This window comes from Octopus sinensis, linkage group LG29, assembly GCF_006345805.1.
Source record: "Octopus sinensis linkage group LG29, ASM634580v1, whole genome shotgun sequence".
Lineage (NCBI taxonomy): Eukaryota > Metazoa > Mollusca > Cephalopoda > Octopoda > Octopodidae > Octopus > Octopus sinensis.
The window spans coordinates 3,988,348-4,132,526 of NC_043025.1; the positions used below are offsets into that span (position 1 = coordinate 3,988,348).

General features: G+C 38.3%; 1 protein-coding gene and 1 long non-coding RNA gene across 7 annotated transcripts in view; both read right to left on the reverse strand.

Annotated features, from left to right (window-relative positions):
- Positions 1-1,337, reverse strand: part of LOC118768448 — a 13,514-nt gene extending 12,177 nt beyond the window's left edge. The window contains exon 1 of the long non-coding RNA XR_005004293.1: positions 1,064-1,337. This is a non-coding gene — a long non-coding RNA (uncharacterized LOC118768448). The remainder of the gene's footprint in view (positions 1-1,063) is intronic.
- Positions 1,338-42,616: 41,279 nt separating this feature from the next.
- LOC115226150 (neurofibromin) lies at positions 42,617-118,244 on the reverse strand. Of its 6 annotated transcripts, XR_003883005.2 has the most exons (12): positions 118,061-118,244; positions 114,609-114,696; positions 114,101-114,144; positions 106,915-107,213; positions 97,772-97,840; positions 87,223-87,459; positions 85,237-85,337; positions 82,359-82,498; positions 76,866-76,912; positions 60,760-60,808; positions 58,547-58,581; positions 43,041-43,176 (listed from the first exon to the last, which is right to left on the reverse strand). XR_003883005.2 is itself a non-coding variant. In XM_029797149.2 (11 exons), the coding sequence occupies exons 1-10, from the start codon at positions 118,239-118,241 to the stop codon at positions 60,797-60,799; spliced, it is 1,218 nt and encodes a 405-aa protein (XP_029653009.2). In that variant the 5' UTR covers positions 118,242-118,244; the 3' UTR covers positions 43,040-43,176; positions 60,760-60,796. The 6 variants fall into 6 exon arrangements, 5 of the variants coding, with proteins under 5 accessions (XP_029653005.2, XP_029653006.2, XP_029653007.2 ...); XM_029797149.2 differs by lacking the exon at positions 58,547-58,581 and having other exon boundaries at positions 43,040-43,176; XM_029797145.2 differs by lacking the exons at positions 58,547-58,581; positions 60,760-60,808 and having other exon boundaries at positions 42,617-43,176.
- Between the last annotated feature and the right edge of the window lie 25,935 nt (positions 118,245-144,179).

A 144,179-nucleotide genomic window follows, 5' to 3' on the forward strand; every position in this document is an offset into this window, starting at 1 on the left:
ACCCCAGAGAGAGAGAAAGAGAGAGGAAACCTTTGAAAAAAAGACACACGAGGCGAGAAAGGATAGATAAGAGAGAGAGAAAAGGTAAAGAGAGTTAGAGAGAGAGAGAGAGAGAGAGATAGAGTGAAAGACAAGAGAATCAAGAGAGAGAGAGAGAGAGAGAAATGGAAAAAGGGGGGGAGCAAATATAAACGAAAAACTCGCTGGATTTTTATAAGAGTAGAAAATGTTTTGATACCAAAAGCTTAGGTTAGACACAAATTGCAACGGAATACACACACACACATATATATATATATATTCGTGTTTTATATATATATATATATATAATATATATATATGTGTGTGTGTGTATGTATATATATATATGTCTATATATATACACATGTATATATAGATATTTATATTATACATATGTATATATATATATATAGTTGTGTTATATATATGTGTGTGTGTATATATATATATACCTCTATATATACACATGTATATATAGATATTATATTATACATATGTATATATATATATGTACATATATATATATATTTGTGTTATATATATATGTGTGTGTGTGTGTATATTTATATATATGTCTATATATACACATGTATATATAGATATTACTATTATACATATGTATATATATGTACATCTAATATATATATGTACATATATATATTATTTATATTATGTGCTTATATATATATATAATTTATATATATATATATATATATATACCTATAATTTATATATACACACATATATATATGTATAAGTAAAGGGAATCTCAGCATAGATATATAAGCATACATACATGCAGTAATATATATAGATATACATTTATATACAAAAAAAATATGTGTATACAGGTATGTGTGTGTATATATATCTATGCATGTATACATACGTATATATATATCTATGTATGTATGTATACACGCCGCCTGTTCCCAGCTCTAAGCAGGAATGTATATTATTTGTAGAAATGGTAAAAGGTAAAGAAATATTTGAGTGCGAGGAACGAGATGGGCAGAAGAAAAATAGAGAAGAGACGACTCACCATTGTATATGTTGTGTATATAATGTGTGTGTGTGTGTGAGTGTGTGGAGAGGGTGAGCGTATGTGTGTGTGTGAGAGTGTGTGTGTGTGTGTATCTATGAGTGTGTGTGATGTAGTGGCGGCGACCCGGTGTTGTCTCCCCTTGTTTCTTTATCTTCTTTCGTCATTGGAGGCGAGAACGAGGCCGGACGGAAGAAGAAATATCGAAGGAGAGAGAGAGAGTGGGTGGGGGTGAAGAGGGAAGAGGGCGAGAGGGAAAGTGGGAGAAAGAGAGCGAGAGGAAAAATAAGAGAAATAATGAGAGGCAGAAAGAAAGAGAGGGAAAATAAGAAATAGAGAGAGGGAGAGAAAGAAAAAGAGGAAAGGGGCGAGTAAGAAAGAGAGCGAGAGGGAAGGTGTGAGAAACAGAAAAAGAGAGAGAAAACGAAAGAGAGGGAAAATGAGAAATAGAGAGAGAGAGAAAGAAAGAGAAGAAAGAAGGAGCGAGAGGGAAAGTGTGAGAAACAGAAACAGGAAGAGAGAGAGAGAGAGAGAAAGAAAGAGAGGAAAGGGGCGAGTAAGAAAGAGCGAAAGAGAAAATGGGAGAAACAGAAAGAGAAATATAAAGAGAGGCAGAAAGAAAGAGAGGGAAAGATAAGAAATAGAGAGAGAGAAAGAAAGAGAGGAAAGGGGCGAGTAAGAAGGAGAGTGAGAGGGAAAGTGTAAGAAACAGGAAGAGAGAGAGAGAGACAGAAAGAAAGAGATGGAAAAATGAGAAATAGAGAGAGAAAGAAAGACACAAATAGAGGACAGAGAAAGACGGAGGGAGAGAATATGTACATAGGAGGAAAAATTATGGACGGAAGAGGAAGGGGGAGAAAGAGAGGGAAGAGCGTCAAGTAGAGAAGTAAGAGAGGGAGAGAGAGGAAAATAAAGAATATGAGAGAGTGAAAGATGAATGTATGAGAGTGAGAGGGAGGGAAAGAGAAAAACGATTAATGAGACGCTAAAACCCGACCAACTTACGGATCACCGTAAGTGATATAAAACTGTATGGGTTTTTTTTGTGCTTAAAGATTATTTTTTTTGTCCCAGGTGGAGCATGAAATACGAGTTTAACACAGCACAAGGCCACAAGTTGGAGGTTAAGGCCAAGCTGTTTACGGAGGACCGAAAGCGAAGTACAAAAAAATGTACGGATTTATTTATTTAAAAAAAAATTCTTGCTGGAGGATTGGGGCCTTAGTTTAGCCATTACGGATGTCTGTAGGGGAAATAAAAATTTGTAACACAGGAGTGGCGAAAAGTGTAAGCAGAAAGACCGATCTTAGGTCAACCATCGATAGTAGCTCACTTGATCTTTGCTTTAACTATATTTACCGACCCGGAAAACCCAAGAAAGTAATATCGACTCTGACGAGATTCGAACGCAGAATGCGACGGAACGTAAATAAAAATTTCAACTCGTTTTATCCGACGCGCTGTCGCTTTCACCATCGCTGCTCTGACGTAACGTTGGACCAAACCTACACAAGTGTGCCCCGTCGAATTTGTTTCCTCATAACTTTCAGAATAATTCTTTTATTCTTTTTTTTTTTATTTGTTTCAGTCATTTGACTGCGGCCATGCTGGAGCACCACCTTCAGTTGAACAAACCGTCTTCAGGACTTATTCTTTGTAAGCCTAGTACTTATTTTATCGGTCTCTTTGCCGATCTACTAAGTTACGGGGACGTAAACACACCAACATCGGTTGTCAAGCGATGGCGGAGGACAAACAGATACACACACACACACATATTATATACATACACACACACACACACATATATATATATGTATATATATATATATATATATATCATCATCATCGTATATATATATATACATATATATATATATGTATATATATATATATATATATATATATATATATATATATATATATATATATATATATATATATATATATATATATATATATATATTATATATATATATATATGGTGCTTTTACATGGCACGTAAAAGCACCAGCCGTTTGTGTTCGTTGCCAGCCTGGCCTGGCCCCCGTGCCGGTGACACGTAAAAGCACCATCCGTTTGTGGCTGTTTGCCAGCTCTGTCTGGCCCCCGTGCCGGTGACACGTAAAAGCACCATCCGTTCGTGGCCGTTTGCCAGCCCTGTCTGGCCCCCGTGCCGGTGACACGTAAAAGCACCATCCGTTCGTGGCTGTTTGCCAGCCCTGTCTGGCCCCCATGTCAGTGACATGTAAAAGCACCATCCGTTCGTGTCCGTTGCCAGCCTCGCCTGGCCCCCGTGCCGGTGACACGTAAAAGCACCATCCGTTCGTGGCCGTTTGCCAGCCCTGTCTGGACCCCGTGTCGGGTGGCATGTAAAAGCACATCCGTTCGTGTCCGTTGCCAGCCTCGCCTGGCCCCCGTGCCGGTGACACGTAAAAGCACCATCCGTTCGTGGCCGTTTGCCAGCTCTGTCTGGCCCCCGTGTTGGTGGCACGTAAAAGCACCATCCGTTGTGTCCGTTGCCAGCCTTGCCTGGCCCCGTGCCGGTGACACGTAAAAGCACCATCCGTTCGTGGCCGTTTGCCAGCTCTGTCTGGCACCTGTGCGGGTGGCACGTAAAAAGCACCCACTACACTCACGGAGTGGTTGGCGTTAGGAAGGGCATCCAGCCGTAGAAACACTGCCAGATCTGACTGGGCCTGATGAAGCCTTCCTGCATCACAGACCCCAGTTGAACCGTCCAACCCATGCTAGCATGGAGAACGGACGCTAAATGATGATGATGATGATGATGATATATGTATATATATATATATTCGATGGGCTTCTTTCAGTTTCCGTCTACCAAATCCATTCACAAGGCTTTGATCGGCCCGAAGCTGTAGTAGAAGACACTTGCCCAAGGTGTCACGCAGTGGGATTGAACCCAGAACCATGTGGTTGGTTAGCAAGCTACTTTCCACACAGCCACTCCTGCACCTATGAATTTTTTTTTTTCGTGGAATTTTCTACAAACACCTTTCAGACGAAGATAATCATTTATCTTTTACTTGTTTCCGTCAATGGACTGCGACCATGCTGGAGCACCGCCTTGAAATGTTGAGTGGAACAAATCAACCCCAGGACTTATTTTTGTTTCCTAAGTTTGGTACTTATTCTATCAGAGTCTTTTGCCGAACCGCTACGTTATGTCAATGTAAACAAACCAACACCGGTTGCCAAGTGGTGGTGGTGGACAAATATAAGCGCAAAGACAAACACGAGGTGTTTCTTTCAGGTTCTGTTTATCAAATCCACTCACAAGGCTTTGGTCCTTCCGAGGCTATAGTAGACGAAACTTACCCAAGGTGCCACACTGTGGGACTGAACCCGGAACCATGTGGTTGGGCAGTGAACTTCTTTTGGCTGGTGTGTGCATATACATACTGACACACTTCGTGTGCAAAGCTATGAAACTTTTCATTCTGTTAATATGTTTGTACGACCACCATTTTTTTTTCTAGGCATTGGTGTGATGAGAATCTTGCTTCTCAACAATGTCATCTTGGGTTCCGTCCTACTCCATGGCATCTTGGCCAAGTTTCTTCTTTTATAGCCTCAGGCCAATGAAAGCATTGTCAGTGGATTTATATATATATATATATATATATATATATATATATATATATATGAATAAATAAATGGAGTTTAACGCAGGTGTAAATCAAATATTTTAATGATTTACACCTGCATTAAACTCCATTTATTTATTCATATATTATTCAAAATATTCCACGTAAACACGAAGTTTCTACCTTTATAAACTAGGAGTTACAACATCTTTACTTGTGAGAGTTTTGCTACCCTCGTAACTATTTATTTATATTTTTCCATGTTAATTGTTAACAAGGTAAAAATACACTCATCTATTTATATATATATATCATCATCATCGTTTAGCGTCCGTGATGATATATATATATGGTGGCACGTAAAAAGCACCATCCAAACATGGTTGATGCCAGTGGCATATAAAGAGCACCTGCTACATTCTCAGAGTGGTTGGCGTTAGGAAGGGCATCCAGGCGTAGAAACCATGCCAAAGCAGACTGGAAGCTGGTGCAGCTCTCCAGCCTTGCCAGCTCTGGTCAAACTGTCCAACCCATGCCAGCATGGACACCGGACATTAAACGATGATGATAACGATATCACCAACATCATCTAATGTCCGTTATCCATGCTGGCATGGGTTGGACAGTTTGACCAGAGCTGGAAGACTGCACCAGTCTGTTTTGGCATGGTTTCTATGGCTGGTTGCCCTTCCTAACACCAACCACTCCAAGAGTGTAATGGGTGCTTTGACATGCCACCCACATGGGTGCCATTTGTATGACCCCGTTCTCTGCCCTGACTGTGATTTTGCTTGGCTTCAGTTTGTCGGAAATGAAGGACAGAACAGAGCAAAATAGGTTTGTGTTATGCGTCTCCATGATCAAATGAATAGTGAAGTTGCAGGTAAGGTTAATTAGCAGTTTCAAATAAGAATGTTTGATGATAATTCATGGCAGTGAATGGTGGAAGATGCCAGTTTTGTCTTTTAATAAAGAGTGAATCATCATCATCATCGTTTAACGTCCGTTTTCCATGCTGGCATGGGTTGGACGGTTCGACCGGGGTCTGGGAAGCCAGGAGGCTGCACCATGCTCCAGTCTTGATCTGGCAGTGTTTCTACAGCTGGATGCCCTTCCTAACGCCAACCACTCCGAGAGTGTAGTGGGTGCATTTTACGTGCCACCCGCACAGGCGCCAGGGGAGTCTGGCAACAGCCACGATCGTTGGTGCTTTTAACGTGCCACTGGCACGGAAGCCAGTCAAGGCGGAGCTGGCATCGGCCACGTTCGGATGGTGCATTTTACATGCCACCGGCACAGGTATCTCAACTACTATTTCCATTTGATATTTATTTCGATGTTCATGTACTTGACTCAATAGGTCTCCTCAAGCACAGCGGGTTGTTCTGAAATCCAAGGTACTTTGAATGGGCTGGGGCTATGCGGAATTGGTGCTGGAAGCAGCCCAGGTCTTTGCAGTCACAGCATATCTCCAGAGATCTCGGAATCTAATAGAATATAATAGAAATATTATGCTACAGGGCAGAGGGAAGACAGAAGATACCCTAATCTGTAGAGTGGGGCTATACTTGTTGAAAGAGGTGAGGAGGGTCCCTATACATAGATAGATAAAGGGATGAGGTATAGCAGATGTCCCATACGTTCATCCTGCAGCTGATCACCTGTGCTAAATACCAATCAAATTGCCAATTTCCCTGAGGTAACTTTCGATTTACTGTAAACTATTCGTGTTATTCCCCAAACCATAAACTTTCCATGCATCCCCAAAGTCCATTCCCTCCTCACCATGGTGGGGACACTGGCAACGGGTAGTGTCAGAGCTATGCCATCAGGAACTTCGATTCCTAGTAGGGCCACCCAAGGCAGATTGGTCTGACACCGAGTGGTATTAGGGCCACAGCCTGGCAGACGGGGCTCTGGTGAAAATCCTCAGAGTGTCTGTTTCGGCAACCGGTGGCTCCTCAGCCGTTCTGTCCCTGCGTCTGCGGACAATCTGCGGCAAACAAGATGTCTCCACATGCGGGATTGTTGGGGACCGCTTGTGAAATCCACATATTCCCATGAAACTTCTTTGAGATGCCTCGAGAGTGCTAGAAGAAGCCGACTCAACCCGCCCAGGGTGAATGTCGCCACAAGTACAAGTACAAGTAAGTGCCATAAACTTAATGAATATCTAAAATCTATCCACGTCTATTCCAATCACCATAGATGTGTTTTTAATTGCACATTTAACCCTTGCAATACCATATTTCTGTTGAGATGCTCCGTGTTTCTTTCAATTAATTTTAAATATAACAAAGAATTTAGTAAAATAGTTTAGTTATCATTAAGCTAGTTTTAGGAGCATAAATTGAGACTAAGGTTTGGAGGAAGATTTTAATTAAGAATTTTTGAAAAGAAGACATTTGGACTACAGAGCCAGAGACAGTTTCAGCCAGGTTGGTATCAAAAGGGTTTTGTTTATCATCATCATCATCATCATCATCATCATTTAGCATCCACTTTCCATGCTAGCATGGGTTGGATGGTTCAACTGGGGTCTGGGAAGCCAGAAGGCTGCACCAGGCTCCAGTCTGATCTGGCAGAGTTTCTACGGCTGGATGCCCTTCCTAACGCCAACCACTCAGTGAGTGTAGTGGGTGCTTTTTACATGCCACCGGCACAGGTGCTAGACGGGGCTGGCAAACGGCCACAGTCGGATGGTGCTTTTTATGTGCCACCGGCACGGGGGCCAGGCAAGGCTGGAAACGGCCACGATCAGATGGTGCTTTTTACGTGCCACCGGCACAGAGGCCAGTTGGGGCAGCACTGGCAACAGCCATGATCGGATGGTTCGCTTACGTGCCACCGGCACTGGTATCACAGCTGCAATTTCCATTGATGTTGATCGACTTCGATTTTGGTTCTGATTCTCATTTGCCTCAACAGGTCTTCACAAGTGGAGTTTTGTGTCCCAAGAAGGAAAGGTATGTTATCTCTATTAGAATTTCTGGTTTGTCTGTAACAGAGGAGATATTCCATAACCACACCACCTTTTGTAATCAAGCTCTTGCTGCAAGTAGTCTCGAGCAAAAATTATAATTCTTCTCTAATACTAAGTTTAAGAACCACCCTGCTCAATGAAATCCTAATTCTATGCACCCCAAAACCATGAATATGACATTCCGCAGAGTAGATAGGAACACTCCACTTATTACCTTGAACCTTAAAAAGCAGCAAATCTAACTCCCTCTCACACATCCCAAAATACTCATACAAAATGTAATCCTCAAGATAGAATCGCATCCCAAATACCAACAAGGAAACTAAACTTTACACCTCCCCCAATTACCTAATAACAGCAGCAGGGGGCACCTCACTCTAGTATACCCCTCTTCTCCTTAAATGTTAAGGGCCTACCTAAGCAATTTTTTGTCAATATAAAATCCAATTTGTGTCTGGCTTTTGTGAACATGGAGAAGGCTTTTGACAGAGTCCCCTTCCTTATCTGGGAGGCAATGTGGAAGCTGAGAATAGATAGGGGTTTGGTGGTGCTATCAGAAAGGTGAAAGTGGCCAATGAGTATAGCAAGGAATTTAGTGTTCGAGTAGGAGTCCACCAGGGACCAGTTCAGAGCCCCCTCTTGTTTATCATAGTCCTTGAGCTATAAATGAGGAATTTAAGACAAGCTGCCCCTAGGAGCTCCTCTGTTGCCGATGACCTTGTTCTTATTGTTGGGTCACTACCAGAACTAAAGGAGAATTTTCAGGAATGGAAGCATGGACTGGAATCAAAAGAGTCTTAGAGTTAATTCAGCAAATACCAAAATCCTAATAAGTAGGAAAGTAGACAAATCACAGATCCCTTAAGGGAGATTGTCCTACTCAATATGTAGAAAAGACGTTGGGAGAAATTCCATAAAGTGTACCCAGTGCAGCCTATGTACACATAAGAGGCGCAGAGGTGCAGCAGTATCACTGGCAGATTAACAGAGAAAGTAGTCTTTACATGACACAGATGTGCAGGTACATTAAACACCAGGAATCATCATCATCATCATCGTTTAACGTCCATTTTCCGTGCTAGCATGGGTTGGACGGTTCGACCGTGGATCTGGGAAGCCAGGAGGCTGCACCAGTCTCCAGTCTGATCTGGCAATGTTTCTATGGCTGGATGCCCTTCCTAACGCCAACCACTCCAAGAGTGTAGTGGGTGCTTTTTATGTGCCACCGGCACAGGTGTCAGGACAGGCTGGCAGCCACCACGATTGGTTGGTGCTTTTAACGTGCCACCAGCACGGAATGTACCAAAAAATAGACTTCCTCAAATATCAGAGGAGATCCTTAGAAGTAGGGGACAGTTTCTGCTATTTCAGTGACCAAGTTAGTTGTGAGGGTGGTTATTCTGAAAGCATGGCTGCTAGAATAAGAATAAGAAGGTTCAGCAAGCTACTCCCTCTGTTAGTAATGATGGGCCTCTCTTTCAGAGTGAAAGGCAGGTTGTATGATGATTGTGTGCAAACAGCTATGCTACATGGGCTGTGACTGCTGAGGCTATGTGAAGGCTTGAAAAACATGAAGCCAGCTTTGCTTCACTGGATGGATAATGTCAGTGTGCACAGAGTGTAAATGATTTGAGAGAAAAACTGGGTGTTCGAGGCATCAGGTGTAGTGTGCAAGAGAAGGGACTACCTTGGTATAGCCATATGATGTGTATGAATGAAGACAGTTGCATCTCTAGCTGTGGAGGAAACATGTGGAAGAGGTAGACCCAGGAAGATGTGGGATGAATTGGTAAGAAGGGATCTGCAGACATTGGGCCTCACAGAAGGGACGACAGAGAGCTGAGGCTCCTAGCGGTTTGCTGTGCTTGAAAAGACACATCAGGCTTAGTGTAGTGGATGTGTGTGTATGTAAACAAAGACATAAACCGTTTCATGATTAAAAGGAATTTATTTACAGGGTTATAGGTACATTACATACAAATGTAAGCAAATGCTACGAATTGTTTGTATAGAGCACATATTAGCAATGAATATGTTTGTGTGTGTGCGTGTTTCATTCGAAACAGTAGTCGATAGACACTCGAGCATTTCTCTCTGTCTGTCGTCTGCCATAAACTTGGGGCGTAGATAGATCTATCTCATCTGTCTGCTGCCGTCTCCGCTGCGATTGTTTGCTTCTCTGTTTTTCCCTTGTATTTATAATATTTGTGACAGCTAGAATGACAGTCATATCGCAACAGAGACAGTGCTTATTTAGGTCAGCACTTGTCCAGTTGAACTTAGCCTGACATGGCTGAGGTCGCAGGTCAAAGGGAGATGATCAATCACTTTTTGACAGAACAAAGGGGTTCTTGCTTTCGCGCCTTTAATTGCATTGGTTTGGACGACCAAGGATTCTTGGATTCGATTTCGAATCTACGCTTAGAGAAGGAAGTGCTAATTCTTACATTAGTAAAAGCATGGTTGTCTCCTGCATACAGGTTCAATCCCTGCATCCCTCTCCAGCTGAGCCTTCCCAATCTTGTGGGCTTGTAGGTGCTGGGGCCACATGAACACACTAATGCCAGTGATGCTAGAAGCACCCAGTCTATGCTCTGTACAGGGGTTGGCATTAGGAAGGGCATCCGGCCAAAGAAACCATGCCAAAACGGACAGGGAGCCTGGGCAGTTCTTCAGCTGACCAGCTCTAGTCAAACCATTCAAGTCAAACCATTCAAACCAGCATGGAAAATGGACGTTAAATGATGATGATGATGATCATGATGATGATGTGTGTGTGTGTGGTCTCTCCTACTCTTTTACTCTTTTACTTGTTTCAGTCATTTGACTGCGGCCATGCTGGAGCACCACCTTTAGTCGATCAAATCGACCCCGGGACTTATTCTTTGTAAGCCCAGTACTTATTCTGTCGGTCTCTTTTGCCGAACCGCTAAGTGACGGGGACGTAAACACACCAGCATCGGTTGTCAAGCAATGCTGGGGGGACAAACATAGACACACAAACACACACACACACACATATATATATATATATACATATATACGACAGGCTTCTTTCAGTTTCCGTCTACCAAATCCACTCACAAGGCATTGGTCGGCCCGGGGCTATAGCAGAAGACAGTTGCCCAAGATGCCATGCAGTGGGACTGAACCCACAACCATGTGGTTGGTTAGCAAGCTACTTACCACACAGCCATTCCTGCACCTATATCAAATGTCTGTATATCAAATGTTATAATCCGCACAATAAATAACAATAATTTTTTTTTTGTATGTGGCAGATGCTCAGGAACAATAAACACTGAAAATGCTCTGAGACCAACTTCCGTCACTTTCCAGGGAGAAAAACTAGAAATAGTTGATAGTTTCCGTTACCTAGGCGACCAAGTCAGCAGCGGGGGTGGGTGTGCTGAAAGTGTAACTGCTAGAATAAGAATAGCTTGGGCAAAGTTCAGAGAGCTCTTACCTCTGCTGGTGACAAAAGGCCTCTCGCACAGAGTAAAAGGCAGACTGTATGATGCGTGTGTACGAACAGCCATGCTACATGGCAGTGAAACATGGGCTGTGACTGCTGAGGATATGCGTAAGCTCGCAAGAAATGAAGCCAGTATGCTCCAATGGATGTATAATGTCAGTACTCATACTCGGCAGAGTGTAAGTACCTTGAGAGAAAAGCTGGACCTAAGAAGCATCAGTTGTGGTGTGCAAGAGAGACGTTTGCGCTGGTATGGTCATGTGGCGAGAATGGATGAAGATAGTTGTGTGAAAAAGTGCCACACCCTAGCGGTTGAGGGAACCTGCGGAAGAGGCAGACCCAGGAAAACCTGGGACGAGGTGGTGAAGCACGACCTTCGAACTTTAGGTCTCACTGAGGAAATGACTAGAGACCGAGACCTCTGGAAGTGTGCTGTGCGCGAGAAGACTCGGCAGGACAAGTGAGTCCATAACCCGTGGCCTTCTACATGGGATGTAGCCAGCCTACATATGCATACCTTCCCTTCTTCGGACACAAAACTCTACTTGTGAAGACCTGTTGAGGCAAATGAGGATCAGAATCGAAATCGATCAATGGAAATTGCAGATGTGTTACCAGTGCCGGTGGCATGTAAGAGAACCATCCATTTGCGACCGTTGCCAGCGCCGCCCCGACTGGCCTTGTGCCGGTGGCACGTAAAAAGCACCATCCATTCGTGTCCGCTGCCAGCCTCGCCTGGCCCCCGTGCCGGTGGCACATAAAAAGCACCATCCATTCGTGGCCGTTTGCCAGCTCTGTCTGGCACCTGTGCTGGTGGCACGTAAAAAGCACCCACTACACTCACGGAGTGGTTGGCGTTAGGAAGGGCATCCAGCCGTAGAAACACTGCCAGATCTGACTGGGCCTGATGAAGCCTTCTGGCTTCACAGGCCCCAGTTGAACCGTCCAACCCATGCTAGCATGGAAAACGGACGCTAAACGATGATGATGATGATGATGATGATGAATTCTTTATTGAGTAAAACGAAGTCAAATCAATGTTACGTACGTTTCAATAGTCAAACGTCATTTATTTCTCATTACATACAAAGTTGTGCATTTTTATGTTATAAATTTAAAGTTCAATCACTTCTTCAGACATAGTAGTTTGTAAAGGACAGGCTTATATATATACATACATACATATATATATATATATGTAAATATATAGTGAGGAGGTTGAAAATAAATAATTGTATGTTCACATCCTTATGTGTGTATGTATATGCATGTGTGTGTGTGTATATATGTATATATATAAAAATAAATGAATGTGTGCAGGTATATGTTGTGTGTGAGTGTATGTACATATATATATATTGTTATATTTCGGAATGGTCATTTTGCCAGTTTAGCCAATAAAAACACACGCACTATATATTTGGTGTTATTTTGCTTCAGTGTTATTTATTTTTTACACTAATCTTCATCTTATTTCGGCCAGAGTTCTTTCGTCACACTCCTGTGGCCTCATCAGTGGTCCTTTGTTGGCTAAACTGGCAAAATGACCATTCCGAAATATAACAATATCTGTTTCACACACGACTTCACATAGAAAATCTTGCACAACAAACATATAAACGTATATACATATATATATATATATATATATATATATATATATAATATATATATATATATATATAATATGTTTGTGTGTGTGTGTGTGTGTGTGTGTGTGTATATATATATATATATAGCGAGAGAGAGAGAGAGATGGAGAGAGGGAGGAAAGGGGTAAATAAATAAATAAATAAATGTGTGTTTGTGTGTGTTGAAATAAATAAATAGATAATACATGCATCTTGAGGAAGTATGTACGTCTGTGTGTGTGCACATATATTTATATTGTATGTATGTATGTATTTGTATATGTATATGGGGTATAGAATAAATTAAAAACTCTGCATTTCTGTGTAAAAATAAATAAATATATATACATGCTTGAGTGGTTTTATAGATGTATGTGTGTGTGTGTATGGTGTTGTGTGTGTAAATGAAAGATATAAATAATGGAATTAATGAGCTGTGTACTAAATAATGTATGCAATAAATATTTAATTAAAATCGTCATTCTTAGCTGAGAGAAAGCAAACAAACACCTAGTGACAACTGTTTAGCGATTCTAGAATAAATCTTTCCAAGTTATTTGAAGTCTTTATAGGGGTTCGTTAGAAATGTTCTTTTTCTTTTTGTAAATATATATCATTTGAAAATAGTAATTAATAAATTAATTGATAAATATGTCATTATTATTGTGTTGAAATAGTAATTAATAAATTAATCGATAAATACTTCTTATTGTGGATTGCATTCTTGGAAGAGAAGCATGTCTTCTGTCTTGGGTAGAACTACCATAAATGGAAATAACAACATTGGCAGTGGATGACCATGACCTCTGGTGGAAACTTCCTTAGTTAATTACAACTACATGCCGCATGGCACATACAAACGCTATGGGGATGTCTTCGGTGCATGTCATGCATCTGCTGTCTGAGCATCGTACAGTGACATTGACTGTTTCTGTAACAGCCGTGCATTGTCGTTCCATGTTGTTGCAGTATGTGGACGTTTGCAATTTAGCATAGATCAAACTGGCTGGCATTCTATGTCGATCAAAATCCATTTCCATCTTCCAGGGGCACAATGACAGCTGATCTAGAACATTCTTGACGATGGGGAGATCATTGGAAACAGAGTTCTCTTTGTTGGCAGATTGGTCCACTGTGGAAGGACACGTGCATGTTCTTTTCCAACCAGCAGCAAAAGAAAAGAGGCTGATTATCAGCAGTACTGCAGTTACACTTTTTGGTGCCATCTGAAAATATATAAAAGAACATGTTGGTCAGTAAAAACTTTGAAACAAATGTGGCTACACTGGATACATCTCCATCTCTTACACTCATACAAAATCAAATATAAAACAGTAAAATATATGTATGTATATATACAAAACATTCACATACACATGCATGTGTGTATGTAGATATGTATATACATGCCAATACAACTTACACACATGTACATATAATTTATGTGTGTGCAGCGTGTGTGTGTGTGTATGTGAGTGTGTGAAAGGCAGATCAGGAGACTCTGTAGAGCAGAGGGGCAGATATGTGATGTGTGTGTGTGTTGTATATATATATATATATATATATAACAAGATATATACACACACAGATATATGTATGTGTGTGTGTGTGTATACTTCACTGTGCTTCACTGCAGGCATGGGTGAGTAGTTAGAAGTTTGCTTCCCAACCACATGGACCTGGGTTCAATCCCACTGCATGGCATCTTGGGCAGGTGACTTCTACTATGGCCTCTGGCCAATCAAAGCCGGAAACCAAAAGAAGCCTGTTGTGTGTATGTGTGTGTGTGTATATAAATATACACACACACACATATATACATGTGTGTGTGTATGTTTATATGCATATAAATATATGTACAAATATGTGTATGTCTCTGTGTCTAACCCCACTACTGCTTGACGACCAGTGTTGGTGTGTTTACATCCCCAGACTTAAAAAGAACAAAGAAAGGGAAGCACTAATGTTGATTCATTCGACTAAAAGTTCCTGAAAGTGGTGCCCCAGCATGGGCACAGTCTAATGATTGAAACAAGGAAAAAGTAAAAATTAAAAGTAATATATTAAAAGTAATAGGCGTAGGAGTGGCTGTGTGGTAAGTAGCTTGCTAACCAACCACATGGTTCCGGGTTCAGTCCCACTGCGTGGCATCTTGGGCAAGTGTCTTCTGCTATAACCCCGGGCCGACCAATGCCTTGTGAGTGGATTTGGTAGACGGAAACTGAAAGAAGCCTGTCGTATTATGTATATATATATATATATATATATATATATATATATATGTGCATGTGTGTGTGTTTGTGTGTGTGTGTTTGTCCCCCTAGCATTGCTTGACAACCGATGCTGGTGTGTTTATGTCCCCGTTACTTAGCGGTTTGGCAAAAAAGAGACCGACAGAATAAGTACTGGGCTTACAAAGAATAAGTCCTGGGGTCGAGTTGCTCGACTAAAGGTGGTGCTCCAGCATGGCCGCAGCCAAATGACTGAAACAAGTAAAAGAGTAAAGAGTAATATATTGAAATATATCTTACCGTTTTTCTCTGTTTAATTGAAGTCTATTTCACTCTTGTTTCAATTTGTGATCTTTGAGATTCGTCTCTGCTTGACGTATAGAAGGGTTTATATGTACACAAGCCTATGTATATATATATATAAAATAGTGTGTATATAAATATATATTACAATTTGAGTTTCTTCACTTTGTATTAGAGATTTGTCTCTGCTTGATGTATAGAAGGGTTTATATGTTTCTTCACTTTGTATCTGTGTCTAAAACTTCAAAGATTTGATGGTATTTGTTATTCCTTTCTCTGAGATTCTCTTCACTGAAATGCTTGCTAAACAACTCTGGGCCTCTCTATATATACACACTGATTTATATGCACAAACATCCCGGTGGCTTCGAGCGAGGCAGGGTTTTCCTCTATCGCCCAACCCTCCTTCATATCTTTCACATCACGCAACAGGATTTCTTGTGAATTATTGATGCCAATTAATTTTTCATTCACCGTTTTGTGTTTTTTCTGTTCATTTATTTTTAACCCCAGGTCTTTCTGGGATGTCATTTTTAGACTTATCAGAAATCCAAATCCCTCCATGACCCACCCATCTACCATCCTCAAGACGACAGGATGAGACTCTGGGGTGTCTTGAAGTTCTCTGCCAACCTGTTTCCGACATACACTGCACCACTATCACCACCGCTACAGCCACCACCATGCTGTTACCACCTTTCATTATCAGAACCCCCCACTGTCACCATAATCACCTCTAATGTCCCCTGCCCCACCACCATCATCAGCATTATCATCAACACCACCACCACCACCACTACTACCACCACCACCACCACCACTACCACCACCACTGCAACCACCACCACCACCACCACCACCACTACCACCACCACTGCAACCACCACCACCACCACCACCACCACTACCACCACCACTACCACCGCCACCGCCACCACCACCGCCGCCGCCACCGCTCACCACCACCTCCGCCGCCACCGCCACCACCACCACCACCACCACTGCCACCTATGTTTAATGATCTTGTCATTGGAATATTCTTATTTTCCTTTATCTAATTTCTAAAAGCTTGAGAAGTGTTTAGGAATTTTCTTTTGCGTTGGGGGTGGGGTGGGGGGCAGAAAACAAAACCCACATCCGTGCTGCGACTTCCGGACGAAGATTCTTTCGGGGGCTTTTCACAGATTTGCCAGATCCTCTTTGCAGTCCACAAAACAACAGAGAAGCAAAGATTTGCGATAAAAATAGAATTACTGACTAAATTGTTTGTCGTTAAACTCACATCGTTATCACTGCGGGTTATCTACAAATTAACATCATCATTCATCATCGTCATCGTTATCATCACCGTCGTTGTTGGGTTTGCCTTCGTTACAAAGACTTTAACGGATATGGGAGCAAATGAGTAAGAATTAATATAAATAGATGCATTTCTCTCTCTCTCTCTCTATTATATATTTCTCTCTCTCTTTCTCTCCCACTTTCTCTCTCTATTATATATATATCTCTCTTTTTCTCCCTTTCTCTTTCTCTATTATATATATATATATATATATATTATATTATACATATACATATCTCTCTCTCCGTCTCTCTATCATATATATCTTTCTCATTCTCTCTCTATATATATATATGTATATGTATATATATATATATATATATATATATATATATATATATACACATATATATATATACATATATATACATATATATATATATATATACACACATATATACATACATATATATATATACACACACATATATATATATACATATATACACACAAATATATATATACATATATATATACACACACATATATATATACATATATATATATACACACACACATATATATCATACATATATATATATATATATATATATATTATATATAATATATAACATATATATATATACATATATATATATATACACACACATATATATATTCCTACATATATATATATATATATACACACACATATATACACAGACATGAAAGAAGTAAATAGACACCCGTTATAATCATTAAAATTTATTTAAATCTGAGATTAAGCATTCAAATTATTTTATTAATTGTTATAATGTGAACCTTTAACATTTAGTAGACATGCTCTTTGCCCTTTTCAATGCAAGGACCCTCCCTATTAGGCATGTTACTGGTCAGATGGTGAATATTCTCTTGCGGAATTTCTTGCTCAGTTTCATGCCATAATATCAAAAGATCTGGCTTTGAAGATGCTTTCTTGTTCTGTTTATGAAATGTCCTGTCCATTATGCCCCAGAGGTGTTCTATAGGGTTCATATCTGGTGACTGGCTTAGCTATGGAAGCTTTCTAAATAATACCATTCTTTTCCAACAAATCCTGGGTCATTTTAACCGTGTGACAAGGAATCCCATCTTCCATAAATAGAGAGCCTTCTTTAATCATTTCACCACTGGAGAAGTTTGGAAGGAGTCTTTTCTGCAATATGAACACATATTTATTTGAGTTTATCTTTCCCTCACACTCCACCAGCTCTGATCAACCATTGCTCCAAATTGTTCCCCTGACAATCACAAAATAGCTGCCGTGTGTCATTGTTGGCTGCAATCTTTTCACGCCAAATTCCTGATTACAGGGTCTCCAGACACACACTTGACCAGTGTCAAGAAATACAGCAAATCATGGACTCATCAGAGAACATGACAGTGTCCCAAAATGCTAATGGCCTCTCCACCATCTCACTGGCCCAATCTTTTCTCTGTTTCATATTGGCTGGTCAAAGATGTGGTTTCCTTCTTGCTGCTCTGCCATAGTAACCAAGTTTGTGAAGATACCTGACAGCTGTTCTGAGACTGACATCAACTTGCTCTGCTATGTCAGAGGTCTTGCAACGAGGATTATCCTCCACACTTCTCTTAACAAAGAGAAGGGTCTTGTCAGAGGGCTGTGGTTGATCTGGACAAGGTGATGTGGACTCCTTCCCCTCTCAGGTGAATTTCACAATCACTCTATTAACTGTAGAAAGTGGGATCCCAAGGTTTCCTGCGATTTTACACTGACTATATCCACATTCAGATTGAACCACAATACGGCCTCTTTGAAATTCAGACGGTTCCAAGGCTTCTTTTGGGCATGGCATGATTAAGCAGTCACATATAGAACCTGAAACATAAAAATGTCAATTAATAAACCTTTACAAGATAGAATAAACATAAAACGATGTTTTATGGGGTGTCTATTTACTTCTAACATGTATATGTGTATATATATATGTATATAAAATAAAATACAAAATGGGACAAGAACGCAAAACATCCGGACTGCTAGGTTCTGTACCAACTTGGATTATGAAGTAAAGTTCGTCTACACTTACAATTGTTTCCGTTCCTCATACTTCTTCATCTTATATATATACTAGCTTAAGGTGACCTGCTCTACCTGCGGGTAAGAGTGTGGTATATATATAAATGTATGCAAATTATATATATATATATATATAAATACAGATATATACACTTTGTATATATACATTATATATACATATTTATATATAGAACACACACACATATATAAATTAACCCAATAAATATCTGATTCATAATATTTGTTCTCATGATTGTGTGGTGGTGGTGGTGATGATAATTCTCTCTATGAATGCAAACAGATGTAGAGAGAGAGAGTGTGAAAGCGCTGTCGAAGGCGGTGGGGGATAGGACGCTGTGAAACGACGTTATAGAGAGAAAGTGAAGGTAAGGGAGGTAGACGCTGTGAAACGACGTCATAGATAGAATGTGAAAGGAAGGGAGGAAAGAGAGTGAGTGATGGAGGAAGACAGATACATAAAAGAATGAGAGTAGACTTGTCAAAGTGCGTTTTTGACCCTAGCAACGACACCTTTTAAGATGGGGATTTCTAACCTAGCCCACTCGCATCCTCACCTCATTTTACATGTGCCTGTAAATTTTGGAGTCAATCCGACAGGATCTAGTGGCCTTTAACCCATTATCAATGCCAAAACCAGACAAACAAACAAACAAACAAACAAACTTTTCGCATTTCAGAATTATGATATATATATATATACTCTTTGCTCTTTTACTTGTTTCAGTCATTTGACTATGGCCATGCTGGAGCACCGCCTTTTAGTTGAACAAATCGACCCTAGGACATGTTCTTTGTAAACCCAGTACTTATTTTATCGATCTCTTTTGCCAAACTGCTGAATTACAGGTATGTAAACACATCAGCATCAGTTGTCAAGCGATGGTGGGGGGGGGACAAACACAGACACACAAACATGCACACACACACATACTTGCACACTTATATATATGTATGTATGTATATATACAATGGGCTTCTTTCAGTTTCTGTCTAATAAATCCTCTCACAAGGCTTTAGTTAGCCTGAGGCTATTGTAGAAGACACTTGCCTAGAGTGCCACACAGTGGGACTGAACCCGGAACCATGTGGTTGGTAAGCAAGTTACTTACTACAAGCCACTCCTGCATCTACCAATATATATATATGTACATGTATATCAATGTATGTGTATATATATAGGTATATATATATTTATATGTGTGTGTGTGTGTTTGTGTGTGTATGTGTACATATATTGATATATGTATATAAGCGTAGGAGTGGCTGTGTGGTAAGTAGCCTGCTTACCAACCACATGGTTTTAGGTTCAGTCCCACTGCATGGCACCTTGGGCAAATGTCTTCTACTATAGCCTCGGGTCGACCAAAGTCTTGTGAGTGGATTTGGTAGACGGGAACTGAAAGAAGCCTGTCGCTTATATGCGTGTGTATATATATATATATGTATGTATGTATGTGTGCGTATATGGTTGTGTGTCTGTATTTGTCCCCCAATATCGATTGACAACCGATGCTGGTATGTTTATGCCCCATAACTTAGCGGTTCGGCAAAAGAGACCGAAAAACGAAAAACTCTTCATGAAATAAAAATTATATATTTTTTTTTTACTTGTTTCAGTCATTTGACTGCGGCCATGCTGGAGCACTGCTGTTAATCGAGCAACTCGACCCGGGACTTATTCTTTGTAAGCCCAGTACTTATTCTATCGGTCTCTTTTTGCCGAACCGCTAGGTAACGCGGACATAAACACACCAGCATCGGTTGTCAAGCAATGCTAGGGGGACAAACACAGACACACAAACACACACACATACACACACACGCATATATATATATATACATATATACGACGGGCTTCTTTCAGTTTCCGTCTACCAAATCCACTCACAAGGCTTTGGTTGGCCCGAGGCTATAGTAGAAGACACTTGCCCAAGGTGCCACGCAGTGGGACTGAACCTGGAACCATGTGGTTGGTAAACAAGCTACTTACCACACAGCCACTCCTGCGCCAACAACAATATACATATGACCAAAATATATATATGACCAACAAAAATATACAAAGACCTTTCGTAGCCCAGATGGGAGCAAATAAATGAAAGATAAGAAGAACGTCAGATATTCTGAACCAAATGAGAAAAAACATGAAGATTAGTTGGAAAACGAACAGGGTATATTGGGATGATGCTCAGGGAAATTGGAAGAAGTCTTTGACATATGCATATACACACATATATACATACATGTGTGTCAATATATATGTGTGTAAACATATATACACACACACACATATACACATATATACATACATACATACATACATATATATATATATATATATATATATATATATATATATATATATATTACTCTTTACTCTTTTACTTGTTTCAGTCATTTGACTGTGGCCATGCTGGAGCACCGCCTTTTAGTCGAGCAAATCGACCCCGGGACTTATTCTTTTTGTAAGCCCAGTACTTATTCTATCAGTATCTTTTGCCGAACCGCTAAGTCACGGGGACGTAAACACACCAGCATTGGTTGTCAAGCAATGCTAGGGGGACAACACAGATGCACGAACACAAACATACACATATATATATATATATATATATATACACATATATACAACAGGTTTCCTTCAGTTTCCATCTACCAAATCCACTCACAAGGCATTGGTCGACCCGGGGCTATATATATATATATATATTTCTAAATTGAATTTTTCCCTGTAAGTTTGGAATAATATTCCCCCATATTATATATATATATATATATATATATATATATAGTAGTTAGTTAATCCAAACATGAAAGCACAAAAAAACACAACAACGTGAGGACGTGGAACAAAAATAGTATTATTGGATGCTCAGGAAAGAAGGAAAGACGTTTAACGTTTCGAGTGGAGCTCTTTGTTGGAAACATAGGAGAAGGAAAGATCCAGAGAAGGGAAGACAGAGGGGAAAAAAAATCGCCAACAGTACACACGCAGTCACATTTTGAATGTGTACATATATATGTATATATACATATATAAATTACGTTACGTAACGTAATGTTTTAAATATACCGTAAATGGTCTTTTTACATACTGAACACTACTTGGTAAAATTAATTAATAATTAATTAATTTTACCCTTTTATTATTGATTATATATATATATACATATATATGTACACACACACACACACACAAACCTAGGTGTACATACACACACACACACATATATACAATAATATAAATATATCCACACGTAAACCCTAATCCTGGAGATTTCCATATTACAGCCAGAAATTTATTTTGCAGAAGTTTTAATTGCTCTGCCATATCGATGTTATCTCTAACATGAAGTTGTGTGGTTTTTGGGCTTCAGTGTTTTGTGTATGGATCCATATATACAAAATAGACATTCTTCTCTATGTATTTGTACATGTGTGCAAGTGTATGTGTGTATATACATACATACACACATACATACATACATGCATACACACACACATACATACACACACATACACACATACACACACACATACGTATATATGCTATATTAAAGATTCAAAGGAAACGGGTACTTGAAGGATAGGCTCCAGGATGAGTTGAAATGACTCATGAACACTACCTTTAGTCTTTAGTCAAACAAGTACCAAGGCTACCGAAGTACATCCAGCGAAATGTTCAGGTTATCTATACAGAGAATTTGAATCTTGTGAGTCTTTTAATAGCCAACAGAGTAATCTAAAAGTGTATTGGTTATATGCTATTTGGTATACTCCAGAATATCTGATGGGTCGGGATTTCAGTGGGGTGTGTCATGAAGAAATAAAATAACAACCAATGGACATACATCACTTCATTTGTTATTAGTGTGTGTGTGTGTGTGTACTGGCATAGATGTGGTAACATTTGAAATTTTGTCTAGGTATATGCAGCTGATGAGGACAAATCAAATCTACATTGTCAAACGTATTTGAAGAGTCTGAAACCGGTCCTGCATTATCTGTTTCTAGGTTTTTCATTTTTCAGATGTTCTTCCTAGAGGTAAGACAAATTTTTTTCACGTTTGTTGCACAGACACGTCTTTGCTAGTATATACACAGTGAAGCTATACAACAGCGTCGTATTTTCCAGTAAATATCGGTACTTCGTTGTACCATTATTTACTTTTATATATATATATATATATATATATATATATATATGAACATTTAAATAATGAGGGAGATAAATTGAATATTAACTTAATTAATATCAATTTAAAACCAGTAGCCTAGCATACAAAAATCTGAAAAATCAGAGAAAATTCTAATACATGTGTATATTTAAAGGGCTAAAAAACCACTATGTGGTCAGCCATATGCTAGAAGTAGATCACCTGCGATCAAACTACAAAGAAAAGAATGTTCTCTAGAGGAAAATTCAGCAGCACCAGAACAATATGCGGGCAAGACAGATGAAAATTATATAAAAAACAAGAATTAATCGCAGGAAACTTTGTAGTTTGATCACAGGTGATCTACTTCTAGCATATGGCTGACCACATAATGGTTTTTTAGCACTTTAACTATATATATATATATTCTAAGGTACATTAGTAGCAACATGGATTTTTTCCTATTTTCTTGCTCTATTAGAGTATTTGAGTAAAATTATATTAATGAGTCCAACTGATTAAAATTCCATCTGAGTCTTTTAATAGCCAACATTAAATTGGAAATGGTCGTACTGCATCACTTCTTGATATCCTGTTGCTCATTTTGATTATATATATATGAGAGTAAGCACATAAATGTGAAGCAAGGTGGTAAAATAGTACTCAAATACCAGAGGTAGAGTAATATGCTTTATTAATAAAGCTGCAAAGACATCACAAAAAAAACTCTTACTCACATTTTCATGTTTCTGTTCATCGGGAAACTCTGAGTAGCAGTTTTTGTGATGTCTATTAATGAAGTGTGTATATACAACATTCCTAAATACAACAACATCTGTTTTAACACATGATTTCACATCAAAAATCTTGCAAAACAAGATGTTGAAACATATATTGTTGTATTTCAGAATGCTCATTTTGCCAATTTAGCCAATAAAAACACACGCACTATATATTTGGTGTTACTTTGCTTCAGTGTTATTTATTTTTTACATTAATCTTAATCTTATTTCAGCCAGAGTTCTTTCGTCACACTCCTGTGGCCTCATCAGTGGTCCTTTACTTTCTTCTTTCTTATTTCTGATGCGGTCACAGGAGTGTGACAAAAGAACTCTGGCCGAAATAAGATTAAGATTAATGTACAAATATGTGTCTAAGTTTTTGTTGTATTTAGGAATGGTCATTTTGCCAATTTAGCCAATAAAAACACACGCACTACATATTTGGTGTTACTTTGCTTCAGTGTTATTTATTTTTTACATTAATCTTAATCTTATTTCGGCCAGAGTTCTTTCGTCACACTCCTGTGACCGCATCAGTGGTCCTTTGCTTCCTTCTTTCTTATTTGTGTGTCTCTCCTTACCATTTTGTATTTTGTATTTCAATTGTATGTGTCTTCATTTGCGCATGCGTATATATATCTATGTGTGTCTATGTTTAGTTAGTGTGGGTGGGGGGAAGTGCCTGTAATATTTGTATCTCCTGTTTATATACATTCGTGTAATTTGTCTTTGTTTTTTATTTTGTTTGTGCTTACACCTAATTATTATTATTATTATGTATGTATGTATAATAATAAATAATAAAAAAAAACAAAAAAAGAAGTCGTCAGAATTTTGGAAAAAAATTGTTTTCTTTTTTCATTATTATTAGTGTTTTCGTTTGTTTCTAGAACTTGTCAAATTGAATTTTCTGAATGTACAAACAACTTGTTCATTTGTATAAAACTGAGGGTATTTAGGGGAAACTTTGAAATTGTGTCTATATATACATCTAAATATTTGTCCTTAAACCAATACAGTGGTAAATGACTAAATAAATAAATGAATGGTGAATAGGGAGGGGGATCCCCTTCTCTCTCTCCCCCTCTCTATCTATCCATCTATCTACCTACCTATATTTCTATCTATCTCCATTGTCATAGAGCCTCGACCAAAAAAAAAACAAAACGATGTTCTCTTCTACCCCCCCCCGGCAAAAAATGTTTTATATACATGAACAATAGGAGTGGCTGTGTGGTAAGTAGCTTGCTTACCAACCACATGGTTCCGGGTTCAGTCCCACTGTGTGGCACCTTGGGCAAGTGTCTTCTGCTATAGCCTCGGGCCGACCAAAGCCTTGTGAGTGGATTTGGTAGACGGAAACTGAAAGAAGCCTGTCATATATATGTATATATATCATCATCATCATCATCATCATCGTTTAACGTCCGTTCTCCATGCTAGCCTGGGTTGGACGGTTCGACCGGGGATCTGGGAAGCCAGAAGGCTGCACCAGACTCCAGTCTTATCTGGCAATGTTTCTACAGCTGGATGCCCTTCCTAACACCAACCACTCTGTGAGTGTAGTGGGTGCTTTTTACGTGCCACCTGCACAGGTGCCAGGCGAGGCTGGCAACGGCCACAGTCGGATTGGTGTATTTTACATACCACCAGACCAGGGGTCCTGGCTGGTTCAATTCGATTTCGATTTCGCTTGCCCCAACATGTCTTCGCAAGCAAAGGGGGTTGGCATGGGTGCCTGTCGTCGGATGAGGTTCTATATCGACTTCGCTTGCCTCAACAGGTATGCATAAGTGGGCTGGGCTCACTTGTTCTGCCTGGTCTTCTCACGTACAGCATATTTCCAAAGGTCTCGGTCGCTGGTCATTTCCTCAGTGAGGCCTAAAGTTCGAAGGTCGTGCTTCACCACCTCATCCCAGGTTTTCCTGGGTCTACTTCTTCCACGGGTTCCCTCAACTGCTAGGGATTGGCACTTTCTCACACACCTATCTTAATCCATTCTTGCCACATGACCATACCAGCGCAATCGTCTCTCTTGCACACCACAACTGATGCTTCTTAGGTACAACATTTCTCTCAAGGTACTAACGTTCTGTCGAGTATGTACACTGACATTACACATCCAACGGAGCATACTGGCTTCATTTCTCACGAGCTTACGCATGTCCTCAGCAGTCACGGCCCATGTTTCACTGCCATGTAGCATGGCTGTTCATACACATGCATCATACAGTCTGCCTTTTACTCTGAGCGAGAGGCCTTTAGTCACCCGCAGAGGTAAGAGCTCCCTAAACTTTGCCCAGGCTATTCTTATTCTAGCAGTTACACTTTCAGCGCACCCACTGACTTGGTCACCTAGATAACAGAAGCTATCAACTACTTCTAGTTTTTTCCCCTGGAAAGTGACGGAAGTTGTTTTCTGCAGATTTTCGGAGGTTAATGCTCCCGAGCATCTGCCACATACAAAAACTATCTTCCCAGCTTACACTGGGTACATCTTATAGAGTTTCTACCTACACCTTTTCTACAGATTGAGCAGGGCCATCTTCCTGAAGACATTTGCGGATTGTCTACCTTCCTACTTATTAGTACTTTGGTTTTAGCTAGGTTGACTCTAAGGCCCCTCGATTCTAAACCCTCCTTCCACACCTGGAACATCTCCTCCAGTTCTGATAGTGACTCAGCAATTAGAGCAAGGTCGTCAGCATAGAGGAGCTTCCAGGGGCAACCTGTCTTGAATTCCTCTGTAATTGCCTGGAGGACTATGATAAATAGGAGGGGGCTGAGTACTGAACCCTGGTGGACCCCAACCTCTACTTTGAATTCTTCTGTGTACATGTTGCCAACCCTAACCTTACTTACGGCATCTCTGTACATGGCTTGCACAGCCCTCACCAGCCATTCATCTATCCCTAGTTTCCTCATTGACCACCAGATAAGGGATCGGGGGACCCTATCAAAGCTTTCTCCATGTCAACGAAAGCCAGGTACAGGGGCTTATCTTTGACTAGGTATTTCTCCTGCAGCTGCCTTACCAGGAATATAGCATCAGTGGTACTTTTCCCTGGCACGAACCCAAACTGCATCTCATCTAAACTAACTCTCTCTCTAATTAGTTGGGCTATGACCCTCGTCCCCCTAGCATTGCTTGACAACCGATGCTGGTGTGTTTACGTCCCCGTCACTTAGCGGTTCAGCAAAAGAGATCGATAGAATAAGTACTGGGCTTACAAAAGAATAAGTCCCGGGGTCAATTTGTTCGACTAAAGGCGGTGCTCCAGCATGGCTGCAGTCAAATGACTGAAACAAGTAAAAGAGTAAAGAGTAAGAGTAATCTGTTTGTACATTCACAAAATTTTATTAAACAAGTTTGTGAAACTAATGAAAGCGCTAGTAATAACGAAGAAATAAAAAGACTTTTTGCCAAAATTCTGACAACCTTTTTTCTCAATATTCAATTTCTGTACACTACAGCTAACATTCTACACACACACACACACAAAGGTTACTATATCCGGCCTTTGATGCTCTAACACCTTGTCTGTCTAGAAGTCAAAGTTTTAGAGGATTTGTTATTATTATTATTATTTTTATTATTATTATTATTTTTATTATTATTATTATTATTATCATCATTATTATTATCATTATCATTATTATTATTATTATTATCAAAGGTCAACTTTCGGGGTCGATATTTTAAGTACCATTCACACGAAATGTCTCATTTTTAATTACTTGTTATTTTAGTCATTTTGGTACACAAAATTCATGCCCGCAGACCTTATGAAAATGATAACAACCAAACTAGTTGAGTGATTTTCTTATATGAGTACAAACTGGGTCAGTCTACCGCAGTCTACCGCAGGAATATCAAGCGGGCCTTTGGTAATGGTTTTGTTGACATCAGAACTGTTCAGAGATAGTTCCAAAGCTCTTGTTCGGGAGATGATAGCCTTGAAAATGAACCAAGGGGTAGGCCAAAATCAGTTATTTGGTATGATGGATTGAATGTTTTGGTGGCGAGCTGGCAGAAACATTAGCATGCTGGGCGAAATGCTTAGCAGTATTTCGTCTGCCGTTATGTTCTGAGTTCAAATTCCGAGGTCAACTTTACCATTCATCCTTTCGGGGTCGATAAATAAAGTACCAGTTACACACTGGAGTCGATATAATCGACTTAATCAGTTTGTCTGTCCTTGTTTGTCTTCTCTGTGTTTAGCCCCTTGTGGGTAGTAAAGAAATAGGATTGAATGCTTTGGTTGAACAAAATCCCAGAACAAAGTTTCGAAAACCTTCATCAGAACTCCAAACATCTCGCACAACTGTTTTTGGACACCTGTAAAAAATTGGAAAAGTCAAGAAAACAGATAGGTTTGTTCCACACGAACTGAATGAAATTAAAAAACAGACGCCTCGTAGTGTGTTCCTTATTGCTTCCTCAACTGGAAAAAGACCATTTCTGCATCAAAAAATTATTACTTGTGATGAGAAATGGATATTCTTTGATGACAGCAGGAGAACAGGACAGTGATTAGAAACAGGAGAGTCACCTAAACACTGCCCCAACCCACCATTGCACCCTAAAAAGTTAGTGGTCACTGTATGGTGGTCTGCAAAGTGAATTATTCATTTTTGCAACAAGAAAAAATGGTAACGGCAACATCATATTGCCAGGAAATTGATTGTATGCAAGAGAATTTGAAAAAGAAGCAGCCCCGACTAATGAATAGAGATGGTCCCATTTTGCTCCACAACAATGCACGTACTCACACTCCTCAAACTATGGTCCAAAAGTTGCAAAGCCTGAATTATGAGATTCTGCAACACCCCCCCCCCCTATTCCCCTGATATCTCTCCTACTGATTATCACTCATATATCATCATCATCGTTTAACAACTGCTTTCCATGCTAGCATGGGTTGGATGGTTTTGACTGAGGGCTGGCAATCAGATGGCTGCACCAGACTCCAGTCTTGATCCGGCAGAGTTTCTACAGCTGGATGCCCTTCCTAATGCCAACCACTCTGAGAGTGTAGTGGATGCTTTTTACGTGCCACCTGCACGGGGGCCAGTCACTATATATATATATATATATATATACACATACATACATACACGCACACAGGGTCCACCCCGCAAAAACTGACATCATTTCAAAGTCAAATGACATAGGCAATTCTTGCTCAAATGATTTAAAATTATAACGAAATGTGTAAAAACCAAGTTTGGATCAGGCATGTCAGTGGTAACGACAATGTACTGTTGAAATGGCCACCACGTTCACCTGACTTGAGACCTTGTGATTTTTTTCTATGGGGCCACGCGAAAGGATCGGTCTATACCTCTGCTCTTCCTGCAAGCCTAGAGGAACTCTAGAATCACTGGAGAATGTTACGCAAAACAGGCTACAGCATGTTAGGCAGGAGCTGGACAACTGACTTGACATGTGTCATGTCACAGGTGGTGCACAAATTGGACACTGAGCATTTGTCTTATGAGGAAAGGCTGAAGACGCTCGACCTTTATTCTCTAGAAAAACGCTGACGTCGTGGTGATCTCATTCTTGCTCACAACATCATAAGCAGAAAGTGTAACCTCTCGAAAGAGCTGTTCTTCACTCCTGCTCCAGAGCGTCGGCTGTGGGGTCACTCCGAAAAGCTATCTGCGACGATTTCATCTCAGTCGAAGGAGAGGGGCTTTCTCCATCCGGGTTGCGGATCTGTGGAATAAGCTGCCGGACGAGATAGTGAAGATGCCGACGACCGCTCGGCTCAAAGTCTCCCTTGACCACAAATGGCCTGAACTCTTTGCATGAACACCACCCTGTACATAACTCCATGTCCCCCTACATGGCCTTGCTTTTTGCTTTTTGAGCCAAAAAATTAACTTAACTAAGCTTTGTGGAATCGGTTACAAAATCTATAAAATCTCTTTGAATCCCTTGTTTGAATTTTAATTAATTTTATCATCCAACATGAAACCTTTTTAATTCTGTTTGCCTTGGACACGTATTTACTCAGATATTCACATTTCAAATGATGTCAATTTTGTTTTTGAGGGGGCGTTACCCTCTATATTATTATTATTATTATTATTATTGAAGACGTTGCACAGTATGCAATATAGTGATGTTGTAGATTGCTGATTTTGTATCGGCTGGAGGCTTGGACTGTTGGTCAAGTCACAAGGTGATAGGCTCAACTAAAACAACACCCTCATGGTTGTGCCCCAGTATGACCACACTTCAATGACCAAAACAGGTAAAAACATAAAAGATACATAAATAAACCAGGCATGATTGTGTGGTAAGAAGTTTGCTTCCAAACTGCAGGGTTCTGGGTTCAATCCCACTCCATGGCACCTTGGGCAAGTGTTTTCCCCTAGAGTCTCGGGCCTTGTCAGTAGATTCAACAGATGGAAACTAAAAGAAGCCCACCACACATACACATATATCTGCATTCCCCACGATTGCTTGATAACTGGTGTTGGTGTGTTTATATTCCCCGTAACTTAGCAGTTTGGTAAAAGAGACTGATATAATAAGTACAAGCCTAAAAAGAAAAGAAAGGAGCAGAGTCAATTTCAATAAAAGCCCTTCAAGACAGCACTCCAGAATGGCCGCAGTCCAATGACCAAAAGATAAAAAAACCATGTGTTTATTTTAAAATTTTATTTATCATTTTTTTCTAACAATTTTTCACTTTTTCAAATTGAATTTCTTTGACCAAATATTTTTTATTAAAATGTCTCGAGTCTTTTAATCTCCTTCTTCTTCTTGTGTATATATATATATGTCATGTATGTATATATTAGTGTTTTGCTTGTGTATATATGTCGATAACATCCATTCAATACCAGAGAAAAATAGAGATATACAATTTTTTTTAATTATCATCATCATCATCATCATCATTATTATCATTATTATTATTATTATTATTATAATTTTAGTTTCTGTAAATTTTTTTTATTTCATGTACATATTTTTTTAAAAATTTTATTTTTTTTTAAAGTATATTTATTTATTTTTTCCCATTTAATATAACTGAAAAATTTATCATCATCATCATCATAATTATTAATTAACATTATCAGAAATCATTATTTATTTATCATCATCATCATCATCACCATTATCATCATCATCATCATCATCATTATTAACATCATTAACATTATCATCAAGACCATCTTGTAACAAACATATATTATCATCGTTAACAATAATCGTTAATCAACATTAATTATTAACGTTAACAACACTGCACTCACACACATACACATTCCACACACGCATATTTTAATATATTTCTAAAATCCAATTATATATACATATATACACACACACACACGTGCATGCATATGTGTGTATGTGTTTGTATGTACAAGTGATGTATGAAACAGCTGAATATATATACATATACACACACACACACATATATATATATACCATACACATATACAGACACACATGTAATTATACACAAATGTACATACGTATAAATATATATGAGTATACATAACATATATGTATGTGTGTGTGTGTATATATATATATATATATATATATATTATATATATATATAGTATACTCTAAATTATTTTGATTTATCAAAATAATTAAGTAATTAGAGGCTACTTCTGTGGAAATCTGACTCACATTTTAAGGAATCAAAATGCGTAATATCAGCCACAAGGAGATCCACAACACACACATACATCCACATGTATGTATGTATATGTGTATATATATATATGTGTGTGTGTGTATGTATATATATATATAAATATTATATGCATGTGTATATGAAAATAGGGCAATAATAATTTGAAAAATAACAATAACAGTAATATCGTCTAACATAGGCCCAAGGCCAGAAATTTGAGGGGAGGGGAAATGTGGAGGAGAGGCAAGATATTCAACCGACCTCTAAGCATTATATACACACACATATATATATATATATACACACACACATATATATATATACATATCATGACCCCTGGATTAAAGAATAGCAAACTTGACCTGATGGGATTTCAACTCTGAACATGAAGTCTTTGGTGCAAGGCATTTCCCCCCACCTCACTACAGACCCTGCCAACCACTGCCCTAATAATATCGTCATTTTGAATAACAACAACAACAACAACGGAACGTAAAGATGAACGAAATTCCGCAAAGCATTTTGCCTGGCATGCTAACGATTCTGCCAGCTCGTCACCTTAATAATAATAATAATAATCCTTTCTACAAAGGCACAAGGCCTAAAATTTGGTGCGGAGGGGACTTGTCGATTACATTGACCCCAGTATGTGACTGGTACTTATTTTATCGACCCTGAAAGGATGAAAGGCAAAGTTGACCTCAGCGGAATTTGAACTCAGAACACAGCGACGGGTGAAATACTTAATAATAATGATCCAAATTTTGGCACAAGGCCAGCAATTTCGGGGCAGGAGCCAGGTTGATTATACTGACCCCAGAGTTAGTCTGGTTCTTAATTTTATCAAGCCCAAAAGGATGAAAGGCAGAGTCAACCTTGGCTTGGATTTGAACTCAGAACATTCGAATGGATGAAATACTACCAGGCATTTCACTCAGCTTGCGGTCATAGGCACAAATCCACACATTTTGAGGGGAGGGGCAGAAAGCGTGAATTCCACCAACTCCCACCCTACATCACCATTTGACTGGCCCCATGGAAGGTTGAAAGATAAATTTAGCTCAAGTGGGATTTGAAACTGTAACAAAAAAAGAAAAAAAAAGAAAACAATAGCCAAAAGATTTTGAGTCTCCCTGTCACACAATTTTTGTCAGCTTTTCCCTGCCCCAATTTCATAGGGGTCCAGGAATACTTTGTTGCTAACTTTATTGAAAGGCTGACACACATTAAGGGGGTGGGTATTTGATGATGGCCCCACAACAGGACCACATCCTTGACACAACTTTTGGGAACCTTAAAATAGCCATTATTTCTGTAATAATAATTTTAAAAATTTCAGCACAAGATGAGCAATTTTAGGGAACACGGGATAAGACAGTTACATCAACCACCCACCCACTACATGCTCAGTTGACATTTTATTTTATCAATCCTGAGAGGACAAGGGGCAAGGTCAACCTTGAGACAATTCCAGCTTGGAACATAAAAGCACAAAGAACGGCAGCCTGGCGTGCTAACGACTCGGCCAACTCGCCACTTTTAGAAGAATAATTCTTCCTACTATGGGCACAAGGCCTGGAAATCGGGGGGGGGGTCAGTCAATAACATCAACCCCAGTACTCATCACATAATTATTTTATCAATCCCAGAGGAATTTGAACTCAGAATGTACAAGAGACGGAGGAAGCACCACTCGCATTTGGCTTGGCGTGTTGACTCTTGCTTGCTCACTCATATTATAAATAATAATAATAATCCTTTCTACTATAAACACAAGACCTGAAATTTGGGGGGAGGGAACTAGTTGATTATGTCAACCCCAAAAGGATGAAGAGCAAAGTCGACCTCAGTAGAATTTGAACTCAGAACGTGAAGATGAATGAAAAATGGCCCTAAATAGTTTGCCCAGCAAGCTAACTGCCTTAACAACAATAATAATAATAATAATCCTCTCTCCTATAGGCAAAAGGCCTGAAATTACATCGACCCCAGCACTTGACTGGCACTTAATTTATCGACCCTGAAGGATGAAAGGCAAAGTCAACCTCGATGGAATTTGAACTCAGAACATAAAGATGGACGAAATGGAGTGAAGCATTTCAACCAGTGTTCTAACGATTTTGCCTGCTTGCCGCCATAATAATAATTCCTTCTACTATAGGCACAAGGCCTGAAATTTGGTGGGGAAGTCCAGTGAGGAGGGAGCTGTTGGTCACATTGACCCCAGTATGTAACTGGTACTTATTTCATTGAATGTGAAAGGATGAAAGGCAAAGTGGGCCTCGGCAGAATTTGAACTCAGAATATAAAGAACCAAGGGAAGTGCTACTAAGCTGACCCCTTTCAAAAAGAATTCCTCTCTATTCCAGGCCCCAGGGCCTGGAGTCTTGGAGGGAGAGGGCAAGAGTTGATTGGGTTGCCTCCAGCGCTCAACTGCTATTTATTTTGGTAATAGTAACAACAACAACAATAATTAATAATAATAATAATAATAATGACAGCCCCCGCCCCCTGGTGAGATAGTTGGGTCATTACCATAAAACTGAGGAATCCGTTTCTATGGCAATTCTAGATCAGCTTGAAACATTTCTGGAAAACTTAGGGGGGAGAAAGACAAAGGAGGGGACAGAACAGATGATAGGGAGGGAGGGAGGGTGGCCCCAGCGGCGGAGAAAGGGATGAAATTGGGCCAGAGGTAGGACGGTAGAGTGTGTGTGTGGGGTGGTGAGGGGTCAAGAGACAGGGGTTGGATAGAGAAGGAGAAGGAGAAAGAAAGAAGACAAACGGTAATGTATGAGGGGGTGAGGGGGGAAGGAAAAGCAACGAAGGGAGGAGGTGTGGGTGAGGGGGGGAGGGTTTCTGAATTTTCGAGGGCGGGGTGGGGTGTCGTGCAGCAGTAGTAGTAGTAGTAAAAAATCATAACAAAAATAGAAACTAATAATAATGACAACAACAATGATAATAATGATAATAAATATCAATAATAGTAGTAGTAGCAATAATAATAATAATAATAATAATGAATAACAATAATAATCAACAGCAGTATTGAGAATCCAAAAGGAACAGCAACAGCAAAATAGGATAACACTATTTGGTGGGTGTGTGTTACCAGGGTGTATAATATGTGTATATATATATATATATATATATATATATCTTTACTACCCACAAGGGGCTAAACATGGAGGGGACAAACAAGGACAGACAAAGGGATTAAGTCGATTACATCGACCCCCCCCCCAGTGTGTAACTGGTACTTTATTTATCGACCACGAAAGGATGAAAGGCAAAGTCGACCTCGGCGGAATTTGAACTCAGAACGTAACGGCAGACGAAATACGGCTACACATTTCGCCCGGTGTGCTAACGTTTCTGCCAGCTCACCGCTATATATAGATATATATACACACACACACACACACATATATATATATAGACACATGTAAAGATGTTGAAATATACAAACAAAAGGAAAAACAACAAAATGGACTGTTCTGTCTGTGGGAAAGGCATCAAGACCACCACTTCTCCTGGCTTCTTGTCAAACGTGGCATATACCTGATGATCAGTGTTTGCGAGTGTGTGTAGCATGTATATATATATATATAAAGACACATACTCTCACACATACGTGTATAGAAACATACATACATACATACAAACATATATGTATACACATAAACTCATATATACAAACACACACATATAAATATATAGTAGGGGCTATTATGATTTTATTTCTTTATTGTCCACAAGGGGCTAAACACAGAGAGGACAAACAAGGACAGACAAAGGGATTAAGTCGATTACATCGACCCCAGTGCATAACTGGTACTTAATTTATCGACCCCGAAAGGATGAAAGGCAAAGTCGACCTCGGCGGAATTTGAACTCACAATGTAACGACAGGGCTATTATTATTAATACTGGTTTCGAATTTTGGCACAAGGCCAGCAATGTCGAGGGAGGGGGTGTAACTCTAGTATTCAACTGGTACTTATTTTGCCGACCCTGAAAATATGAAAAGCCAAGTTGACCAGTGTGGAATTTGAACTCAGAATGTAAAGGTCGGTGAAATACCAGTGAGCACTCTGCATGGTATGCTAATGGTTCTACCATCTTGTCTTACTATAATTATTATTATTATTATCATAATTATTAATATTGTAATATTCATAACATATTTTCTATACTGTAATGAAATGCGTGTCACTAATTTGGAATTGAAAAATTGACCAAATTTCAATCTGTTTTTATATATATATATAGGCGTAGGAGTGGCTGTGTGGTAAGTAGCTTGCTTACCAACCACATGGTACTGGGCTCAGTCCCACTACAGGGCATCTTGGGCAAATGTCTTCTGCTATAGCCTCGGGCCGACCAAAGCCTTGTGAATGGATTTGGTAGACGGAAACTGAAAGAAGCGCGCCGTATATATATATATATATATATATATATATATAATATATAATATATATGTATATATATATATATGCGTGTGTGTGTTTGTCCCCGTTACTTAGCGGTTTGGCAAAAGAGACCGATAGAATAAGTACTGGGCTTACAAAAGAATAAGTCCCAGGGTCGAGTTGCTCAATTAAAGGGGGTGCTCCAGCACGGCCGAAGTCAAATGGCTGAAACAAGTAAAAGAGATTATATATATACACGCATACACATAAAGGTTTACTTCTATACACATAGACACACACACACACACACAGAAATATGCACATATACATACCTGTGGTTACATACACACCCCACTGTCCATAGCTGGCCAGGGTAGCAGGGGAAGCACTGCCAAGACAACACAATGTTGTTGTTGTGTTGTTTGTAACAAGGTTTTTCAGTTGTGTCAGATATATGTATATATTTTATGTTTATATATATATTCCTTTACTACCCACAAGGGGCTACACACAGAGGGGACAAACGGATTAAGTCGATTATATCGACCCAGTGTGTAACTGGTACTTATTTAATCAACCCCGAAAGGATGAAAGGCAAAGTCGACCTCGGTGGAATTTGAACTCAGAACATAACGGCAGACGAAATACCGCTAAGCATTCGCCTGGTGTGCTAACGTTTCCGCCAGCTCGACGCCTTTTTTTACGTTTATATATACACACAATCTCAATGAACAGAGGAAATTGCAACAGAAGCCAGTTTTCACTTTATACATACACACGTGTGTCATCAGGTGCAACACATTAACCAAAATGTCTACGTCCTGTAGACAGTTCCACGTTCCATTTCTACACTCGCCATATTTTGCTGATAACCAACAAATCTCCATAAAAGCTACCGTGTGGAATTACAGCCACATTCTAGTAATGATTAACACTGAAGCCATAACTGGTATTTTACACGTGTTTCAGCAAGTGGTTTGTAAATATTGCGCAATATAGTAAGTTGGCTATATTATGTAACACCACACCTTCTCTATTATCAGCAAAAGCAATACAATATGGAGAAATATGCATGCCACAATAGATCTCAGTATATAAATTATGTGTCACATAGTTGATATCACAGAATCAAGGGTGCCAAAGTATGAGGAAGTAGGATTGTGAGTAATATAGGAATAGCTGAGTGGAGAAAGGAAGGATTTTATAATCACACCTACCTAGCTAATATATTCAGGTAGACCTACACACAGTAAAGATGGAAGGGGCAAATAAATGGGCTGTGAGATGAATTCAGAATCAAATTATGTTGGTGGGTCCCCTTTCTTCTAATTCTTTGGTTCATCGTCAAAATGTATTTGTGTTTTATGTTTTTGCTATAAGTACTTCCATGGTTTTTGTTCTGGAGAACTTTCTGGTCTATTGCCCTCTGTCAACACCTTTAAATATGTCACCCAGGGTTCTCTTCCCAGGTACATCGTTTCCCTGTTGAGCTTCCTGTTAGTCATAAGTCCTTTATTCTAAAAGCTTCTTTCTGTTTTCAAACTCCTGCTTTCTGGAACCTACTACCATTCTTTTGATCATTAATCTAGAATTATGTTGTTAACATGAGGAGTTCCCTTTCGAATAAGTCTTTGGTTCATCTTTGAAATGTGTCTTCATTGTGCCTTTTCTATAATAAGTACTTCAATGAATGCGATAAGTATGGAGGCCAGTTTTACAATATGAATCTGAGAAAGATCCGCAGTTTGCCATCTCCCCTGGAGTGACAGAAAGACAGAGATTTTCTGTGTATGTGCAAAACATCTTGAACTCGTTTCATTTATTAAGTAGTTGGTTATTGTTAATGAAATCTCCATCTCAGTTTGGTACATAACCCTGCAGGGACATCTCCCCGACTCTGCAAGGGCAGAGCATATCGCATTGCGGATAATTTCAAATAACAGTTAAACTAACCATCAACTAAACTATGGACATACTCTGCTAGTCAAGTTGAGAACCTAAGTTTTGGGTTAAAGAAAGAATATCTGTACATAGCAAAGTCCTGTTTTGAGGGGTTTTTGAAGCCCTTTTCTTTTATACATTTCAGCCCTAAGACTATGACATGCTGGAGCACAATGTTTTCTATTGTTTTGTGTTTGCATCACTACATTGGTTTGTAAGCAATATCTGCCTAGGGGTCATTCCACAGGAGTTCTACAGTTACAGATCATGTTTGGTGGTGGGGCATTGTAAGCAATATCTGCCTAGGGGTCATTCCACAGGAGTTCTACAGTTACAGATCATGTTTGGTGGTGGGGCATTGTAAGCAATATCTGCCTAGGGGTCATTCCACAGGAGTTCTACAGTTACAGATCATGTTTGGTGGTGGGGCATTGTAAGCAATATCTGCCTAGGGGTCATTCCACAGTTACAGATCATGTTTGGTGGTGGGGAATTGTAAGCAATATCTGCCTAGGGGTCAGTCCACAGGAGTTCTACAGTTACAGATCATGTTTGGTGGTGGTGTTGGGGCATTTTTCATGCAATAGGTAGCTTAGCTTGATAAGAGACCAACTTACTTGGTCTATCTCCAGTTAAAGGGTCTGGTTCTACACATAGTGGTAATGCTCCTGACAGATACCATCCTGGTGGTTGTTTCCACTTTCTTGGATCTTCTTGGAGTGAGCATCACAGCATATGTAATTGGCGTTTGCTTTTTGACCCAGAAGTCACCCAATCTCATCTCATAAATAATGCTGGCACTATATCTAACAGGAGACACTACAACGCAAGCCTTGTTACGTGTGCTGTTGCAGAAAGACATATTCCAACTGAAAATACAGTTGTGTCTAAGTTGAAGGGTAAAAGCAAAGGCGTATGTAGAAAGTGGAAGGACATCTTGAGGATGTTAGGTTTCACAGTACAAGAGAAGGGTGAACTGTACCTTATTATGTGCCATTGTTTTCACTTCTTCCAACCACTGGGGTGCATATTAATCCTGAAAAGGTTATCAAGCACCTTCTGTTTGGTCTCAGTACTGTCAAGTTTGGGATTTGAGGCCAATCTAGATTTTGTTCCATAACCTCATGTCTCTAGGTGAGCCCCTCTGGAGATGTTATGATGACTTGGGGTAGCCCATCAGACCTAAGTTATTCCTGGAGGGAGGAGGTGCATCAGTGTGTCCCTTTGTTTATACTTCTATCCTAAGATATGGTAATGCCCAAAGAGTTTATGCTACTCTTTATGGCTGCATTCACATTACTACTATATTCCTTGAGGGTACATTTGGCACATAATTTATATACCTGGGTGTATTAGGGCATGTATATTGCTCCACATTGTCTTTTTTGCTGATAACACTGAGGAAGTGAGCGGAGGGTGTTAAGTAATATAGCCAACTGGCCCATGTAATAACAAAAGGCCACTTGGAGAAACATGTATATTATATAGAGCCTAAAATATCAATTACAATTCCTGTGCTGAATATTACAATGTGTGTGTGTGTACATATATAAATACACACATTCATACATACACGACATTTATGCATACGAGCTATAATACTCGGGTGTCAGTGGTAAAGGGGGATAGATGTGATGGAAGGGGTCTTCCAATAAATACACACAGCTTCACTTGTACACGTAAATTTAGATGAGTGCATATATGCAAGTGTGTGTGTATCATCATGCAAACCAATGCTTAGAAATATACAAGCATGTGTGTATATATATATATATATACACATGCAATAGGAGGGTGTATACTTTACCCCTTTGGTTTCTCCCTCTTTTGCAATGAACCCACCCAAGACACCCTCACATTCTTCCTGGTTTTATATTACAAACGTCTTATTTTAAAGTGATCAATAAATTAAATCCTTCCATCAAATTGCATGCTAATTATGTTCTGAACACCAGCTTAATTAATAATGAGTTATTTTACTAAATTCTTTGTTATTTTACAAATAAATTGAAATGAATGCAGTGAACTTCAGCACAAACATCCTGGTCGTCTGATTCAGCTTCCAGACCGTTCCACCAATCTTTGTCTTAAACCTTTTGATTCCAATGCATTTCAGACCCCACACTGCTTCTGGTTCTGTGATATAATCTAAATTGAAACCCTTCATCAAACTTTTGTGTTAATTTACAGTTCAGACACCAGGCTAATTAATCACAAACTTATTTTACTAAATTCTTCCTTATTTTCCCAAATTAACGAAGATAAATTCTTGAAATTATTTCAACAGAAATATCCTTGTCACAAGATTTAGCTTCCAGATCTTTCCATTATGTCTACCTTAACACTTTTGATACCAACTCATTGTAGCCCCTAACCCTGGCTCAACAGTGCAAACGTCCTGCTTCAAAGTGATTCAAATGAAAAACACCGCCATTCCGAGCAAATCTGTTTCCAAAACACCAAATTAAATAATCCTACCAATGTTATTTCATTCAATGTGTTTCAGGAGGAATATTGTAGCATAACAGCTTAATTTGAATTCTTCTGGCAAAAATCTCTGCCCCACCCCCTCCTCTTTCCCTGTTTCGATCACCACCCCCACAACCAAATCCTTAACACACTTTGGTCAAATTTCTAACATGTATTCCTTTTCCATTGACATCACATGACTATATATTCGTTAGAGGGGTAAAGCTAATGAAATTTACATGACATTAAAATACAATACAAAGATGCACACACACACACACACACACACACAAATATATGTAAATACAAAAGCATATACAAGTATAAACATTTCTATGTATGTGGTTACATACATCCATATATATGTTTGCACGCATGCATTTGTGTACATACACACACACACATATACACACAAAGGTATACAGACACACATATGTGCATACAAATGTATATATATATACATACAAATATCTATACATAAACAATTACACACAAATATATATACATGCACACATATACACATAAAAATAAATATACACACATATACATACATATGTATACACACACACACACACATTCCTATCAGTCTTTTGCCACATGCTTCTGCAGGAGTTAAAAGCTTAACAATTGTATAGATAAACAAGAGGTAAAGCAGATCTCACTTAGAAACCCTTAACAACAATCTTTAATGTCGCAGGTGTGTGTTGAGCACTCTATCATGTTTCTACATTTATTTGTGTGTGTTTATATATAATATACACACACACACACATTAATATCGAGTACTCAATGAGAGTACTCAACACCGCATTGGTGGATAAATAGGCAACCAATAGTTTCATGTGCTGAGATCTTCACAATTGTCCAAGCATACCACATGGAAGCCTCCAGGAAACAAATGCCAACACTTCCATGAGGTGTGTTTAGACAATTGTGAAGATCTCTGCACACATGAAACCATCAGTTGCTTTGTTAACCCACAAATAACGCACATATATATATATATATGAATATATATAATAATCTTTATAAACAAAAAAATATTTCATACTACAATAAATTTTTCCTTTTTTCTCTTGACTTCATAATTCTGCGAGAGTTGTGGGGGGAGTAGTGACTGTCCTGGCAGAATGGGGACGGGTGTGAATGTAATGGTAACATAACATCTATAATAATAATAATAATAACCTTAATCTTACTTTAATTTGAAATTTAATTTATATGTTCATTTTCCCTTCATCTCTCTTTTTCTCTCTCTCTCTCTCTTTCTCCCCACCAACCTTTATTTTATAGCATTACACTTTTGTTTTTTTTAACCATCATCATCGTCGTCGTCAGCAATACTGATATCAAGAGATGATAACAATACCAATAAAAACAATAATAATAATAATGATAATAATAATGATAATAACAACAACAACATCAACAACAACGAGGTATAGAGCTTGGGAGGGAAGGTGGCAGAGAGAGAAAATACACTGATGTTTTGCGGAAGAGGGGCGGGGCAGACCAGACCCAACACACTCCGCCACGGGAGTCGCACAGGGGCACGTGTTGAGGCACAACTACATACAATGTGCTGCAAAACAAGAGATTTCTTTCTTTTTTAAAGTGGCCGGCCTGCCCCACAGCTTGTCCAAACCTATTCAACCAAATACCATGACCATCACCACTAACACGATCATCATCATCATCATCATCATCACCATCATCAAAACCATCATTTGCAGTAATAACATTATAAATATTACAAGCATTATCAAGATAATTTTCAGGGTAAACATAATTATTGTCCTTATTTATATATACATTTATATACACACACACATATATATACATATATAAATACACATGTACATATGTAATCTTATGAATATACACACAGACCCATATATATTATAGACGACATATAGACCTAAGTATATACTTGTGTGCAAATATATGTATATATATGTATGTGTGTGTACATATATATGTATATATATAAATGTATACATGTGTAAAAATATTTATATACACAGACACAGGTATACATGCATATATGTATATACACACATTCACAAACACACATACACATGTATATATATCTTTCTATACATGCATATATATATATATATATGCACATATATATATATATGTAAATCCATAGGTATCCACAGACACACATGCCCACACACTCATATTTACACACACATACACACAGAAAGATCTATATACATATATGTGTGTGTGTAAGTATATACAAACATATATATATACATATACACACACGTGTATGTATGCATATGCATATGTATGTATATACATATATACATAGGTTTGCGTTTTTTTCTTTTAAACTCAAAGTCCTTTCCCTTTCATAAATTTGGTATAATTTTTGTTGTTGCTGTTGTTCTCATTTTTATTGTTTATTTTTGTAAAATTAAATTTTTTTTTTGTAATTCTGTTGAAAATATCATTTCATTTTCTTTTTTTTCTATTTCATAGAGTTTTTTTTTACTGTTTTACTTTCAAACTTTTTCTTTTCTTTTTTTCCCCCCAACAGAAAAAAAAAATTTTTTTTTTTTTTCTCATTTCAGTTTTTTTTCCATTTAATCGTGTTGGAACGAAGCGTGCCTCTTCCCAACACTATCCATCCGTTTCAAACTACCCGACCGGGTCACCTTACTGGAGACGTTGTTTGCTGACACATGACGCATACGGCTGCCATTGTTGAGAGAGCACGAACCAGAGAAAACAAAACCGTCAAGCGTTGAGTCCTTCTCCGTCGGTGAGTGTAAACTTCCCACGCTCAGGTTGGACATGGAGCTTGACAAATTCAGGTTGGACACGATGGCAAGGCTGCTGCCGTTGTTGCTGCTGCTGCTGCTGGTGGTGTTGTTGTAGTTGTTGTTGTTGTTAATATTGTTGTTGAGGTTGGTAATGTTGTTGTTGTTGTTGTTGTTGTTGTAGTAGTGGGAGGAGGAGTTGAAGAGGTCAGGTTCGCCGCTGGGGAGACATGTTTCAACCATCAATTTGCAAACCTTGACAAACAGCTCTGCGTTGTCGCTCGGTTGCGTTGTCTGCAACGAGAAGAGGAAAAAATCTGAGAATGAGATGAGAGAGAGAGAGGAGATGGGACGGATGCAAAGGATCGTGTGTGTGACATAAATGGGAATTCCCGACGGGAGGTTGGTCAAGAGTTGAAAGGACAAGTTGTCGCTAGGTTGCACTGTCTCAACAGAGGAAAAACAGAGAATGAGTGAGAGGGAGAGAGAAGCAGAGAGAGAGAGAGAGAGAGAGAAGAGAGAGAGAAAGAGAAAAGCAGAGAGAGAAAGAGAGAAGCAGAGAGAGAGAGAGAGAGAGAGAAAAGCAGAGAGAGAAAGAGAGAAGCAGAGAGAGAGAGAGAGAGAGAGAGAGAGAGAGAGAAACAAAGAATGAGAGAGAGAGAGTATTTCTTTATTCACCATAAGGTTGAGTAAAAGAGGGGACAAGACAAATGTTGGGGTCAGGGTATCGAATGAGACGAAACGTATGAATAAACAAACAATTAAAATATATACAATTAAATGAGAATGAGTGATTAACAAAAAACGAAGCGGAGGACGTGGTCGACCCCACAAACCACAGACTCACACTGAAGACTTTGCTTTCTCCTTTTTTACATTCTCGATTAAACAGGTTCTTTCACTCGCAACATACTTGCAAAAGACTTCCATCTTTTATGAAACACACTTTGCGACAGGCATTTCTTCTCCAGCCTTATTTTCCGTTTCATGTGGAAAACGAAAAAGTTGATTAGCTCGAGACTGGAGATGAACATGCCTGTTGCAATTCCTTTCACTCTCGTCTTCCACACTACTTCTTTCGCCATAGCAACTACTGAGAGAAAACAGGCTCACTCCTCCCTATTCAAGGTTCTACTCTTCTTGAATGCGACAGCAGGTGCTCGACATAAGCCCAGAGTTCAGTCACCTTGGGGTATTGCACAATCGTGTGCAAGACAGTTTCACTGTCCCTCTCACATCTTGCACAAACCGGTGAAGATGCATTCTCATGTCTAAAGAGCTTATCTCGAACCGGTAAAGCTCCTCTGTAACATTGCCAGGCCAGGGACTTTTGGTAATTATCCATAGGCCCCAGACAAAATGTTCTTTGGAGAGAGAGAGAAGCAGAGAATGAGAGAGAGAGAGCAGAGAGAGAGAGAGAGAAGCAGAGAGAGAGAGAGAAGCAGGGAGAGAGAGAGAGAGAGAGAAGCAGAGAGAGAGAGAAGCAGAGAGAGAGAGAAGCAGAGAGAGAGAGAAGCAGAGAGAGAGAGAGAAGCAGAGAGAGAGAGAGAGAGTGTGAAGCAGAGAGAGAGAGAGAGAGAGAGAGAGAGAGAGAGAGAGAAGCATAGAATGAGTGAGAAAGTGGAGTAGAAGACGAATCCATAGACATGTGATCTAAATGTTTTTTTTCTGGTGAACAGTGAAAACTGAAGTGACCAGTTGTTGGTTGGTTGGACTGTCTGTAACAACAAAAGGAGAGAGTAGGTGAGGGTGGTCACAGGATGGATATCTAGGCACGTGATGCAAGTGAGTTTTCCATCAGGGGGATCAAATACAGATTTAAAAGGACAGCAATTTTGGAGGTGGGGGTAAGTCAACTACATCACCCCAGTGCATAACTGGTACTTATTTTATTGAGCCTGAAAGGATGAAAGGCAAGCTCAGCCTCGGCGGAATTTGAACTCTGATCGTAAAGACGGATGAAATGCCGCAAAGCATTTTGCCCGGTGTGCTAATGATTCTGCCAGCCTTGCTGCCTTCAAAAGAGGCTCAAATGTTGAAAGGACAAATCGTTGACTGATTGCATTCTTTTACTCTTTTACTTGTTTCAGTCATTTGACTGCAGCCATGCTGGAGCACCGCCTTCAGTCAAGCAAATCGACCCCGGGACTTATTCTTTGGAAGCCCAGTACTTATTCTATCGGTCTCTTTTGCCGAACCGCTAAGTGACGGGGACGTAAACACACCAGCATCGGTTGTCAAGCAATGCTAGGGGGACAAACACAGACACACAAACACATACATATATATATATATACATATATACGATGGGCTTCTTTCAGTTTCCGTCTACCAAATCCATTCACAAGGCATTGGTCGGCCCAGGGCTATAGCAGAAGACACTTGCCCAAGATGCCACGCAGTGGGACTGAACCTGGAACCATGTAGTTGGTTAGCAAGCTACTTACCACACAGCCAAATGATAACCCCCCCCCCAAAAAAAAAGAGAACGAGAGAGGGTACCAGATGACTATTTGGGCCTGTGACATAAATTCCATCCAATGGTCAAAGGTTGAAACAACCACAACAAATCTGCATCCACATCCATCACCTTTACCATCTTTGTACCACAATCACCCATCCAGAATAGCCCATCACCAATAAATTACATGCCTCTCTATCTATACAGTTCGTATCGTTTTTCTTTCCCTCGCTTCATTCATTAGACTGTGGCCATGCTGGGGCACTGCAGTAATGAATTCTAGTTGAATGAATTGACCCCAGAACATATTTTTTAAAACCCAGTACTTATTCGATTGATCTTCTTTGCCAAACCACTAAGTCTTCTTCCAATTTCTTTTCCACTAAATCCACTCACAAAGCATTATTTGGCCTGAGCCAGCTGCAAAAGACACTTATCCAAGATGACACACAATGGGACTGAATCCAAATCCATGTGGTTGGCAAGCAAACTTCTTACCACACAGCCAAGCCTGTGGTTGCATAGTATTGTATGATGAAATGTATATAAGTATGTATACATATAAATATATAAATTAATCTATCTATCTATAGCAGCAATAAAGGAAATGAAGCATAATCCAGCAGTAGGTCCCGAGAGGTTCCCTGCTTGTGTCTTGAAGATGTGTCAACTGCAGCTTGCACCCCCTCTGACCAATCTGTGGCGGAACTCACTGGATGCTGGATATATACCAGAAAACCTTCTATCCCAGTCTGTTGTCCCAGTTTTCAAAAAAGGAAACAAATCGCTTGCCGTGAATTACCGTCCAATCTCACTCACCTCTCATCTCATTAAGGTATTTGAGAGAGTGCTGAGATTGCGAATGACTCACTTCCTCGAGAGTCATAATATGCTGAACTCCAACCAGCATGGATTCCGTAATGGAAGGGATTGCCTGACGCAGCTACTACATCACTTCAATGACATTTTGAGAGCCTTGGGAGAGGGTTCCAACACTGATGACATCTACCTTGATTTCAGCAAGGCCTTTGACAGGGTTGATCATAAGATCCTTTTGAGAAAGCTGTCCAATATTGGTGTCACTGGAAAGCTGCTGCAGTGGATCAAGGGCTTCCTGTCAAACAGAACCCAACATGTTGTAGTCAAAGGAGTCAAATCCAGCCCAGCCAAAGTCAGTAGTGGTGTCCCACAAGGCACTGTGTTGGGCCCACCTGTACCTATGTCAATACATTTTTTACTGTTAACATTCCAATTAATGAAATCAATCTCTCTCCATCATCATCATCATCATCATCACATTAAAAGTTTGGTTAAGATGGAATTCTTTGGGGAAAGCCAGGGACGTTGTCAGTGCTGGGGAGTCTGGTGGAATCGAGAATAGTTTCGCCCGTTAGCATTTCAACTAGCCACATCCGGCCGAAATATTCACTGTTTTATATTCATACTGACCACATCTGACCTCTCACTCTTACCCTACAATGTCATTCTAATAATTTATGATAACATCATTGAAACCTCCAACCTCCAAGATGTAGCAGGATTAATTCAAAACAATGTGAATAAATGAACAAAGCATTTGACAGAGGAATCTGGACGCTAAGGGGTGAGACAAGGGTCTTGTGTTGCCGGGCAAAGGCCACCAAGTTTGTAGGAGAGACCAATCACCTCTGACCAATGCAAACTAAGGGGTTTTTCTGAACTGCTGCAGCTGCGGAGGGGAGATTGTAATAAGGAGGAGGCATAAAATGATGAGCTTCATCATCATCATGATTGTTTAGCGTCCGCTTTCCATGCTGGCATGGGTTGGATGGTTCAACTGGGGTTTGGGAAACCAGAAGGCTGCACCAAGCCCAGTCTGATCTGGCAATGTTTCTACGGCTGGATGCCCTTCCTAACGCCAACCACTCTGTGAGTGTAGTGGGTACTTTTTATGTGCCAGACGAGGCTGGCAAACGGCCACGATCGGATGGTGCCTTTTACATGCCACCGGGCAGTGAGCTGGCAGAATCGTCTACCACTATGTTCTGAGTTCAAATTCCGCTGAGGTCGACTTTGCCTTTCATCTTTTCAGGATCAATAGATTAAGTACCAGTGAAGACACTAGATTGGGGGGGTGGTGATGTAATCGACTGGTCCCCTCACCCCAGATTTGAGGCCTTGTGCCTTCAGCAGAAAGAATTATGATGGTATGTGAAATGACCCCAGAACATATTTTTTAAAACCCAGTACTTATACGATTGATCTTCTTTGCCAAACCACTAAGTCTTCTTCCAATTTCTTTTCCACTAAATCCACCCACAAAGCATTATTTGGCCTGAGCCAGCTGCAAAAGACACTTATCCAAGATGACACACAATGGGACTGAACCCAAATCCATGTGGTTGGGAAGCAATCTTCTTACCACACAGCCAAGCCTGTGGTTGAATAGTATTGTATGATGAAATGTATATACTCTTACTCTCTCTCTTTACTCTTTTACTTGTTTCAGTCATTTGACTGCGGCCATGCTGGAGCACCGCCTTTAGTCGAGCAACTTGACCCCGGGACTTATTCTTTGTAAGCCCAGTACTTATTCTATCGATCTCTTTTTGCCGAACCGCTAAGTGACAGGGACGTAAACACACCAGCATCGGTTGTCAAGCAATGCTAGGGGGACAAACACAGACACACAAACACACACACACACATATATATATATATACATATATACGACGGGATTCTTTTAGTTTCCGTCTACCAAATCCATTCACAAGGCATTGGTCGGCCCGAGGCTATAGCAGAAGACACTTGCCCAAGGTGCCATGCAGTGGGACTGAACCCGGAACCATGTGGTTGGTAAGCAAGCTACTTACCACACAGCCACTTGAAACCTCCAACCTCCAAGATTTGAGGCCTTGTGCCTTCAGCAGAAAGGATTATGATGGTATGTGACAGTGTGGCTTATTATAAGAAAGAAGACAAATCTAGTCTCTCTTTTTCAGACATCACTATACTGCAAAAACATTGCAGAAAAGTAAAATTTCAAGGAGGTTCACTATAAATTTGAAACAGACTTGTAGTTGAGAAAATAAGTGTAGAATTTCCATGATTGCTATAAATCTCCAACCCCCTCTCTAAATATATATACATATGCACATATAAGTGTGTGTGCTTATTTACACACCCACACACACACACATATATATATATATTTGTTTTGCAAGATTTTTGATGTGAAATCGTGTGTTGAAACAGATATTGTTGTATTTCGGAAAGGTCATTTTGCCAATTTAGCCAATAAAAACACACGCACTATATATTTGGTGTTATTCATTTTTCAGCGTTATTTATTTTTTACATTAATCTTAATCTTATTTCAGCCAGAGTTCTTTCGTCACACTCCTGTGGCCTCATCAGTGGTCCTTTGCTTTCTTCTTTCTTATTTCTGATGCGGTCACAGAAGTGTGACAAAAGAACACTGGCCGAAATAAGATGAAGATTAATGTACAAGTATGTGTCTAAGTTTTTGTTGTATTTAGGAATGGTCATTTTGTCAGTTTAGCCAATAAAAACACACACACTATATATTTGGTGTTACTTTGCTTCAGTGTTATTTATTTTTTACATTAATCTTAATCTTATTTCGGCCAGAGTTCTTTCATCACACTCCTGTGACCTCATCAGTGGTCCTTTGTTTTCTTCTTTCTTATTTGTGTGTCTCTCCTTACTAACTGTCAGCCATTTTGTATTTCTATTGTATGTGTCTTCATTTGCGCATGCTTATATCTCTATGTGCGTCTATGTTTATTTAGTGTGTGAGGGGGGGGATGCCTGTAATATTTGTATCTCCTGTTTATATACGTTCGTGCAATTTGTTTTTGTTTATTTTTATTTTGTTCATGTGTTTACACCTAATTATTATTATTATGCGAACTTTCCTCACCTGTTCTTTAATTAAGGCATCACCCATTGCACACAGCGGACCATCTCTAGCTATGAGAAAGTGACACCAATGCAGCCCTCTGCCCTTTCATAGAAGCGATTGTAGATGCAAGTAAACATAAGAGACACACACACACACAGAGTGGGCTTTTGTCAATTTCCATTAAATCTGCTTCATACTGCTTTGGTAAAAGACACAGGCCCCTACGTACTGCAGGGTGGGACTGAACCCATAACCATGTGATCAAAATGTAAACTTCAACCTCATGCACAAACTAGACTTCTAGTTTTACTCTTTTACTGGTTTCAGTCATATGACTGTGGCCATGCTGGAGCACCAAATATAGTCGAAGAAATCAACCCCAGGACTTATTCTTTACAAGCCTAGTACTTATTCTATCAGTCTCTTTTGCTGAACTGCTAAGTTACAGAGACATAAACACACCAACATTGGTTGTCAAGTAATGTTGTGGGAGACAAACACAGACACAAAGGCACACACACATAAATATATATACACGACGGGCTTCTTTCAGTTTCCGTTTACCAAATCCACTCATAAGGCTTTGGTCGGCCCGAGGCCATAGTAGAAGACACTTGCCCAAGGTGCCACACAGTGGGACTGAACCTGGAAGCACGTGGTTGGGAAGCAAGCTTCTTACCACGCAGCCACTCCTGCTCCTACCAGATTTACTTTTAAGATTCTGGTCAGCCAATGGTTAAAGAAGAGACTTGCTTAAGGACTGAATCCAGAGCAATGTAGTTGACAAGTGAAATTCTTATCCTTTGATATTACATATGTAACGACAGCTGGAAAATTTTACTTCAGTCAATGTCAGTACAGCAAGGGGAGCTAACAGTGAAGTGTTACCTCCCTTTGCCATGTTGTATGGAAGACCAGCAAGTGCCCACTGATACTGTCCAAGAGAAGGACAAGTGGACCAGAGTTACCAACACAAAGTAAAGAACAATGTCGGACTGACCTCACTCTTTAAGCATTTTAACCAAACATAATCCAGGGCAAATATTCTCCTTGTTTTATATTCAGAATGGCCAGATCCTGCTCCTTACACATGCCCTACAATGCCGTTCTAAAAATAACCAATGATGTCATCAAAATTTCAAAGCTGTGAGATGCTGCAGGACTGATTCAAAACAACGTAAATAAGGATTACATTTCACAGGGGAACCTGAATGGGATTTCCACAAAGAATACAGTAAAAAGGCAGACCAAATACCACAAGGTATTTTGTCTGACAGCCTAATGATTCTACAAATGAATACAAAATCTTTATATAAAACTGAAGTTGTGTGTGTGAGAGTCTGTCTCCTCCAATTTAGATTCCTAACTACTCCCACATTTTGCGGTGCAGTTTAACCAAAAGCGGGTATCTTAAAGTTGTGATTCATATCAAGCCCTTCTGGGTATTAGTGCGCGTCTACGATGAGTCTACGATTTAAAAAAATTTACCATCATTGTTTCGCATTTTTTGCTCGGTTTATATAAGGGAAGTAACTCTCTAAAAATGCTTATATAGTTATTTCCCTTACAAACCCGAGCGATACTGCTAGTCATAAATATATATATATATATATATATATATATCCTTTACTTTTATCTTTCACTGTGGCCATGCTGGAGCACCACATTGAACAATTTGTTTTAGTCAAATGAATCGACCCCAGTGTTTAATTTTTTTCTTAAGCCTAGAACTTATTCTGTTGGTCCTTTTTGCCAAACTGCTAAGTTACAAGGACATAAACACACCAACACCAGTTATCAAGCAATGGTGGGGGACAAACACAGATACACACACACGGATATATATATATATACATACACATACATAGTTATATTGTCTGCCAAATCCACTCACATCGCTTTCTTTGGCTCAAGGCTATAGCAGAAGACATTTGCCCAAGGTTCCACATTGGGACTGAACCCGGAACCATATGGTTGGGGAGCAAGCTTCATACCATACACCCATACCTGCACCTATATATATATATACATACATACATACATATATATATGTATATATCATGATGGACCGTTAGCTCCTACACGCAATTTTTTCTCCTTGTTTTTTTTCTCTCTCTTTTACTCTTTTACATGTTTCAGTCATTTGACTGCGGCCATGCTGGAGTACCGCCTTTAGTCGAGCAACTCGACCCCGGGACTTATTCTTTGTAAGCCCAGTACTTATTCTATTGGTCTCTTTTGCCGAACTGCTAAGTGATGGGACATAACACACCAGCATCAGTTGTCAAGTGATGTTGGGGGGACAAACACAGACACACAAATGCACACACACACACACACACATATATATATATATATACACACACACATATATATGAAGGGCTTCTTTCAGTTTCTGTCTACCAAATCCACTCACAAGGCTTTGGTCGGCCTGAGGCTATAGTAAAAGACACTTGCCCAAGGTGCCACGCAGTGGGACTGAACCTGGAACCATGTGGTTGGTAAACAAGCTACTTACCACACAGCCACTCGTGCACCTGTGTATCTTTCTGTCGAAGAGCGTAGGCTTGAAACGTAAAAGACTTGTTTTATTTCTATTCCTGAGCGCCATACTAATACATTGTTTGTTTGTACTCCACCTGCCTTCGTCTTTTGTTTATTTTCGTAAACTTTCCCGTTATATATATATATATATATATATATATACATATATAGATAGATAGATAGATAGACAAACAAATAAACAGATAGATAGGAGGCAGACAGGCAGATAAATGGCCTGATAGATAGATAGATAGATGGATGGATGGATGGATGGATGGATGGACGGACGGACAGATGGATAGATAATGTAGATAGATAACTGGAAAGATAGATAGATAGATAGATAATGGATGGATGGGTGGGTGGGTGGGTAGATAGATAATTGGATGGATGGATGGATAAGGAGACACAATTCAGTTGAACACTGGCATGAATTGCACTGAAGTGAAAAAAGGAGAAAAAAAGGGCATTCAAAAGGGTTAAGTGGGGAGGTTTAAAACTTAGTCCATTGTTGGTTGTTACTCAGAGTATCTTTTCCCTCAGGCAACAGACTCATAATTTTTTTCTTTTAAAACTTCATTGCATGAGATTGATACCATGAAATTCCTTGAATTGAGCTCTATCATTTAAGCTTAATTAAAATATAATTTGTTTTTAAAATAAAAAAAGTTAATTATACTTAAATCCAATTTCTTGCCTTATATTTTTTTTCATATTTTACCTCACAAAATTTTTGATACAAATTTTTGTTGCAGGGAACCAAAACTATTAAATTCTTCAAGCTTTCTTCTATCATTGAAGCTAAAATAAATATATTTTGCTTTTTAGGTAAAAGTTATTTAGATCTTAACATGACTGGTGGTATTACTTACTCTCCTATAATGTTGCTACAAATTTTGATGTAAACTTTTTTTTTCTATTGGATCAAATCTCAAATTTTTTTAATGCCAAAATGTAGCTAGGGACATTAATAACAATTTTCAATATGGTTAAGAACTGAATTAGTAACAAGCTCTGAAAGATGCTGCTTGTGAGTAAATTGCGACCTTAAGAATATCATTCAACTATTACCATAATTGAATGAAATACATACATATATATATATATATATATATATATAGAGAGAGAGAGATAGCTATACTCTCTCTCTCTCTCTCTCTTTTACATGTTTCAGTCATTTGACTGCGACCATGCTGGAGCACCGCTTTTAATCGAGCAAATCGACCCGGGACTTATTCTTTTGTAAGCCCAGTACTTATTCTATCGGTCTCTTTTGTCAAACCGCTAAGTAACGGGGACATAAACACACCAGCATCGGTTGTCAAGCAATGCTAGGGGGACAAACACAGACACACAAACATATACACACATACATATATATACATATATACGACGGGCTTCTTTCAGTTTCCGTCTACCAAATCCACTCACAAGGCTTTGGTCGGCCCGAGGCTATAGTAGAATACACTTGCCCAAGGTGCCACGCAGTGGGACTGAACCCGGAACCATGTGGTTGGTAAGCAAGCTACTTACCACACAGCCACTCCTGCGCCTATATATACACATATACACACACACACACACGAGGGAGTGCTGAAAAGTTCCAGACTTTAATCACACAGCCATGACTGCATCTACGTATCATCATCCTCATCATTTACTGTCCATTTTCCATGCTGGCATGGGTTGGACAGTTCCAGAGGCAGGGGCAAGGCTGGGAGTCATACCAGGCTCCATCGCCTGTTTTGGCATGGCTTCTACAGCTGAATCCCCATCCTAACACCAACCGGGTCACAGATTGGTACTGGTGGGGCTTTTAAGTGACACCGAAAGAGTCACCAAGTACCTTGCAAGACAAAAGCCCTTGATCATGAAAGAGGGGGGGGGGGTGCAATGGTCTGGTGCTAATTGACCTATAGAAGGACAGAGATAGGGGTCTTACTGCCAAGCAGATAAATGGGTACCCCGGCTGGAAAAAAGAAAGGAGAGCAATAGTGAGGGAAATGATGGCCAGATGTGATGGGACAGTGGGTGGGGGTGAAAATAGGTGAGATGATACAGAGGTTTATATATATATATATATATATATATATATATTGGCCTGCTCGCTTAGCCAGAAGGGTGGCGTCATTTGAAGGCTAAAACAATGTGAAGAGCATTGTGACCAGCGATGTGTAGCAACATCTGATAGCCTGGTCGGTCACAGTGATCACGTGATATATATATATATATGACCTCTGACTTCTGCCTGAAATCAGAACGCCATGATAGACTGTTAGCTCCTACACGCATTTTTTTTTGTCTCCTTGTTTCTTTTCTGTGTATCTTTCTGTCAAAGAGCGTAGGCTCGAAACGTAAAAGACTTGTTCTATTTCTATTCCTGAGCGCTATACTAATACATTTGTTTGTTTGTACTCCACCTGCCTTCGTCTTTTGTTTATTTTCGTAAACCTTCCCGTTATATATATATATTATATATCATCATCATCATCATCGTTTTATATATATATATATGTATATGTGTATATATATGTATATGTGTGTGTGTATATATATATATATATATATTATATATCATCATCATCATCATCGTTTTATATATATATGTATATGTGTATATATATATATATATGTGTGTGTGTGTGTATATATATATATATATTATATATCATCATCATCATCATCGTTTTATATATATATATATGTATATGTGTATATATATATATATATGTGTGTGTGTGTATATATATATATATGAAAACACATACACACACATTAGAACACTAGAGACAGGATTTTGCGATACATTTTATCGGCTATTTACAATGTGAGTTCCTAATCCTACCAAATACACTTGACCCCTTCCACTTAGCCACCCTTATCTCCTTAAACCTGTTCACCTCTCATCCTCTTCATCGTATCTAAACCCCCATCAAATTGCTCATTTTCCCACTGCAATGACCAGTCCTTCTTCCCTGCAAACACCGACCCCCTGCAATCCCCTTCCTCCAGATTCACGAATACACATGTAGACATATAGCTGTGTAGTGAACAGCCTTGCCTGGCAGCCATGTAGATTTGGGTTCAGGCCCACAGCACAGCACCTTGGGCCAGGGTCTTCTACTATAGCCCCAAGCTGACCAATGCCTTGTGAGGGAATTTCATAGATGGAAACTGAGAGGAAGCCTGTCACATATATATAAATATATGTCTGTGTATATGGATGTGTGCGCATGTGTGTATACATGTGTGTGTGTGTGTGTGTGCCCTTGTTTAGTGCATGTGATGCTGTCTGAGTGAATTTGGTAGATGGAAACTGTGTGGAAGCCTGGTGTATGGGAATGTGTGTGTGTATCTGCGCATATGTCTGTATGCGTGTGTGTGTTTGTAACTCCCACCACCACCACCACCACCACCTGAACATGACAACCAGTGTTGGTTTGTTTACATTCCTGTAACTCAGGGGTTCGGCAAGGGAGCAACAGAAGAACCAGAATTTGTTAAAAGAAAAGAAAAAGCCAAAACACAAAAAAAAAAACCGTAAGTTCTGGGGTCAGTTTGTTTGACTAAAACAACTGCAAGGCATTGCCCCAGCATGGCCACAGATCAACGACCGAAGCTAGTAAAAGACATAAAGGTTTTTAGTGGATGGATACAGCAATGGGTTGGGGTGGAGCATTTGGTCCTTCCCCAACCCCAGGGAAATTTCTAAATTTTGTGGGAGTTTTACTCTATCTCTAAATCAGTCCTTGATAGCAATCATGACTCTCCACATATGGCCCTCCCTCCTGCTCTCTCATTTTACACACACACACACACACACCAGTAATTCAGATTATTTCAAGTCAGAAATCAAAAGCAGAAAAAAAAACACAAGGAAAACAAGAAAAATAAATCAGTGCAAAAAAATAAATAAAAAATTGAATGTTATTAAAAAATAAAGAAAAAATAGGAAGAAAAAGAAAAAAATGTGCAAAGAAAACATTGGTGCCATGCCTTAATGAAAAAATAGGGGTCAGAACAACAGGAGACAATCTCCTCATACATTAGGCCCTTAATGACAGATAGGGGCCAAGCTGACGGAAAAGGGGACAATCCCCATATATAATAGTTACATATAAACTCTTAATGAAAGATAGGGGCTGGAGTGACAGGAAAAAGGACAACCGCTGCATACATTAGTTATATAAAGGGTCAGGGAGTCAGGAAAGAGGATAATCCCTTATGCATTAGACATTTATAGTCCCTTAATGAAAACAGGGGCCAAGCTGACAGAAAAAGGGACAACATCCCTTCTACATTATCTAATCCTTTTTCAAATATGGGAGGAGGGTGAGGAGGACAAAGACAATAGTCATTTAACCCTAGGTTAGTGCTGATGGAGCAAACACAACCTATGATTGATCAAACAGACTCCAGACATGACCACCCTGCCTTTTGTTGTCTCTTTGACTTTTGTTCTCTACTTGTTTCAGTCATTGAACTGTGGCCATGCTGGGGCAGCCATTTTGGTTGAACAGATAAATCCTAACACTTATTTAGAAGTTTGCTCCTTATTTTTTTGATCTCTCTTGCCTAACTGCTAAGTTACATGGACGTAAATGAACCAACACCAATGGTGAGGGGAAGAAATATAAACACACACACAGATGTATGTGTGTGTGTATTGCCTGTGCTGGATTCTCTTAAGAAAAGCACCCAGGGCACTCTGAGGAGTGGTGGGCATTAAGAAGGGCATCCAGCTATAAGAACCATGCCAACACCAATATTAGAACCTAGGGCAGCCCTCTGGATTGTCTGTTCATGTAAAACCATCCAACCCCCATTGCCAGCATCAATATAAAGCACATTAAATGACACATGTGTGTGTGGAGGTGCATGGTTTAGTGGATAGGGTGTTGGACTCATGATCGTGAGATTGTGGTTTCAATTCCTGCACTGGGCAATGCATTGTGTTCTTGAGCAAAACACTTCATTTCATGTTGCAACAGTCCACTCAGCTGGCAGATGTACATACTGCTGCGATGGACTGGAGCTCATCCCTGGAAGAATATATTTGACAGAGAAACTGGGAAACGAGCCTTAAATTCCTTACAGAGTTATGTGGACTAAACAACCATACACACAGATCAAAGTGTTCAATATTATATATATCCATTACGGCTGATCTTGCCAATCGGTTTCGCACCAGGTTCAACGGAGTGTTAGATAACAATCTGATTATGTAACCTTGCGCTCACCAGAGGTAACTGTTATGGAATGAAATATGGCAATATATATATAACCATCCAACCCATACCAGTATAGGAAATGGACATCAAATAATGATTGGTCAGTTCAAAGCTATAGAAGACACTTGCCTGAGGTGTCACACAATGGGATTGAACCTGGAACCAAGTGGTTGTGAAACAAACCTCTTAACCACACGGCCATGTCTCAGATTGGGGTTGGATTTGAGGAGAGGGAAGGATGGAAAGGAGAAAGTGTATTGCTGCACCCTCCCCTTCCGTGTACTGTGATGGTGTCAGAGATCAACAAGAGAGGTTCTGCAGATTCAGTGGACCTGCTAGAAATAACAGTAAAATTACCCTGAAACCAATCTCTAATGACTTAAATGAACATTATTTACATTTGATGGATATTTGGCCTCTTCTTGTTTGTTGTTAACACAACGTTTCGGCTGATATACCTTCCAGCCTTCATCAGGTGTCTTGGGGAAATTTTGAACCTGGGTTGTTCAAAATTTCTCCAAGACACCTGATGATGGCTGGAGGGTAGGTATATCAGCCGAAACGTTGTGTTAACAACAAACAAGATGAGGACAAATATCCGTCTATTGTAAATAATGTAAATATCGTACATAATTCCTCATCTCTTAAATATAGAACTGTATGACTTAAATGATGTATAAAAGCACAATAGGTGATGGTCACAGCTGGAACATCTTTCATTACAGGGCTGATCAACAATGAAATGGGTGGGGGGGGAGGAAGTGAACACTGACAACAACAAAGTTTATTTTGAGCTGATAACAGAAAGAAGGCCATTGTGAGACTTGTAGAAATAGCAGCCAAATCTCCCTCAAATCACACCCTACAGTCTTATGTATGAGCTAATTAGAGAGAGACCTCTACATGGTAGTCAGACATGGAAGAAATAGCAGCCAAATCTCCCTCAAATCACATCCTGATATCTTAGAACTAAGAACACTTGTTAATATAGTCCTGGATAACCTGCATGTAGGTAAAAGGCTGGATAGTCATGGCTGGAGTGGTTTTGATTATAGGTCAGCTGGATCATGGCTGAATGACAACAACCATCAGTGGCATACCATCATACCCACCACTTCCCTCATCATCATCACCATTACTGTATCCATAGTATATACCCCTTCCCATCACCACTGTCACACACACACACACACAACCAAAGCTATGTGAGTAACCTCTAACTGCTTGTTCAATGTGCTAGAAACATCAGCCAAATCTATTCCAAATCTTAAAAATAAAGGACATGTAAGAAAATGTAGTGCAAGTCATGGTTGGAAAGGCCTTTGATTGCAATGAATCAGTTAAATAAAGACTCCACAATTGTTCCGCTGTCCCCTTAAGTAACCCCTTTATTTAGCTTTGCATGCTGGAGAAGTGCCCCCTGCCAAATGACAGAATCTTTATATGGTTATTTAACATGCTAAAAACAGAAGCCAAATCTCTCCACACAAAAGGAAGGATATACAATAGATTGATTCCACCCACCTTCAGGTAAGTCTGTGTGCTTGATCAGGGCTAGCCTGGAGTTAAACAATGAGGACACATTAAATGATGGAGTCCAAGATACACCATGTCTCAATAAAAAATAGCCCGGTCGTCTTTGATCTGCTGAATATGGACTGCCTGATCAAGAATGACCCTGGGCTAAACAACAACAGCAATGATGCAAGACACATTAGATAATTGTAGTCCTAGATACACTATGCTTGAATTAAAGATAGGATGATCACCACTGGAATATCTTTGATCATAGGTCTACTGGATCAGGACTGACCTAGGGCTAAACAACAAGGACACATTAGATAATTGTAGTCCTAGATACACTATGCCAGAATAAAAGACGGGATGGTCACAGGTGGAACATCTTTGATCTTAGGTCTACTGGATCAGGATTGACCTAGGGCTAAAAAACAAGGACACATTTGATAATGTAGTCCTAAATACACTATGCCAGAATGAAAGGCAGGATGGTCACCACTGGAACATCTTTGATCATAGGTTTGCTGGATCAGGACTGACCTAGGGCTAAACAACAATGACAAAGGACACATTTGATAATGTAGTCCTAGATACACTATGCCAGAATAAAAGACAGGATGGTCACAGCCGGAACATCTTTGATCATAGGTCTACTGGATCAGGACTGACCTGGGGCCAAACAACGACACATTAGATAATTGTAGTCCTAGATACACTATGCCAGAATAAAAATTAGGTTGGTCATCTTTGATCATAGGTCTACTGGATCAGGACTGACCTAGGGCCAAACAATGTCTATTGCGTGCTGTTGTTGTTTAGCCCAAGGCTGATCAAGGCTGATCCAGCAACAACCATCCTGCCACGGGGCATAGCATATTATCCAATACTTTCATTCTTATCCTAAGACAGTAAGGTGTAATTTGAGGGAGGTCTGGCTGCTATTTCTAGCAAGTCAAATACACCGCTAAAGAGGCCCTTATTGCTGTTGCCATTTTCTTCCTGTCATAGTGCATCAAGGACTACGCAATTCAATGCGCCTGCACCACCCCTTTCCTTTTAATATGGCAGAGTGTGATATAAGGGAGATTTGGCTGCTGTTTCTAGCAGACTGAACAACCATCACATTGACTTCCACAACACGAAGACAGGTTGTGAGGGAGGGGGGGGCAGGGATGGAGGCGTAGGAAACAGGGGAGAAAAAGGATAAGAAACAAGTGCAGGGATATGGGTGTACAGGGGTGTGCAACACAGCTTACACATGCACAGACAAACATACAGGCATATATATATATATATATATGCATGTATGCTTGTATGTATGTATATGTACGTTTATGTATGTGTGTGTATATATATATATAAATACATATGACTACCTAAATAGGATTCTGTGTGCATGCATGTACAGGTGTGTGACTACACGTGTGTGTGTGTGTGTGTGTGAATGCATGTAGGCAAGGTACAAATGAATATGACTAGAAGTATTGTATATATTTTTCTCACATACATATATATATATATACATATATACACACATACACATAAACAGACACATATATGTGTGTGTGTGTGTATATATATATATATATATATATATATATATATATATACACACACACACATATGCACACAAACACACACACAAAATATATATGTATATATGTGTATGTATACGTGTGTGTGGGAACACAGATATGTGTCTATGGCTTGAAGCTGCCATAAACTTAGCCATGCACTCCGACACCAACAAAGGGCATTTTAACCCAAAATATCAGGTTTTCAAACGTTATAAGGGATGAGTTTACTCTTTATAGTTATTTAATATTTTCACAACTGAAAAGCTCTGGCTTTCTCAACCATTCTTTGTATATGTGTACGTGTGTGTAAGTATATATGTGTGTGTACATGCAAGTGCATATTTATATATAATATTATTTGAGGATGTGTATAAGTGAACGACAACATGTGTGTGCGTGCATGTGCAAGAGTGAATATATTTATGTGAGTGAGTGCATATATGCGTGTGCACGTGCACACACACAAGTGAATACACACACAAATATATGAGTGGGTGTAGTGTGTGTGTGTAAGTGCACATATACAACTTTATGTGAGGGTGTGTATGAATGTATGACAATATATATATATGTGTGTGTGTGTTTGAGTGCTCAGTTAACCGTGACATATATATATATATATAGAGAGAGAGACTAACTTACTGCTAAACGTCTCCATCTCAGGCTTCTCAATTCACGCTCAAGTTTTCTCCTAAGAAAAAGAAAAACAAACATAAGGCAGCAATATTTTGGCAGTACCCCCATCTCACAGTACCCCCTTCTCACTGAACCCCCACTTCATACCACCATATCTCACAGCATTCCCATCTCTCCATACCCCGTTCTGACAACATCATCATCTCAAATTACCCACCCCCTCTCAGCACCCCCTATTTGAAAATTCAGTATGCTGTGAGCCAATTCTAACACCTGACTCCCCCTTAACCACTAAAATCACCACTGACTTGACTCTTGTGACTCATCAACTCGAGTCTTGACAATATAAGTGTTAGTGAACCATATTGTGACTCACAAAACTACCACCTTCTCCCCTCGACCATGACTCCAGCACACTCATCATGACTCCAACACCTTATTGTGATTCCAACAACCTATTAAGTGACTCTCCAAACAACCACTAAATTCATGACATTCTTGGTTAATTAACAACATTACTAATTAGCAAGTGCCTTATTACTAACTTTAACATGACACACAAGAAGTTGACATGACTCATTAGTGTTAAGAACTAATGAGTCAGTGAAGAAGCCTCTACATGGAAAGTTAATCAGCTAGAAATAGCAGCCAAATCTCCATTAAATAACACCTCATGGTTTAGAAATTGGTTGGATACACTGGGATGTAAGCTTAGATACACCAAGGCAAGATGGTCAATGTTGGTGTGTCTCTGATCACAGTTCTGCTAGAACAGAACTGACCTAGGGCTAAACAACAAGAGGACACATTCAATAATGTAGCCGTAGATACATTATGTCTGAATAAAAGACAGGATGGTCACAACTGGAATGTCTATGACCACAGGTCTCCTGAAGCAAGACTAACCAGTGGTTAAACAAGGAAGCATTATGTAGTCCTTAGATGCATTATGTCTGAATAAAAGACAGGATGGTCACAACTGGAATGTCTATGATCATAGATCTGCTGGAACCCCTTTAAATATAGTCCTGGGAGTCAGGGCTGAACTGGGGCTAAAACAATAACAATAAAGATAACAAAAACAACGCAAGCATCAAAAATCAGTAACTTTTTTTAGCGTGACCACCCACCCTCAATTTGGACGGACTCTTTTTGACAATTGTATATTACATAATATAAGTGTGGCTGTGTGGTAAGAAGCTTGCTTCCCAACCAAATGGTTCTGGGTTCAGTCCCACTGTATGGCACCTTGGGCAAGTTTATTTTTTCTACTAGAGCCTTGGGCCAACCAAAGACTCATGAGTGGATTTCACAGATGGAAACTGAAAGAAGCCCTTCGTGTGTGTGTGTGTGCTTGTCCCCCATCACCGCTTGACAACCAGTGTTGGTGTGTTTATGTCCTTATAACTTAGCATTTTGGTAAAAGGGACAGAATAAGTACCAGGTTTAACAAAAGGAAAAGAACTGGGGTCAATACATTCAACTAAAGATTCTTCAAAGTGGTGCTCCAGCATGGTCACAGTCTAATAAGTGAAACAAGTAAAAAGCTAGGAAAAAAAAAAGAAAAGCGATATATCATAAACAATTAAAAGTCAGGAGGTATGTGAGGTGGATATATTCAATCACTTGTCATCCTTAAGTTTACAGCTGTTTCGCAACCTTCATCATGTAATAATAATTTCAGCATATAATAAATTGTTTACACATCTGCAACACATTAGACAAGATAACTGTGTATTTACAAATTAGTCCTGGCTTTCATTATCTGCACAGATTGTTCAATGTGTAGCATGCATATTAGTGAAAACATCGTTTATTATACACTGAAATATTATTACACGATGAAGGCTGTGAAACAGCTGTAATCCTAACAATGACAAATAATTACATACATATATTCACCTCTCATACTTCTTGACTTTTTTATAGTTCATGTAATTGATCAAATCTTCTGGATGTCAGCTGCATGGAACTCTGCATTATATTTGTTTGTATGGGATTTGTGTTGTCTGATAGCCAGGTTCACAAGAAGAGCTTTCTGTGAAAGCCATGTCATTCTAGGAATCAATATATTGCACTAAAAATATAATATGTAATATATGTTACACACTACTTATTTTCAATCTTTTACTTGTTTTAATCATTTGACTGTGGCCATGCTGGAGCATCTCGAAAGGGAGAGGAATAGATCAATGCCAACACTTATTTTTTTTTAAAGTTTCATTCTTATTCTATTGGTTTCTTGCATGGAACTGCTGCCAAGGTATGGTGGCAGTGATAGGGTGCCAACACAAATACAAAGACATACACACACACATATGTATATATTGGGTTGGCCAAAATGTCTGCTCAGTTTTTAAGAGAAAATAAGACACAAGTTTCAAGGGCAAAGTGATTTATTCGGCCAATGGTATAATTGCCGTGCAGTTCCAGTATCTTCTGCCATCTTCATTATTCCTTGCCCAAAGAATTTTCCTGTCTTTACTGTCGAAAATACTCTTCCAGGTGAATGTTTACATCGTCTTCGGAGTTGAAGGTCAGTCAATGAATTTTGAAGAGAGTGAAACAGGTGGAAACCTGAAGGTGCAAGGTCAGGTGGCTATGGAGGGTAGGGCTGAATTTCGCAGCAAACCCCAGGAATTTCTGCTGCATGTTAATTAGTTAGGCTGAAGATGCTCGACCGTTATTCTCTAGAGAAACGACGACGCCGTGGTGATCTCATTCTTGCTCACAACATCATAAGCGGAAAATGTAACCTCTCGAAAGAGCTGTTCTTCATTCCTGCTCCAGTGCATTGGCTGTGGGGTCACTCTGAAAAGCTCTATCTGCGACGATTTCATCTCAATTGAAGGAAAGGGGCTTTCTCTGTCCGGGTTGCGGATCCGTGGAATAAGCTGCCGGAAGAGATAGTGAAGATGCCGACGACCGCTCGGTTCAAAGTCTCTCTTGACCACAAGTGGCCTGAACTCTTTGCATGAACACCACCCTATACATAACTCCATGTCCCCCTACATGGCCTTGCTCTTTGCTTTCTGAGCCAAAAAATTAACTAACTAACTAACTAAAAGCTTGTAACAGACAACACCCTTCCAACCCCATCAGCTGAAAGCTTAACCTTCTTCAGTGAACTCCTGCTTAAGAGGTTGTTTGTGGTGGTTCTTCACACTTCTTTGATGATAGTTTGCGATTCACATTTTTATAGACAATTTCCATTGTTCATTCCCTGTCACCATTCTCTACGGAAAAAGGATTGTTTCCTTACCATTTTTGCAACAAACTGCAAATGGAAAACCACTGGTTGAGTTTAGCTCCATTCAAATGCTCTGGAACAGAAACATTGCACCTGCTGACATAACCAATTGGAAGACATTGGAGATTTGGAGAATGTCTGCGATTATCCTGGTTGTAGAACACGGATTGGTCTTGACTTGCTCCTTCATTTTGTTGTTGCTAATCTCAGTTGGATTTCAGAGTGAGGTGCATTTTGAACCAGAAACTTACCCAATCAAATTCTTTAAACACCATTTCTGGCACACACATCATCATCATCATCGTTTAGCGTCCGCCTTCCATGCTGGCATGGGTTGGACGGTTCAACTGGGGTCTGGGAAGCCAGAAGGCTGCACCGGGCCCAGTCTGATCTGGCAATGTTTCCATGGCTGGATGCCCTTCCTAACGCCAACCACTCCGTGAGTGTAGTGGGTGCTTTTTACGTGCCAGACGAGGCTGGCAAACGGCCACGATCGGATGGTGCTTTTTACGTGCCACCGGCACACACAGCACAAATCTTCCTGCAGGTTTCTGCTATCTTCTTGCCATTTTTTAAAATAAAAAAAGCATGAGGTATCAATAATATTTGTTTTGGTTCTCCATTTTCAGGCTGACCCCAAGCACACAAAATACCTATCTTGTCGGATGTTCGTGTTGGACTACATTGAAATGTCAAGTAACCAAAGCATGTGGATAGGACAGACAGAAGTTGGCCACTGAGCAGAGCGTTTCAAGTTTAGTATCAACAAAAAATGAACAGACTTTTTAGCCAACCCTACACACACACACATACATGATAGACTTCCATACAGTTTTCGCTCACAACATCATAAGCGGAAAGTGTAACCTCTCGAAAGAGCTGTTCTTCACTCCTGCTCCAGAGCGTTGGGTGCGGGGTCACTCCGAAAAGCTCTATCTGCGACGATTTCATCTCAATCGAAGGAGAGGGGCTTTCTCCGTCCGGGTTGCAGATCCGTGGAATAAGCTGCCGGACAAGATAGTGAAGATGCCGACAACCGCTCGGTTCAAAGTCTCTCTTGACCACAAGTGGCCTGAACTCTTTGCATGAACACCACCCTATACATAACTCCATGTCCCCCTACATGGCCTTGCTCTTTGCTTTCTGAGCCAAAAAATTAACTAACTAACTAACTAAAAGCTTGTAACAGACAACACCCTTCCAACCCCATCAGCTGAAAGCTTAACCTTCTTCAGTGAACTCCTGCTTAAGAGGTTGTTTGTGGTGGTTCTTCACACTTCTTTGATGATAGTTTGCGATTCACATTTTTATAGACAATTTCCATTGTTCATTCCCTGTCACCATTCTCTACGGAAAAAGGATTGTTTCCTTACCATTTTTGCAACAAACTGCAAATGGAAAACCACTGGTTGAGTTTAGCTCCATTCAAATGCTCTGGAACAGAAACATTGCACCTGCTGACATAACCAATTGGAAGACATTGGAGATTTGGAGAATGTCTGCGATTATCCTGGTTGTAGAACACGGATTGGTCTTGACTTGCTCCTTCATTTTGTTGTTGCTAATCTCAGTTGGATTTCAGAGTGAGGTGCATTTTGAACCAGAAACTTACCCAATCAAATTCTTTAAACACCATTTCTGGCACACACATCATCATCATCATCGTTTAGCGTCCGCCTTCCATGCTGGCATGGGTTGGACGGTTCAACTGGGGTCTGGGAAGCCAGAAGGCTGCACCGGGCCCAGTCTGATCTGGCAATGTTTCCATGGCTGGATGCCCTTCCTAACGCCAACCACTCCGTGAGTGTAGTGGGTGCTTTTTACGTGCCACCGGCACAGGTGCCAGGCGAGGCTGGCAAACGGCCACGATCGGATGGTGCTTTTTACGTGCCACCGGCACACACAGCACAAATCTTCCTGCAGGTTTCTGCTATCGTCTTGCCATTTTTTAAAATAAAAAAAGCATGAGGTATCAATAATATTTGTTTTGGTTCTCCATTTTCAGGCTGACCCCAAGCACACAAAATACCTATCTTGTCGGATGTTCGTGTTGGACTACATTGAAATGTCAAGTAACCAAAGCATGTGGATAGGACAGACAGAAGTTGGCCACTGAGCAGAGCGTTTCAAGTTTAGTATCAACAAAAAATGAACAGACTTTTTAGCCAACCCTACACACACACACATACATGATAGACTTCCATACAGTTTTCGCTCACAACATCATAAGCGGAAAGTGTAACCTCTCGAAAGAGCTGTTCTTCACTCCTGCTCCAGAGCGTTGGGTGCGGGGTCACTCCGAAAAGCTCTATCTGCGACGATTTCATCTCAATCGAAGGAGAGGGGCTTTCTCCGTCCGGGTTGCAGATCCGTGGAATAAGCTGCCGGACAAGATAGTGAAGATGCCGACAACCGCTCGGTTCAAAGTCTCTCTTGACCAGAAATGGCCTGAACTCTTTGCATGAACACCCTCCCTGTACATAACTCCCTGTCCCCCTACTTGCTTTTTGCTTTTTGAGCCAAAAAATTAACTTAACTATGTGTCAACCCAGGTCTATAGTAGGAGACATTTACCCAAGGTACTGCAGAGTGGCACTGAATGTGGAACCACATGGTTGTAAAGTGAGATATATTTATGCACTTATGAAAAAAGAACCCCCACATACACAAAAAACAAAACAAATGTCTGAATGCCGATGGAGATGGGACAACGATACGATGGAGGGGAAGAAGTGGAAACAAAGACAGACGGAGGAAAACACGAAGAGAGGTTGCATCCACTGTTGATTGGCTGTCATTGGTTTGTGTTGAGGTGTTGAAGGCATGGAAGACTCACAGGTAATGGATAGGAGGAGGAGGAGGAGGATAACAGAAATACAGAAAGGTAAAAAAGGAAATGGACGAATGCAAGAGAAAAATGTGGTATGCATGTGTGTGTGTATATATATGTGTTATATGTATATGTATATATATATATATATATATATATATATATTTATATATATATATATATATATATATTATATATATATATTTATATATATATATATATATATATATATATATTTATATATATATATATATATATATATATATATATATATATATATATATATTTATATATATATATATATTATATATATATATATATATATATATATATATATATATCACGTGACCGACCAGACCATCAGATGTCACTGGTCACAATGCATTTGCATTGTTTTAGCCTTCGAATGAAGCCACCCCGCTGGCTAAGCGAGCAGGCCAACAGAAGAAAGAGAGAGAGAAAGTTGTGGTGAAAGAGTACAGCAGGGATCACCACCCCCTGCCTGAGCCTCGTGGATCTTAAAGGTGTTTTCGCTCAATAAACACTCACAACGCCCGGTCTGGGAATCGAAACCGCGATTCTACGACTGCAAGTCCGCTGCCCTAGCCACTGGGCCATTGCGCCTCCACACACACACACATATACATATATATATATATATACATACACACACACACACACACACACACAAACAAACACGCATGCAAATATATTTATCTATCTATACACATATACATACACACACACATATATACAGAAACATACATGAACACACACACATAAATATATATATATTACTCCTTCTTTCAGTCATCTGACTACGGCCAAGCTGGAGCACCACATTTAGTTGAAGAAATCGACCCCAGGACTTATTCTTTGTAAGCCTAGTACTTATTCTATCGGTCTCTTTTGCTGAACCGCTAAGTGACGGGGACGTAAACACACCAGTATCAGTTGTCAAGTGATTGCGGTGGGGACAAATGCAGACTCACAAACACACACACATACATATATATATATATAAAAAGCACCATCCGATCGTAGCCTTTGCCAGCCTCGTCTGGCACGTAAAAAGCACCCACTATAATCATGGAGTGGTTGGTGTTAGGAAGGGCATCCAGTTGTAGAAACAGCCAAAGAAAAGTAGCCTAGGAAGTGGGGGAGGGGGCAAAGTCACAATGTAAAAACATGGGAAATGGATATAAAATGATGACTATATAGGCGCAGGAGTGGCTGTGTGGTAAGTAGCTTGCTTACCAACCACATGGTTCCGGGTTCAGTCCCACTGCATGGCACCTTGGGCAAGTGTCTTCTGCTATAGCCCCGGGCCGACCAATGCCTTGTGAGTGGATTTGGTAGACGGAAACTGAAAGAAGCCCGTCGTATATATGTATATATATATATATGTGTGTATTTGTGTGTGTGCATGTTTGTGTGTCTGTTTGTCCCCCTAGCATTGCTTGACAACCGATGCTGGTGTGTTTATGTCCCCGTTACTTAGCGGTTCGGCAAAAAGATACTGATAGAATAAGTACTGGGCTTACAAAAAGAATAAGTCCCGGGGTCGAGTTGCTCGATTAAAGATGGTGCTCCAGCATGGCCGCAGTCAAATGACTGAAACAAGTAAAAGAGTAAAAGAGTAAAGGTAAAGAAGGTGGCTAATTTTTGCCCCTGTGCAGGTTTGTAAAAATCTATGCTATGTCACTGGGGCCCTTCTGTATAATATAAGAAGGATTACCTGTAATCTATGTTAAGGGCTTCAGTGTGAGGACACTGGGATTTCTTATCCAAAGTCTCTCAGTTCTTTCCTATTAAACCCCAATGAGATGCTGAAAATAGTAAGACATTTGTCTTATGAAGAAAGGCTGAAGACGCTCGGCCTTTATTCTCTAGAAAATAATGATGCCGTGGAGATCTCGTTCTTGCTCACAACATCATAAGCGGAAAGTATAACCTCTCGAAAGAGCTGTTCTTCACTCTTGCTCCAGAGTGTCAGCTGCGGGGGTCACTCCGAAAAGCTCTATCTGCGACGATTTCATCTCAGTCGAAGGAGAGGGGCTTTCTCCGTCCGGATTGCGGATCCGTGGAATAAGCTGCCGGACGAGATAGTGAAGATGCCGACGACCGCTCGGTTCAAAGTCTCCCTCGACCACAAGTGGCCTGAACTCTTTACATGAACACCCTAACTGTACATAACTCCATGTCCCCCTACATGGCCTTGCTTTTTGAGCCAAAAAATTAACTTAACTTAACATTACAGGTAACTGAAGGGAGGAGCGTCCTATAAACAAAATGTGGCTGTGTGGTAAACGAGTTGGTGTCCCATCCACATGGTTGTGAGTTCAGTCCCACTGCATGGCATCTTGGATGTGCATCTCCTACAATAGCTCTGGGCCAACCAAAGCCTTGTGAGTGGATTTGATAGATGGAAACTAAAAGAAGCCCACCATAGATGCAGGAGTGGGTGTGTGGTAAGTAGCTTACTAACCAACCACATGGTTCCGGGTTCATTCCCACTGCGTGACACCTTGGGCAAGTGTCTTCTACTATAGCCCCGGGCCGACCAATGCCTTGTGAGTGGATTTGGTAGACGGAAACTGAAAGAAGCCTGTCGTATATATATATATATATATATATGTGTGTGTGTGTGTGTGTGTGTGTGTGTGTGTGTGTGTGTGTGTGTGTGTGTGTGTGGTGAGTGTGTGTGTGAGAGTGTGTGTGTATGTGTTGTCCCCCTAGCATGCTTGACAACCGATGCTGTGTGTTTATGTCCTTGTAACTTAGCGGTTCGGCAAAGAGACCGATAGAATAAGTACTGGGCTTACAAAGAATAAGTCCTGGGTTGATTTGCTCGACTAAAGGCGGGGCTCCAGCATGGCCGCAGTCAAATGACTGAAACAAGTAAAAGAGTAAAGAGTATATCATCCTCATCATTATTTAATGTCCTTCTCTTCCATGCTGGGATGGTTTGACAAGAACAGATGAGCAAGAGTGCTCAACCAGGTTCCATAGTCTGCTTTGGCATGGGTTCTACTGCTAGATGCCCTTCCTAATGCCAACCACTTAAGAAAGTGTACTGGTGCTTTTTATGTGGCACCAGCACTAGTGTCATCACAAAGTACCTGCAAGATGAGACCCCTCAACCTGAGTGGGGTTAAAATGGAGGGATAAGGACGCTATTATAGAGGGAAAGGATCAGGCATGTTGCTGCAGAGATGACATGATTTATCCACCTGTGGAGGGGGTCAGGTACAAGATGAATCTGCGACAGAATAGAAGGATGTTTGTGTGTGTGTGTTTGTCTTCCACCATCACTTGGTAACCAGTGTTGGTTTGCTGACACCCCTATAATTTAGGAGTTTCATAAAAGGACACTGATAACAATGTAGCAGGCTTTCAAAAATAAATGCAGGGGTCAATTTGCTTGACTAAACCCAGTGCTGAAGCATGGCCGCAGTCTAATAAAAGATCAAAAATAAGATATGGTGCCATATATGGGTTTATGAGCAGAGTCAGACTAAATGCATATTAATTAAAATACAGGTCCAGATACTGCAACAGCTTGGGTTTCAGAGGACCACAGCTCTTTAACATCCTCCCTAAATGCCTGAAAGACTTACATGGTGTGGATGTGGGCTTCTTTAAAACTAAGCTGGATCTCTTCTTGTTGGGGGTCCCAGATGAACCTACCTCACGACAGGAGACACAGATGCGGGCAGTGGCATCGAACTCCCTTGTTGATCAAGTGCCACGTATCAGAGGTGGATTCACATATTAGTGTAGCTCATTCAGTGGTGGTGCCCCAGCATGGCCACGGCCTTCGGGCTAAAACATTTTTAAGGATTTTTTTTTTAAGGAATTAAATGTATACACGTGAATTACTTTACAACACTTCCTGCCCCCATGTGGCCTCCCTCCTCCTCATTATAATTATGGTAGTCATTAAGAGAGAGAGAGAGAGAGAGATAGTTTTCATGAGGAAGGGATAAAGATTTGTTTTTGATGCAATATTTACAACATATAATGGTTGATTTATTTTTCAAGACAAGAAGGAAATATTTGAAGGCAAAAACATAAAACACACCAAAGTATTCCTTCTAAAACGCAGCAACCGTATACAAATATATGTATGTATATGTGCATGTATACACATATATGTATATGTGTCTATAGAGATATGTCTATATCTGTACTCTCTCTCTTTTACTCTTTTACTTGTTTCAGTCATTTGACTGCGGCCATGCTGGAGCACCGCCTTTAGTCAAACAAATCGACCACGGGACTTATTCTTTTTTGTAAGCCCAGTACTTATTCTATCGGTCTCTTTTGCCGAACCGTTAAGTGACGGTGATGTAAACACACCAGCATAAGTTGTCAAGCAATGCTAGGGGGACAAACACAGACACAAACACACACACACATATACATATATATATACGACAGGCTTCTTTCAGTTTCCGTCTACCAAATCCACTCACAAGGCTTTGGTCGGCCCGAGGCTATAGCAGAAGACACTTGCCCAAGATGCCACGCAGTGGGACTGAACCCGGAACCATGTGGTTGGTTAGCAAGCTACTTACCACACAGCCACTCCTGTGCCTATGTATGTATATTTCTTTTGTCTGATAAGCTACTTAGCTGTGGGTGCCATGTAAAAAGCACCCGGTGCACCCTGTAGAGAGTTGGTGTCAGGAAGAGCACCCAGCTGTAGAAACTATGCCAGAACAGACATAGAACCTGGTATGGCCCCTGGCTTTGCCAGTTCCTGTCAAACCATCCAACCCATGCCAGCACAGACATTAAATGATTATGAGGATGATGATGCATATAAACATTACACCCAGTCATGTCAATATATTTATGTGTGTGTGTGTGTGTTTGTGTGCATACACACACACACATATAAAGGGAAGATAACTCAGACTATCCCATCTGACTCATAAATTATTACTCTACAGTTGTATATTTTCTTTGAATGATATTTCAAAGGAATACATCATCTTTCCACACACTTTCATTTTACTTCTTCTGCTGTCACACACTCTCTAGTTGCCCCTTCATAATCTCCTACAAAACTTTCACACTTATTCCTCCAACTATTCCCTTAGTGTGACAATGATTGAATACACAAAGAATACAAATATACACATATAATATATATATATATATATATATACATACACACACACACACACACACACACATACTTAGTAGGGTCCCTTGACTTCTTAGAAATCAGTTCCTAAGCTGGTTTAGTCTCTTTCACCTTCCGTTGGTGTGTGTGTATATATATTCTGTTTTTTATATAAATTTTCATCTGTCCTGCCCGCCAAATTTGGTTCTGGTGTTCGCTGAATTCTTTCCTCTAGAGAATTTCCTTGTAGTTTGATTGTTGATGGTCTATTTCTAGCATTCGGCCGATTTCCTAGCAGTAAGCCCTGCCAATATACACATATATTAGAATTTTCTCTGACTTCTCAGATTTTTTGTATGCTGGACTACTGGTTTTAAATTGATATTAAAATTAATATTAATTTATCTCCCTCATTATTTATATATATATATGTATCTTATATTGCCTAGTCATACAAACCAATTTGTAAAAGCTTTTGACAGGTGAATAATTTATTGCTGTAAATGTCTTTTCATAAACTTTTGGCTGGTAAATGTTTTTAACTTTGATATCTATCATTATTATAACCATTTTTGCTGCCATTGCATGTATAGTGATTTGATTGGCTGTAATTCAAACTGTCCCCTTCCCAAAATGAGCAGCTTCAATAAAGCATTATTCCAAAACAACTCATGATTTCAATATATCTACCTGCAAATATATTCCTTCACAGTTTGATGGGGAATATTGCCTGATGAAATGGTGTGGTCATGTAATAATGTAATATCATGTAATATTATGCAGTACTGAATAAATAATCACGCTATGGAAATGTGGGTAGCACAAATTTTTAAGCTGTTTGTTCTTGTTTCTCTAGAACGTGTGTGTGAGTGTAGATAGAGACATACATACATATACAGATTCAGCGATGGATCTGAGTGACTCTTGGTGTTTTATGTTTCCATTCTTTGTTGGGTTCTAATTATTAAGGAGAGAATTACACACAGGTGGAGGAGACTGATACGGTAACACCCATGCACAGAACAACAACAATGGTTTACAATTAAATGACATAAATGTAATAAGGTTCTCTAATACACAGGTGATGGATCGAAGTGTGTAGTCATAAATTTAACGAAACCAACATTCTGGATATTTATGAAGGAAACAAACAGTTTGACAGACAATCAGAAGTCATATGAGGAAGAGTGCACATGCATGTCATTTAATACAAACAGGATTTAAATCCAAGCTGCTGCTAGTTTCATGCTGTGAAAACATGATGGTCTAACAAGCTTGTATAGTGATTGGTGTGTTTCTAAGCCATCTTTCAGAAACAGATATACAACATGGCTGGTCTTTCTTGAAAGAAATGAGGAAGGATACTGGTTTTTGAGGAAACAGAAGAAAGGATAACAGGAAATGAAAAGGCCAGCCATGTTGTATATCTGAATGTGAGAGATTCATCAGAAACACATGCTACACTAAACTACTAACAGTAGCTTCAAATTAAATCCTGTGGAATCTTGAAGCAGATAAGGCTATAGATAACAGTGTATAAGCATAGAGTTAAAAACCCCCTTTGGATAGTAAAAGTCAAAGGCTGCCTGTTGGACTTACAGCGACATCACCAGTCAACATGACAGATGTTCTACCATTGGACCAAATTTATATATTGTCAACAATATATATACATATATGCATGTGTATGTGTGTGTATATATATATATACACACACATATAGTGATACTGATATTTTGAAACCATTTAATACGTACATTTCAGGCCTGCATAGTATATAACAGACACTGCATCCCTTATATGACATGTACCACAGAACATTTTTAACTGAGGAAGATCTTAAGTGATAGATGTATTTCCTATCATATACTATGCTGACCTGAAAGTTGTATGTTGAATGATTTCAAAATATCACTGTTTGGTTGGACTCTATTATTGCAATTTAGATGACTCAATGCCTATACAAGACTCGCTGAGGTGATCTTGACTCCACTTTGCAAATATTCTGACAACAATTTGGTGTAGTTTGTTGTGTTTGGCTGGTAAATGTTTTTAACTTTGATATCTACCATTATTATAATCATTTTTGCTGCCATTGCATGTATAGTGATTTGATTGGCTATAATTCAAACTGTCCCCTTTCCAAAATGAGCAGCTTCAATAAAGTAGTATTCCAAAACAACTCATGATTTCAATATATCTACCTGCAAATATATTCCTTCACAGTTTGATGGTGAATATTGCCTGATGAAATGGTGTGGTCATGTAATAATGTAATATCATGTAATATTATGCAGTACTGAATAAATGATCACGCTATGGAAATGTGGGACTCTGCACTATTTCTTAGCATAACATAAAACATAGATATTGATATACACATATAAATACACATATTTTTATATACAGACATAAAATATATATGTAATAAGTTATATTTATATAAAACACATAGAACAGATATAATACATACACAAGTGTATATCTACCAATCTAGGAAGCTGTGTACACACACACATAAATATACCCGTTTCTTTATTACCCACAAGGGGCTAAACATAGAGGGGACAAACGGATTAAGTCGATTACATCGACCCCAGTGTGTAACTGGTACTTAATTTATCGACCCTGGAAGTATGAAAGGCAAAGTCGACCGTGGCGGAATTTGAACTCAGAACGTAACGCCAGATGAAATACGGCTACGCATTTCGCCCGGCGTGCTAACGTTTCTGCCAGCTCGCCGCCTTAATAAATATAGGTCTGACCTATACATATGTGATATATATATATGTGTGTATGTGTGAGTATACATATATACATATAAATGCCAACGCACAAGGCTCTTGACCTTTGAATTACTGTTGCTTCTAACAAATATTAATAAAAATGTGTGTGTATGTGTGTCACAGACATATTTACATGCATATGGGAGACTTGGGAAGCAACACATTCAGTTTTGAAGAAATATTACTCTACTCTTATTCACTGCACTGAGTACTTCTCCCCACCCCTTGAACTGCCTCCACAATGATGTCATGTTGTTCTTGCCATTGACAACATTACAACAAACAGTTTCACCATTCTCAAATCTTGGGGTGGATCATCAAACCCACTTCTTTATGTTACAGCTGCGATGGTTTAAGTTTGTCACCCAAAATGTTTGTAAACTGAAACTATTTTTCCCATAGAAAATTCAAAAGAAGACACAGTGAATTCAAGCAGGGATGTGCATGGAGTGAGAGCCAGACAGCAACTGATGCTCCTCAACAAATACTTCCAGCTTGTTGCTAACGATTGTTGTTAATTTGCATGTTTATTACACTGTTTGTCACCTGAGGTGTTTCATGTTAAAAAATTGCTTGTAAACCAATTTGTTTGTGAGAAGAGGTGTTCGTAAACAGGTGTTCCCATATATATATATGTGTGTGTATGTGTGCGTGTATAAATAAATATATATATATATATATATATACTGTCTACCAATAGTTCACATCACCTGATGAAATGGCTGGTAAATTAGCATATAAAATATTATGCAATACATCATGTGCAAATAAATTACTAGGCTATTGAAACATATGTAACATGAATTGAGCTAATGAATATCCATCTTTGTTAAACTTGGCTTTGCATACAGAAACACGTGAAAATGGGTGCTGCCCATATTGCCTGCAGTCTTACTGGTGGCCACCACACACAGACAAAATTTCTACTCTTTGAGTACTCACAGCCATGACTGAGTGTGGTTGTAGCCAGAGATATGTCTGAGCAATACTACTGTATATGCAGATAGGCATGTTTGAGTAGTGTTGGGTGCTTAGAGGAATGGGGTTGAGTAAGGCATTGTACTCAAAAAGAACTGAGTGCAACAGGATACTCAGCTGTGAGGCTCAGTTATGTAATTTACTCAAGATTAAAGCAGTGGAGTACCAAGTGGAAGGTCACTCAATAGAAGAGAAAATATAGAGGTGAATGTCAGAGTAATGTGGCACATTGGAAAGGAGCACAGGGGAGTGCTTTTGTGTACTCAGAGAGCCACAGCTGAGCAACAACAATTGTTGAGTGTGATGATAGGCCATTCATCACGACTGTCATCATCTTTTCTCTGCTTCTTAATACACATCACAATAAACACACATATATATGTATACACATACACACACATATATTATGTACATGTATGCGTATATATATATATATATATATATATATATATATATACAAGAAGGCTGCCAGGTCATTAAATGAGTATGACCCTAGCTGACGAAATAGAATGGATCACAGCATCACACATTGTGACAGTGACCATGGCTCTCAAATCCTTCAAGAGACTCATAGAACTCGTTGCAGGATCAACAGCCAAATTCTTTCTAACTTTTTGGTTGTTTTGCATCATTGTGATGATTTTCTTTATACACACACACACATATAGATAGATATATAGACATACATATACATGCATACATACATATATATATACATTGGAAGGTTTGGAGATGATGTACAGGTATTATATATTAGAAGAAATGAGGTACTCAGAAGATCGGATGGTTTTTATATTTAGATATTTATTTGTATATTACATTTATATATATATATATATAAAAATGTAATATACAAAAAATATCTATAAATATAAACCATCCGATCTTCTGAGTACCTCATTTCTTCTAATATATATATACACATATACACACACAGTTAATATAAAACACAATCTATAAATGTTTCTATCGACCATAATTAGTACAACTGATAAAATATATATATATATATATATATATATATATATAGATAGATAGATGACACACACAAAGCAGAGGCTGCCACAACTATCACCACACACACACACACACACACAAACACACCTTATGGTAAGGTAGTCTTTTGGAACTTACCTTGGAAAATACACCAGCAAACCTCCACAGTCCACCAAACCCAATACCTGGGTGTGCAAAAGAAAACAAAGAAGCATTTATTAATTCCTTAGCATATTGACCGTTGTCTTCAATAAATCCATGCATTATTTCATAGCTTTCAGATATCAATGATAATGCTGTTTATTTTAAGAATTAGGCAGGTGTGGAAATAGGAAGACCAGATATCATCATCATCATTTCATATCTGTTGTCCATGCTGGCATAGGTTGGATGGTTTGACCAGGGCGGCGAGCTGGCAGAATCGTTAGCACGTCGGGCGAAATGCGTAGCCGTATTTCGTCTGCCGTTACGTTCTCAGTTCAAATTCCGCCGAGGTCGACTTGGCCTGTCATCCTTCTGGGGTCGATTAAATAAGTACCAGTTGCACACTGGGGTCGATTAAATAAGTACCAGTTGCACACTGGGGTCGATGTAATCGACTTAATCTGTTTGTCCTTGTTTTTTCCCCTCTGCGTTTAGCCCCTTGTGGGTAGTAAAGAATTGACCAGGGCTGGTAAGCTGCACTACACTCCAGTCTGATTTGGTATAGTTTTCTATGGCTGGACGCCCTTCCGAATTCCAACCACTCCAAAAGTGTAACAGGTGCTTTTATGTGCCATTTGCGTGACCCCAGTATCTGCCACGACTGCAATTTTACTTGGCTTGAGGGGTCTTCTTCTCAAGTACAACGGAATGCCAAAGGTCTCGTTTATGTCTCTGTGAGGCCCAACGCTCAAAAGGAACTCAGCCACTTTGCTTCCATGAGGCCCAACACTTGAAAGGAACTTGGCCAGATTCACTGCTAAAATGTTAACCCATTAGCTTTCTGATTTACTGTCAAATATCATCTTTATTTGGCAGGGCAAGTGAGACCATAACCCGTGGCCTCTTCCTGAGATGTAGCCAGCCCACTTATGCATACCTTTCCTTCTTGGGACACAAAACTCTACTTGTGAAGATCTGTTGGGGCAAGTGAAATAGAAATCGAAATCACTCAAAAATCAATGGAAATTGTAGTTGTGATACCAGTGCTGGTGGCACGTAAAAGACCCATCCAAACGTGGCCATTGCCAGCGCCGCCCCGACTGGCTTCCGTGCTGGTGGCACGTAAAAAGCACCAACCGATCGTGGCCGTTGCCAGCCTCGCCTAGCACGTAAAAAGCACCCACTGCACTCACGGAGTGGTTGGCGTTAGGAAGGGCATCCAGCTGTAGAAACACTGCCAGATCAGACTGGAGCCTGGTGCGGCCTCCTGGCTTCCCAGACCCCAGTTGAATCGTCCAACCCATGCTAGCACGGAAAACGGACGTTAAACGATGATGATGATGATGATGATGATTTACACTGTTTTCAATTATTCCTGCATTACCTCATTGCTTTGAGTTTTCAGTTTTAAAATGACATTGTAGAAGAGGTGTGAGAGGTCAGACTAGGCAAGTTTTAACATAAAGCAGGGAGAATACTTGGGCTGAATGTTGGCCCATTTACGTGGTAAAGGGTTAACCCTACGGCATTCAGAGTATTCTGTCAAATATAATCCTTATTTATTCAACTTATCATGCATTTTGTCATAGATTTGAGATTTCAAGGATGCGATTTGTTTATATCTAGAGGGACATTGCCGGGTAGGTGCGAGAGGTTGGATCTGAACAGTTTGAACATAAAACAGGGGGCCAATATTTGGCCTGAATGGTGCCAGTCTACATGACACTTTGTTGGTTTCAAATTTTGGCACAAGGCCTGCAATTTTGGGGGAAGGGATAAGTCGAGGACACCAACCTTGGTGCTTGACTGGTTCTTTATTTTATTGACCCTGAAAGGGACGAAAGACAAAGCCAACCTCAGTGGAATTTGAACTCGGAACATAAAGAGGGATGAAATGCCACTGGTTTCAAGATGGACACAAAACATGAGTTTGATGGTGGGCCACTCTTCTTCTTCTTCACTTTAAAATCAGTCACTGCCCAAGTGATCAATCATTCCAGATCAGGGAATCTTAATGGAGGGCCATATAAGATTTTGTTAACATTTATCTGCAAGAAATTGCTTGCACTTCTACAAGAACACAAAATTGGTTTCACAAATTTAAAAAATTTAATGGCACATAAAAAGCACCATCCGAGCGTGGCTGTTCGCCAGCCTCGTCTGGCACCTGTGTTGGTGGCACGTAAAAGGCACCTACCGATTGTGGTCGTTGGGGCAAGTGTCATCAACTAAATCCCTTGGATGACCAAAGCCTTGTGAATAGATTTGGTTGATGGAAACTAAGAGAAGCCTGTCATATATGTGTACGTGTCTGCATGTATGTGTTTGTGTGTCTCCTTGTCTACACATCGTGTGATGGCTGTAAACGAGTATCACCTTCATATGCAGGATATTCTTTGCTTCTGGTCTTGCATGAAAAACATATCTGGCCATGCGGAAATCTTGGCTTGCTTTCAAAACGGGTGGGGTGTTGCATTTCTTGGTAACAGGAAGGGCATCTGGCTGTAGAGAGTTTGCCTGGACAAAATACTGTCTGACCCATGAAAGCATTGAAATACTCACAAGATTTCCACAAGAAGTGAAGGAAACCCTACATTCCATTTGAGTCCAATGCTTCCTGGGACAAGGTCTGATGGTGAGGGGCCAGTTCACCATCAAAAGTTATCAGGGCATCAGCCACCTCTCAGTCTGCTTCTCAGTGACCCCCCTCACCAGTCTGCTCATACAAGGCCCTTACTCAAGTCTTCTCCACCTGGCGGTCTGATCTGAACCAGAAACCCAAATCTCTTACCCAAATGCTTGTTCTGTTATTACAGAAGCTGTCGTCTCCTTACCTGCACCCGCTTCCTCCAGCACTCAAAAGATTAAAAAAGAAGAAAACTAAAACACAAAAAGCAGCCAGTACACTGTGTGGAGTGGTGGGCATTAGGAAGGGCATCTAGCTGTAGAAACCAAGCCAGAACAGACAATGGAACCTGGTACAGCTCCCAGCCTTGCCAGCTCCTGTCAAACCATCCAACCCATGCTAGCATGGAAAACGGATGTTAAATGATGATGATGATAACTGGATTGTCTATCAGTTTGTAATTCTGGGTAGCTTTCTTGGGGTACGCAGGTGATGTGAGAGTGTTGTACTCATAGGTGTAGACACAGCTTAAAAAGTTTGGCATCTTCATGGTTTTGGGCTCTCCTACTACAGCCCTGGGCCAACCAAAGTCATGGGAGTAAATTTGGTAGACAGAAACAGAAAGAAGCCCACTATATTTCATTTAGGTATAGCAATACTAATAACTTGGTGTTGGAACACAATAAACGAATGCTTCAGAAACAAAAAAAAACAAAAGCATTTGTTGAGTTCAACGGGTAATGGAGAGATTATATCAATGAGAAGGGAACGAGAAATCACGTCATGAAACCTCATTTCTTTACACCTGTTTCGGCTTCAAACTGCAATGCACACATGATCAAGTGCTTGTGTTTCACATTATAGTTTTGTGCAAGCTTTCATAAGAAAGTGAGGTTTATTTGGGAAAGCATGTATGAGCATGCGTATGTGTCATTTATCTTGGGTTATATTTCATCATCATCATCATCATTTAACGTCCGCTTTCCATGCTAGCATGGGTTGGACGGTTCAACTGGGGTCTGGGGAGCCCGAAGGCTGCACCAGGCCAGTCAGATCTGGCAGTGTTTCTACAGCTGGATGCCCTTCCTAAAGCCAACCAATCCGAGAGTGTAGTGGGTGATTTTATGTGCCACCGACACAGGTGCCAGACGAGGCTGGCGAACGGCCACGCTCGGATAGTGTTTTTATGTGCCACCGACACAGGTGCCAGATGAGGCTGGCGAACGGCCACGATCGGATGGTGTTTGTTACGTGCCCACAGCACGGAGGCCAGTCGATGCGGTACTGGCTACGGCCACGTTCGGATGGTTTTCTTGTGTGCCACTGGCACTGGTACCACAAAGATACAAATTCCATTGATGTTCATCTATTTAATATAACACAAATTACCAAGGTCATGTTTTCTATGCTTTTTTTATATAAACCCAAGTCACTTGGCTGCTGGAGATAAGGCCAGATAATTGCTGTGCTGACATGGCCGATGCCAGCTCCGCCATGACAGGCTTCCATGCCGGTGGCACGTTAAAAGTACCAACCGATCGTGGCCGATGCCAGACTCCCCTGGCACCTGTGCCGGTGGCATGTAAAAAGCACCCACTACACTCGCGGAGTGGTTGGTGTTAGGAAGGGCATCCAGCTGTAGAAACACTGCCAGATCAGACTGGAGCCTGGTGCAGCCCCTGGCTTCCCAGACCCCAGTTGAACCGTCCAACCCGTGCTAGCATGGAAAGCGGACGCTAAACGATGATGATGATGATGGCTATCAATCCAGAAACATGTCACAATTATCCTCTTCCTCGCTAGACAGTAAGCCTGTCCTTTTCTTTAAAGGCATGTCAGCTTTGGAGGATTCTTGATTCTAGGGATGATCTCCCCATCTCAAGTGGAGTTGGTCTTAATTACCATTTGCTAATTATGATACGTCCTCTTGAGAGAGGAAGAGATTATTTTAATAAATCAACAATTTATGTTGTATGGTATTTGATATACCTGTGTGTGCTGGCTCCAATACTCATGATTGTAGTTGTTTCTGCCTAGGTGAATCCTCCAAACAATAGGGTTCACCTGGAGCTGGTGCACCTTCAATCACATTTCTGCAGAAACTAAACCTCAAAGGTGTTCCAACCATGATCATCCCCTCTTTTTGTATATCTAACACTACAGTGGCCAAAGTGTTTTCCTTTTAAGACATGGATAGTTTGAAGCAGTCTGACTGCTATTTCTAGCAACTGCTTAGATACACCCAGTAACAGAAGGATGATGATGATGACCGTGGTTATGTTTGTAGATGCTGACAAAAGCTGTGATGACAGTGTTGATGATGAAAGAGATGGTGATGAAGATGGCACTGACGGAGGGGGTGATAACGGTGGTGGTGGTGGTGATGATGATGACTGTCAATGACAGCAGGGACGACAGTGATGGTGGTGGAGATGATGACAATAGTGTCAATGACAGGTGAGATGACGGTGGCAGTGACGGAGGGGGTGATAGCGGTGGTGGTGGTGGTGATGATGATGACTGTCAATGACAGCAGGGACGACAGTTATGGTGGTGGAGATGGTGACAATAGTGTCAATGACAGGTGAGATGACGGTGGCAGTGACGGAGGGGGTGATAGCGGTGGTGGTGGTGGTGATGATGATGACTGTCAATGACAGCGATGGTGGTGGAGATGGTGACAATAGTGTCAATGACAGGTGAGATGACGGTGGCAGTGACGGAGGGGGTGATAGCGGTGGTGGTGGTGGAGATGATGACAATGATGGTGATAGTGGTGCTGATGATGACGATAGTGTCAATGACAGGTGAGACGATGACGGGTGGCAGTGACGATGCAAACAAAGGGGACGTATACATACTCTGGAGAAACGACAGCTGCTGCTGGGATGAGTCCTCGCAGGCAATCATATTTTGGATGATGCTTTGTACGGCGTTGAGGATGGCCTGGTCTTGGCTTAACGATAACACCGAATTGATTTTGGCATCAAGGAGACTATGTCTGCAAGGGAACGAGAAAAGATCAGAGAATTAGCCAAGGGAAACATCAAACAACCCCAATCAGAGGACAGCTAATTGTTTCAACTGAAAACTATAACTTTATGGGATTACCCTGGGTTTCACATCCATAAAGCTCTTAGCTTTACAGCACATCGTCAGATTCCAAACCTGTTGGTTTATGGCTTCTTCAGCAAAAAGTCAATAAAATGTAAGCCTGATGACTTAAACTTTTTCCTTTGCCATTTCCTTTTATTTCCCTTTTTCTCCTATTTATATTCTTCTAAATCATTCTGACGATGGAACAAGATAAATGCAAATTTACTTCGATTTGATAAACAGAAACAGCTGTAAATGGTTCTGAAGTACAATTAAGCTATGACCTTTTAATACCAATGATCAACTTCTCATTGTTTACTATTGCTCCATTTCTTTCCTTTCCTATATATATTAAACCACAGTTTTACCTTTAAATTACCTACTACGGTATACCTTATAGCTAGGACCATACATAGTGAGGTAATACACAAGGAGTGCCTACGGATGCCGATGCAGTTTCCTCCGATGCTTATCAACCATCTAAGGGATAAATGCATCCATTGTGTATTACCTCACTATGTATGGTCCTAGCTATAAGGTATACCGTAGTAGGTAATTTAAAGGTAAAACTGTGGTTTAATATATATAGGAAAGGAAAGAAATGGAGCAATAGTAAACAATGAGAAGTTGATCATTGGTATTAAAAGGTCATAGCTTAATTGTACTTCAGAACCATTTACAGCTGTTTCTGTTTATCAAATCAAAGTAAATTTGCATTTATCTTGTTCCATCGTCAGAATGATTTAGAAGAATATAAATAGGAGAAAAAGGGAAATGAAAGAAAAAGGAAATGGCAAAGGAAAAAGTTTAAGTCATTAGGCTTACATTTTATTGACTTTTTGCTGAAGAAGCCATAAACCAACAGGTTTGGAATCTGACGATGTGCTGTAAAGCTAAGAGCTTTATGGATGTGAAACCCAGGGTAATCCCATAAACCGGCCTTATCTAACTTCATCATGGGGACTAACCTAGCGGTCACTAACAGCGTTATATTTGACAATTACCAACACCGGATATCTCCACCAGGTATAACTCCTTCGGCAAACATTGCCGGTCAACTAGTCATTTTCCCCACTTACTGCTCCATTCATCTAATTGAAGAAACAAACACACATGTGGAACCCAAAAAGTCACTAAAATGTAAGCCGTAACAAACTTTTTCCTTTTCCTTCTGTTTATATTCTTCTAAATCATTCTGATGATGGAATAAGATAAATGCAAAATTTACTTCGATTTGATAAACAGAAACAGCTGTAAATGGTTCTGAAGTACAATTAAACTATGACCTGCTGCTGCTGCTACTACTACAACAACTACTACTACTACTACAACTTCTCATTGCTTATTATTGCTCCCTTTTTCTTTTCTTTTCTCTCTCTCTCTCTCTATATATATATATATCGTAGCTGTGTGGTAAGAAGCTTCCTTGCCAACCACATGGTTCCGGGTCTAGTCACACTGCGTGACACCTTGGGCAAGTGTCTACTACAGTAGCCTCAGGCTGACCAAAGCCTTGTGAGTGGATTTGGTAGATGGAAACTGAAAGAAGCCCATTGTGTATGTATGTGTCTGTGTTTGTCCCCCCTCCCACTGCTTGGCAACTGGTGCTGGTGTGTTTATGTCCCTATAACTTAGCAGTTCGGCAAAAAGAAACCGATAGAATAAGTACAATGCTTATAAAAAAAAAAGTACTGGGGTGGATACATTCAACTAAAAATTCTTCAAAGTGGTGCTCCAGCATGGCCACAGTCTAATGACTGAAACAATAGATATATATATGTACATACATACATATTTACACACACACACATGTATAAATATAGTCTCTATATTGATTGAGCTTAGAGTTGTGTGGGAAGAAGGGTGTGACCAGGCCCCTACAAACAAAAACCCACCAAGTACGAGAAGCTTCTGCTGGATTGCAGGGAGAAGGCAGGGGCAGTCATGGCAGAAGAGGATTCCCAGCCCACTCGGTATGGAGGATGCTTACAACCATTGGACTAAAGAGCAAAGGGTGGCACCGGAGCAGAGGATGAGGGAGGCAGCAGAAAGCGCCTCCATCAGGAATTGGTTGAAGTAAGACTCAAGAGTCTCAATGAGAATTTCTCTTGTCAGGAATTCTCTTTTACTTGTTTCAGTCATTTGACTGCGGCCATGCTGGAGCACCGCCTTTAGTCGAGTAAATCGACCTCGGGACTTATTCTTTGTAAGCCCAGTACTTATTCTATCAGTCTCTTTTGCCGAACCGCTAAGTGACGGGGACATAAACACACCAGCATCAGTTGTCAAGCAATGCTAGGGAGACAAACACAGACACACAAACATATACATACACATACATATATACGACAGGCTTCTTTCAGTTTCCGTTTACCAAATCCACTCACAAGGCTTTGGTCAGCCCGAGGCTATAGTAGAAGACACTTTCCCAAAGTGCTACGCAGTGGGACTGAACCCGGAACCATGTGGTTGGTTAGCAAGCTACTTACCACACAGCCACTCCTGCGCCTGACAATAAATCCACACACGATTTGAATGCCTTCATGACTCTGTCCCCTACAAACACAGAAATGCTGAGTAGCATGGGGTGGGGGTGGGGGTGAAACAGATAGGGGTCGGATAATGAAAGAGGTTTCTACTTACATCACAGGAAAAACACGAGGAAAGACAACTGACGCCTCCGCTAAATATTCGTACAATATTCGAGCTTCATTTTCATCTGTTGTGTTACGGACCAAAGTTGCCTGTTGAAAAAGAGATCAGTATACTTGTGGTTTAATACATGGATTCATAAAATCATGTAGCTATCACAGAAAGCTCCTCCAGCGGATTTGGCTAACAGACCACAAAGTAATCTAATACAGAAGAGTATAATGTAGAGTTCCATGCAGCTAGAATCCAGGAGATCTGATCGATGAGATTATTTCATGAGGAGAATATAAACCATAAAAAGTCAGGAGGTATAGATTTATTTGGTGTAACCAGGATGTTTGGGTGATCTGATTAGCTAGATGTCTGTATCTGCACTGATTTGTAAATATACAATTATATTGTACTAGCAGTATCGCCTGGCGATGCTCGGGTTTGTAAGGGAAATAACTATATAAGCATTTTTAGAGAGTTACTTCCCTTATATAAACCGAGCAAAAATGCATTAAAAAAAACGAAAAAATGATGGTAAATCTTTTTTAAAATCATAGACTCATCGTAGACGCGTGCTAATACCGAGAAGGGCTTGATATGAATCACGACTATAAGATACCCGCTGTTGGTTAAACTGCACCGCAAAATGTGGGAGTAGTTAGGAATCTAAATCGGAGTAGACAGACTCTCACACACACAACTTCAGTTTTATATATAAAGATGATGCGTAGCATGCGGTATTAGCACAAACATGTAAACAATACACTGAAATTATTATTACATGATGAAGGTTGCGAAACAACTGTAACCCTAAGGATGACACATGATTAAATAAATATATTCACCTGTCATATCTGCTGACTTTTTTATGGCTCAGTTACATTTGTGTGTAAGTGTGGTGGTGGTGGAAGACAGACAAACAGCGAATGAGAAAGCAGTGTGAAAATGGACATACATAATTATATATTTGTGTAAAGTCACATTTCATACATGTTTGACTGTAATCAGTAGGACTAAAACAATATATATATATATACACACACATACACGTATAAATATACTCTCTGAATTGATTAAGCTTAGAGTCAGGTGGGAAGAAGGGTGTGATAAGATCTTTCACTGCAAGAAGAGTTCCGGGAGAAAATTCTCCACCAAGACTCATGTAAAAACATGACTTTATACAAATATATTTAATTCAAAGCTGTTTTATGCCAAATTAATTTTTGCACCAGGCCCCATTGACAGTTTCTGGGGCTGGGTGCCCTTCCAAATGCTAGCAGGCAAAGTGAGAAAACAAAATGTGAATAAATAATATCATCATCATCATCATCATCATCATTTAGCATCCGCTTTCCATGCTAGCATGGGTTGGACGGTTCAACTGGGGTCTGGGAAGCCAGAAGGCTACACCAGGCCCAGTCTGATCTGGCAATGTTTCTACAGCTGGATGCCCTTCCTAACGCTAACCACTCCGTGAGCGTAGTCGGTGCTTTTTACGTGCCAGACGGGGCTGGCAAACGGCCACAGATGGATGGTTTGCTTACGTGCCACTGGCACTGGTATCACAGCTGCAATTTCCATTCATGTTGATCGACTTCGATTTTGGCTCTGATTTCTGATTTCCACTTGCCTCAACGGGTCTTCACAAGTGGAGTTTTTTGTCCTAAGAAGGAAAGGTATGCATAAGTCGACTGGCTACATCCCAGGTAGAGGCCACAGGTTATGGTCTCACTAGTCCTGCCGGGTCTTCTTAGGAATTAATCCTGCTTCAACGATGGGACTGCATACTCTTACAATGATAACATCAGATAGGTGCAAGAAGCTAGATCTAACAGAAAATTTGGGGCCAAATATGGCTAGTTTAAATGCTAAAGGGTTAATCAAGGAATGGGCATGAGGGTCCAGCCAAGTAAAATAGGAATCAAAGCAGTCCATAGGTAAAAAAAAAAAAAAAAGAGGTCGAGAACCACTGATGTGAGTACTTACCAAGACAGTGAGTACGAGGACTTGCGTATCGTAACCTGTCAGCACTTCAGGATCTAGCAACACGTTGTTTTCATTCGACACCGATCCACGTCCGCTGCGCGGCAAGTTCAAGCCGGACTTGGAGCTGTCTAACTTCTTTGAGCCTGGGGTTGGCATGGAACTGCTACGAGTCTTAAACAATGGCGGCCGGGTGGAAGAATCTGCATCAAAGCTACGCCAAACTTTGGGACTGTTCACCTGCAGCAAAGAAACACAGGAAGCAAAAGTAGAAAAGGGACTCCATAAAATGTTGGAGATGAAGAGATGTTTGAAGATGGATGAGGCAAGAGGGAAAAATTGTAAATTTATTTGGAAAGACACAACAAATGGAGCTTTTTCAATTTTTCATTACAAACAAAAATGTCAGGTTTAGAATGAAATAATATAAATAAAATAAAAATAGGATAGAAATATGAGTTACCTTAATGGGAAATATCCAAAGCAGAGAGAAATAAAATTTAAAGATGTCGAAAATTACATGAGAATCACATGAGATGGGTTACATCATGGCACATGTGGTACTGATTGAAATCCCCCCACACACAAAACAATACCTTCAAAAACTTTAGACTCTTGCTGCTGTTGCAACTACTACTACTACTAGTGTTGTCTAAGGGTCTTGAATGAAGTTGTAGCGTAGACTCGGTTGAAATTCCTCACTTCCGTTTATTATATATACACGCATTTGAACGTAGCAGGGAACAGCTAGCCTTTGGCCGCTATTTGGATCCTGTTGTGTCCATTACTCTGATTGGTTGATATTGGGGCAATTTGTCTCTTACTCAACTGTGCCAATTGTCACATATAACTAGCCGGAGTCCCTAAATAGGATCACAAGGGGCAACCTGTTTACCACCCTGTTTTAAGTCTACAGCTACTTGTAAAAACTCAGCTATTCCTCCTTCCGAGGTGTTAGGTTCCAGACCTTCTAAGGTCTAGCCACTGACCACAAAGACACAGCCAGTTCCAGTGACAATGCCAGACAACCTCCACCACCACAGCAGCAGCTATGTCCGAATGCACGTATATCGAATATATGGGAGAGAGGAATTTCACCTGCATCTATGCTACAAAGTCATCCTATCTGTTAAGTCCCTTTCAGAGAGAGAGGGGGGAGAGGAGAGACAGAGAGAGAAAATGAAAGAAACATTTGAAGCTTCCGAGGTCAAATAAGTCAGCATGAAAGCAGCAATGCCAATTCGAGTGCAAACAGAATCAAGGGAAACCTCAAAGTCTGTATTCTGGAGAGACAGAAGAATGCAGACAGAATGGGAAAACAGAAACATGTCTAATGCTATGAAGGTCTCTCTCTGCTGGTGCTTTATTGGAGGACGATAAAAGGTGGGTTGTACCATGGCAGGATGGTGACGTCTACCATCAGCCAGTGTTGCCGTTAGCATCAACAACCAAAGTGATAACGTCCAACTTGGGTCAAAATCCAAACAGGACGAGGTGCAGGAGTTGCTGTGTGGTCAAGATACCTACTTTCCAGCCTGGTGGTTCCAGGATCAGTTTCCACCATATATTTATCTATATATATATCTTTTACCTTTTGCTTGCTTCAGGCAGTTGACTGTGGCCATGCTGAAGCACTGTCTAGACTCCACTGCTTTATTTTTTGTGAGCCTGGTACTTATCGCTGAACCACTTCTTATTTCTTTACTCCCCACAAGGGGCTACACACAGAGGGGACAAACAAGGACAGACAAAGGGATTAAGTCGATTATATCGACCCCAGTGCGCAACTGGTACTTATTTAATCGACCCAGAAAGGATGAAAGGCAAAGTCGACCTCGGCGGATTTTGAACTCAGAACATTCAGACAGACGAAATACCGCTACACATCTCGCCCGGCGTGCTAATGTTTCTGCCAGCTCACCGCCTTTTCGCTGAACAACTTCTGTTACAGGAAGGTAAACAAACCAACACTGGTTGTCAAGCAGTGATGGGGGGGGGGCAAACACACATATAATGGGCTTCTTTCAGTTTCTGTTTACCAAATCTACTCACAAGGCTTTGGTTGACCTGAGGCTATAGTAGAAGACACTTGCCCAAGGTACCATGCAGTGGAACTGAACCCGGAACCATTTGATTGGGAAGCAGACTTCTTACCAGACAGCCAATGCTTTGCAATATTGATTCTCACTCTTTGCACACTGAGTTCAAATCCTGCAGAGGACCAACACAGATCAGTATGAAACATGAATGTTAAACAACGATGATGATGATGGTGATACACACAATAGGCTTCACACAGTTTCCATCTGCCAAATCAACTCACAAGGCATAGGTTGGCTTGGGGTTATAGTAAAAGACATGCCTAACATGACATGCACTGAGATCAAACCAGGAGCCACATGGTGGCAAAGTGAGATTCTTCACCTCATGATCACGTCTGCACCAATATTTTTTCAAGAATGTTAAATGTCCACTACATTTACTGTTTGTCTTGTCAACAACATTCACTCTTTATCCCAGCACCATCACCAACAACAACAACATCCAATACAAAGCAATGATTATCTTCAAAAATGTAAAACTGGTTGGATACACAAAAATTTTGCTTTTCATCTGATTTGACTTGTGAGGAACTTCTTGATTTATTCAAAATATATATATACATATAAAGAGAGAAAGAGAGAGGGAGAGAAAGAAAGAGAGATACATATAACATATTGTCTTCTCTGTAAAATGGTTGGCATTAGGAAGGGCATCCAGTCATAGAAACCATGCCAAAGCAGACCTCATTGGTGCTGGTGCCATGAATAACATAGCCAGTCCACTCTGGAAAGTGGCTGGCATTAGGAAGGGTTTCCGGCCATAGAAATCATATGAAAACAAAGGCGCCTGGTGTGGTCTTCTTGCGCTGCCAGCACCGATCAAACTGGCCAACCCATGTCAGCATGGAAAACAACTGTTGAATGATTATAAAATGTATATACACAGACACACAGACAAGACACGAGCTGTCATGTGACGTGCAACATGATGACAAAATGCAGAGTAGCAGTGCAATGAGAAATATATATTCAACAGAAACAAGAAAGGTGCCATAAAAACAATATGAAAAAATGATAAATAAAAATGTCTTGTCATGTGACACCATGACAACAACAAGAAGAACAACAATTAAATAATGTAAAATATGAAATTTCAAATAGACATTTCTGTCCTATTACATCATATATGTATAATAGATGTGTATATACAAATATATATATAGCCATATATGTGAACATCTCCACAGACATCTCAAAAGTAAACAGAGATAACTTATTTATATATGTTTATATATATATATATATTATGGAGATGTACTTGCATAGCAAGTGACTTAATCTGAGATCGTGTGCTGGAACAAAAACAGTTGCAGCATGGAAGGTGTTTGTAAGCCATTTAAGAAACACACAAAAACCGTTAGATTCACTTCAACATTTAAATTTAATTTGTCAAAATATTTTCATCGCTTTGAGACTGCGGCCTGTTCACTGACAAAACTTCGTGCTGCCAAAGGTAATCCCATAATCCGGCCTTCCTCATTTTGTCAGTGAACAGGTCGCGGTCTCAAAGCGATGAAAATATTTTGACAAATTAAACTTAAATGTTGAAGTGAATCGAACGGCTTTTGTGTGTTTCTTAAATGGCTTATAAACACCTTCCATGCTGCAATTGTTTATATATATACACACATACACACATATATACACACACACACATATAGATATTGATACAGTCCTCTGGCTTGCCAGCTTGTATCAAACCATCCAATCCATGCCAGTATAAAAAACATGTTAAATGATGATAATATAATTGTGTATATATGTGTGTATAAATATATATATATGTTATATATATATATATACACACCCATCTACATGAATACAGATATACATGTGTATCTATAAGTATATGCATATGGACATATATACTTTATTTAAAGCAGCAGAAAATTCAACAAAACCTGAGTTTCCCGTTGCCGTTCATCGGCAACGGGAAACTCAGAGTAACAGGTTTTGTTGAATTTTCTGCTGCTTTAAATAAAGCATATTACTCTACCACTGGTATTTGAGTACTCTTTTTTCCACCTTGTTTCACATTTATGTGTTTACTCCGGTATATATATATACACACATGCATACACATATATGTATATGCATGAGTGTGCATAAATTTACGTATATAAAATGTTTGGCACCAATTTCATTTATGCAAGGGCAATGAATGAAGGATACCACATTAGAAGGCCAAAACAGAGCTGAATAGTGATGGGATTTATAAAAGACAAACAGACAGACAAATGCTAAAATAGAAGGGGTAAAAAGGCAAAGGTGATGGGGTAGAAAGAAGTAATTACAGAGACTCTTAAATTGATGGGACCACATCTTGCAAGACGCAGAAACAGTTATGGCACACAGTGCCATAAAGCAATTAGTTGAGATGTAATTAGGGTTTGGACTACGTTAATGAAGCAGAATATTCTGAGACAAAAGCAAAATCCTCTATCAAGCATTTATTGCTCTGGGGAAGGCATCTGACAGGGTACCAAACTTTGTTATGGTATAAGGCATTATGTTGGCACCACCTGTTTGAAATTGCCGATTTCAAGCTTCTTTCAGTTTCCATGTACCAAATCCACTCAAGACTTTGGTCAGCCTGAGGCTATAGTAGAAGACACTTGTCCAAGATGCCATGCAGTGGGACTGAACCTGGAACCACGTGGTTGGGAAGCAAGCTTTTTAATGTGCTCTTCTCTCTCTCACTGAATTTCTCTGTTTACTTCTAGGTTTTTTTTTTTCCTTTTCTGTATGTCTGTGTAATGGTCTCACTTTCTCTCTCCATTCAATTCAATGAGGATAGATTAAAGAAGCTTTAAAGATAGATTTAAGGCGGCGAGCTGGCAGAAACGTTAGCACGCTGGGCGAAATGCTTAGCAGTGTTTCATCTGCCACTACATTCTGAGTTCAAATCCCGCCGAGGTCAACTTTGCCTTTCATCCTTTCAGGGTCGATAAATTAAGTACCAGTTATGCACTGGGGTCGATATAATCGTCTTAATCTGTTTGTCTGTCCTTGTTTGTCTCCTCTGTGTTTAGCCCCTTGTGGGTAGTAAAGAAATAAGATTAAAGAAGCTCGTCCTTGAGGATCTGCACCAACCCACAAAGAAACTGGCCCAGCAAACTAAACCTGGCACTCTGTCAGTTACAATGATGAGGGTTCCAGCTGATCTGATCAATGGAACAGCCTGCTTGTGAAATTAACATGCAAGTGGCTGAGTGCTCCACAGACACGTGTACCCTTAATGCAGTTTTCAGGGCGATTCAGCTGCACACAGAATGGCCCTTTGAGTTTACAGGATAACTTATTTTTGTGAGCTGAATGGAGAGGAGCCATAAAGTGAAATAAAGTGTCTTGCTCAAGGACCTTACAATCATCAGCCAAATGTGGAAGGACATGGCTCAGTGGTCAGGGTGTTGGACTTACAATCATAAGACTGTCGTTTCAAATCCTGGAATGGGCAATGTTGTGTTTTGCTATCAACAAAAAAGGTTCTCAGAACAATCCAGTGTCGAATCAACCATTGACATTTGATCCGAGTTTAGATAAAACTTGCAAACCTTCATCACTGACTAGCAAACTAGAAGGCACTAAACATCTTGTGTTACAGACTGCTCAGAGTTCAACACCAATGCTGCTAGCTTCAAATGTACAGTCAGGGCACCTGCAGCACTTGAAACAGCTGCAGCTGTCACAACATAAACTGCAACTTAAAGCCCAACAGTCACAGGCTCAAACTCAGACATCCCAACCTTCTACACTTAAACTGCAGCAGGGTATTCAGATTCAACCATCGAAAATTTTGCAGAGCTCTTCACTGCAGCAGCCAACCAAGATGCTACAGAATCGGTGGGTTCAACAGATGAAGCTGTCTCATAACCAACAATTGTTGCAGTCGGCTGCAAAGTTGACTCAGCAGTCACAGTCAGTTGGGAAATTACCAACAACTCAGAACTCCCATAAATCGCCTGCATCGACTCCGCCTCAAAAGACAGCATCTGGATTGAAGGGGACCGTAACACCTGCACTAACATCTCTCAAAACCAAACCAGATACTGGTCCGACTTCACCAATTGCTAGTCAGCAGTCCATTGATGACAAAACTATTGAACATAGAACTTAGTGTGTGTATGTATGTATGTGTATATATATATATATATATATACGCATATACACACACGTTCACTTTTTTTTTTTTTTTTTTTTTTGTTACCTTTCTCTCATTAGCAACTGTGTTGCTTTTCTTTGTCTGCCTACTAGTTAAGTTTCTGCTGAAAGCAAGGCAATAATTGCTAATTAGATTCATTTTGAAGCCTTTCTCTAATAATTGAAATGAATAAAGTGGTTTGTGGTGCTGTCAGTCAGTTAACAGAATTGGTGGAACAGCATTTTGTATGTTGGGGGGGGGGTATGGGTCGTATCTGAACCCTAGACTGACTACATTACAGTAGTGAAACATACTTCTGATTTCAAGTGTTGCTGGGATTGACATTTTTCATCTCTTTGTGGTGAGAAAAAATGTATCAGTAATACAATGGTTTCATATGGGCTGTTCCTGAAGTAACTTAATTTCCCATTGCTCCAATCCACCCAGATGCCAAAACTGAGTAATCCAGTGACGGATTGGGGTCCCATCCAGGTAAGGAATTTATATGCCATGGAAAACAGGAAACTAGCCCTTATGACCCTGAGAAGGTAACTGTTACCTTTTTTTTAAAATTATGAACCAAATAGCCCAACTACAGAACCATTTGCCCCTACAACTGGCCCCGCAGATGGGTAGCTCTTGTCATACCATTACCTATTTCTTTATTAACCACAAGGGGTTAAACAAGGACAGACATAGGTATTAAGTCGATTGCATCGAACCAGTGCGTAACTGGTACTTAATTTATTGACCCCGAAAGGATGAAAGGCAAAGTCGACCTCAGCGGAATTTGAACTCAGAACGTAACAGCAGACACAATACTGCTAAGCATTTCGCCCGACTTGCTAACTATTCTACCAGCTTGCCGCCTCCATCGTCATACCATTACTTGTCACCTCCACTTAATAGGTAAGGACCAAAAACTCAGTGCACAGCTGTTGATAGAGACAAAAGTTCAACAGACAAAAAGGAACAACTTTCTCTGCCAACCCAATAAATTTGTCTTCCAGCTTCGCTAAGAGACACAGCTGCTTGCTCTTCCTTTCTCTTATTCTGTGTTTCAGTCACTTGACTGTGACCATGCTGGAGCACCGCCTTTAGTCGAACAAATTGACCCCAAGACTCATTCTTTGTAAGCCTAGTACTCATTCTATCGGTTTCTTTTGCCGAACTTCTAAGTTACAGGGGTGTAAACACACCAACACTGGTTGTCAAGCAATGGTGTGGGGACAAATACAGACACACACATACATAAATATAATTACATGACAGGCTTCTTTCAGTTTCCGTCTACCAAATCCACTCACAAGGCATTGGTCAGCCTGAGGCTATAGTAGAAGACACTTGTCCAAGGTGCCATGCAGTGGGACTGAACCTGGAACCATGTGGTTGGGAAGCAAGCCTCTTACAACACAGTGTCCTGAAGAGAGACTTGCTGGCAACTGGAATCCATTCTATTCCCGACAACCAAAGTTGGACGGTGGGGCAAAGTGAGTGAGGGTCAGACACAGAACATATCTTTTAGCTTTCTATTGTTTCGGTCACGGGACTCTGGCCATGCTGGGGCATCAACCTGATGGGTTTACTCAAACAAATCAACCCCAGTACTTAAGGTTTTGTTAAATGCACACTACTTATTCTATCAGTCTCCAGTAGAACTGCAAAGTTACAAGGACATAAACAAACCAACAGATTGTCAAATGGTAGAGTGGGAACAGAGACATACAAACACACATATATATCACAGGAGACAAGATTCCATACAGTTTCCATCCAACTTTGTACTTTCCATCAACCCGTTCAAGAAGGAGAAGAAGAAGAAGAAGAAGAAGAAGAAGAAGAAGAAGAAGACTACGAAAAAGAAGGAGGAGGAGGAGGAGAAGAAGAAGGAGAAGAAGACTAAGAAGAAGATTAAGAAGAAGATTAAGAAGGGGAAGAAGAAGAAGAAAAGAAGAAAGGGAAGAAGAAGAAGAAGAAAGACAAGAAGAAGAAGAAGAAGAATTGGAGGAAGGAGGAGGAGGAGAAGAAGAAGAATTGGAAGAAGAAGAAGAGGAAGAAGAAGACTAAGAAAAAGAAGCAGAAGAAGGAGAAGAAGGAGGAGGAGGAAGAGAAGAAGAAGAAGAAAAGAAGACTAAGAAGAAGAAGGAGGAGGAGAAGGAGAAGAAAAAGACGAAGAAGAAGAAGAAGAATTGGAGGAAGGAGGAGGAGGAGAAGAAGAATTGGAAGAAGAAGAAGAGGAAGAAGAAGACCAAGAAAAAGAAGCAGAAGGAGAAGAAGGAGGAGGAGGAAGAGAAGAAGAAGAAGAAAAGAAGAAGACTAAGAAGAAGAAGAAGGAGGAGGAGGAGAAGAAAAAGACGAAGAAGAAAGAGAAGAAGAATTGGAAGAAGAAGAAGAAGAAGATCTAACAATGCACAAAGGTTAAAGAACCTTTTTCCTTCAGAAGATGGGTTTTGTGCCCAAAATATGAAGTATTTAAAAAAATCCTCTTTGTTAGAAGCTTTTCTTATTTCATTCAAGTAAAGGCACATGGTTCACTGGTTACAGTTTTGGGCTCCCAATCATGAGGTAGTGAGTTCAATTCCTGGACTGGGTAGTGCGTTGTGTTCTCGAACAAGACACTTTATTTCACGTTGCTCCAGTTCAGTCATCTGTAGTTATAAGTTGCAACATCATTGGTGCCAAGCAGTATCGGTCCCTTTGCCTTTCCCTTGGAGAAGAAGAAACCAATACAGCCTCCCTTGCATGGGTGGCTGCTGGTCCTTCAGAAACAACCTAGCTCAAACCTGTGCCTTGGAGGGGAACTCCCAAGGTGCAATCCCATGGTCATTCATGACCGAAGAGGGTCTTTTCCCATTCATTATTTTACATGTGTGTGTATATGTATATATATTTCTTTATTACCCACAAGGGGCTAAACAAGGACAGGCAAGCGAATTTAAGTCGATTATATCGACCCCAGTGCGTAAGGATGAAAGGCAAAGTCGACTTCGGCGGAATTTGAACTCGGAACGTACTGACAGACGAAATACTGCTAAGCATCTCGCCCGGCACGCTAACGTTTCTGCCAGCTCGCCGCACACACACACACACAATAAATTCCCTCAGTTTCCATCTACCAAATTCAATAATAATATATATGTTTCTTATTACCCACGAGGGGCTAAACATAGAGGGGACAAACAAGGACAGACAAGCGAATTTAAGTCGATTATATCGACCCCAGTGCATAACTGGTCCTTAATTTATCGACCCCGAAAGGATGAAAGGCAAAGTCGACCTCGACATACACAACAAATTCCCTCAGTTTCCATCGAACAAATTCAATAATAAGGGCATGGTTGGCCTGAGGTTATGGAAGGAGATACTTGCCCAATGTGCCATGCTGTTTATGGTTTCTAACCTGGAGATTGAACACATTCTTAATATGGAAAACGAATCATGGAGACTTGGGCAAACAAGGTTGAAGAACACTGGGAACAACGCAAATGGTGATTTCCAGAAATAGAAACAATTAATGCATGAATGTAACAGTGATGAAGGTGGTGGCAGTGATGATGATGATAATGGTAGCGGTGATGGTGGTGAGGACAGTGCCGACAAAAACAAGCACAACAATCAGAATAAGAAAAACAGCCGTGTTTATAAGAAAGAAAATGAATACAGTGCAAATATAATTTTAAAAAAACCCATATATATATATATACACACACACACACATAGGTACATACACATATATAAACAAAGATACACATATATATATATACACACATACATATATATATATATATATATATATACACATACATATATACATATATATACATATATACATATATATATACATATATACATATATATATACATATATATATACATATATATATATATACATACATATATGTACACATATATATACATATATACACACATATATATATATATATCCATGCATATACACACACATGTGTATGCATGTGTGTGTGTATGTATATTTACGAACACACGCTTACATACTAATATACATATCCCGATGCACATAAAATGGACAAACATTCAAATAAAAAAATGCAGCTACATCTACAATTGATATACACACGCGCGTGTGTATATATATATATATATATATATATCCACATATACATATATACCCACATACAGACGTGTATTTATGTCCACAGATATATAGTTTGATATACACACACATATATGTCTATGTGTGTGTGTGTGTGCATGTGAACAGTTATGTGCATGCATGCATTTGTGTAAAAGAGGGATGCAGTGCTGTCTTAAGTGGAGGTGGCCACATTACCTGGAGCTGTGCCCTCTTGTTTGCTGAGCCCCCATCGAAGGAGGGCTCCCTTGGCAGCAACCAAAAACTCTACAATGCAAACCGGGAAAGCTTTGTGATACAACCATTATATACGTGTGTGTGTGTGTGTGTGTGTGTGTGTGTGTGTATGCATATATTATAAATCTATACATATATATATAAATGTATATACTTTATAATTAGGGTTCAGCAATGATTTGCTTCACCACATACCAAAGTTTAGAAATAGCAGTCAAAAAATCTTAGCTATTCCTTCTACTTTAACCCTTTTGTTACCAGCCCGGCCAAAACCGGCTCTGTAGTATAAATGTCTTGTTTTCATAAGTTTTCATTAAAATATACCAATTTATAAATAGTCACAATTTATATTCCTAATGCTAGCTTAATGACAACAAAGTTATTTTACTAAATTCTTTGTTATATCTAAAATTAATTGACAGAAACACAGAGCATCTCAACAGAAATATGGTAACAAAAGGGTTAAAGTCACCATGATATTTTTAACCCTTTTGATACCAACCTGGCTGAAACCGGCTCTGGTTCTGTAGTACAACTGTCTTGTTTTCCTAAGTTTTGAATTAAAATCTTCCACCAAACCTTAGTCACAATTTATGTTCCTAACACTAGCTTAATGATAACTAAGTTATTTTACTAAATTCTTTGTTATATTTAAAATTAATTGAAAGAAACACAGAACATCTCAAAATGAATACGGTAACGAAAGGGTTAAAGGGGGTTCCTAGAAAAACCAAAGCACTTGAAAACAAACCACGCAGGCAAAAGGCTGTTTTCAAGTGCTTTAAAATACATTAAAGTACAAGGAATTGCTAAGATTTTTTGACTGCTATTTCTAAACTTCAGTATGTGGTGAAGCAAATCGTTGCTGAACCCTAATTATAAAGTATTACTTAAGCTTACCATGAAATGGTCCTCTTCATGCCGAATTCTACTTGGTGAAATTACTGATTACTTCTTAATTAATTAATTTCACCCTTTGTTATTATTGTAAATGTATATATGTATATACATATAATGTATATCATATATATACTTATAGATAGGTATATATCATATACATCAGTATATCAAGGGCTATTTACTGTAAGTAAAGCCACACACTGTAAGGGGACCCTAAAGTCAACCTACTTCAACAAATACAGAGGCTCCGACTTCTAGGGAACGAACAAAGGAGAAATTCCTTTTAAAATGGTTTCTTCCATTTTTTTTATTACTCTTTTACTTGTTTCAGTCATTTGACTGCGGCCATGCTGGAGCACCACCTTTTAGTTGAGCAAATCGACCCCAGGTCTTATTCTTTGTAAGCCTAGTACTTATTCTATAGGTTTCTTTTGCTGAACCGCTAAGTAACGGGGACGTAAACATACCAGCATCGGTTGTCAAGCGATGTTGGGGGGGGGACACATACATATATATATATACGACAGGCTTCTTTCAGTTTCCGTCTACCAAATCCGCTCACAAGGCTTTGGTCGGCCCAAGGCTATAGTAGAAGACACTTGCCCAAGGTGCCACGCAGTGGGACTGAACCCGGAACCGTGTGGTTGGTAAGCAAGCTACTTACCACACAGCCACTCCTAAACTCAGTTTAGTCATGTATCATTAATGATTTTATGATCAGCATCAAACCATATACTTTGTATTAATTTTTTTTCTTAATTGGTTTTGCACACTGGCTACTTGATAAAATCTTATACAGATTATATCTTAATATTTTATTTATACACATATATACATACCTATGCATGTATGTATGTGTGTGTGCGTGTGTTTATATACATATCTATATATATAAAGCTGAATTTGCCTGTGTATGACAGGTTTGGTAGCCTTCAACTAACACTATCTCCTCCGCGACCCTGCGGCGCAAGTTGACCAAAATTGAGAGAATGATAGAAGAAGGCTTGCTCTTCCTTCCGTAGAAGAAAAATTCAAATCGGACCATGTTAACACCAAAAATTATTTACATCAAAAAGGTGCTTTTTTTTTCTATGAAAATCCCTATTTTTTACGATTTTTTTACTGCTGTGTTGCCATTTTTCGGTGTATTTCAACCAGAAAAATGTTCATTTAAAGAGAATAACAAGCTACATAATGCCAAATTACTCTTCAAAAATTCCAATTTTAAAGGTTTGAAACAAACCCGAGCAATGCCGGGCGATATTGCTAGTACATTATAAATTTAGATATAATTATTGTTATCCTCATTGTGGCTTCAACATCCACATTCCTGTGCTTGTATGGGTTTATTGAAGCCGATTTTCTACAGTTGGATACCTTTGCTGTCACCCACCCTTACCTGTTTCTGAACAACAGCATATTCCACCACCCCACCCATGGCCAGACATGATTTTCATGGAAAATCGGAAATGAGCCAACCAAAGCCTTGTCAATGATAGATGAAAATCAAAAAAAACCCACTGTGTGTGTGTGTGTGTGTGTGTGTACCCTTGTCTAGAGATTGCATGAAGGTTGTAAATGAGCCCTACCTATATCTTTACTACCCACAAGGGGTTAAACACAGAGAGGACAAACACTACCTATTTCTTTACTGCCCACAAGGGGCTAAACACAGAGAGGACAACCAAGCGGGTTAAGTCGATAATTCGACCCCAGTGCGTAACCGGTACTTATTTAATTGACCCCGAAAGGATGAAAGGCAAAGTCGACCTTGGCGGAATTTGAACTCGGAACGTAGCGGCTGACAAAATACCGCTCAGCATTTCGCCCAGCGTGCTGCCGATTCTGCCACCTCGCCGCCCTACCATTGAACCATTAATGTTGTTCCTTTCCAATCTTCCATGAAAAATGTGTCTGGCCTTGGGAAATACTAATTTTTCTCTTCAGCAACTGGGAGGGCATTTGGCCATAGTAATCCTGCTTGACCGATTGCAAGAATGGAAAGGTCGGCTTTTAAACATAAAAGACTTCTTAATATTTCCCGAGTGTCAAACTAATACACTTGCTTGTTGTTCATACACCTATCTTCATCTTTTGTTTTTCTTAATTTTCAACTATACACAACAGTATTGAACAGTGAGAATGAGTGCTCAACACCGTATTAATTAGATATTTTTAATTTGTGGATTAACAAAGCTACCCATGGATTCATGCAGAAAATTCTCCAAAATTTTTCAAGCAGTCCAGTTAATGATACTGATAATCGCCTACAAAATGGAGAAAATTACCAGCAAGTTTAAGTGGACTGCTTGAAAAATTGTGGAGAATGTTCCATGAAACCATTGGTTGCTTTGTTACTCCACAAATAATATATATATATATATATCATAATATATAATATATAATATATATATATATATTATTTGTGGAGTAACAAAGCAACCAATGGTTTCATGTAAAATTCTCCATGATTTTTCAAGCAGAGAGAGAGAGAGAGGCACACACACATCTCTACAAGACTAGAGCAATGAACAGCAAAATGTTGTTAGTGTTAGAGACTACTTGTGGTTCCTATCACCTAACAACTCCCTGTTTACTTGGCCCCTGCTCTGCATCATACTCCATCATTAATATCACTCTCACTCATCCACCACCCCCACTCTGTGTCTCACTCAACCCTTCTTTCAATTTACCTCTCTATCGCCACCTCACCTCTCTCATATATAACGATGGACGGCACAGAGCATGTCTGCAAATCAATCTCCCTCCCCCCGCCTCTTCTTTTCTTTCTTCTTTACCCCACACCTCAGACCATGGGTCCAAACAAACAAATACAGCACAGACGGCACACACACACAAGGTGTGGGGGTTTAATTGCTAGTGCATTCTATTCATGATTGTAAGGACAGGAGTTCAATTCCTGGTGGAGCACTGTGTCCCTGAGCAAGACACTTCATTTCACGTCACTCCAGTCCACTCAGCTGGCAGAAATGAGTAGTATACATAGTTTAAAGGGCCGGCCCTGTTAGAATTTGTATCACCCTGAATCTCTATGTCAGTGCTTTTCAACCTTTTTGCTGGAGCGGAACCCCAAGGAAACATTCCACTGGCTCGAGGAACCCCTGTGCAATAATTTAATTGTCTTACGCACACATATCTGCACAGGAGAATTAAAAATTACTGCCGATTTTAGCATTTTTGTAACTTCTTGCGGAACCCCTGGACTGTACTGGCGGAAGCCTAAGGTTCCGTGGAACCCTGGTTGAAAACCACTGCTCTATGTTATGGGTACACATGCCTGTGGAATTGCTTTCACAGGCTGTTCTATTGGTCAGATCAAATGGAACACTCGTCATCATAACTGACAAAGCGCTCATCCAAGACACACACACACACACACGTGTGTGTATGTGTGTTTGCATATACAATATAATCAACCTGCACAGACATACAAACAAGTCTAGAAAGGTATATTTGCCAAGCATGTGACCCGATGTGGGGTGGTGTTGGAATTAAAACCATTACAGCATCCAAGACACAAACACCAGCCATTCAAAAACACTGAAACACTGCTGATTTCAATTAAACCTTTATCATTTGGGGCCAAGCGGAGGCGCGTGGCTTAGTGGTTAGGGTGTCTGCATCATGATCGTAAGATTGTTGTTTCGACTCCTGGACCGGGCGACACGTTGTGTTCTCGAGCATAGCACTTCATTTCACGTTACTCCAGTCCACTCAGCTGGGAAAAATGAGTAACGCTGCCATGGACTGGCGTCCTGTCCAGCTGGGGAACACATACGCCATAGAAACCGGGAAACTGGGCCCATGAGCCTGGGAAGGCTTTAAAAGGGCGCATTTATTTTTTTATTTTATTTGGGGCCAAAATTTTCATTGCACTAACTGTGACTGGCCACTTGACATGGTCCAACCGTATAAGGCTGGAAAACGGAACATTTTCCAATCGAAGTCGGATGTAGAGGGTTTGTTGGACACAGCGTGAGATGACTTGTTATCACTAGGCCTAACTCATCGTAAAGTCAATACCACCATGACTGATATCCAATCTACAGTGGAGAAGGCTAGCCACTGGATTTGGTTAAAAAGAGACGATGAGCGATGGCTAGAAGGATATTGAGCTTAACTTCATAACCAGCTGATCTAGCAAGCGGGGCCTCATATCAGTGAGGGGGGAACAGTGCGCATTGATGCTGTCGAGAAGTAGGCCCCGAAACGGCACGCATTCTCTCCTGATGACCCCATACACTTGCTGGCTTTCGGTATATGGAGCTTTTGACTGGTAGCACTTGCATGTGCAAGTTGTTTGCAAGACATCTAATATGCATTGCGGTTACTTGGTCTCTTTTATCATTACTGATCTCTAAGATTAATATTTATCAATTGCTTTCTTAATGATGGAGTATGATGCAGAGCAGGGGCCAAGTAAACAGGGAGTTGTGAGTCTCTAACACTAACTACATTTTGGTGTTCATTGCTCTAGTCTTGTAGAGATGTGTGCGTGCCTCTCTCTCTCTCTATATATATATATATATATATATATACTAGCAGTATCGCCCGGCGTTGCTCGGGTTTGTAAGGGAAATAACTATAAAGCATTTTTAGAGAGTTATAGCCAAAAAATGGGAAAAAAATTATGGTAAATTTTTTTTTTAGTTAAAAAGGTTGAGTTGCGTCCCCTAGACAGTCTGTGGTTTGTGTTTCTGATTCTCGACCCCATGTCGAATTTATCGATTTTTTTCAGAACTGGAGGAACTTTTCAAAATTTTCGCTGCGTTAGTTTTGAATTATGACATTGGGCTATGTGTGTGTCAAGTTTCATCAGAATCGGTCGAAAGCCGTGGTCAGGGTGAGGGTACAACCTAACAGACACACAGAACACAGACAGACAAACTGCCGTTTATATATATAGAGATATATATATATTATTTGTGGAGTAACAAAGCGACCAATGGTTTCATGTAAAATTCTTCACAATTTTTCAAGCAGTCCACTTAAACTTGCCATCACAGTTTTCTAATAACTGTTGCTGTCACTCTCTCCCTTATTACACTCTCATCTATCCTAATGCCAATGATCCAGCCATCCACACAGCCTGCTTCACCCATTCCCTTCTCGTCACACACTTGTTCATGTAACCTTCAACTCACACATACATCAGAGAGCAGTGAGGACTCTTTAGCCCCAAACTTTACCGCAATAGCGCTGGCACAATAAGATGATCTCAAGGACACACTGTAAATTGAGTTGACACAATGAAAAGATGAGAGAACTCTTTAAACTGGAGCCAATGCACCCCTGGACACCGAGTGAAGGGTTTGGTGTTGAGGAGGGCATCCAATCACACTCAAAACGAAAAGTATGAGCAAGAGATGGGCCTCCAATCCATTTTGGAGCAGAGTAATCCCATCACATGCATACTGACACTGCAAACAGAAATATAAGGAGTGTAGAAATGAGAGAAGGACTCAATACAGACAGTGTTTGTTCTTTTGAAGTGGACACACATGGTTTAGTGGATAGGGTGGTGGACTCATGATCGTAACATTGTGGTTTTGATTCCTGGACCGGGCAATGCATTGGGTCCTTGAGTGAAACAATTCATTTCATGCTACTCCCGACCACTCAGCTGGCAAAAGCACGTAGTCCTGTGATGGAGTGGTGTCCCATCCAAGGGGAACAGATGTGCAATGGAGACTGGGGAAGCAGCCTTAGCAGTCTCTTATGACTCAGGAAGGATCATATTTCTTTGATGGTGAGCATCTCTTTCATAAGTTACATACACACACACACACACATTTGAGGCTGCGCTGGTGCCCCATTCTGAGGCTGCTCCACTTCTTTGGTACACACGTCACTTTGGCTGTTGTTTTCTGCAAATATGGAATTTACTCATTTATGGATCCGTTTCACACCAAAGTTCAGTCAATGAATAACTACAGCAGCCACAGCTGCTACTACTACTACTATTACTACAGCTACTACAACTACTATTGCCACTACTACTAAAACTTCTACCACTCATGACTCAAACCCAATTGACACAGATGGAATATGTAAACACACACACACGTGTGTGTATATATATATATATATATATATATATATACACACACATACATACATGACTATGCATTAAATGATCACTATGTGAGTATGTATGTGTGTGTGTATATATAATATATATATATAATATATATATATATATATGGGGAAAGTAAGACGAAAAAAAGCGAAAATAGATATAAAAAAAAATAAAGGCTTTTTTTATGAAAAGTAACGATAAATATACACAATTAGATGAACTGAGGTAGAATTAAGAGGAATAACAATAATGACTGTTATTGCTCTTAATTCTACCTCAGTTCATCTAATCTTTATATATAAAACTGAAGTTGTGTGAGTGTCTGTCTCCTCCGATTTAGATTCCTAACTACTCCCACATTTTGCGGTGCAGTTTAACTAAAAGCGGGTATCTTGTAGTCGTGATTCATATCGAGCCCTTCTGGGTATTAGCGCACGTCTACGATGAGTCTACGATTTAAAAAAAATTTACCATCATTTTTCCGCATTTTTTTGCTCGGTTTATATAAGGGAAGTAACTATCTAAAAATGCTTATATAGTTATTTCCCTTACAAACCCGAGCGATACTGCTAGTTGTATATATTAATCGTTACTTTTCATAAAAAAAGCCTTTATTTTTTTAAAAATCCATTTTTGCTTTTCTCTTCTTACTTTCCCCATATATAAATACCACGTGTAGTTTATTTTTCTCTTTGAAACCTAGTTCTGTTATATATACATATATACACTTTTTAAAATTTTATTTATGGTTTCAGATAACAAGGGAGATCTCTTTACAATTTTCAAGCAAATAAACAAGGGAGACTTCTACACGGTAGCTTAACCTGGTAGAAATAGCAGCCAAATTTCCCTCAAATCACATGCTCCTGTCATATGTATATATGTATGTATGAGCCAATGAGGGAGACCTCTACATGGTAGCTAGACCTGCTAGAAATAACAGCCAAATCTCCCTCAAACAACACCCTACTCTCTTATGTATGTATATATGTATGTATGAGCCAATGAGGGAGACCTCTACATGGTAGCAAGACCTAGTAGAAATAGCAGCCAAACCTCCCTCAAATCACACCCTACTCTCTCATGTATGAATATATGTATGTATGAGCCAATGAGGGAGACCTCTACATGGTAGCTAAACCTTGTAGAAATAGCAGCCAAATCTCCCTCAAACCACACCCATCTGTCTTATATATGTATGAGCCAATGAGGGAGATGTCTACATGGAGGCTAAGCGTGGCAGAAATAGCAGTCAAGTGAGGTCTAGCCACCATGTAGGGTGGTCATGGTTGGAGTGTCTTTAACGCTAGAGTTCTTTTGAGTAGGAGTAACCTGGGGTTTATAGCAACAACAACAAAACACCCACAAACCACTTAGGGGACTCAGGTGTAGTCATTCGAATTGCCTGAAACAAATACACAAAAGTAGGTGTCAGCTCTTTTTCGAGTCATCAGGCTGCGACCATGCTGGGGCACAACTCTAAGGGGTTTAGGAGAACAAATCAACCCCCAGGACTTTGTTTTGAAGCCTGGTACTTATTGTATTGATTGATTTTGCTGAATGGCAAAGTTACAAGGACATAAACAAACCAACACTGGTGGTGTCAAACGATGGGGCAAACACAACATACATACGATGGTGAGCTTCTTTTAGTTTCAGTCTACCAAGTTCACTTGGCCTTTGTATTGTGGGGCCCAAGGTGCCACACAGTAGGACTGAACCAGGAACCATATGGTTGGGAAACAAACTTCTTACCACACAACCACTTCCCCAAGGTGCCATATTATATATATATATATATATATATATATATATACATACATACATACATACATACATACATACACACAACAGGCTTCTCTCAGTTTCCATCTAGCAAATCCACTGAAATGGTTTTGATCAGCTCAGGTCTATAAACAAAGACACAGTGGGACTGAGCCCAAAACCCCATGGTTGGGAGATGTCTTTGATCACATATCAGCTGTACCAGTAATTACTTGGAGCTATGGAAGACCATAAGTAAGGACTGATGTGAAGAGCAGCACAAATAAACAACAACAAGAACAAGGAGTATTGAGGGGAGGGGCAGTGAGGCAAAATGTACCTGATTTTGCATCAAATGTGTGTTGTTCCTGGCCACAGAGATGGCGCTCTTATCAAGAATGTCCCAGCTCTTCTGGCGACGAGTGACAGGTGTTATGGAGGGCTGGGCATTGGCGGGCGTCTGGATGGAGGGCGAAGACATGGAGTGCGCCGATGCACTGGGTCCGATGCTCGTGTTCGGCGTTTCTGGCTCGGCAGCATTGATGCTGTCCGAGGACGGTGAGTCGGTCATCACATACTGGCTGACCCGATGCTTCAGATGACATCGACTGCGGACCTCTTCGGACACAGAAACCAATGCTGAAATAGAACAAAAGAGAGAAAGCTACATCACTGAATATCATTACACACAACACACACACATTTCCAAAATTTTACAAAAGCATAAACAGAAAATTCGCAGCTAATTCCCCATCAGTCAAGATCATCACAGTTTCGTGCCCTTTAACATTGATACTGTTCACTTTTGGTGGCGCCAGTGGCAAAAAGCCATTAGCAATGGCTAATGAATGCACAGGACAATGATGAAAACAAACACAACAAAATAAAATATACATATACAACAAAAAGCTGTGTGGCTGCAAGAGGGATAGCTGTGGGGTAATACACACACATACATCTCCCATCATCATCATTCATCATTGTTCGACCGTGGTCAAGACAATGGAATTTACCATGCTACGCCAGACTTCACGGTCCATCATAGCACTACAGAGGTCCTGTTGCTGGATGCCTGTATCCCTGGAGATTACGTCAGGGTAGGAGAGTGTGTGCCCTCTGGTATTGCGAGCAGATGGCTTCCAGAGGAGAAGAGTAGAAATTACTTCTTTTTCAGCTCTACAACAATGTCCAGCAAACTGGACTCTCCTACCATTCACAAGAGATGACACAGGTGGTAGTTTCCCATATATTTGCATTTTGGTTGGATGACGCTTCCACGAGAGATTTTGAGCTCTCATAAGGAGGCGAGTATAGGTTCCATCCAACTGCCTCTCAAGCTTATCTCCCATATAATATACACAATTTAAAAAAGAGCTCCGAATAATTTCATGCTGTAGAGACATGATAATTTGGTAGATTCATACAAGATGCCATGTGTCTCCAAGCAATCTTTCTGGCTTAGTGCACACCATTAGAACTATCCAAAAACCTGGATGCTTGTCTATGAGAAAACATGAGAGAAAAGACGGGAAGCAAAGCGCGAAGAAGGTTGATGCAAAAACTGGAATGAGAAGAAAGAAAAGAAAAAACCCAAGATTATTGTATTCTTTCACTGTAGAAACAATAATTAATGTAGATGCATGCAGTGCTTTTCTTCAATGGTCCTACCTATAATGGAACAGTAAACTATATGTGAGGAACCAGGCAATGACAGAGGAATTCAAGATAGGTTTCCCCAGGGAGCTCCTCTATGCTGATGACATTGCTCTCATAGAAGAATCACTACCAGAACTAGAGGAGAAATTTCAGGTGTAGAAGCAAGGTTTAGAATCAAAGGGCCTTAGAGTCAATGTTGCAAAAACCAAACTCCTAGTAAGTAGGACGGTAAATACATCACAAACTCCTTCAGGTAGAAACTCCATAAGATGTACCCAGTGTGAGCTTTGAATGCATAAGAGGTGCAGCAACAACAAAGAAAAGTTAACCGGGAAGATAGCTTTCATGTGCAGCAGATGCACAGGGGCAGTAAACACTGTGAAATCAGTGATGGCCATTGCCGACATAATGTAAATGGCACTCCTGCCGGTGGCACATAAATATTCCCCATTAGAGTGGATGACATTAGGAAGGGGATCAAGTCATGGAAACCAATCCAAAATCAGACTGGAACCTAGTGCAGCTGGCCAGCTGACCAGCTCTGGTCAAACTGCCTGACCCATCCCAGCATAGAAAACGGACATTCAATGATGATACGATGAAACGTTGCTTTACAAATTTAATTCATTCCTGAAGGTGGTTTGTTACCCAAAATATCAGTACACTGAAACTCTTTTTCCCATAGGAAATTCCAGCAGGGATGTGCATGGATGGAAAGCCAGACAACAACTGACACTCTCCTGCCAATATTCCCAGCTCATTGATGATCGTTGTGTATTCGTTACTCGAGATACTCTTTGTCATCCGGAAAATTTTATGTTAAAAAAAATTGTTCATCAGCTGATTTGGTTGTGACGAGAGGAGACGTGTTACAAGATGCTGATTGGCTTTCATCAGAGGAGACTGGCTCATAAGAATATATATCGTGTTAACTCTCTTTTACTTGTTTCAGTCATTTGACTGCGGCCAAGCCTTTAGTCGAGCAAATCGACCCCGGGACTTATTCTTTTGTAAGCCCAGTACTTATTCTATCGGTCTCTTTTTGCCGAACCGCTAAGTGACGGGGACATAAACACACTAGCATCGGTTGTCAAGCAATGCTAGGGGGACAAACACAGACACACAAATGCATATATATATATATATATATATATATATTATTTTATTATATAGAAGGAGCTTCTACAGGACTAGAACTGTTTCATTCAAAAGAAATCATCAGGAAGCTAGTAGACAAGAGTTGTTTTGGCATTTATACATTTAGGCAGGTTTAAATGGGTGGTGGTGGGGGACTTTTTTGGGGGTAGGCATGGCGCAAAACTGTCATTATTAGGGGAGTGGTCAAAGGAATCGGTGGTAAAGTAGATGAAAGAATAAATAAAAGAATAAAAAAATAAATAGAAAAATAGTTTTAGGTAAGTAAGGAGAGTCTCACTTGTACATCTACATATATATATATATACACATATCTACACCCACATATTCACATATATCTATACATATACATACATACCCACATATAAATACATATATATATGCATACATACACATACATATACATGCATATACATATATATACATGTACCCATGTACGTACACACAAATACACATATACATACATATATATACATATATGTATACACACTCGCACATATATATACATACACACATATATATACACATGCATATACATGCACACACATTTTTATTCTCTTATTTTAATTTTATTATTACTACTACTTTTGTTTATATCTTTATTTTTATCTTGACCGCGGTCAGCCGGTCTCAAGGGAGATCTAAAGATTCCGTTTATCTATCTACTCACTGATACGGACGCAAGCACTCACTCACGCCCACACACTCACACGTACACACATACTCATACGCATACATACCTCAATACACCCACAGAAGACTAGTCCATACATATACACTAATTAATATATATACACATATACACATACATACATACATACATACACATATACATATATATATACATATACATACACATATACATTCATACATATATACACATACACACACACACACGCATCTATATATACACATAAGTACATACATGCATAAATGTATACATATGTCTATACATATGCATACACATCCACACACACACGCGCCTCCTTATGTTCATAAATACATACATGCATACTCATATAATAATAATAATAATAATAATAAATATATATACGTGCAGTTACCCATTATACAGATGGATACATACATATAAACATACCCATATATACCTATTTACACATATGTATATATACATACATACATACACACATAACTCTACATACCTACATATACATAAACACACAAGCGTACACATATATATATATATATACACACACACATATATATATATATATATATGTATATATATATATATATCTATATACATATACACATACACACACACACACACACACACACACATATATATATATACATTTACACACACATTTTTTTACACATATATATATATACACATACACATACATATACACATATATATACACACTGTCTTTCCTACCCGCCATTGCTTCTTCACCAAACTTTTTGGCGCCCTCCGATTCTTCCCCTCTCTTCCTCCCATCCTCCTCCCCTCTTCCTCCCATCCTCCTTAATCCCTTCTTTCTCGTTTTCTCTTGGTCACTGATTCTGTCCCCTGCCTTCCACCCTCTTTGATTCCCTCTCTCTCTGTCTCTCTTCTCTCTCTCCTGCGACCTGCTGCTTCTTAAACCATTCTGTTGGCCTTCGTATCTCGACCAACATGTGTCCCCGCTACCGAAACGGTAATTATTTCTACGCCAGCTATGTTGTTGTTGTTGTTTTTGTCTCATTTGGTCTAAAGTCGTATGACAACCACCGTATATATATTTTGTTTATTCATTACTGTTTTCAATTTCGTTTTCGTCTCTTGTATTCACATCCGTCTTGTGCGTTCACATTCCTGTCTTCTACCAAGAAATCTAATGCTTACAGCTTAGTTTTTTTTCTTGGGGCTGGCCGAGTTGGAGCAAATATCAGAATTGAACAGCCGAAATTTGCTATGATGATTCGGTGTCTGACTGAAGATTGAAGGCTTCGAATGATTTGTCTGTGTTCCGTGTTCGTCCCTTCCTGTATTTCACGTTCATTATATATAAAAACATTCATCATTATATATGTGTATATATACATATATATATATATATATACATACACACAAGCACATACATGCATAAATGTATACATATGTTTATACAAATGCATACACATACACACACTCACGCGCCTCCTTATATACATAAATACATACATGCATACAAACGCATACTCATGGAATAAATAATGAATAATAAATAATAATAATAAATAATAGATATATATACACATGCAGTTACCCTTTGTACAGGCGGAAACATACATATAAGCGTACACGTATATACCTATCTACACATATGTATATATACATACATACATGCACATACACATAACTCTACATACTTACATATACATGAACACACGAGCGTACACATATATATATATATACACATACATACACACATATATACACATATATATATACATACATACACATACACACATATATATATATATATATATAAATATATTAAAAAACCACACACATACACATGTACATACACATACATATACACGCACTCACATACATGCGTATATTCCTACTAACACCTATTCATTTCTATACATATATACAAGTGTACATATACAATCTGTGAGTAGTCTTAGGAGGAAAGTTAATCGGGGGTGCTGGGGGAACGGTGGGGTTGGGGGGTTTTGTGGGTGGGGTGTCGTCAATCGGGTTGCCGGGTGGGTCTATAGTTCTTGTAGTTTGCATAAATTTTATGCATGCAATTTGGGGAGTGTTCTGAGATCTTGTTGAGGAGATGGCCTTTGGCGAACAAGATCTCTAGGCTCTCGGAAATGCAAAGGTCACAGCAGGTATGGCCTCCTGTGAACGAACGTGCCTTCTGTAGCAGTCTCCACTTGGTCTTGAAGGGGATGGAGTTCCTTTTAAGGTACCAGATGTGGGCGGCGAGGGTAGTTTGGTTGGATTTATCAGGTCGCCGGAACGAGTGTGTGTGGGCGTACCAGCGGGTCTTAAAGCTGTTTGACGTCATTCCGATGTACGATTTTCTTTTATCATCGGGGCCTGATCGTACCTCGCATGTATAGACGAGGTCCCTCTGTAGGCAGTTGTTGTTGAGGGGGCAGGTGGTTTTATCAGGGCAGTTGCAATTGCTATCGGATGTTGGATGGGCCTCGGAAAGAGTAGATATATTAAGTTTTTTCACGTTGTTGTTGGCTAGGTTCCTGGCTAGATTGGGCGTGGTAGAGTAGGAGAGTCTAATGGTGTTCTTATTTAGGATAGCATAGTACTTATGTTGGGTGGGGAAGTGTTTCTGTAGGAGAGTGAAGAAGATTTTAGCTACAGGTGTAGCGACCTCACGGTTGAAGGGGGGGTTGTACCAGCTAATGTGTCTTCGCCTATTTTTCCTGGGTTGGCATGGGGCTATACTAGTATAGGTGATCTTATCTTTAAAGCCACTGCGGGCCAGGGCCTCGATGTAATAGGGGGCTGCGGCATTAAAGATATCTTCAGTAGCGGACAGGCTAGATATTCTAATTGAGACACTTTTTATTAGGTTGTCTAATATATTTTTGGGGTGGTTGGAATTAATGTCTATATATCTAAGGGATTCATTTGGTTTGTGGTACGGGTAATAAAGTGAGGTTTTTAAGTCAAGGGTGACGTCAAGGAAGTTAGCTTTGGTTAAGTTGGATTCTAAGGTAATCCTAAGGCCTAAGTTTTTAAAAAAAGTGTAAAGATATATGTATATATACGACGGGCTTCTTTCAGTTTCCATCTACCAAATCCACTCACAAGGCATTGGTCGGCTCGGGGCTATAGCAGAAGACGCTTGCCCAAGATGCCACGCAGTGGGACTGAATCCGGAACCATGTGGTTGGTTAGCAAGCTACTTACCACACAGCCACTCCTGTGCCTGTTTATTAAATAATCATACACACACACACACAGCCTGATTGGCTCCCATGCCAGTAGCATGTAAAAAGTACCATTCGAGTGTGGTCGATGCCAGTGCTACATGGCTGGCTCCTATGCCAGTGGCATGTAAAAAGCACCCACTACACTCTTGGAGTGGTTGGTGGCGGCAAGCTGGCAGAAATGTTAGCAGGCCGGGCGAAATGCTTAGCAGTATTTCGTTTGCCGCTACGTTCTGAGATCAAATTCCGCCGAGGTCGACTTTGCCTTTCATCCTTTCGGGGTCGATAAATTAAGTACCAGTTACGCACTGGGGTCGATATAATCGACTTAATCCGTTTGTCTGTCCTTGTTTGTCCCCTCTGTGTTTAGCCCCTTGTGGGTAGTAAAGAAATAGGTATTTCGTCTGCCGTTACGTTCTGAGTTCAAATTCCACCGAGGTCGACTTTGCCTTTCATCCTTTCGGGGTCAATTAAATAAGTACCAGTTACACACTGTGATCGATATAATCGACTTAATCCGTTTGTCTGTCCTTGCTTGTCCTCTCTGTGTTTAGCCCCTTGTAGGTAGTAAAGAAATTGGTATTAGGAAGGGCATCCAGCTGTAGAAACCTTGCCAGGTCAGTTTGGAGCCTGGTGCAGCTTCCTGGGTTGCCAGACCCCGGTCGAACCGTCCAACCCATGCCAGCAAGGAAAGCGGATGTTAAACGATGATGATGTATGTGTATGTGTGTGTGTGTTAGTGTGTATGAGAGAGAGAGAAAGTGAGAGACAATGAGTAGTTGGTGTGAGGAAGAAGAAGAAAGAAGTTGTGAAAATACCTGCCAAATATGGAACCGTCTGAGGGGTGACTTCAAACTTATCCCTGGAAGAGATGGAAAAAAAGGGAAAAATAACCAATGGAGGGGTTGTACATTATAACAATGATGCATTCATAGAAACTTGTACAGGACAAAGAGAACTGGATGATGATGATGGTGATACTAATGCTGATAGTGACAATGACAATGTTTATAATGATGTTGGTGATGGTGGTGATGATGATGGTGACAATGACGATGATGATGACGACGACGATGATGACGGTGACAATGATAATGATGATGATGATGGTGATGATGATGGTGACAATGATAATGATGATGATGATGGTGATGATGATGGTGACAATGATGATGATGATGATGGTGACAATGTGATAATGATGATGGTGGTGATACTAATGCTGATAGTGACAATGACAATGTTGATAATGATGTCGGTGATGATGAAGATGGCTGGGGTGATGATGATGGTGATGGCAACGATGAAGCCGACACATGTACCTACCTATTTAATGGTTTCACAGTGATGACCAGTAACTGATTCAGGACCCGAATAGTCCGAGATACCGTTGTAGGAGACGTGTGTCGGAACCCTATGGAAGACAGTGAAAAGGAACAATGCAGTGTAAGCTATGGACACATAAAAGGTGCAGTAATATCAAAGGAAGGCTAACTGGGAAGATGGTTTTGTGTGGCAAATGTTCAGGGGCAATAAACACTGAAAATGTGCAGAGAACAACTTATGCCACATTCCAGGGAGAAAAACTAGAAGTAGTTAACCAAGACAGTAGCAGGGGTGGATGCTCAGAGTGTAGCTGCTAAAATAAGAATAGCCTGGGCAAAGTTCAGAGAGGTTCTACCTTTGCTGGTAACAAAAGGCCTCTTGCTCAGAATAAAAGGTAAACTGTATGATGCATGTATGTGAACAGCCATGCTACATGGCAGTGACTGCTGAGGACAAGCGTAAGCTTACGAGGAATGAAGCTAGTATGATCCGATGGATGTATAATGTCAGGGTGCATACACGACAGGGTGTATGCACCCCGAGAGAAAAGTTGGACTTAAGAAGCATCAGATGTGGTGTGCAAGAGAGACGACTGCACTGGTATGGTCATGTGTTGCGTATGGATGAGGACAGCTGTTTGCAAAAGTGTCTCACCCTAGCAGTTGAGGGAAACTGTGGAAGAGGTAGACCCAGGAAGACCTGCGATGAGGTGGTGAAGCACAACCTATTAACCCTTTAGCATTTAAACCGGCCATATCCAGCCAAAAATATTCTACTCGTTTTATGTTCAAAATGGCCAGATCTGGTCTCTCACACCAACCCTACAATATCGTTTTAAAAATTAACAGCTACCTCATCAAAATCTCATTGCTACAAGATAATGCCTGATTAGTTCAAAACAATGTGGATGAAGAAGCATTAATTTTGACAGAATAGTGCGAACACTAAAGGGTTAAATGAAGTATGAGGAAAAGAAACAATTGTAAGTGTAGATGAACTTTAATTTAATTCAAATCCAACTTGTTACTGAACCAATATTAAATTTTTATAGAATGTCTATTGGTTCCGTACCAACTTGGATTATGAATTAAATTTGTCTACACTTACAATCGTTTCCTTTCCTCATACTTCTTCATTTAGCCAGCTGGAGAAGATGTTTTCCTGGGGCTACAAGCTACAGTAACATCCACCCTTAGTGGTTAGCCACATTTAGATGGCAAATATACTTCACATTGTCATGCAGTTACTGTTTACACCTAGTTCAGAGATTTATTATTGCTTGTATACAATACACTTTTTCAAGATTAGTGACAAAAAGTCACTGGAAAAAGGATATAAATATTTGCATTGGGACCCATCCATCAAAAACCGGTGATTGTCGTACGCTGATGACAGGTCAAAACCTAGAAACTGTGGTCCGTGTATATCACTTAGGTTGACGAGGGAAGGATGACTTCCCTTTGCAAATACCATAAGTGCACAGAAAGTGTGTCAATAGCCAGCTGGAGATGTTCTCCTGGGGCTACAAGCTACAGTAACATCCACTCTTAGTGGTTCGCCACATTTAGATGGCAAATATACCTCACATTGTCATGCAGTTCCTGTCTATACCTCATTCAGAGATTTATTACTGCTCTTCATTTACTGTTTTTGCAAATACTAAATATATATTTTTATATATATTCATTACTTGGACTGTAACAGTGAACTTGGATGTCTGACATCCCTTTGAAGGATTTTGGTCCTCACCTCTTATATAAATATATATATATATAACTATCGTAAATATGAGGGTAATAAATTAACATAATTTATTACCAGGAATTAGCATGCATAAATAAAAGTCAGAAGACATAACACATTTCTAAACATATAAGAGTGTATAAAAATGACAGGACTCCTTACATGATAAAAAGGCCAGTTGAAACCCAAACCATGCAAAGGAGAATTCATTTTATACACTCATATATATACAATACATATATATATATATCTCAGTTTAATATATGCAATTACAAAAGAGCAATGAATAGTTTCATGCTTTACAATACATTAAACTGGTGGATTCATAAAACACGGCCTGTATCTGAAAGCAATCTGTCAGGTTCAGTTCATATGTCAGATTGCTTTTAAAGACTAGGGTACTGGATTGTGAGAAAATATGAGACAAAACAAGCAGTAAAAAAAAAACACAAAGAAAAGAGATGCAAAAAGTGAAATGAGAAGAAAGAAAAGAACTGTAAGAACTAAGCCTGAAAGACTGCTTTGAGATACAAGGCATGTTTAGTCAGCTGAAAATTTAACGTACCACAAAGCATGAAACTAGTGGTAGCTCTTCTGTAATTGCGTATGTTAAATTTTTGTTGATCCGACCTATATTGGATTAGTACATCATACATAGTGAAGGTGCAAGGTACAGTGGTTATAGTGTTGGGCTCAATCATGAGGCAAAGAGTTCAAATCTCGGACTGGGCTGTGTGTTGTTTTCTTGAGCAGGACACTTTATTTCACATAATTCCAGTTCACTCAGCTGTAGAAATGACTTGCAACATCAGTGGTGCCAAGCTGTATCGGCCCCTTTGCCTTTCCCTTGGGATGAACGCTGGTGGCACGGAGAGGGAACGTTGGTATGCATGGGTGACTAACGATCTTCTATAAACAACCTTGCCCGGACTTATGCCTCGGAGGGGAACTTTCTAGCTGCAATCCCCTGGTCATTCATGACCGAAGCGGGTCTTTACCCTTTTACACTATACACACACACCACATATACACTCAGCACAAACAAATATACAGTAGAGGGGTGGAAAAGTAGGTATACAGCAAGTATCACATTAATGGTAAAATGCTTCATTCATTGAAATAAGCAAATTAAATTCGTTAGCCTCATTTCTGATATTTTCAGTGCCATTAATGATAATAATATATTTATTGTAAAGTATACTAGCCATCTCAATATGGCTAACCACTAAGGGTGGGTGTTATTGTAGCTTTTAGCCCCAGGAGAACATTGTCTCCAGCTGGCTTTAGACACACTTTCTGTGCCTTATGATATTTGCAAAGGGAGGTCATCCCCTCTCGCAAACCTAAGTGTTACGTACGGACTGCAGTTTCGAGGTAATTTGCCACTTATCAACGTATGGTAATCACTAGTTTTCAAATATATTTATCATAACTATAAAAATACTTTTATTTTAGCTTTTAATTTTTTTTTATAAAAATAAATAAGTATTGTGCATGGTTTCTTTTTCCATAACTGTATACCCACTTTTGCATCCCCCCTGTATACAGATAGATGACAGACAGACAGACGTGTACACCACACACACACACACTGAAAATATTGTAAAGAGAAGATAATCAAGGCCCAGACAACTTTGATGACAGGTTTAGAGAGCCGGGGTCGAGCCAGGGGTCAAACAGCGACAACAAGGGACAAAGAGTGTGCTTACCTTTGAGTAAGTGACCAACTAAAGCAAAATTGAAATTATTTCTAAAGCTGAGTCCCATGGAATGGTCCAACTGCTTGAAGTGCCATTCCAGAGGGGTGCGCGTCTCCATCATGATTTCTTCTAAAGACTGCAACAGACAACAGGAGAATGGTAAGGACAGCCGGAAGAAATAATGGTGCATAGTTTAGGATATATATATATATATATATATATATATATATATATATACAAATATATATATATATATATATATATATATATAAATATATATATATTTTGTATATATATATACAAATATATATATATATTTGTATATATAGATATTATATATAAATATATATATATATTTGTATATATATATATATATATATACAAATATAATAATACAAATATATATATATATTGTATATATATATATATATTATATATAATATATAATATATATTTGTATATATATATATATGTATACAAATAATATATATATATATATAATACAAACATATATATATATATATAATATATATAATATAACAAATATATATATTATATTATATATATATATAAACAAATATATATATATATATATATATATATATAAACAAATAATATATATATATATATATATATATATATATATATATATATAAACAATTATATATATATATAATATATATATAAACAAATATATATATATATATATATATATATATATATATATTATTATATATAAACAAATATATATATATATATATATATATATATAATAAAACAATATATATATATATATATATATTATATATATATACATACAAATATTATATATATATAGATATATATATATATATAATAAATATAATATATATATATATATATAATATATATCTCAAATATATATATATATATATTATATAATATATAACAAATATATATATATTATAATATTATTATATACGATATATAATATATATAATAATATAATACAAATATATATATATATATATATATATATTACCATAAATTATATATATATATTATACAAATATATATATATATATAATATAATATATATATATATATAATACAAATATATATATATATATATATATATATATATATACAATATAATATATATATATATACAAATATATATATATATAATATATACAAATATATATATATATATATATATACAAATATATATATATATATATATATATATACAAATATTATATATATATTATATATATAACAAATATATATATATATAATATATATATATAAACAATATTATATATATATATAATATATATATAAACAAAAATTATTATATATATATATATATAAACAAATATATATATATATATATATATATATAAACAAATATATATATATATATATATATATATACAACTATATATATATATATATATATATATATACAAATATATTATATATATATATATTATCCTATATATATATTATATATATATATATATATATATATCAAATATATATATAATATATATATATTATACATATATATAATATTAATATATATATACAAATATATATATATTATATATATATATATATTTACAATATATATATATATGTATATACAAATATATATATATATGTATATACAAATATATATATAATATATATATATGTATATACAATATATATATATATATACAAATAATATATATATATATATATATATATACAAATATATATATAATATATACAAATATATATATATATAGATACAATAATATTATATTACAAATATATATATATATATATATACAAATATATAATATATATATATACAATATTATATTATATAATATAACAATATTATATTATATATATATATATATCAAATATATATATATATATATACAAATCTATATATATATATATACAAATTATTTATATAATATATATATACAAATATATTATATATATAGATATATACAAATATATATATTTATATATACAAATATATATATATATTATATTTACAACTATATATATATTTTAATAGATATATAATACAAATATATATATATCTCATATAGATGTACAAATATATATATATATATTATATATATACTACAAAATATATATAATATATACATACAAATATATAATTATATATATATACTACAAATATATATATATATATATATATACATACAAAATCTATATATTATATATAATATATCATACAAAAGAGATATATAAGTATATATATACATACAAATTATTATCTATATAATAATATATATACATACAAATATCTATAAATATTATATACATACAAATATATATATATATATATATATACATACAAATAATATATATTATATATATACATACAAATATATCTATATATATTATATACAAATAATATATATATATATAACAATATTATATATTTACCATATAGATATATATATAATACAAAAATATATATATATATCTATATATACAAATATATTTATATATATATACAAATATATCTATATATATATACAAATATAGATATATAATATATATATATACAAATATATATATATATATATACAAATATATATATAGATAATTATATACAAAATATATATATTATATATACAAATATATATTATATATATCAAATATAATATATATATATATATAATATATACAAAATATATTATATATATATATACTACAAATATAGATATATAAACCAAATATATATATTATATAATATACATATATATTATATAACAAATATATATATAATATATATATACACAAATATATATATATAATACAAATTATATATATATATATATATATATACACAAATAATATATATTATATATATTAAACAATATATAATATAACAAATATATATATATAATATATATATATATATATATATAGATACAAATCATCATCATCATCACATCATCGTTTAACGTCCGTTTTCCGCGCTAGCACGGGTTGGACGGTTTTCGACCGGGGTCTGGGGAGCTAGGGACTGCCCCAGGCTCCAGTCTAGTCTGGCAGAGTTTCTACAGCTGGATGCCCTTCCTAACGCCAACCACTCCGCGAGTGTAGTGGGTGTTTTTTACGTGCCACCTGCACAGGTGCCAGAGGGGTCTGGCATCGGCCACGTTCGGACGGTGCTTTTTTTATGTGGGGGGGGGATGCAGAAATATAGAGGAGCACCAGTGGGGAGGGGTGGTTCAGAGAAATGATGACAGGTTCTAGGCAAGTAGAACGTAGGATATCAAGAGAGGGGTAATGCATGGTGAAATAGCGTATTGAAGAGGGGGGTTCGAAGAGTAGACACCTATTATCGTAGTGGGAGAAGCGACATCCGGTATGGATGGAGCAAAAATATAGAGATATCCGGTATTGGTGGTGGGGGTGGGCAGGGCGGGTGCACCGCGAATACATGATGGTTGATGAATACACGATAGGCGAGATGGGTAATGGATAAATTAGTTAAAATAATTAGATAGATATAGAAATTAGTTAAAAATAGTTAGATAGATAAGAAAGCATGTGTGATTGATGGGGAAGTGAAAATAAATAAATAAATAAGCATTCAACTTATCTGCTAGATGAATGAATGGATGAAAGAGCAGAAGTTTGGGGCTGCATTTTTTAAGTAAAGATTGTCCGGAGGAAGAAGGCGCGAATACACGATGGTTGATGAATACACGAGAGGCGAGATGGGTAATGGATAAATTAGTTAAAATAATTAGATAGATATAGAAATTAGTTAAAAATAGTTAGATAGATAAGAAAGCATGTGTGATTGATGGGGAAGTGAAATAAATAAATAAATAAGCATTCAACTTATCTGCTAGATGAATGAATGGATGAAAGAGCAGAAGTTTGGGGCTGCGTTTTTTAAGTAAAGATTGTCCGGAGGAAGAAGGCGCGAATACACGATGGTTGATGAATACACGAGAGGCGAGATGGGTAATGGATAAATTAGTTAAAATAATTAGATAGATATAGAAATTAGTTAAAAATAGTTAGATAGATAAGAAAGCATGTGTGATTGATGGGGAAGTGAAAATAAATAAATAAATAAGCATTCAACTTATCTGCTAGATGAATGAATGGATGAAAGAGCAGAAGTTTGGGGCTGCGTTTTTTAAGTAAAGATTGTCCGGAGGAAGAAGGCGCGAATACACGATGGTTGATGAATACACGAGAGGCGAGATGGGTAATGGATAAATTAGTTAAAATAATTAGATAGATATAGAAATTAGTTAAAAATAGTTAGATAGATAAGAAAGCATGTGTGATTGATGGGGAAGTGAAAATAAATAAATAAATAAGCATTCAACTTATCTGCTAGATGAATGAATGGATGAAAGAGCAGAAGTTTGGGGCTGCGTTTTTTAAGTAAAGATTGTCCGGAGGAAGAAGGCGCGAATACACGATGGTTGATGAATACACGAGAGGCGAGATGGGTAATGGATAAATTAGTTAAAATAATTAGATAGATATAGAAATTAGTTAAAAATAGTTAGATAGATAAGAAAGCATGTGTGATTGATGGGGAAGTGAAAATAAATAAATAATAAGCATTCAACTTATCTGCTAGATGAATGAATGGATGAAAGAGCAGAAGTTTGGGGCTGCGTTTTTTAAGTAAAGATTGTCCGGAGGAAGAAGGCGCGAATACACGATGGTTGATGAATACACGAGAGGCGAGATGGGTAATGGATAAATTAGTTAAAATAATTAGATAGATATAGAAATTAGTTAAAAATAGTTAGATAGATAAGAAAGCATGTGTGATTGATGGGGAAGTGAAAATAAATAAATAAATAAGCATTCAACTTATCTGCTAGATGAATGAATGGATGAAAGAGCAGAAGTTTGGGGCTGCGTTTTTTAAGTAAAGATTGTCCGGAGGAAGAAGGCGCGAATACACGATGGTTGATGAATACACGAGAGGCGAGATGGGTAATGGATAAATTAGTTAAAATAATTAGATAGATATAGAAATTAGTTAAAAATAGTTAGATAGATAAGAAAGCATGTGTGATTGATGGGGAAGTGAAAATAAATAAATAAATAAGCATTCAACTTATCTGCTAGATGAATGAATGGATGAAAGAGCAGAAGTTTGGGGCTGCGTTTTTTAAGTAAAGATTGTCCGGAGGAAGAAGGCGCGAATACACGATGGTTGATGAATACACGAGAGGCGAGATGGGTAATGGATAAATTAGTTAAAATAATTAGATAGATATAGAAATTAGTTAAAAATAGTTAGATAGATAAGAAAGCATGTGTGATTGATGGGGAAGTGAAAATAAATAAATAAATAAGCATTCAACTTATCTGCTAGATGAATGAATGGATGAAAGAGCAGAAGTTTGGGGCTGCGTTTTTTAAGTAAAGATTGTCCGGAGGAAGAAGGCGCGAATACACGATGGTTGATGAATACACGAGAGGCGAGATGGGTAATGGATAAATTAGTTAAAATAATTAGATAGATATAGAAATTAGTTAAAAATAGTTAGATAGATAAGAAAGCATGTGTGATTGATGGGGAAGTGAAAATAAATAAATAAATAAGCATTCAACTTATCTGCTAGATGAATGAATGGATGAAAGAGCAGAAGTTTGGGGCTGCGTTTTTTAAGTAAAGATTGTCCGGAGGAAGAAGGCGCGAATACACGATGGTTGATGAATACACGAGAGGCGAGATGGGTAATGGATAAATTAGTTAAAATAATTAGATAGATATAGAAATTAGTTAAAAATAGTTAGATAGATAAGAAAGCATGTGTGATTGATGGGGAAGTGAAAATAAATAAATAAATAAGCATTCAACTTATCTGCTAGATGAATGAATGGATGAAAGAGCAGAAGTTTGGGGCTGCGTTTTTTAAGTAAAGATTGTCCGGAGGAAGAAGGCGCGAATACACGATGGTTGATGAATACACGAGAGGCGAGATGGGTAATGGATAAATTAGTTAAAATAATTAGATAGATATAGAAATTAGTTAAAAATAGTTAGATAGATAAGAAAGCATGTGTGATTGATGGGGAAGTGAAAATAAATAAATAAATAAGCATTCAACTTATCTGCTAGATGAATGAATGGATGAAAGAGCAGAAGTTTGGGGCTGCGTTTTTTAAGTAAAGATTGTCCGGAGGAAGAAGGCGCGAATACACGATGGTTGATGAATACACGAGAGGCGAGATGGGTAATGGATAAATTAGTTAAAATAATTAGATAGATATAGAAATTAGTTAAAAATAGTTAGATAGATAAGAAAGCATGTGTGATTGATGGGGAAGTGAAAATAAATAAATAAATAAGCATTCAACTTATCTGCTAGATGAATGAATGGATGAAAGAGCAGAAGTTTGGGGCTGCGTTTTTTAAGTAAAGATTGTCCGGAGGAAGAAGGCGCGAATACACGATGGTTGATGAATACACGAGAGGCGAGATGGGTAATGGATAAATTAGTTAAAATAATTAGATAGATATAGAAATTAGTTAAAAATAGTTAGATAGATAAGAAAGCATGTGTGATTGATGGGGAAGTGAAAATAAATAAATAAATAAGCATTCAACTTATCTGCTAGATGAATGAATGGATGAAAGAGCAGAAGTTTGGGGCTGCGTTTTTTAAGTAAAGATTGTCCGGAGGAAGAAGGCGCGAATACACGATGGTTGATGAATACACGAGAGGCGAGATGGGTAATGGATAAATTAGTTAAAATAATTAGATAGATATAGAAATTAGTTAAAAATAGTTAGATAGATAAGAAAGCATGTGTGATTGATGGGGAAGTGAAAATAAATAAATAAATAAGCATTCAACTTATCTGCTAGATGAATGAATGGATGAAAGAGCAGAAGTTTGGGGCTGCGTTTTTTAAGTAAAGATTGTCCGGAGGAAGAAGGCGCGAATACACGATGGTTGATGAATACACGAGAGGCGAGATGGGTAATGGATAAATTAGTTAAAATAATTAGATAGATATAGAAATTAGTTAAAATAGTTAGATAGATAAGAAAGCATGTGTGATTGATGGGGAAGTGAAAATAAATAAATAAATAAGCATTCAACTTATCTGCTAGATGAATGAATGGATGAAAGAGCAGAAGTTTGGGGCTGCGTTTTTTAAGTAAAGATTGTCCGGAGGAAGAAGGCGCGAATACACGATGGTTGATGAATACACGAGAGGCGAGATGGGTAATGGATAAATTAGTTAAAATAATTAGATAGATATAGAAATTAGTTAAAAATAGTTAGATAGATAAGAAAGCATGTGTGATTGATGGGGAAGTGAAAATAAATAAATAAATAAGCATTCAACTTATCTGCTAGATGAATGAATGGATGAAAGAGCAGAAGTTTGGGGCTGCGTTTTTTAAGTAAAGATTGTCCGGAGGAAGAAGGCGCGAATACACGATGGTTGATGAATACACGAGAGGCGAGATGGGTAATGGATAAATTAGTTAAAATAATTAGATAGATATAGAAATTAGTTAAAAATAGTTAGATAGATAAGAAAGCATGTGTGATTGATGGGGAAGTGAAAATAAATAAATAAATAAGCATTCAACTTATCTGCTAGATGAATGAATGGATGAAAGAGCAGAAGTTTGGGGCTGCGTTTTTTAAGTAAAGATTGTCCGGAGGAAGAAGGCGCGAATACACGATGGTTGATGAATACACGAGAGGCGAGATGGGTAATGGATAAATTAGTTAAAATAATTAGATAGATATAGAAATTAGTTAAAAATAGATAGATAAGAAAGCATGTGTGATTGATGGGGAAGTGAAAATAAATAAATAAATAAGCATTCAACTTATCTGCTAGATGAATGAATGGATGAAAGAGCAGAAGTTTGGGGCTGCGTTACACGAGAGGCGAGATGGGTAATGGATAAATTAGTTAAAATAATTAGATAGATATAGAAATTAGTTAAAAATAGATAGATAAGAAAGCATGTGTGATTGATGGGGAAGTGAAAATAAATAAATAAATAAGCATTCAACTTATCTGCTAGATGAATGAATGGATGAAAGAGCAGAAGTTTGGGGCTGCGTTTTTTAAGTAAAGATTGTCCGGAGGAAGAAGGCGCGAATACACGATGGTTGATGAATACACGAGAGGCGAGATGGGTAATGGATAAATTAGTTAAAATAATTAGATAGATATAGAAATTAGTTAAAAATAGTTAGATAGATAAGAAAGCATGTGTGATTGATGGGGAAGTGAAAATAAATAAATAAATAAGCATTCAACTTATCTGCTAGATGAATGAATGGATGAAAGAGCAGAAGTTTGGGGCTGCGTTTTTTAAGTAAAGATTGTCCGGAGGAAGAAGGCGCGAATACACGATGGTTGATGAATACACGAGAGGCGAGATGGGTAATGGATAAATTAGTTAAAATAATTAGATAGATATAGAAATTAGTTAAAAATAGTTAGATAGATAAGAAAGCATGTGTGATTGATGGGGAAGTGAAAATAAATAAATAAATAAGCATTCAACTTATCTGCTAGATGAATGAATGGATGAAAGAGCAGAAGTTTGGGGCTGCGTTTTTTAAGTAAAGATTGTCCGGAGGAAGAAGGCGCGAATACACGATGGTTGATGAATACACGAGAGGCGAGATGGGTAATGGATAAATTAGTTAAAATAATTAGATAGATATAGAAATTAGTTAAAAATAGTTAGATAGATAAGAAAGCATGTGTGATTGATGGGGAAGTGAAAATAAATAAATAAATAAGCATTCAACTTATCTGCTAGATGAATGAATGGATGAAAGAGCAGAAGTTTGGGGCTGCGTTTTTTAAGTAAAGATTGTCCGGAGGAAGAAGGCGCGAATACACGATGGTTGATGAATACACGAGAGGCGAGATGGGTAATGGATAAATTAGTTAAAATAATTAGATAGATATAGAAATTAGTTAAAAATAGTTAGATAGATAAGAAAGCATGTGTGATTGATGGGGAAGTGAAAATAAATAAATAAATAAGCATTCAACTTATCTGCTAGATGAATGAATGGATGAAAGAGCAGAAGTTTGGGGCTGCGTTTTTTAAGTAAAGATTGTCCGGAGGAAGAAGGCGCGAATACACGATGGTTGATGAATACACGAGAGGCGAGATGGGTAATGGATAAATTAGTTAAAATAATTAGATAGATATAGAAATTAGTTAAAAATAGTTAGATAGATAAGAAAGCATGTGTGATTGATGGGGAAGTGAAAATAAATAAATAAATAAGCATTCAACTTATCTGCTAGATGAATGAATGGATGAAAGAGCAGAAGTTTGGGGCTGCGTTTTTTAAGTAAAGATTGTCCGGAGGAAGAAGGCGCGAATACACGATGGTTGATGAATACACGAGAGGCGAGATGGGTAATGGATAAATTAGTTAAAATAATTAGATAGATATAGAAATTAGTTAAAAATAGTTAGATAGATAAGAAAGCATGTGTGATTGATGGGGAAGTGAAAATAAATAAATAAATAAGCATTCAACTTATCTGCTAGATGAATGAATGGATGAAAGAGCAGAAGTTTGGGGCTGCGTTTTTTAAGTAAAGATTGTCCGGAGGAAGAAGGCGCGAATACACGATGGTTGATGAATACACGAGAGGCGAGATGGGTAATGGATAAATTAGTTAAAATAATTAGATAGATATAGAAATTAGTTAAAAATAGTTAGATAGATAAGAAAGCATGTGTGATTGATGGGGAAGTGAAAATAAATAAATAAATAAGCATTCAACTTATCTGCTAGATGAATGAATGGATGAAAGAGCAGAAGTTTGGGGCTGCGTTTTTTAAGTAAAGATTGTCCGGAGGAAGAAGGCGCGAATACACGATGGTTGATGAATACACGAGAGGCGAGATGGGTAATGGATAAATTAGTTAAAATAATTAGATAGATATAGAAATTAGTTAAAAATAGTTAGATAGATAAGAAAGCATGTGTGATTGATGGGGAAGTGAAAATAAATAAATAAATAAGCATTCAACTTATCTGCTAGATGAATGAATGGATGAAAGAGCAGAAGTTTGGGGCTGCGTTTTTTAAGTAAAGATTGTCCGGAGGAAGAAGGCGCGAATACACGATGGTTGATGAATACACGAGAGGCGAGATGGGTAATGGATAAATTAGTTAAAATAATTAGATAGATATAGAAATTAGTTAAAAATAGTTAGATAGATAAGAAAGCATGTGTGATTGATGGGGAAGTGAAAATAAATAAATAAATAAGCATTCAACTTATCTGCTAGATGAATGAATGGATGAAAGAGCAGAAGTTTGGGGCTGCGTTTTTTAAGTAAAGATTGTCCGGAGGAAGAAGGCGCGAATACACGATGGTTGATGAATACACGAGAGGCGAGATGGGTAATGGATAAATTAGTTAAAATAATTAGATAGATATAGAAATTAGTTAAAAATAGTTAGATAGATAAGAAAGCATGTGTGATTGATGGGGAAGTGAAAATAAATAAATAAATAAGCATTCAACTTATCTGCTAGATGAATGAATGGATGAAAGAGCAGAAGTTTGGGGCTGCGTTTTTTAAGTAAAGATTGTCCGGAGGAAGAAGGCGCGAATACACGATGGTTGATGAATACACGAGAGGCGAGATGGGTAATGGATAAATTAGTTAAAATAATTAGATAGATATAGAAATTAGTTAAAAATAGTTAGATAGATAAGAAAGCATGTGTGATTGATGGGGAAGTGAAAATAAATAAATAAATAAGCATTCAACTTATCTGCTAGATGAATGAATGGATGAAAGAGCAGAAGTTTGGGGCTGCGTTTTTTAAGTAAAGATTGTCCGGAGGAAGAAGGCGCGAATACACGATGGTTGATGAATACACGAGAGGCGAGATGGGTAATGGATAAATTAGTTAAAATAATTAGATAGATATAGAAATTAGTTAAAAATAGTTAGATAGATAAGAAAGCATGTGTGATTGATGGGGAAGTGAAAATAAATAAATAAATAAGCATTCAACTTATCTGCTAGATGAATGAATGGATGAAAGAGCAGAAGTTTGGGGCTGCGTTTTTTAAGTAAAGATTGTCCGGAGGAAGAAGGCGCGAATACACGATGGTTGATGAATACACGAGAGGCGAGATGGGTAATGGATAAATTAGTTAAAATAATTAGATAGATATAGAAATTAGTTAAAAATAGTTAGATAGATAAGAAAGCATGTGTGATTGATGGGGAAGTGAAAATAAATAAATAAATAAGCATTCAACTTATCTGCTAGATGAATGAATGGATGAAAGAGCAGAAGTTTGGGGCTGCGTTTTTTAAGTAAAGATTGTCCGGAGGAAGAAGGCGCGAATACACGATGGTTGATGAATACACGAGAGGCGAGATGGGTAATGGATAAATTAGTTAAAATAATTAGATAGATATAGAAATTAGTTAAAAATAGTTAGATAGATAAGAAAGCATGTGTGATTGATGGGGAAGTGAAAATAAATAAATAAATAAGCATTCAACTTATCTGCTAGATGAATGAATGGATGAAAGAGCAGAAGTTTGGGGCTGCGTTTTTTAAGTAAAGATTGTCCGGAGGAAGAAGGCGCGAATACACGATGGTTGATGAATACACGAGAGGCGAGATGGGTAATGGATAAATTAGTTAAAATAATTAGATAGATATAGAAATTAGTTAAAAATAGTTAGATAGATAAGAAAGCATGTGTGATTGATGGGGAAGTGAAAATAAATAAATAAATAAGCATTCAACTTATCTGCTAGATGAATGAATGGATGAAAGAGCAGAAGTTTGGGGCTGCGTTTTTTAAGTAAAGATTGTCCGGAGGAAGAAGGCGCGAATACACGATGGTTGATGAATACACGAGAGGCGAGATGGGTAATGGATAAATTAGTTAAAATAATTAGATAGATATAGAAATTAGTTAAAAATAGTTAGATAGATAAGAAAGCATGTGTGATTGATGGGGAAGTGAAAATAAATAAATAAATAAGCATTCAACTTATCTGCTAGATGAATGAATGGATGAAAGAGCAGAAGTTTGGGGCTGCGTTTTTTAAGTAAAGATTGTCCGGAGGAAGAAGGCGCGAATACACGATGGTTGATGAATACACGAGAGGCGAGATGGGTAATGGATAAATTAGTTAAAATAATTAGATAGATATAGAAATTAGTTAAAAATAGTTAGATAGATAAGAAAGCATGTGTGATTGATGGGGAAGTGAAAATAAATAAATAAATAAGCATTCAACTTATCTGCTAGATGAATGAATGGATGAAAGAGCAGAAGTTTGGGGCTGCGTTTTTTAAGTAAAGATTGTCCGGAGGAAGAAGGCGCGAATACACGATGGTTGATGAATACACGAGAGGCGAGATGGGTAATGGATAAATTAGTTAAAATAATTAGATAGATATAGAAATTAGTTAAAAATAGTTAGATAGATAAGAAAGCATGTGTGATTGATGGGGAAGTGAAAATAAATAAATAAATAAGCATTCAACTTATCTGCTAGATGAATGAATGGATGAAAGAGCAGAAGTTTGGGGCTGCGTTTTTTAAGTAAAGATTGTCCGGAGGAAGAAGGCGCGAATACACGATGGTTGATGAATACACGAGAGGCGAGATGGGTAATGGATAAATTAGTTAAAATAATTAGATAGATATAGAAATTAGTTAAAAATAGTTAGATAGATAAGAAAGCATGTGTGATTGATGGGGAAGTGAAAATAAATAAATAAATAAGCATTCAACTTATCTGCTAGATGAATGAATGGATGAAAGAGCAGAAGTTTGGGGCTGCGTTTTTTAAGTAAAGATTGTCCGGAGGAAGAAGGCGCGAATACACGATGGTTGATGAATACACGAGAGGCGAGATGGGTAATGGATAAATTAGTTAAAATAATTAGATAGATATAGAAATTAGTTAAAAATAGTTAGATAGATAAGAAAGCATGTGTGATTGATGGGGAAGTGAAAATAAATAAATAAGCATTCAACTTATCTGCTAGATGAATGAATGGATGAAAGAGCAGAAGTTTGGGGCTGCGTTTTTTAAGTAAAGATTGTCCGGAGGAAGAAGGCGCGAATACACGATGGTTGATGAATACACGAGAGGCGAGATGGGTAATGGATAAATTAGTTAAAATAATTAGATAGATATAGAAATTAGTTAAAAATAGTTAGATAGATAAGAAAGCATGTGTGATTGATGGGGAAGTGAAAATAAATAAATAAATAAGCATTCAACTTATCTGCTAGATGAATGAATGGATGAAAGAGCAGAAGTTTGGGGCTGCGTTTTTTAAGTAAAGATTGTCCGGAGGAAGAAGGCGCGAATACACGATGGTTGATGAATACACGAGAGGCGAGATGGGTAATGGATAAATTAGTTAAAATAATTAGATAGATATAGAAATTAGTTAAAAATAGTTAGATAGATAAGAAAGCATGTGTGATTGATGGGGAAGTGAAAATAAATAAATAAATAAGCATTCAACTTATCTGCTAGATGAATGAATGGATGAAAGAGCAGAAGTTTGGGGCTGCGTTTTTTAAGTAAAGATTGTCCGGAGGAAGAAGGCGCGAATACACGATGGTTGATGAATACACGAGAGGCGAGATGGGTAATGGATAAATTAGTTAAAATAATTAGATAGATATAGAAATTAGTTAAAAATAGTTAGATAGATAAGAAAGCATGTGTGATTGATGGGGAAGTGAAAATAAATAAATAAATAAGCATTCAACTTATCTGCTAGATGAATGAATGGATGAAAGAGCAGAAGTTTGGGGCTGCGTTTTTTAAGTAAAGATTGTCCGGAGGAAGAAGGCGCGAATACACGATGGTTGATGAATACACGAGAGGCGAGATGGGTAATGGATAAATTAGTTAAAATAATTAGATAGATATAGAAATTAGTTAAAAATAGTTAGATAGATAAGAAAGCATGTGTGATTGATGGGGAAGTGAAAATAAATAAATAAATAAGCATTCAACTTATCTGCTAGATGAATGAATGGATGAAAGAGCAGAAGTTTGGGGCTGCGTTTTTTAAGTAAAGATTGTCCGGAGGAAGAAGGCGCGAATACACGATGGTTGATGAATACACGAGAGGCGAGATGGGTAATGGATAAATTAGTTAAAATAATTAGATAGATATAGAAATTAGTTAAAAATAGTTAGATAGATAAGAAAGCATGTGTGATTGATGGGGAAGTGAAAATAAATAAATAAATAAGCATTCAACTTATCTGCTAGATGAATGAATGGATGAAAGAGCAGAAGTTTGGGGCTGCGTTTTTTAAGTAAAGATTGTCCGGAGGAAGAAGGCGCGAATACACGATGGTTGATGAATACACGAGAGGCGAGATGGGTAATGGATAAATTAGTTAAAATAATTAGATAGATATAGAAATTAGTTAAAAATAGTTAGATAGATAAGAAAGCATGTGTGATTGATGGGGAAGTGAAAATAAATAAATAAATAAGCATTCAACTTATCTGCTAGATGAATGAATGGATGAAAGAGCAGAAGTTTGGGGCTGCGTTTTTTAAGTAAAGATTGTCCGGAGGAAGAAGGCGCGAATACACGATGGTTGATGAATACACGAGAGGCGAGATGGGTAATGGATAAATTAGTTAAAATAATTAGATAGATATAGAAATTAGTTAAAAATAGTTAGATAGATAAGAAAGCATGTGTGATTGATGGGGAAGTGAAAATAAATAAATAAATAAGCATTCAACTTATCTGCTAGATGAATGAATGGATGAAAGAGCAGAAGTTTGGGGCTGCGTTTTTTAAGTAAAGATTGTCCGGAGGAAGAAGGCGCGAATACACGATGGTTGATGAATACACGAGAGGCGAGATGGGTAATGGATAAATTAGTTAAAATAATTAGATAGATATAGAAATTAGTTAAAAATAGTTAGATAGATAAGAAAGCATGTGTGATTGATGGGGAAGTGAAAATAAATAAATAAATAAGCATTCAACTTATCTGCTAGATGAATGAATGGATGAAAGAGCAGAAGTTTGGGGCTGCGTTTTTTAAGTAAAGATTGTCCGGAGGAAGAAGGCGCGAATACACGATGGTTGATGAATACACGAGAGGCGAGATGGGTAATGGATAAATTAGTTAAAATAATTAGATAGATATAGAAATTAGTTAAAAATAGTTAGATAGATAAGAAAGCATGTGTGATTGATGGGGAAGTGAAAATAAATAAATAAATAAGCATTCAACTTATCTGCTAGATGAATGAATGGATGAAAGAGCAGAAGTTTGGGGCTGCGTTTTTTAAGTAAAGATTGTCCGGAGGAAGAAGGCGCGAATACACGATGGTTGATGAATACACGAGAGGCGAGATGGGTAATGGATAAATTAGTTAAAATAATTAGATAGATATAGAAATTAGTTAAAAATAGTTAGATAGATAAGAAAGCATGTGTGATTGATGGGGAAGTGAAAATAAATAAATAAATAAGCATTCAACTTATCTGCTAGATGAATGAATGGATGAAAGAGCAGAAGTTTGGGGCTGCGTTTTTTAAGTAAAGATTGTCCGGAGGAAGAAGGCGCGAATACACGATGGTTGATGAATACACGAGAGGCGAGATGGGTAATGGATAAATTAGTTAAAATAATTAGATAGATATAGAAATTAGTTAAAAATAGTTAGATAGATAAGAAAGCATGTGTGATTGATGGGGAAGTGAAAATAAATAAATAAATAAGCATTCAACTTATCTGCTAGATGAATGAATGGATGAAAGAGCAGAAGTTTGGGGCTGCGTTTTTTAAGTAAAGATTGTCCGGAGGAAGAAGGCGCGAATACACGATGGTTGATGAATACACGAGAGGCGAGATGGGTAATGGATAAATTAGTTAAAATAATTAGATAGATATAGAAATTAGTTAAAAATAGTTAGATAGATAAGAAAGCATGTGTGATTGATGGGGAAGTGAAAATAAATAAATAAATAAGCATTCAACTTATCTGCTAGATGAATGAATGGATGAAAGAGCAGAAGTTTGGGGCTGCGTTTTTTAAGTAAAGATTGTCCGGAGGAAGAAGGCGCGAATACACGATGGTTGATGAATACACGAGAGGCGAGATGGGTAATGGATAAATTAGTTAAAATAATTAGATAGATATAGAAATTAGTTAAAAATAGTTAGATAGATAAGAAAGCATGTGTGATTGATGGGGAAGTGAAAATAAATAAATAAATAAGCATTCAACTTATCTGCTAGATGAATGAATGGATGAAAGAGCAGAAGTTTGGGGCTGCGTTTTTTAAGTAAAGATTGTCCGGAGGAAGAAGGCGCGAATACACGATGGTTGATGAATACACGAGAGGCGAGATGGGTAATGGATAAATTAGTTAAAATAATTAGATAGATATAGAAATTAGTTAAAAATAGTTAGATAGATAAGAAAGCATGTGTGATTGATGGGGAAGTGAAAATAAATAAATAAATAAGCATTCAACTTATCTGCTAGATGAATGAATGGATGAAAGAGCAGAAGTTTGGGGCTGCGTTTTTTAAGTAAAGATTGTCCGGAGGAAGAAGGCGCGAATACACGATGGTTGATGAATACACGAGAGGCGAGATGGGTAATGGATAAATTAGTTAAAATAATTAGATAGATATAGAAATTAGTTAAAAATAGTTAGATAGATAAGAAAGCATGTGTGATTGATGGGGAAGTGAAAATAAATAAATAAATAAGCATTCAACTTATCTGCTAGATGAATGAATGGATGAAAGAGCAGAAGTTTGGGGCTGCGTTTTTTAAGTAAAGATTGTCCGGAGGAAGAAGGCGCGAATACACGATGGTTGATGAATACACGAGAGGCGAGATGGGTAATGGATAAATTAGTTAAAATAATTAGATAGATATAGAAATTAGTTAAAAATAGTTAGATAGATAAGAAAGCATGTGTGATTGATGGGGAAGTGAAAATAAATAAATAAATAAGCATTCAACTTATCTGCTAGATGAATGAATGGATGAAAGAGCAGAAGTTTGGGGCTGCGTTTTTTAAGTAAAGATTGTCCGGAGGAAGAAGGCGCGAATACACGATGGTTGATGAATACACGAGAGGCGAGATGGGTAATGGATAAATTAGTTAAAATAATTAGATAGATATAGAAATTAGTTAAAAATAGTTAGATAGATAAGAAAGCATGTGTGATTGATGGGGAAGTGAAAATAAATAAATAAATAAGCATTCAACTTATCTGCTAGATGAATGAATGGATGAAAGAGCAGAAGTTTGGGGCTGCGTTTTTTAAGTAAAGATTGTCCGGAGGAAGAAGGCGCGAATACACGATGGTTGATGAATACACGAGAGGCGAGATGGGTAATGGATAAATTAGTTAAAATAATTAGATAGATATAGAAATTAGTTAAAAATAGTTAGATAGATAAGAAAGCATGTGTGATTGATGGGGAAGTGAAAATAAATAAATAAATAAGCATTCAACTTATCTGCTAGATGAATGAATGGATGAAAGAGCAGAAGTTTGGGGCTGCGTTTTTTAAGTAAAGATTGTCCGGAGGAAGAAGGCGCGAATACACGATGGTTGATGAATACACGAGAGGCGAGATGGGTAATGGATAAATTAGTTAAAATAATTAGATAGATATAGAAATTAGTTAAAAATAGTTAGATAGATAAGAAAGCATGTGTGATTGATGGGGAAGTGAAAATAAATAAATAAATAAGCATTCAACTTATCTGCTAGATGAATGAATGGATGAAAGAGCAGAAGTTTGGGGCTGCGTTTTTTAAGTAAAGATTGTCCGGAGGAAGAAGGCGCGAATACACGATGGTTGATGAATACACGAGAGGCGAGATGGGTAATGGATAAATTAGTTAAAATAATTAGATAGATATAGAAATTAGTTAAAAATAGTTAGATAGATAAGAAAGCATGTGTGATTGATGGGGAAGTGAAAATAAATAAATAAATAAGCATTCAACTTATCTGCTAGATGAATGAATGGATGAAAGAGCAGAAGTTTGGGGCTGCGTTTTTTAAGTAAAGATTGTCCGGAGGAAGAAGGCGCGAATACACGATGGTTGATGAATACACGAGAGGCGAGATGGGTAATGGATAAATTAGTTAAAATAATTAGATAGATATAGAAATTAGTTAAAAATAGTTAGATAGATAAGAAAGCATGTGTGATTGATGGGGAAGTGAAAATAAATAAATAAATAAGCATTCAACTTATCTGCTAGATGAATGAATGGATGAAAGAGCAGAAGTTTGGGGCTGCGTTTTTTAAGTAAAGATTGTCCGGAGGAAGAAGGCGCGAATACACGATGGTTGATGAATACACGAGAGGCGAGATGGGTAATGGATAAATTAGTTAAAATAATTAGATAGATATAGAAATTAGTTAAAAATAGTTAGATAGATAAGAAAGCATGTGTGATTGATGGGGAAGTGAAAATAAATAAATAAATAAGCATTCAACTTATCTGCTAGATGAATGAATGGATGAAAGAGCAGAAGTTTGGGGCTGCGTTTTTTAAGTAAAGATTGTCCGGAGGAAGAAGGCGCGAATACACGATGGTTGATGAATACACGAGAGGCGAGATGGGTAATGGATAAATTAGTTAAAATAATTAGATAGATATAGAAATTAGTTAAAAATAGTTAGATAGATAAGAAAGCATGTGTGATTGATGGGGAAGTGAAAATAAATAAATAAATAAGCATTCAACTTATCTGCTAGATGAATGAATGGATGAAAGAGCAGAAGTTTGGGGCTGCGTTTTTTAAGTAAAGATTGTCCGGAGGAAGAAGGCGCGAATACACGATGGTTGATGAATACACGAGAGGCGAGATGGGTAATGGATAAATTAGTTAAAATAATTAGATAGATATAGAAATTAGTTAAAAATAGTTAGATAGATAAGAAAGCATGTGTGATTGATGGGGAAGTGAAAATAAATAAATAAATAAGCATTCAACTTATCTGCTAGATGAATGAATGGATGAAAGAGCAGAAGTTTGGGGCTGCGTTTTTTAAGTAAAGATTGTCCGGAGGAAGAAGGCGCGAATACACGATGGTTGATGAATACACGAGAGGCGAGATGGGTAATGGATAAATTAGTTAAAATAATTAGATAGATATAGAAATTAGTTAAAAATAGTTAGATAGATAAGAAAGCATGTGTGATTGATGGGGAAGTGAAAATAAATAAATAAATAAGCATTCAACTTATCTGCTAGATGAATGAATGGATGAAAGAGCAGAAGTTTGGGGCTGCGTTTTTTAAGTAAAGATTGTCCGGAGGAAGAAGGCGCGAATACACGATGGTTGATGAATACACGAGAGGCGAGATGGGTAATGGATAAATTAGTTAAAATAATTAGATAGATATAGAAATTAGTTAAAAATAGTTAGATAGATAAGAAAGCATGTGTGATTGATGGGGAAGTGAAAATAAATAAATAAATAAGCATTCAACTTATCTGCTAGATGAATGAATGGATGAAAGAGCAGAAGTTTGGGGCTGCGTTTTTTAAGTAAAGATTGTCCGGAGGAAGAAGGCGCGAATACACGATGGTTGATGAATACACGAGAGGCGAGATGGGTAATGGATAAATTAGTTAAAATAATTAGATAGATATAGAAATTAGTTAAAAATAGTTAGATAGATAAGAAAGCATGTGTGATTGATGGGGAAGTGAAAATAAATAAATAAATAAGCATTCAACTTATCTGCTAGATGAATGAATGGATGAAAGAGCAGAAGTTTGGGGCTGCGTTTTTTAAGTAAAGATTGTCCGGAGGAAGAAGGCGCGAATACACGATGGTTGATGAATACACGAGAGGCGAGATGGGTAATGGATAAATTAGTTAAAATAATTAGATAGATATAGAAATTAGTTAAAAATAGTTAGATAGATAAGAAAGCATGTGTGATTGATGGGGAAGTGAAAATAAATAAATAAATAAGCATTCAACTTATCTGCTAGATGAATGAATGGATGAAAGAGCAGAAGTTTGGGGCTGCGTTTTTTAAGTAAAGATTGTCCGGAGGAAGAAGGCGCGAATACACGATGGTTGATGAATACACGAGAGGCGAGATGGGTAATGGATAAATTAGTTAAAATAATTAGATAGATATAGAAATTAGTTAAAAATAGTTAGATAGATAAGAAAGCATGTGTGATTGATGGGGAAGTGAAAATAAATAAATAAATAAGCATTCAACTTATCTGCTAGATGAATGAATGGATGAAAGAGCAGAAGTTTGGGGCTGCGTTTTTTAAGTAAAGATTGTCCGGAGGAAGAAGGCGCGAATACACGATGGTTGATGAATACACGAGAGGCGAGATGGGTAATGGATAAATTAGTTAAAATAATTAGATAGATATAGAAATTAGTTAAAAATAGTTAGATAGATAAGAAAGCATGTGTGATTGATGGGGAAGTGAAAATAAATAAATAAATAAGCATTCAACTTATCTGCTAGATGAATGAATGGATGAAAGAGCAGAAGTTTGGGGCTGCGTTTTTTAAGTAAAGATTGTCCGGAGGAAGAAGGCGCGAATACACGATGGTTGATGAATACACGAGAGGCGAGATGGGTAATGGATAAATTAGTTAAAATAATTAGATAGATATAGAAATTAGTTAAAAATAGTTAGATAGATAAGAAAGCATGTGTGATTGATGGGGAAGTGAAAATAAATAAATAAATAAGCATTCAACTTATCTGCTAGATGAATGAATGGATGAAAGAGCAGAAGTTTGGGGCTGCGTTTTTTAAGTAAAGATTGTCCGGAGGAAGAAGGCGCGAATACACGATGGTTGATGAATACACGAGAGGCGAGATGGGTAATGGATAAATTAGTTAAAATAATTAGATAGATATAGAAATTAGTTAAAAATAGTTAGATAGATAAGAAAGCATGTGTGATTGATGGGGAAGTGAAAATAAATAAATAAATAAGCATTCAACTTATCTGCTAGATGAATGAATGGATGAAAGAGCAGAAGTTTGGGGCTGCGTTTTTTAAGTAAAGATTGTCCGGAGGAAGAAGGCGCGAATACACGATGGTTGATGAATACACGAGAGGCGAGATGGGTAATGGATAAATTAGTTAAAATAATTAGATAGATATAGAAATTAGTTAAAAATAGTTAGATAGATAAGAAAGCATGTGTGATTGATGGGGAAGTGAAAATAAATAAATAAATAAGCATTCAACTTATCTGCTAGATGAATGAATGGATGAAAGAGCAGAAGTTTGGGGCTGCGTTTTTTAAGTAAAGATTGTCCGGAGGAAGAAGGCGCGAATACACGATGGTTGATGAATACACGAGAGGCGAGATGGGTAATGGATAAATTAGTTAAAATAATTAGATAGATATAGAAATTAGTTAAAAATAGTTAGATAGATAAGAAAGCATGTGTGATTGATGGGGAAGTGAAAATAAATAAATAAATAAGCATTCAACTTATCTGCTAGATGAATGAATGGATGAAAGAGCAGAAGTTTGGGGCTGCGTTTTTTAAGTAAAGATTGTCCGGAGGAAGAAGGCGCGAATACACGATGGTTGATGAATACACGAGAGGCGAGATGGGTAATGGATAAATTAGTTAAAATAATTAGATAGATATAGAAATTAGTTAAAAATAGTTAGATAGATAAGAAAGCATGTGTGATTGATGGGGAAGTGAAAATAAATAAATAAATAAGCATTCAACTTATCTGCTAGATGAATGAATGGATGAAAGAGCAGAAGTTTGGGGCTGCGTTTTTTAAGTAAAGATTGTCCGGAGGAAGAAGGCGCGAATACACGATGGTTGATGAATACACGAGAGGCGAGATGGGTAATGGATAAATTAGTTAAAATAATTAGATAGATATAGAAATTAGTTAAAAATAGTTAGATAGATAAGAAAGCATGTGTGATTGATGGGGAAGTGAAAATAAATAAATAAATAAGCATTCAACTTATCTGCTAGATGAATGAATGGATGAAAGAGCAGAAGTTTGGGGCTGCGTTTTTTAAGTAAAGATTGTCCGGAGGAAGAAGGCGCGAATACACGATGGTTGATGAATACACGAGAGGCGAGATGGGTAATGGATAAATTAGTTAAAATAATTAGATAGATATAGAAATTAGTTAAAAATAGTTAGATAGATAAGAAAGCATGTGTGATTGATGGGGAAGTGAAAATAAATAAATAAATAAGCATTCAACTTATCTGCTAGATGAATGAATGGATGAAAGAGCAGAAGTTTGGGGCTGCGTTTTTTAAGTAAAGATTGTCCGGAGGAAGAAGGCGCGAATACACGATGGTTGATGAATACACGAGAGGCGAGATGGGTAATGGATAAATTAGTTAAAATAATTAGATAGATATAGAAATTAGTTAAAAATAGTTAGATAGATAAGAAAGCATGTGTGATTGATGGGGAAGTGAAAATAAATAAATAAATAAGCATTCAACTTATCTGCTAGATGAATGAATGGATGAAAGAGCAGAAGTTTGGGGCTGCGTTTTTTAAGTAAAGATTGTCCGGAGGAAGAAGGCGCGAATACACGATGGTTGATGAATACACGAGAGGCGAGATGGGTAATGGATAAATTAGTTAAAATAATTAGATAGATATAGAAATTAGTTAAAAATAGTTAGATAGATAAGAAAGCATGTGTGATTGATGGGGAAGTGAAAATAAATAAATAAATAAGCATTCAACTTATCTGCTAGATGAATGAATGGATGAAAGAGCAGAAGTTTGGGGCTGCGTTTTTTAAGTAAAGATTGTCCGGAGGAAGAAGGCGCGAATACACGATGGTTGATGAATACACGAGAGGCGAGATGGGTAATGGATAAATTAGTTAAAATAATTAGATAGATATAGAAATTAGTTAAAAATAGTTAGATAGATAAGAAAGCATGTGTGATTGATGGGGAAGTGAAAATAAATAAATAAATAAGCATTCAACTTATCTGCTAGATGAATGAATGGATGAAAGAGCAGAAGTTTGGGGCTGCGTTTTTTAAGTAAAGATTGTCCGGAGGAAGAAGGCGCGAATACACGATGGTTGATGAATACACGAGAGGCGAGATGGGTAATGGATAAATTAGTTAAAATAATTAGATAGATATAGAAATTAGTTAAAAATAGTTAGATAGATAAGAAAGCATGTGTGATTGATGGGGAAGTGAAAATAAATAAATAAATAAGCATTCAACTTATCTGCTAGATGAATGAATGGATGAAAGAGCAGAAGTTTGGGGCTGCGTTTTTTAAGTAAAGATTGTCCGGAGGAAGAAGGCGCGAATACACGATGGTTGATGAATACACGAGAGGCGAGATGGGTAATGGATAAATTAGTTAAAATAATTAGATAGATATAGAAATTAGTTAAAAATAGTTAGATAGATAAGAAAGCATGTGTGATTGATGGGGAAGTGAAAATAAATAAATAAATAAGCATTCAACTTATCTGCTAGATGAATGAATGGATGAAAGAGCAGAAGTTTGGGGCTGCGTTTTTTAAGTAAAGATTGTCCGGAGGAAGAAGGCGCGAATACACGATGGTTGATGAATACACGAGAGGCGAGATGGGTAATGGATAAATTAGTTAAAATAATTAGATAGATATAGAAATTAGTTAAAAATAGTTAGATAGATAAGAAAGCATGTGTGATTGATGGGGAAGTGAAAATAAATAAATAAATAAGCATTCAACTTATCTGCTAGATGAATGAATGGATGAAAGAGCAGAAGTTTGGGGCTGCGTTTTTTAAGTAAAGATTGTCCGGAGGAAGAAGGCGCGAATACACGATGGTTGATGAATACACGAGAGGCGAGATGGGTAATGGATAAATTAGTTAAAATAATTAGATAGATATAGAAATTAGTTAAAAATAGTTAGATAGATAAGAAAGCATGTGTGATTGATGGGGAAGTGAAAATAAATAAATAAATAAGCATTCAACTTATCTGCTAGATGAATGAATGGATGAAAGAGCAGAAGTTTGGGGCTGCGTTTTTTAAGTAAAGATTGTCCGGAGGAAGAAGGCGCGAATACACGATGGTTGATGAATACACGAGAGGCGAGATGGGTAATGGATAAATTAGTTAAAATAATTAGATAGATATAGAAATTAGTTAAAAATAGTTAGATAGATAAGAAAGCATGTGTGATTGATGGGGAAGTGAAAATAAATAAATAAATAAGCATTCAACTTATCTGCTAGATGAATGAATGGATGAAAGAGCAGAAGTTTGGGGCTGCGTTTTTTAAGTAAAGATTGTCCGGAGGAAGAAGGCGCGAATACACGATGGTTGATGAATACACGAGAGGCGAGATGGGTAATGGATAAATTAGTTAAAATAATTAGATAGATATAGAAATTAGTTAAAAATAGTTAGATAGATAAGAAAGCATGTGTGATTGATGGGGAAGTGAAAATAAATAAATAAATAAGCATTCAACTTATCTGCTAGATGAATGAATGGATGAAAGAGCAGAAGTTTGGGGCTGCGTTTTTTAAGTAAAGATTGTCCGGAGGAAGAAGGCGCGAATACACGATGGTTGATGAATACACGAGAGGCGAGATGGGTAATGGATAAATTAGTTAAAATAATTAGATAGATATAGAAATTAGTTAAAAATAGTTAGATAGATAAGAAAGCATGTGTGATTGATGGGGAAGTGAAAATAAATAAATAAATAAGCATTCAACTTATCTGCTAGATGAATGAATGGATGAAAGAGCAGAAGTTTGGGGCTGCGTTTTTTAAGTAAAGATTGTCCGGAGGAAGAAGGCGCGAATACACGATGGTTGATGAATACACGAGAGGCGAGATGGGTAATGGATAAATTAGTTAAAATAATTAGATAGATATAGAAATTAGTTAAAAATAGTTAGATAGATAAGAAAGCATGTGTGATTGATGGGGAAGTGAAAATAAATAAATAAATAAGCATTCAACTTATCTGCTAGATGAATGAATGGATGAAAGAGCAGAAGTTTGGGGCTGCGTTTTTTAAGTAAAGATTGTCCGGAGGAAGAAGGCGCGAATACACGATGGTTGATGAATACACGAGAGGCGAGATGGGTAATGGATAAATTAGTTAAAATAATTAGATAGATATAGAAATTAGTTAAAAATAGTTAGATAGATAAGAAAGCATGTGTGATTGATGGGGAAGTGAAAATAAATAAATAAATAAGCATTCAACTTATCTGCTAGATGAATGAATGGATGAAAGAGCAGAAGTTTGGGGCTGCGTTTTTTAAGTAAAGATTGTCCGGAGGAAGAAGGCGCGAATACACGATGGTTGATGAATACACGAGAGGCGAGATGGGTAATGGATAAATTAGTTAAAATAATTAGATAGATATAGAAATTAGTTAAAAATAGTTAGATAGATAAGAAAGCATGTGTGATTGATGGGGAAGTGAAAATAAATAAATAAATAAGCATTCAACTTATCTGCTAGATGAATGAATGGATGAAAGAGCAGAAGTTTGGGGCTGCGTTTTTTAAGTAAAGATTGTCCGGAGGAAGAAGGCGCGAATACACGATGGTTGATGAATACACGAGAGGCGAGATGGGTAATGGATAAATTAGTTAAAATAATTAGATAGATATAGAAATTAGTTAAAAATAGTTAGATAGATAAGAAAGCATGTGTGATTGATGGGGAAGTGAAAATAAATAAATAAATAAGCATTCAACTTATCTGCTAGATGAATGAATGGATGAAAGAGCAGAAGTTTGGGGCTGCGTTTTTTAAGTAAAGATTGTCCGGAGGAAGAAGGCGCGAATACACGATGGTTGATGAATACACGAGAGGCGAGATGGGTAATGGATAAATTAGTTAAAATAATTAGATAGATATAGAAATTAGTTAAAAATAGTTAGATAGATAAGAAAGCATGTGTGATTGATGGGGAAGTGAAAATAAATAAATAAATAAGCATTCAACTTATCTGCTAGATGAATGAATGGATGAAAGAGCAGAAGTTTGGGGCTGCGTTTTTTAAGTAAAGATTGTCCGGAGGAA

Excerpts from the sequence above, each read along its gene's own strand:
- LOC115226150 (XM_029797145.2), bottom strand. The coding sequence starts at position 118,241 with ATGCACCATTATTTCTTCCGGCTGTCCTTACCATTCTCCTGTTGTCTG. Across the intron at positions 85,338-87,222 it reads TCCTCGTACTCACTGTCTTG|GCAACTTTGGTCCGTAACAC; the intron begins GTAAGTACTCAC and ends CTTTTTCAACAG. Across the intron at positions 43,177-76,865 it reads TTGCTGGTGTATTTTCCAAG|ACAACGCAACCGAGCGACAA; the intron begins GTAAGTTCCAAA and ends TTCTCGTTGCAG.